General features: G+C 41.8%; 1 protein-coding gene across 1 annotated transcript; it reads left to right on the forward strand.

Moving 5' to 3' along the window:
- Positions 1–140,182: 140,182 nt before the first annotated feature.
- On the forward strand, positions 140,183–143,433 carry LOC147455302 (putative pentatricopeptide repeat-containing protein At3g01580). The gene has a single exon (XM_086514109.1). It carries the CDS (start codon positions 140,308–140,310, stop codon positions 142,678–142,680), a length of 2,373 nt encoding a protein of 790 aa, XP_086370235.1. The 5' UTR covers positions 140,183–140,307; the 3' UTR covers positions 142,681–143,433.
- Positions 143,434–144,179: the final 746 nt, after the last annotated feature.

The raw sequence follows: 144,179 nt of genomic DNA on the forward strand, positions 1-144,179 counted from the left end.
GCCTGCCAATGCTTATACCCTGGGCTATGCATAAATCTGCTGACCTGTGAGACTACAAACTGAATATCTGGACTCGTGTTGCATACATAAATGAGGCAGCCAACAACAGTTTGGTAAAAAGTGACATCAGCAGGATCACCAGCATCATGTAGACTCAACTTCAAACCTATTTCCATGGGAGTGACTATAGGTTTGCAATCCTCAAGTACAAACTTACATAGCAATGTCTCTATGTAACTTTTCTGACACAAGGCAATACCACCATCACACTGCTTAAACTGTATACCCAAGTACTGATGCAACAGCCCCAAATCTTTCATCTTGAAAGTAGCATTCAAATCAGCCTTAAATTCAGCAATATGTCTCTCATTTGGTCCAATGATCAACAAATCATCAACATAAAGAACCACAATGAGAAGTACATCACCCTCATGCTTTACATACAATGTGCTTTCTGTTGGACTGTTACGAAAGCCTTGTCTGACCAAATGAGTGTCAGCTTTCTCATACCAAGCACGAGGAGATTGCTTCAACCCATACAAAGCCTTGTTACATTTGCACACGTTGTCCTCTTGTCCTTTTATGACAAAACCGCGAGGCTGCGTTACATAAACTTCCTCAAATATGTCACCATTCAAGAAAGCAGTAACAATGTCTGATCGATGTACATCCCAACCAAAATGAGCTGCCAATGCACATAGAAAATTCACATTAGTCATACGACAAGTGGGAGCAAAGGTCTCTTCATAATCTATGCCTTTTTGCTGTGCATAACCCTTTGCAACAAGTCGAGCCTTATGGCGATCAATTTCACCATCCTTCTTGCGTTTCAACTTGTAAACCCACTTCATACCAATGGCCTTTTTGCCAGGAGGCAAATCCTCGGGGGGTTCATTATGTGTAAAACTACCATATCACGTGCGTTCAAGACATGTTTGTAAAACCCCTTATCTGTGAATTTTGTTAAGAATATAATGTACCCTTTTCTTTTCAAATCTGTAAGTTTTCTTCAAATATGAAAAAATAATGCCCTTGTGTATCTATATTTCTGTAAGTTTCAAGAACTTTAAATACCCTTCTGTTGAACTCACGTGATAGGTTAGAGTTTTATTAGGTGACCTCCCCGGGGGCAAATCACATAAAGTCCATGTGTTATTTTCTATGAGTGCATCATATTTTGATTGCATGGCAGCCATCCAATTTTTTGAATTCTGTGTTTCATCAAAAGATAGAGGCTCCTCAACATCATGTAAGCTAGACAGAGCCAAAGCATAACAATCTGATGCATAAAATGCATGGCAAGAGCCTGAACGAGTACGACTAGACAAAGGTGCATCCAATTTACTATCACTCTAGCCTGCTCATTTTCAGCCCTTTCCTCATCAAGTACATCATGTACATTTGCATCAGTAATAGGCTGATTTCAAACATTTTCAGAAACCCCCATAGGCTGTACATTTTCCTCATTGGAACTTACATTCGTATTTCCACCACTGAAAAGAGGCAACAAAGTGTCATAAATGTCTCGTGAGCTTACATTATTGTCTCTAGTACATGACAACAAGGGCTGAACAGAATCTTCCACAAAGACTACATCCCGAGAAACCAGAATACGTTTTGTTTGCGGATGATACAACCTGTAACCTTTGCTTTCAGCACTATAACCAACAAAAATACATTTGACAACCTTATCATCCAATTTTCTGCGCTACACTTGTGGCACCAAAGCATATGCCAAACAGCCAAAAACACGCATGTGCTCAATAGAAGGCTTTCTATCATGCCATGCTTCATATGGAGTAATAGACTGCAAAGATTTCTAGGACACCTGTTAAGTAGATAAGTGGCACACATGATGACATCAAGCCAAAAAGAATGCGGCAAAGCTTGAATTTTGACCATACATCATGCCATTTCTTTCAGTGACCTGTTTTTCCTCTCAGCAACACCATTTTGCTGAGGTGTATAAGGCACTGTACATTGGTGTTTTATCCCACTACTAGCCAGAAATGCATTAAATTCATGAGACATATACTCCCCCCCTCGATCGGAACGGAGGGTGCCCATAGTACATTTCGAGACATTTTCAGCCATAGCCAGAAATTGTTTGAAGCACATAAAAACTTCGGACTTCGCTTTAAGCGGAAATACCCATGCATGCCTGGAGTAATCATCAATGAAAGTCACGAAGTACAGGTAATTGCCCAAGGACGGAGTTTGCATGGGCCCACAAACATCACTATTCACAAGCTGCAACCTGCATGTGGCCCGAACTGAATCATCCTTTGGAAACTTAGAACGCTGCATCTTACCCAAAATACAACCTTCACAAACAAGTTTCACAGGTGCTTCAAGAGGTGGCAAAGAAGCAACCATATCAGATTTTTGCAAACACAGCAAACTGGCAAAATTCAGATGACCAAAACGTGCATGCCAAAGCTTTGCATCTGAAATAGCCCTTGAATCTGCAACAGCATTTGCAAAATTTTGTCCACACTTTTCATACAAAGTGAGCTTATATAGCCCATGACACAAAAGGCCAGATGCAACAATTTCATCACCAAAACTGAGATCATGAACTGTACATCTGTCATCCACAAATTTGACTATAAATCCAAGTCTAGCAAGTGCGGATACAGACAAGAGATTCTTCTTGATCCTAGGTACATAAAGTGCATCAACAAGTGTGAAATAACTGCCATTACCAGCACTAAGCACAATCTTTCCAACTCCCTGAACTAGAGAAGAGGCATTGTTGGCACAAGTGACTGAATTCCCCTGAGGGATAGACTCGAGAGAGGTAAACAATTCACGATGTGAGGTAATGTGCTTTGTAGCACCACTGTCGAAATACCACCCATGTGAATTTGCAGCACAACTGACAAGCATGCATCATGGATAGCAGGATTGTAAGTGCACTCTGTGCTAAAAGCCCATTCTGCATCAACATCAGCATTATAGTCTCCTTGCACAGAAGACTCAACAATGGCTGCATTTGTAGTGGAACCAGCATTTACAGTGGAACCACCCTCTTTCTTGTTATCTTCTTTGGCCTGCAACTTAGGACAAGACTTGATCAAGTGATCATTAGCTTTACAATAATGGAAACACATCTTCTTTTTGCCCTTATCACCAGAATTTCCAGACGAATTGCTGCTAGCAGAAGCATTAGGAAGAGAAATTTTTCCACTCGCAGCAGAACCATAAGAAGTGGCTGCATTACTGTTACCACCCTTTCTTTGAGAATCAATAAAAGCCTGTTTAACTGCATGCTGCCTAGTCATGTTTTTTCTGGAAAGTGACTCTTGCAATAGCAATGTGCATAATGTATCAAACTTGACAACTTCTGGATTTCCTTGGGTCATAAGTCTCCAAGTACTAGCAAAGGTCTGGTAGGAATCTGGTAAGGCATCAAGAACAATCTGCACAAGGGAACTGTCTAAAATGACTTCACCTGCAAAAATAAGTTGCTCATTGATATCCTTGACACTAGCAAGGAAAGTGTCCATATCATCTTCCTCATGCATAATCTTTGACTCCAGCTCTTTACATCGCAAATCAATTTTAGCCTCATTGCGACTTGCATAAAGACCTGCTAGAATATCCCAAGCCTATTTTGCAGATTTTGCTGAACGGATGTGAGGAAGAATGGTGCGCTTCACAGACAACACAATCAATGCATGAGCCTGCGCATCCTTTACATCCCAACGAGCTTGTTCTGTCGTAGGCAAAGCAACTCTAACAGCAACAATCCTTGCAGCAAGACCTGCAACATCCTCAACATCACCTACATCCTCAGAACCAGGATGTACATCAATGCCCTGCACAATGTTCCATACGCCCTTTGACACAAGAACATGTTGCATCATATAAGCCCACATAGGGTAGTTGTCCCCATCCAACCTGTCCTCAATAGCAAACATCTTGAACACATCTGTGTTGTTGTTGTCAGCCATGGTAAATGTTGCACCTGATGTGAAAACTGCCTGAAAATAGGAGAAACGGAGCAGGAACAACACGTGCTATATAGCACAAACCGTAGAAGACTATAAGGCACCTATTATGCAAAAAACGGCACTGACAGAAACTCTGCACAAAATGACAAAATAGCCTGTGCAACACTGCCTGTAGTGGAAACTGAAGGGGATCCGGGAGCACCACAGACAGAGAGTGAGAGAGAGAGAAGGAGACACACACAATGTGGGTGGGGAGACTCCAAAGAGTGAGCAGCCCCCTATACAGTATACTCATTATAAGTATAGGGTAACAGTGGGCGGGCGTCCATGATCTGGGCGACCGGTCAAGGCACATAGGACTTAACCCCAACAACCTCCCACTTAAAGGCCAATGTGCCTTTAAGCAAGATCTAGTAGTGTACAACTAATAGAAGGTGAGATATTCTCTCAACCTATGCCCACTGACTCTCGATGAGCTAGTGCATCCGGCTCTACTGATAGACAAACATCCCACTGCGGAAGCCACACAGAGCTAGCTCCAAGCTCTGCAAAGAGTCTACAAGAGCTCATGCACTCCTGCAAGTATCGGTCCAATACCTGCAAACCTCCCCTATGCTCTATGCCGAGATCAGTCATCGAACAACTAATCAACCCTGCTGCAAATGCTCCCACTGCAGTTGCTATGTCGAGCCTCGAGATCAGCATCTCGTACATGAGGACACCGAACGTTGATGCAACCCTGGCAACCTCTGCCACCTCCAACTCAGAACTCAACTCATGGCAATCCTGTCCCCTATCATAGAGACCATGGCACTCTGACTCCAAGCTCTGGAGTGACTCCTCGTGCCCACCACATATCACATGTGTACCAAGAGTATCCATCTGTCCTGAATCTACATCAAGCTATGGCATAAGCATATCAAGAAATGACTCCACAATAGCCGACATCTCAGCATCCATGTGAGTCATCTCTGTCATCACCTCTGATGACTCATTCTGCTGTGACTCACTAGAGCTGTCCCGCTCTACCTGTGCATCTGTAGATACAACCTGCACAACAAGGTCACTGCTCTGCACTCCATGCAAAGCATCCTGCAACCCACAAGCAAAAGAGACTCGCCTGCTCTCTCGCTGTCTACCTGGCTGCATGATCACAGAGACAGCACCGTCTCTCGCGTGATCCACATGCAATGGGTAACCTGTACCACTCCTGGCACCTCTCGCAATCACTAGCGAACCCAAATGCATCACAAAAGCTCGCTCTCATAGCGAAATCTGACATCCACAATCTCTAAGCTGACCAATTGAGATCAAACTCACTGTCAAATCTGGTACATACCGCACATGTCGTAACAAGTAAGATGCACCACTCGGTAATGACAGTCTCACATCTCCTGCACCTGCTATCGCATGCACCGATCCATCGGTCAAACGTACACTACCAAGCATCTTGCTAGAATAGCTACAAAACCATTCACGATGCGGCGTGACATGAAACATAGCATCTGCATGTAGCAACCACTGCGAAGGGAGTGCACTATCCACATGTATAGCATCTCGTGCATAGCTCGAGGTAAAAGTGACATCCCCGTCACTAGTATACTCCGACACTACATCTGCCTCAACTGTCAAAGCAACTGAGTCCATGGCATCACTACATACATCTCTGAGACTGCCATGTCTCCTACGATGTCGCATACGACGAAAACAACATCGTCTAACGTGTCCAGAATGACCACAATACCAACATGTCACCTGTCGGCGTGCTCGTGAATGTAAATGTCTCACACGAGTCCTTGATGACTCAGATCTATCATACATATCATGTAATCTGCGCCAAAGTGCTCTCGAAGTAGTCTCATACATAACAAGAGCATATACAGATTCCGCAAGGTGCAAAGAGAGTGTAGATAGTGCCATCTCCTCTAGCTCCTGCCACTGTTCGTCAGACATGTTTGAAGGTCTACCTACATCACCACTCAATGGTCGATGCAACCCTCGCTGTGTCAATGCATCAAGCATACGCTCTCTCCATGCCGCGAAGTCTGACCCATCAAACATGCGCATCTGTGAGAGGTCACAATCTGATCGATCACTTGTCTCTGCCATGAGCACAACTAGCAAGCTAGATAGCAAAACCACCTCACCAACAACACCTGGAAACTGTCTACAAATATGGCCAGAAACACAATGTAAAACCTGTGAGACACACTCCAAAATAGAGCTCCCGCAATGTCAATACAAGCCTCACCTGCTCTAGTATCACACTGCAATCTATGAGCTAATCACCAAGCCCACACTGTGCAGTATCGATTCATACACATGCACAAATCTCCCACCTGCAGAGAACACCGCACGCAAATGCTGAGTGCAACCCGCAATCTCTACCTAGATCGCATAAATGATGTGCATAAAACTCCTGGGAAAATTTCGTCAGAGTTTCGTCATTAAAACGGCCACAAAACCAGTAACCAAACTGACTACATGCTCAAAACCATGAGCAACCAAAGCGCATCAAACCGCACTCCAAATGCATGCACCAATCTCCACACTTTGCATACATCATTGCAAACACCTGCAAATCTACTACACAAATATCTGCTCTACCTATGACTGCCAAAAAACATGCTCGAGGCATACATTGTATCCTCCCACCTGTGAGGAAACTTGCAGCAAATATCACTCTCACATCTAAGAGCAAACCATGTGTGGAATCCTCGACACACAATAAACAACTGCTGTTGCTACAAAAAATTCAGCATTCAGAATTTTAAAATTCTGATATAACGAGCGCGTCCGGAGCATGCCAAAACCTCAAGGTAGACTCCTGGATCACATGTATCCGAGTCCGGGTGTGAAAGCTATGCCAAAAACCTCCGTTTCGATCCAAAAACGCAGCATAAACTGCCAAAAGAGGGCTGAAAAATGTAGCTCCTCAACCGTAGCTTGAATGAGGTTTCTGATGGCTCGAATGGCTTCAAAAGGGGGGTAAAACGCCAAGATACCTGCTGGAAACGCTTTCAGAAAGCTGAATTTGCCGATGCCGAAGTCGAAACCCTGTTTGCACTCTTGAAAGTGCGCGCGCGTGGACGCGATTTCGGGAATGAAACTGGCTCTCCGCTGTCGTCGTGACTGTGCACACACGCGCTCCCTCCGCACCTACGCTCTGATACCAATTGAAGGGGATCGGGGAGCACCACAGACAGAGAGTGAGAGAGAGAGAAGGAGACACACACGATGTGGGTGAGGAGACTCCAAAGAGTGAGCAGCCCCCTATACAGTATACTCACTATAAGTATAGGGTAACAATGGGCGGGCGTCCATGATCTGGGCGACCGGTCAAGGCACATAGGCCTTAACCCCAACAGAAACGAAGGCCGAAATGAGCCCAAATCGAAAATCTGAGCAGACCACGCTCTTCGAGATTTCCCGAAATATTTGTCGACCTGCAAATGCTCGCCAAAACTCACTGAAATCGGAGAAAGTGAGCAAGCGTGTACTAGAGCAGCTGGCGACTAAGCCCGGGAGGACGCAACCTGCTCTCATACCAATTGTTGGAATTAGGGTTGCAGAGAAACACACACAGCTTGGAGAAGATGAAGGAAGTTCAAGGCACACAATAGAGAGTGTGTTATTTAGTGTGCAATGGAAAGATAGATAGCCCTAGAGTGATGGGCGTATATACAATGCTCGGGGGAAAAAACCTCCTAAAGAGGGAAAAAATGCCCGGCGGTCCTAGTGTGTTCACACACATCACTACCACATGTATATGGTAATAGTCTTGACCTTGTTGGTCATGTGTGTCGTGTTGTTCCTCTCCTTGCAAGTGACTTTCCTCGTTTTTACTCTTACCAGATTCGTCACATGATTCTAGATCATCGACACGTGGCTTCTTTGATGCTTCTTGCTGCCTCTGCTCCATCTTTCGCTTGAGCTCATTGTGAATGCACTGTCGCATGGCATTGGTGCTGACAATTGCCTAGGCTTGGTTTCCATGATTGATTTCTTAACCCATATTTTTGTGACCATGGTGGTGGATGATCATTGAGCTGCTGCGTGTGGCGATGGTAGAGGTTCCCATTCATGGTCTGTTTGTACGAATGGCGTGGCTAAAGATTGGCCCTCGTGTTCGATGAGTAAAGTGTTGTCTTGCCAGTTTGGTGTGGCTTGATAAGTGTGCATCCACGACACTTCCAGAATAATAACTGCTTTGTTAAGATGTTGATCTTCGACCACATGAAATTGATGTGGATAAACTGTCCCATCAATTTATGTGGCCTAGACTGTCCATAGTACCTTTGTTTGCGACCTTGAACCCCATAGTGTTGGGCATTAGAGGTTCCTGTGTGATTTCTCCGAAAGTGGAGTAGTTAACCATATTAGCTCTGGACCTTGTGTCCACTAATGCTCTTTCGGTGTTGTCGTCGGCAAGTTGTAACTGAATGCGTAGATCCATTTCACCTAACCATGTAGCCACTATTTGTATGGATTCTATCGGGGGCATTCTTAATAGCCACGTCCTGTTGTTCTTTCCTCTTGAAGTTTTCTTGTTCTTTCCTCTTGAAGTTTGCTTGTTCCCTGCATTTTAATATTCTGAGTTTGGCTCTCGCTGTGCTTGTTCTCGAATGTCCTGTGCTTGACGTCTGCGCTGAGTTGCTGCTTGGAGTGTTGTGAGTTCCTCTGGTTTCAACGGAAAAAGATATTTCTTTAACCTGCAACCACTCGTCCAATTAGACATCTCCTCTCTTGCGAATGTTGCAAGTTTGATGGCACCACTTTGCAATATATCATGGATCACAAAAGGCCCCATTCCTCGCTTTTTGAGTTTTTTGGAGTGTTGTTTTAGGGTAAAATAGGGATCCTCTACCCGCTAGGAAAAGGACTAATGACTATTCTTTATCATCTCTACCTCAGGACGACTATGATTTCAAGAGAGAGGTAATGTCATATTAACTAATATTCAATTCTCCTAAATGATTTTTTCATGTTAAACTGATCATTTAAAATGGGGAAGTACCAGGAGGGAAAAAGCTAGATTATTGGTAAGGCTAGCAGATCGGGTCACCATAGGGATCCAAAGGAGGGAAAATAGGAATCCAAAAGGGGGCCATAAGGCTAGCAGATCGGGTCACCATAGGGATTCAAAGGAGGGAAAATAGGAATCCAAAAGGGGGCCATCTACAGAAGAACAATGTGCAAGCAATGGGCTTCAAAGACCTAAGGTTCAGCCCATTAGGACTTCCAAAATGCTAAGGTTCCAAATTTCAAAGGGTAAGTCCAAATGGTCAAAGCTTAAGGAAATTGGATGCTTTGCAATTGTACACAAAGTCTTCCTAGATCCCTACAAGGGAGGGGGCTAAAGCCATTGAGTTGTTGCTTTCTTGTGGACATAGCCCACATTAGGTGAACCATGTATATCGTGCTCTCTCTCTCTCTCTCTCTCTCTCTCTCTCTCTCTCTCTCTCTCTCTCTCTCTCTACTCTATAATCTCTCATGTGTGAAAATTATCTCTCTCCATTAAGTAAACTACTCAATTATCTACTTATCTACGTCCTATTTCCTAGCACATGTTTCATATTAGACTTAGAAGAATGAACATTATGGCTAAAGATCTGTTTTTCTTTATGCAATAGCATCTTTGCATTGATGCTGAAAGTCTACTTAAGCATGCTTTGTGATTATCACTAGCTAGGAATTTGAGCGTCTATAACCTAAGGTTTATATTCCTTTGGGGGTTAGTTACATGGGAACTAGCCCCTTGGAGTATGCTTGTGATAGTTGGCAAAGAGCAAAGCGAGAGAAAAATTGTCATAGTCAATACCAAGATGGATTTTTACATAACTTAAATCTATTAAGATATTTGGCATAGGGAACTCTAACCACACCCGACAATTGACCATCTGCTCTTTGGATGAACCATCGACGCTCTGAATGAATCGTTGACACTTTGAAACATACTTTTTTTGCAAAATCTAGAGTTAGATAGGGAAGTGCATGCTCTGATCTAGCTACAATATAAATTTGGTGTCGTTCTGGGGTGTTGATGGTTGCTCTATATTTCATCTGGAATCTTTATTTCCAATTGAGATCCCACTAGGCTGTCTAAAACCATCACTCGGGTTAAAACGAGTACCCATTTGCCTATATTTTGACATGCGAAAGGGGTGCCCACAAAAAGACCAAAACAATGATAAAACAACTCAAAATAGCAATTGTTGATGGTTGGAATTTTGAGGGTCATAAAAATATTTTTTACGAGTTTAGGGTATCCATATTGTTAAAGTGTTCTTGAAGTGCCATCTACCAAACCTTGGCTCATTTGCATGTGTCAATGGTTGATGTAGATATGGTAGCTGACACAGGTTACCAAAACTTGGTTTTTGAGACCTCGAGCAAGGTTTGTACTCCACCAATTGGTTTTGGATCCTGAAATGCCCTTGAAAAGAGGCTCATGGTCTTTTTTGCCTAGTTTGGCAGAGGGATTTTTGTCAACTTTTGCTCCACCACATGAACCTTCATAAGGGGAGGTGCTACTGAAATTTTCCTAAAATCTAAAATCATGCATCAACCTCACGCCACTGCCAATTATCCCAAGGCGGTTCGGTGTTACTTTGCAAACTATGAAGGTGCGAACGTAAAACAAAAGCCGACACCTGCAAAAAGAAGCGACAAAAGGATACAAACCAACATATGGATCCATAAAAAAATGTTTAAAATAGGCATTCAGTTGCACAAAACCAAAAAAGGGAAAAGTAAATTAAAATAGAAGACAAAAATATTGGGGTGGGGGGACCAAAAATTAGAAAATTATTGCATTTCAGGTGCAATAATGAGATACTTTAACTAAGTCAAGCGCAAGCAAGCATTGCGTGTCGTAAGAGGTCAAACATCCAACCAAATGGGTGATTTTAGCTTCTCTTTGCGACACATATTCGGGAGCACAGGGAGCACAGTTCCATCATTTGACAAAATTGGGAGACTAGACTTTAGCATAAGGTTATTTTTTGAAGATACTAATAGCATGGTGCAAAGCTCTATTCCAACCCCTTAACCAGGATGTCCATGAAGATCAAGACATAGCGTCACCAACCAAATCGATGGTATCAGTCAACTACCAAGGTGACCAATACATGGGGCCAAACGAAGCATGATACATCCTGACGGCCCAATATGATCAAGTGGACGCTTTTGGCAGAATTCAACATGAAGCAACGAGGGAATATTGGCCTCATGGCAAGAATGTCCTTTCAATTACATCGCCGAAGCAATATTCTAGGTATAAAGTGGAGGTAAGCTTCAAACCCATTGAGCATCCAATTTACCATATTTTAGTTAAACACATTTGTGTAGCCATGAATTTATTGTTTTATGCTAAAACACGGGCGGGGTTATCCAATTGTAGCGTCTAATGGGCTTGAATATCCATTTGAATATGTCTTGCATGTGTATGAAAATGGGAGTAAGAATTTTGATTTCTATGATGATTGGGATAACTCTTACTTCATTGCATATGTCGACCAATGGGGTCACTACATACGGCAAGGAAAACCTCTTCTCCAAGGAAAAGAGCTAAGCTCAAGAAACCACGTAGCTACTACAACTACAATGAGACGAAACAAAACAATATTCAATGCATCAATGCCTAGACATAGAGAACTCCATTATCCCTTAATGGATGAAGTGCGTTTTCATGATAGATCGGGGATGGGTAGACCGGCACATCCTCATGGGGATGCAAGTAGAACACACATTTACGAAAGAGGAGGCTATATGGTCAATGGATGGCCACACACACCATTAGGAAAAATATGAACCCTCTAGGGGCCCTTTGGGATTAAGGTTAACTAGAGGCCACCCAATGAGAAGAGTGTGGTGGCATAGTCTGTGTCATAATAACTAATATCTAATTCTCCTAAATGATTTTCTCATGCTAAACTGATCATTTAACATCGGGAAGTACCACGGGAGAAAAAGGTAGATTATTGGTAAGGCTAGCAGACCGGGCATAGTAGGGATCCAAAGGAGGGAAAATAGGGATCCAAAGGGGGACCATATGCCAAAGAGCAATGTGCAAGCAATGGGCTTCAAAGACCTAAGGTTCAACCCATTAAGACTTCCAAAATTCGAAGGTTTCAAATTTCAAAGGGTAAGTCCAAATAGTCAAAGCTTAAGGAAATTGGATGCTTTGTAATTGTACACAAAGTCTTCCTAGATCCCTACAAGGGAGAGGCGAGCCCTAAAGGTAGTGGAAGAGAGAGAAAGAGGTGAGATAACACACACACACACACACTCAAAAGGCTCCCCTTTACACAAAGGGCATAGTGGACACATGTCAGGTTCCTAGCTCAGTTGCCCCCAAAGTGTATTCAAATCCTATTGGATGACCATAGAGGTGGACCAATGAGAATTAAGCTAGAGTAAATTTAGTCTAATTAATTTAAAAACACTTTATAAAAAAGAACCAATGGAAATTAAGTCTCTTGGATGATTATTGGACAACCTGCCAAGGGGTCCAATAGGAATTAAGCAGCCCAATGGCTTGCTTAATTCCTATTGGCCAAAAGGGGAAAAGGTCCAATGGGGATTTAAATGAGTTAAGTTATTTACCTAAGCTCTCTCTAAAGGGGAAAGAGGGACACTTGTCAGAAGGCTCTTCATTTGACCACTTAATTCCTATTGGCTAAGCTTGGAAAGGTCCAATGGGAAGCCAACAAGAGGAATCAGCAAGTGGGGTCGACCAAGGTGAGAGAGGGGGATGATTTGTGAAGGCATTATTCCACACACACTCACACTAGCTCATGTGTGAAGCAAAGAAGACTCTCTCTCCTTCTCATGCTTTAATAAAAATCTTGTCATTTACTCCAATCTCATCTCTTCGGAGGGGGGACAGGCTCCATGTAAATCCGGTCCTCAATTGTTGTCAATAGCTTATATTCTCTCTCTTTTGAAGTATTTTTCATGCCTATCTAGCTAGGTGTTATGGTTTTTGTTGCTCTCTCCATCCAAGCACTCTTGCTATGCTCGTTAGGAATCTATTATAATGAAATTCTTTCTATGTTTATGCTATTTTCCGCTACACACAAGTTACTAGGCCATTAAATGTTACACTTTGTGCCCTCAAGGGAAAAAGTAGTCTTACAGTCCTGAATGGCCTCTTACCTAGTGAAAAGGTGGGGGGTGGAGGAGGGACGGTCACCTAGAACCTTCAAGCTTCCATTTCTTTTGACCCGGTTTTGAAAAAACCCCAAATATTTGAAATTTTTCAAAATTTTCAAAAATCAAATCTTATCTTCTTAAAACCCTCCTAAACCTATTTTATGATCAAAAAGCATAAACATGCACCAAAAAATCCTAAAATTTAAAATTTTCCAAAAACTTTTGATACATCATTTTTTGCTATCCAAAGCCCCCACAAAACTAGTCCATAGTTAAAAAGTGATTTTCTCTCTCTAGACCCCTTTTCCAAGCCCTCCTTGGTTGCAACCATCACGCTCACCCTCTAGTCCAACACTCTCTTTCTACTATCCTCTCCATTATTGCAACAAGGAAGCTCCTCTCTCCTCCCCTCCCACATCTGATTGCCACACCAAGCAAGGGTCATCCATCTTCTCCTATCTCCATTTTCACCACACTCCTCCCCCCCTCTGCCACTATTACCTCCCATTGACACACCAAGCAAACTGATTCCCTTTCTCCCACATGAATTGTAGCAACAAGCAGGGTCCTCCTCCTCCTCCAAAGTTTTTTTGCTCATCCATGGACAACTCTACTTTGCAAAGTCGACCAAAGGATGATGTCACAACACTTGCATGCCGCAACACAAGAGGTATAGATGGTGAGTGGGTGTCACAAGAGTTCACCAAAGCTGCTTGGGTATCCATGCAACCATCTGCTATTGACTCTCATCACGTGCAAAATCGTGCAAACTTGGATCATCATTAATAAGGAAATCTCCTTGGCTTTAAGAATCACAAAGACAAAGGAACCGTAGCCATTGTGCAACATGTTTTTTTTTATGTCAAGCATGCAATTGCAACAACCAGCTCAATTCCCAACACATTGTAAGTACATGTTTTGAGAATACAAATCTGGGTGTGAAATCATAGTGGAATGTTTTTATGGATTCATAATTATGATTTTCAATTATTTTACAGTCATATTTCCATCCACATTGGTGGAGGAGCAGCCACTTCATGGCCTCTCCAACACATTCACTACTGTACATGCAAATATTAGAGAAACAATTTTTGTACACCTTTACCCAACAAAACTAGTTGAAAAAAAGATATTTCTTCTATTCACTCCTATATTGTACCTACTTCTACACAAGGGTATGAGAAGCTTGAACCAGGGATTTAATATTTACGTAATTACCAAAAACTTTGTGTGATCACAAGGTCTTGTTGACATATTTACATAATCACAGTTAACATGATCACAAACAAACCGGTTCATAGCAACCTGGAAACCCACAAAAAGCCAGCTGGGCTTTTACGTTTTCCCGCTGGGCCCCGCCGGGCTTATGTATTTTCCCTACGGGCCCCATCGGGCTTTTGCATTTTCCCTACGGGCCCGCCGGGAAAACCCTAAAGCCCGGTGGGTTGCAACTTAATATCATAGAGGGCCCTAATCGGGCACGTTGGGTATTTTTTGTTGAGCCACACACACACACATAGAGAGAGAGAGAGAGAGAGAGAGAGAGAGAGAGAGAGAGAGAGAGAGAGAGAGAGAGAGAGAGATCAATGACTATCTTTGTTGTGGAGCTACCTAGTGTCGCCACAATTATAATGACTACTTGCACGCAAAAAACAGACATCATTTGATACACTTACAACCACAAATATCTCGTAGATGGGTTAGCACATGTGCTCCGATTTGCAAGGAATGCCTCGCATTGTTGTGTAGCTCTCTCTGAGCCAATTGTGATGGTGCAGTTGAATCTCCAATGCAATGAGGAGGCAAGAAGTAGTGTTAGGATGAAGCTCACACTCTCTCTCTTTCTCTCTCACACACGGTGAGGGCGAGCTTTTTGAAATGGGGCCTCTAAACCCAAACCAATGGGCCTACCCTCACAAAATGTTCGTAAAGAGGTACGCACACTACTTGGGGCACCACCTTCTTTTGGGAGTGGAGAAGGAAACCAATCAAAATAACACTTGCACTCACCCACTCAAGCAACACACTTTGAAAACCCCCTTACTCTATATACACTTTGGACACTTGAACACCATCAACGATTATGCAACCCAATGCCGTGCATCAAAAATGAAATATGCAATTTGTGGAATAGCATTCACCTTCTCCCCATAACAATACCCATAATACATCCAAACTCTTCCTCTCTCAAGCACTCATCAAAAAATCATGCGCACAAGACTTGCCTCTCAAACACACAAGAGAATCACTTACATCAAACTAACACACTTTGCATAGAGATCTCATCTCCATCTATGCAATGCCGTGACACAAATAAAATCACCATGAGAGGTAGCCACATGCATATGTAATGAAGCAAAAGAGATTTGGAGTGAGAAATTTCTTTAGACCAATTGAATAAGTGTGGAGAAACAAACCAATGGTAAATTGAGAATAGAACACTTACTTGATTTCTCGCACACCTTTTAAGGGGAGGACAGACGCTGGCTAACCATCAAGAATTGAGACACTTGAAAGTTTTGAAGATGATTTCATGATCATTAACATAACCATGAGAGAGATCATGATGTATTTACAAGTTATTGAGGTGCTACAAATGATTTATTGGGTTGATGGAGCAAGAGATTGTAGAATGGAAAGAGTGGAGAATAGAGTTGCACTTCCTCCAAAGAGGAGGGTTAGGAGGGAGGATGTGAAAGAGGGAGAGTTGGGGTTTTCTCTACTATTGATCAAGAAAACAACATGAAGTTGAAAATATAGGTGTGTGTCCTTGAGTCTCTCCAAGGGGGGCTATTTATAGTTGTGTAGGAGTGGGATTATGCTACACTTAATTAGAGTAAGTGATTAGACCTAATTAAGTGTCCTTTGACGACTCATTGAATATTGGACATAAAAGGGATTATTTATTCACCAAAAATATCATTTTAGACCGTGAAGGCTCCATAGGGGTGCATAATGTAGGTGGGCCCCACCATGAGGCCCTACGGGTGGCTCCTGCGGGGTATCTCAACTTGTCTGTCTTGGCATTTAGAAAGCATCTTTAGGTTGGTCCCATCACATGCAAGTGACCTTGAACACTCATTGCTCTTCTAGAAGATGAGTGGGGGAAAAATAAGATCTCACCCTCTTGATTTACTTGATTTACAGTTCCCTTTTGCTGCGAATCTGACAGATTTACACTATTTTGACCATAACTTTTTACCTGTAGCTCGGAATGACATGCTTCAAAAGGAAAAATTGACCTTCTCAACATGTTTGATATGAATTTGGACTATTCTTCACGCCCATGCACCAAGGAATTCGGTTTGGAAGGTCCACACTAGGCTAGGGAACCTTTTGCTTCCAAGTCTTCTTGTATGGGCCCTTTGCTTGTATGCATCCAAGGGGAATCATGTTTTTTCAAAAGGCTATGATGCTTAAACAAATAGAGGAGGGCCCAATATTATTTGCTTGTGAAAAGAATATACAATTGGAGTCTTTTTGAAAGGAGAGAAACTATATGTATAATCTTAAGAGATATTGGGCCACCTATGTAGGGGGCATAGAAGACTTGTAGAGAGGGACCATAATCTTTGGTAAAGACAAGTGGAGAGTTGATTTCCATGGGAATTTATCTATATGGGGTGGAAGATGGATATATTAATTTTCTACTACTAATTCACAAGAGGTAATAAAGTTTGGGGGTATATAGTTGGTTATTGTATGGTTATTCTATTTACAAAGCAAAAAAGAAAAGAGTGGTAATATAAATATATGACTAAGGTGACATTTTTGGGAAGAGTATAATGTATGTGTCGCCACAAAGGTTAAACGAAGAGGGGGAATTTACTCTAAATAACTTAATAGCGTAGAAAAATATATACACATATGAGAAAGAGGACGTTGAGTAGGCTGACAAATGTTGCAAAAAGATGGTTACCATTTATGCCACTCATATTAGCCCTCCCCCAAGCCTAGAGATATTCATATCTTTAGGAGGACGGTGTTGCTTCTTTTTCTTCTTTTTTTTTTCTCTTTTTTTTGTCATTTTTTCTTTTCCACTTTTTTTTTCAATAGGAGGAGTGTCATGCACTCTTTTACTCCATTAGACCTGCTTTTCATTACCTCAATCCCACAAATCGGAGATGGGAGGGTTGCCTTGGGTATGTTCAGATTCCAAAGCTGGTTCTTCTTGGCACATCAAAGCTTTAAAAATAGGTGGAGCATTTGCCAATCCGAAGGGAGCCATGTCAATTTGGAGCTTAGACGATGTAGGCAGATGACTGCCTATCAACGGATTGATACGTTGAAAGTAGGGCTTTAACCTCCATCCATTGACTCTGGTCTTGTGGAGTTTTCCTGATAAATCTGCTAATCTGTAACTACCATTCCCAAACTTTGTTTTTATCATGAAAGGTCCCTCCCATCTTTGCAAAAACATTTTGTCAAGTCGAGTATCAAGTCGGTTATCATAGCGAAGAACCAACATACCTTCCTTCAATCCTTTCCCCTTGAGCTTCTTGTTGATTTTATCCCTTTGGCTTGTCGCTTTGGTGATGTAGTGATCAATGGACTCTTCTCTATCTAGCACAAGTCGTTGGAGATCTAAGATCCTTTCATGTAGAACCTCTTTTGGTTTTTTTTCCACTCTTGCAAGAACGCGCAAGCTTGAGAGCTCTACCTCAATGGGGAGAAGTGCCTCCTGCCCATAAACTAGATGAAAAGGGGTGAATTGGGTGGATACCTTGAAAGATGTCCTATACGCCCAAAGAGCAGCCGTCAAATGGCGATCCCAATCATTAGGCCGGTCCACAACTTGCTTAGAAATGATCTTACATATCATTCCATTCACTTTTTCCACCAATCCATTGCATTGAGGATAGTAGGGTGTGGAATGCAGGTGTTTCACTTTTAACCTCCTCAAGAGATCATTCAGAAGGTCAGCCCTAAAACCCGGGCCTCGATCTAATAATATTTCTAGGGGTGTTCCAAACCTACTACAAATATGATCAAAAATAAACTTTGATACCTCTTCAGCTGTGATTCGGGTTGTGCTTGTTGCTTCCGCCCATCGTGTCATGTAGTCAACACCCATGATGATGAAAACCTTCCCTGTAGAAGTACGAGGTAGGGGACCTATTGCATCCACACCCCACTTTTCAAAAGGGCCATAAGATATTATTGGGACTTGAGGCTCATATGTTAGTCGTCTATCCCCAGCAATTTGGCATGGCTTACATGCCTTACACCAATATTGGACATCACAATGTAAGCTCGGCCAAATAAACCCTGCTTGTAAAATCTTCCTACTTGTAATATCTTGAGAAAAGTGACCACCACAGACATCATCATGACATGAAAGAAGAATTTTCTCTATCTCTTGCACACCTGGTACTCTCCTCAAGACCAAATCTTTCCCTTTGTGATATAAATCATCCCCGATCAACTGGTAAGGTGTGGCCTTCTTAACTGGTCTATGTCTTTGCACCTTGTCTAAGTGTTTGGGACACTCACCTGCTTGTAGAAAGAAGATAATGTCTTTTAGCTCCTCTTGACCTTGATATTTGGGTTCATATAGTTTCACACCTCCTACCGCCATTTGAAGCTTTTCATTTGCGAGTAAGTCTGCTTCCTTGTTATGAGTTCTCACAATGTGTTGTACCTGTGTTGCTTTAAAACCCTTCATCAAAGCTCTTACACTACTAAGCCACTCAAACAATGTACGATTCTTGCACCTCCAAGTCCCTTGGATTTTCCTGACCACTAGCAAAGAATCACCTTTTATAATAAGTCTTTGTATGCCTAATTCTTTGCATTCTTGTAACCCAAGGGTTAGAGCAGCATACTCAGCCTCATTGTTAGAGTGAACACTGGGTAGAGTGATACCTTTTCTAACCATTACCTCCTTTTGTGGGTTCAAAATGATGATTCCCCCTGCTGCTTTGTCTTGTTGGCGTTGATAAGCTCCGTGAAAGCATAAAGTATGGGCATTATCAATCTCCTTCACTTTGAACTTTTTTGAGCTTTCCTCTCTTTGTAGTCGTGATCCTTCCCTTTCTCTCACTTTGTAGGTGAGAATATCTGCAAGTCCTGCTCTTGTGCTATCTTCTACAAGGAAAGTGTATTCAAATTCTTGGAGTTCAAGCACCCACTTTGCTATTCTAGATGAGAGGCTCATGTGTTGTACTACATATGGTAGATTGTGCTCTAAGGTGAGAAAAACAAATGGCACAGGGAGAAGATACGATCGAAACTTCCTTACCGCAAACAAGATTGCAAAGACCACTTTCTCCATTTCAGTGTATCCCTTCTTGGCCGGAGTCATCACCTTGCTTGCAAAATAGATCGGCCTCATGTATGATGTTTTAGGATCTTTTTGCATCAAAACAACACCAATTGCTTTGAAACCTACACTTGGAGTGACATAGTAGGTCTCCTTTGGATCTGGTGGCATTAGGATTGGGAGAGAGCTAAGAATGACCTTCACTTCCTCAAAACATTTTGCATGTTCTCTCCCCCATTCAAATGTAGATTGGCTTGCCAACCTATGCAAAGGGGCGATGGATTCTGCTAGGAGATGGATGAAGCGAGACATGTACCTCACTTTGTGTTTGAAGGTCATTAGGTCCTTAGTTGTTGTTGGTGGAGATAATGACAAAAGGGCCTCTACTTTAGAGGGATCCACTTGAATTCCTTGTGAAGAAACCACATGGCCTAGCAAAACCACCTGAGATTCACCGATATGACACTTCTCTGGGTTGAGTTGTCCCCCAAATTGATGGAGCCTCTTAAGCCCCTCTTCAACCTTTTGGCAATGAAGTGATCTACAACTATAAATACAGAAATCATCCATAAAGACTCTTATAGATTTTCCAAAGAATGGCTGAAATACAAATATCGTGAATCTCATGAAGGTGCTAGGAGCATTGGTGAGCCCAAAAGGCATTACTCTGAATGCAAAACATCCCCAAGGTGTGATGAAGGTGGTTTTTGGTTGGTCCTCTTCTGCTATTCTAATTTGAAAATATCATGAATACCCATCACACACAGTGTAGCATTCGTGACCTGCTACTTCATTCAAAATTTCATCTTGGAAAGGGAGAGGGAAGTGGTCCCTCTTTGTCGCAGCGTTGAGGGGTTTGTAATCCATGCAGACCCTCCACTTACCATTCTTCTTGGGAGTGACTACAATAGGTGATACCCATTCGGAGTTGGATACTGGATAGATGAAGCCAGCCTTCAAGAGTCGATTCACTTCTTGTAGGAGAGCCTTTTGTTGCACAGATCCTAGTCGCCTTAACTTTTGAGCCACGGGTTTGGTCCCTGGTTTCAATTCAATTCGATGCTCTATTATATCTACACCTCTTATTTGTGAGTAGTCAGTGATAAAAAAATTGGGATACCTCCTTAACATATTGATGTAGGACCTCTTCTCCTCACAAGTAAGATCTTCTGCAAGCATCTTCTCAAATCCTTCTTCAAGGTGGTGGCATCTTTCATCCCCTCGTGTGTGATTGTCTATTGGCTTTTTTTCTACAGGAACATCTTGAGTGTTGGCGTTGAATACAATTCTCATTACCTCCAAAGAAGACTCCTCTTCACTGGTTGATGCACTGGTTGATGCTTCCTCATCACTTGAGTAAGGACTCTCCTCCTCGCTCTCTTCATCTGCCGTGGTTTCATAGTTGATATCTAGTTGCTTTCCTTCTCGCCAATCATACACCACCAGTTGACCCTTCTTAAGAATCAAACGACCACTTCCCCATTTTTGATCTGCATTCACAGCAATGAGCCAAGGCCTCCCTAGGATGATGGGATAGCCCTCCCCCTTAGCTGGCATGACATACATATCCACTCGTGCATCTATGTTACATACAGAGACTTTTACATTTTCAATGATCCCCAAACACTTCACACTTGAGTTGTTGGCTAGCCTAGCTTGACAATTAGAGGACTTTGTAATTTCAAGCCCTAACCTGTTCATTGATTTTTCCGTGATCACACACATTTGAGCTCCACCATCCACATATACATTAGACACCTTTTTACCCCTTATGTAAGCATCCACAATGGGTTCCACATCTTTTTGTAGCTTTGAGGCCACAACCTTAATGAAAATATTTGCTTTCTTTTTTGGAATTCTTGTACTTACCAACTTTGGCCATTGCCTTCTTACTTTGGCTGATAGGTGTAGAAGTTGAGGCCATGAAATGTTTGGCTTTTGGGTTTGTAAATCCTCCAGGATGTTGTAGGGCTCTAGCTCCTTTCCCAATGGGAAGTCGTTGATACCAATTTCCCTTCGCCTTGATCTTTTCTTCCTGCTACTTTCAGCTTCTTCCATCTTTGACTTCTTCTTCTTGTCCCTTCTGGCTGAATTTGTTCCTTCACTTCTCATGTCTTCATCCTTATCATGTGCTCTTGTGCGTTTTTTTGCCGGCATAACATCAAAGTTTAGAGTATGCTCATCTATTACCTCTTCTATCTTGATGATGTTGACTCCTCTTTCTTCCTCCTCATGTGGGACGGGAGGTATATTTGCTGGTGGTGGTGGTCGACGAAGGATTTGTGGGCCTTGAGCTAGTTCTTGCTTCACAGTGAGAGGAGGCGGTCTGGGGGGGTATATGTCTCTCGGAAGTCGCCTTGGATGTGGACAATTGTACATGCCATGGCCCATTTCATTGCAATTCCAACATCGCAACTCTTGAGCTTGTCTTCGTTGATTGCGATTCCCTTCTCTTGGTTGTCGTTGTTGAGGTAGGCCTTGTACTAGATTCAGAGTGAGGTTCTCAAGCTATTGAGTTAGCCTTTGTAAAACCTCTTGTTGAGAGCTATCTCCTATTTGTGAAGATTGTGCAAGAGGGGCCCTAATTGGTGCTTCCATGTTTTGTGAAGACTCCCTCTCACTCACTTCATTCAAACCCCTTGCTCTATGTGCTTGGAAGTGTAGTTTTCTAAACTTGATGATGGCTACCTCACGTGCTTCTTCGAAGGTGGATGGGAATTTTAGCTCTAATTTAGCCTTTAAAAGTGGATACAAGCCAACCATGAATCTCTCTTTTTTTAGAAAGTTAGGTGCACCACCATGATTTTCTAATGTAGCCTCCCACCTATCCCATAGATTGACAAAGGTTGCTTCATAAGAGGGATAATCTTCAAGTGATACCTGCTTATGTCCAATAAGACATTTCCATAGTCCTTCAGAAGTATCACCTTGCCCGAACTTGGAGAGGAAGCTTGCTCGCAGTCTCTCCCAATTGGACTTGATTTGGGGTTGCAAGGTCTCATACCATGCTTTAGATTCTGCTTTTAGAACCAACGGGAAGGCTCGTAGCTTTACTTCCTCTTCATCTCTCCCGGATATGAGATGTGCCATCTCCAAGTTGTCAAGAAACTCTTGCGCATCTTCCCCACTTCTTGCATAGAACGTGGAAAAAGAACTTGTCATTTTGTTTAGACTTTTTGAAATTTCTTTTTTTTAAAGAAACTTTTCTCTTACGGGCCGCACAAGATTGTTGACACTATAAATCTGATTACATTAAAATGAAGATGTACACATCCATTGTTAATTCGTACTTTATCATAGGTAGAATAAATGGATTAATTGAAGCATTGATTTCATTGAGGCGAGTGGATCCAAATATCCTCCTTATGATAGATTGAAACCTAAACTTAGTTGCAATGATTATATGAATGGATTGCCGAGCAATAGGCCTAAAAGGTTCATTGTTTTGATCGTGATTCATGTGCTACTCCTCGTTGTTGGTTTGAAGACCTCGTTCCTTCATATGGCCCTTGAGCACCCCTTCACCACTCCTTGTTCCTGCCTTTAAAACAAAATGAAAACGTGAACATCAAAAGAAGTTTCATAATTGATGATTGGAAGTATAATTGGATTGGGTAATGCCAGTATTTCTCTAAGTCTTTATGCACCAAACATAAAAACAATGCGTTGCTGGAAAAAGACTTTTCTATCTATGTGAACATTTACTCTAATGTGTTGTGCAAAATGAAATGGATAGATGGGAACTCCATTGTTCATTACTGAAAAATTTGAAGGTAACTTGGAAATATGTTCCTCAGTGGGGGCACCACTTTATGAGGGCGAGCTTTTTGAAATGGGGCCTCTAAACCCAAACCAATGGGCCTACCCTCACAAAATGTTCGTAAAGAGGTACGCACACTACTTGGGGCACCACCTTCTTTTGGGAGTGGAGAAGGAAACCAATCAAAATAACACTTGCACTCACCCACTCAAGCAACACACTTTGAAAACCCCCTTACTCTATATACACTTTGGACACTTGAACACCATCAATCATTATGCAACCCAATGCCGTGCATCAAAAATGAAATATGCAATTTGTGGAATAGCATTCACCTTCTCCCCATAAGAATACCCATAATACATCCAAACTCTTCCTCTCTCAAGCACTCATAAAAAAATCATGCGCACAAGACTTGCCTCTCAAACACACAAGAGAATCACTTACATCAAACTAACACACTTTGCATAGAGAGCTCATCTCCATCTATGCAATACCGTGACACAAATAAAATCACCATGAGAGGTAGCCACATGCATATGTAATGAAGCAAAAGAGATTTGGAGTGAGAAATTTCTTTAGACCAATTGAATAAGTGTGGAGAAACAAACCAATGGTAAATTGAGAATAGAACACTTACTTGATTTCTCGCACACCTTTTAAGGGGAGGACAGACGCTGGCTAACCATCAAGAATTGAGACACTTGAAAGTTTTGAAGATGATTTCATGATCATTAACATAACCATGAGAGAGATCATGATGTATTTACAAGTTATTGAGGTGCTACAAATGATTTATTGGGTTGATGGAGCAAGAGATTGTAGAATGGAAAGAGTGGAGAATAGAGTTGCACTTCCTCCAAAGAGGAGGGTTAGGAGGGAGGATGTGAAAGAGGGAGAGTTGGGGTTTTCTCTACTATTGATCAAGAAAACAACATGAAGTTGAAAATATAGGTGTGTGTCCTTGAGTCTCTCCAAGGGGGGCTATTTATAGTTGTGTAGGAGTGGGATTATGCTACACTTAATTAGAGTAAGTGATTAGACCTAATTAAGTGTCCTTTGACGACTCATTGAATATTGGACATAAAAGGGATTATTTATTCACCAAAAATATCATTTTAGACCGTGAAGGCTCCATAGGGGTGCATAATGTAGGTGGGCCCCACCATGAGGCCCTACGGGTGGCTCCTGCGGGGTATCTCAACTTGTCTGTCTTGGCATTTAGAAAGCATCTTTAGGTTGGTCCCATCACATGCAATTGACCTTGAACACTCATTGCTCTTCTAGAAGATGAGTGGGGGAAAAATAAGATCTCACCCTCTTGATTTACTTGATTTACAGTTCCCTTTTGCTGCGAATCTGACAGATTTACACTATTTTGACCATAACTTTTTACCTGTAGCTCGGAATGACATGCTTCAAAAGGCAAAATTGACCTCTCAACATGTTTGATATGAATTTGGACTATACTTCACGCCCATGCACCAAGGAATTTGGTTTGGAAGGTCCACACTAGGCTAGGGAACCTTTTGCTTCCAAGTCTTCTTGTATGGGCCCTTTGCTTGTATGCATCCAAGGGGAATCATGTTTTTTCAAAAGGCTATGATGCTTAAACAAATAGAGGAGGGCCCAATATTATTTGCTTGTGAAAAGAATATACAATTGGAGTCTTTTTGAAAGGAGAGAAACTATTGTTGAGATGTCGAGCTCTACACCTTGAGCTGGCATCCATTACGGGTCTTGGCCGCTTACGGCATTTACTCACTGGCGCGTTAGGTGACCGACACGGAGGATCTCTGCCAGTGATTCTACAGCTGGACTACACTTATAGTGCCAGCCTAGTACGCTTCTAGCGAGTTCACACTTAGTGACCGCATGTACATATGTGCTACTTTTCAGCTTTAGCACTTAGTCATTTTGTACTCTCTTTTCTGTGAAGAAGAAGAAGAAGCTTTCCATCTCTGTGTGCTTTGTGCTTGTCTTGTGTAGCTCTCTTGCATCCTCATTCTTTACATGGTATCAGAGCCTGGTGCAGGCAAGAGAGGCTAAGAGAGCAAGAGCATCACAATCCATTCGTTTTTCGCACAAGTTTCTGAACAAGTCTCCAAAGTGCAGTATACAGAGATTTACTGTACAAGTACAGTGGTTGTGAAACGCTTGATTTTGGACACTCGTTGAGTGTAGAAAGCATTACAGGAACCACGATAGCAGGTTCAGCAGATTTGCAGGTTTTTGCAGATTGCAGCTATTTTGTCTTGGTGCTTCAAGATGTCTGACGGTTTCAGTCAGATTGTTACTGAGAAGCTTGAGAAAAATAACTACCCTGCATGGAAGTTCAGAATAACAAATTTCCTAAAAGGAAAAGGTTATTGGGACTATGTAGAAGGAGACAATGAAAAGGAACCAGAGATTCCCGAGGCAAATGCTACAGCAGAACAAAGGAAAGCTTTGAGGGACTGGCAACAAGGCCAGAGCAAAGTGATGTATTGGCTTTCTATGAGCATCACAGATGGCATGATGGGCTATCTACAGGATGCTGAAACCCCCGCCATTGCATGGAAAAACTTAGGCAGAGTGTTTGAGGTGAACACCAAGGCCAGGAAGCTTCAACTAAAGTCGGAGCTAAATCAGGTTAAGAGGAACAACCTCTCCATCAATGATTATGCTTTGAAGATCAAGAGTATCATTGAGGCTCTTGGATCTATTAAAGTCTCAGTGGAAGACGATGACATTGTCCGTGCATGCTTGGATGGTCTAGGAGATGAGTATGTACATTTTAGATCTTCCATGAATACAAGAGACGACATCCCCGTGTTCCAAGATTTGATTTCTATGCTTATTCTTGAGGAGAAGAACCTTGACACATCTTCTTCTCATGGCAGAAATAATTCTGAACAGGCCTTCTATTCTAACTCCAACAGAGGTAGAGGTAGAGGTCGTGGCCGAGGCCCAAGGGGTTGCAGGGGCCAATTTCTGGAAGGTCAATCAAATCAAAACAATACAGGTGGCAGGGGAAACCAGTCTCAAGGCAGGGGGAGTCAAAGAGGTCGTGGTGCAGGATCAAGCAGGCAGCAACATACTCCAGATAGTAGAGAATGTTGGACTTGTGGTGAAAGAGGTCACATGTCACGTGACTGTCCAAAGGGAAAAGCAAGTAGAAAGAGAGAACAGGGCAACTATGCATCTACTAGCAGAGATGCAGATGACAGCAAAAACGAGCGCATGTTTGTTATGCAGCATGTAATGAATACAATGATTGCAGAGAATTCCACCCAAGATGATGTTTGGTATGTGGATTCAGGTGCCTCTAATCACATGACGTCTCGTGGAGAGTGGTTTAGAGATATGCGCAAACCAGATGTGTCAGGCTATGTGCAGACAGGAGATGACACAGCTCACCCCATTGCTCATGTAGGGGACATACCTCTAAATACGAAGAGTGGGAAATCAAAGTACTTAGCAGATGTACTTCATGTCCCAAACATTACAAAGAATCTTGTTTCTATTGGACAAATGGTTGAGCAGGGTTTGCAGGTTCGCTTCAATCCAAATGGCTGTTATGTAGAAGATTTCCAGAATGGCTGTAAGCTGATCACAGAGGGCAAATGTGTGGGCAGAATGTTTACGCTGAATGTAGACATGCCTGAGGTAAAAGCTGCATTATTTGCACAGGGCACAGGTGTTGTGGCTGATGTTGACATTTGGCACAAATGCATTGGCCATGTCAATGAGCAGAGATTGCGCAGCATGTAATCAAAATAGATTGTAAAAGGTTTGCCCAAATTCAAGGTGGATGGTATGCATAAAGTGTGTGCAGCATGCCAGTTTGGAAAACAGTCAAAGGGCTCATTTCCACATAAGCGCAATGTATGTAAAAATCCACTTGAGGTGGTGCACACAGATGTTTGGGGTCCAACCGATACTGCAAGTATGCATGGTTTCAGGTATTATGTCTCTTTCATTGATGACCATACAAGGAAAGTATGGGTCTACTTCATGCGTAACAAAAGTGAAGTGTTTGGTCACTTTCAAGACTTCAAAGTCATGATTGAGAAGGAGACAGATATGCAAATCAAGACATTGAGGTCAGATGGAGGGGGAGAGTACTTCTCCAATAATTTTTCAGATTTTCTGTGAATGCATGGTATACACAGGCAGTTTACATGCAGATATACTCCACAGCAGAATGGGGTCGCAGAAAGGAAAAACAGGCACATTGCAGAGGTTGCACGTGCATTGATGAATGAGAAGAACATGCCTCATCATTTCTGGGCTGAAGCTGTAAATACAGCTGTGTACATTATGAACAAGACACCTACAGCTGCGGTGCATGATGTAACACATGAGGAAAAGTTTACAGGTACAAAGCCTGATTTGGCACACTTGAAAGTGTTTGGCTGCATAGCTTACGTGCATGTACCAGATGAGTTGCGTAGGAAATTGGATCCTAAAGCAGAGAAATGTATTCTTGTGGGATATTCCCTTGAACAAAAGGGGTACAGGTGCTACAATCCTACTACACGAGAATTACGAGTGAGCAGAGATGTAGTCTTTGATGAGATGAGCAGCTGGTACAGTAATGCACATGGCACTATTGGGGCTGATGTAAAAGATGATGTGGTTGTACAAAATGTGAGGCCATAGTCACAGGTTTTGAGTGGACCACAAGAGTCCTCTTCTTGTGGCTCTGTTGAGAAACCATGGAATGGTAGACTACGTACGCAGGTTACTCCACCAACAGGTACAGGGAATGTATCACAAAAAGGAAAGGAAAAGGTTGATGAACCTCCCTTTATGGCTGATGCATCATCAGGTTTTTCACATGTAGACATGGATTCAGATGGTTCTGAACAAAGTCTTGATGAGGAATTTGGAATTCCGGCTGTCAGGACACCTGGTGTAAGGAAAGTACAAGAAGATGCTAGAGGGCAAAGGAGTGACCCAGGACCGCGCAGATCTAATAGAGTCAGAAATCCAGTTCAGAAATTGACTTATGATGGGTATCTAGCGCATCACCAAGCCTACATGGCTAAGGTGATACAGGATGTGGAGCCCACATGTTTTGAGGATGCAGTTGGAAATGTGCATTGGGATGATGCAATGAATGAAGAGATGGCTGCATTGGAAGCAAATGACACATGGGAGTTGGTGCCATTGCCAAGTAGCAAGAAAGCTATTGGCTGTAAATGGGTGTATAAAACCAAGCATAAGGCTGATGGTAACATTGAGCGTCACAAGGCAAGGCTGGTCGCAAAGGGTTATGCACAGACGTATGGCATAGACTATGAGGAGACCTTTGCTCCAGTGACAAAGATGACGACTGTGAGAGCTGTCATAGCAGTGGCTGCATCTAGAGGATGGATTATGCATCAAATGGATGTAAAGAATGCCTTCTTGAATGGTGAGTTGCAAGAGGAAGTGTATATGGATCAGCCACCTGGTTATGTCGATCCAGGTTACCCAGATTATGTATGCAGACTTCTCAAAGCTTTGTATGGTTTGAAGCAGGGCTCTAGAGCATGGTATGACAGGATTGCCAAGTATCTTGTCAGTATTGGTTTTAGGAGAGCTCATGCTGATCATTCACTCTATGTACGTGAGAGTGATGTGGGGATTGTGGTCATTACCATATATGTAGATGACCTTATTATTGTTGGTGACAATGCTATGGAGATTGACCATGTGAAGGGTCTTCTCAAATAGGAGTTTGAAATGAAAGATTTAGGCGAGTTGTGCTACTTTCTTGGCATTGAGGTGATCAGGACTCCAGAGGGTGTATGGCTATCACAGAGACAGTATGCTTTGGACATGTTGTCAAAGTATGGTATGGCTGATTGTAAGCCAATTTCTATTCCCTTGGATGTGAATGCAAAGCTGAGTGCAGAGAAGGGTGATGTTGTTGAGGATGTCAACATGTACAGAAAGATTGTGGGTAGTCTAATCTACTTGACTATCACGAGGCCAGACTTGAGCTACACAGTAGGCTTGGAGAGTCAGTTCATGCAGCTTCCGAGGAAGCCACATTTGGATGGAGTACGACGCACACTTAGGTATGTGCAAGGTACTCTTGACTACGCATTGTTCTATGCAACAGATGCACCATTAGCATTGTATGGGTATACAGATGCAGATTGGGCAGGTAGCATTGTTGATAGGAGATCTACGAGTGGCTTCATGTTCTCTTTTGGGAGTGCTGCTGTTACTTGGAGCAGCAAAAAGCAGCCTACGGTTGCTTTATCGAGCACAGAGGCCGAGTACAGAGGTGTAGCAGTTGCGGCGTGCGAGGTAGCTTGGCTACGCACATTACTTGAGGACTTGGGAGTGCAGGTGGACCAGCAGATTTTCATCCATTGTGACAACCTCAGCAGCATGCAATTGGCTAGGAACCCAGTGTTCCATGCCAGGACCAAACACATAGAGGTCCATTACCACTACGTTCGAGAGCGAGTGTTGGCGGGCGACATCGACTTGGTCTACGTCAGCATAGAGGAGCAGATAGCGGATATCTTTACCAAGGCCCTCGGAGCTGAGAAGCTTCAACGTTTCTGGACTATGCTTGGACTCTGCGACATGCAGAGCTCGAGGGGGAGTGTTGAGATGTCGAGCTCTACACCTTGAGCTGGCATCCACTACGGGTCTTGACCGCTTACGGCATTTACTCACTGGCGCGTTAGGTGACCGACACGGAGGATCTCTGCCAGTGATTCTACAGCTGGACTACACTTATAGTGCCAGCCTAGTACGCTTCTAGCGAGTTCACACTTAGTGACCGCATGTACATATGTGCTACTTTTCAGCTTTAGCACTTAGTCATTTTGTACTCTCTTTTCTATGAAGAAGAAGAAGAAGCTTTCCATCTCTGTGTGCTTTGTGCTTGTCTTGTGTAGCTCTCTTGCATCCTCATTCTTTACAACTATATGTATATTCTTAAGAGATATTGGGCCACCTATGTAGGGGGCATAGAAGACTTGTAGAGAGGGACCATAATCTTTGGTAAAGACAAGTGGAGAGTTGATTTCCATGGGAATTTATCTATATGGGGTGGAAGATGGATATATTATTTTTCTACTACTAATTCACAAGAGATAAGAAAGTTTGGGGGTATATAGTTGGTTATTGTATGCTTATTCTATTTACAAAGCAAAAAAGAAAAGGGTGGTAATATAAATATATGACTAAGGTGACATTTTTGGGAAGAGTATAATGTATGTGTAGCCACAAAGGTTAAACGAAGAGGGGGAATTTACTCTAGATAACTTAATAGCGTAGAAAAATATATACACATATGAGGAAGAGGACGTTGAGTAGGCTGACAAATGTTGCAAAAAGATGGTTACCATTTTATGCCACTCATTGGTTAATGACAGCTTAAAACTTTGATTATGATTAAGTTCTCTTTACAAAATGACCTAGGTACCTTAAGTACTAAGGCTACCATAGGTTAAATCAAAATAGAGTTCAAGGGGCCAAATGGCTTGGTATTTACAATCTGGAAGTGCCATTGCACCCCGGCTTCTACAACTACAATAACTACTCATTATAAACGATGTTTTTAACCATAATCCGCATCATATCATAACTATCAAAAAATAAGACTTTGGTAATGGAAACTGAGCTATGTCGTGTTGTTGACCCATGGGTCAACACTCCCCCCCTCCGAATTCATGTCCTCTCTAACATGACCTCATTGTCAATCTTGGTGCGGTCTTTGTTGTTGTTTTGCTTTCTTGTGATTTATGTCCTTCACATCCAAACCCCGAGTTGCAACATCTGTTGTTGTCATTATAGGGCTATTGCTAGATCTAAATTAAAAAAGAATCCAATCTCGTTCAGCTTGACTCTTATCATCATGGATAGGTAAAGCTGCAAATTCATCCATTGGAGGTTGTCTAGTAGCTTGATCACAACCTCTTTTCGTTTCCATAAATATGATCACTTTACTTCCATCCATCATTCGCTTTAGTAAATCTGGCAATTTTGAGTATTTCTCATTCTCAAAAACAACCTCTACAATTTTTTTGATTTGAGATTTAAAACCCATGTTTGCTAGGGGCTTTTTAATTCTTTGTCTTCTTTGTATCACTTGTGCCGACATTTTTCTCCATTGATTTCAATTTAATATTGCAAACATAAGAACTAGATGTTCAATTAAAATAAATAAAAAAACTTTTCAATATATATTAGAAAAACAATCACTAAGAAAGCAATCAAATCTACACAATATAAGATTTTCAATGCACTCTAGTCAATTCCACATATCGACCACATATGTTCTGAGAGAACATACACATTGCAATGCACTCTCTACATGGAATTATGGATACAAAAATAATATGAAATTTTCAATGCAATTATAAATATAATGATTAGTTATATATCCTCTACAATCTGAAAACAATAAGACACAACTATTTTCACATGCTACAAAGAGTCATCAACATTTACATTTAAATGATGATAATTATTTGCAAAACACACATGAAAGAAATAATGTCGATGATTGACCATCTCATACACTAACAATCTTTTAATTATAATACATAATTCACTTCCTACATAAACCAATGCATAAAACAAGGCAATGAAATCTTCAATACAATCACACAATTGAGGACTACTTGTACCCAATCAAGGATCGTAGCCCCCTTATGCATCCAGTTCAATATATAAAAGCTAATTTCACCCAATTAAGGATTATAGCTCTCATATTGTGCAGTGGAAATGTGTATCAATTCAAATCTATGATGGTGAAAAATGCAAGACTTCACGGATCATTATATACCCAATACACTAATATAGGGCATCCGACACTTAACTATCAACTCGTTATTTAAATATGCTTATCTTCTAAAACCAACTACAGCCCTTTTGTGGACCAATGGCTTCGTCACAATGAGCATGACTCTCCAAATTCTCAATTGTTTTGGTTTACTACCTTTATGTTTGTGAAGGGTTTAAATATTTTTAGAAGTGGTTACCGAATTAAGAATCACGTTCAACCCAAAAAAGGACCTGTAACTCAATAACCTTAGGTCAATTCACAAGGAGATGACTATACCCGGCGCTCGGATATACTCCCCAGGGATTTGCCTAGTTAAAATGCCAAGGTAAAAAGAGGTTTACTATATACAGTCGGGCCCGCTGAGCTTTTTCATTTTCCCGTGGGCCCGCCGGGAAAACCCTATAGCCCGCAGGGGCCTGCCGGGAAATTGAAAAAGCCCGGCGGGCCTACCGGCTCTATTGGTTTTTGCAGGTCACCATCAAGATCACGTTAACAATTAACGTGATCACGTGATTTTCTTGTGTAAATACTAGAGTTATTAACGTAATCACACGATCGTGATTACGTCAATGAAATCCCTGGCTTGAACCCATCAAAGTATCTTCCTTTTTAAGTATGGAGGAGTGGCCACAACCATATTTGTGGTCGGTAGCATCTTTCAAGAAAAAAATGATAATAGATGTCCAAAACTCCATGAAATATTTTAAAGCTTCTAGGTCTATGGGCTTGAGTTGGTGTTTGCCTATTCACTGCTTCGTGGCCTACCTTATGGAGTGTAGATGGTGCTATGCAAGCGTTGACATTGTAGTGAGGATGCCCCAATCATGCTTTGGAGGTTGTCTAAGTGACTCTCAGCAATGTGCAAGAACATTTGGCTATTATGGGTTTTGAGGACCTTCAACAAGCACAATTTTGTCTGCAATGTCATAAGGTGAGAATCCTTCCACCAAATTTTCACTCCATCAAAGTTTGATGATCATTGTCTACTTATTGTTAAGTATGTTTGTAGATTGGAAAGAGAATGGAAGACAAAATGAAGGTCCAAGAGGATTGGGGCATGGATGGAACTATGCTATTGCTGTTATAGCTTTGTAGTACTTGCATTTTTGAAAATAATCCCTTGTGTAATCAATTTGCTTTGCTTTGGAAATTTTTGAACTTTGATTATAAATTTTCATTCTACAATAGCGGTCTTGTGTACAACTTGTTTTAGTACCATTCTTAGTTATTATTGAAATCTACCCGTCACATTGAGATGAAAGTTCATTTTTGGTAAAAGTGCCTTTTTTTTTTCTTAAAAAAAAAGGGAAAAGTGCCTTCTTTCAAAAAGGAACCATTATAAAATGGGGGCTACATAACTCATTCTAGACTTTCACTTTCGCAATTCTTGAGCTCTTCCCCTCTCTGTGTACACCTTGGACTAAATATGGATGCCTCCATAGCCTCTACATCTGCATCCACATCTGCAAGCACATCCACCCCTTTGTCACACTTCATCCTCTTCCTTGAGGACACCAACTACAAGGGGAATTTGGATCTTCATACCTTCTTCACTTGTCTCCACAACCTTGATGTCACAATTTTCCTCCACATGGATGCATTTGCCTAGATTTCAAAGGAGCACATCATAAAATATGTCCTATCTATCCCCCCACATGCAGGGATCTCGATGCCTTTTGATCTCTTGTGCTACATACACAAAGGTGATTGCCCGTTATCCAAGAGATTGATACGATTCCAAGAATTTTTTATCGATGCAAGTCATGTCTTGGACAAGCAGGTCCAATGGGTGCCAGCGCTCAAGAAGCACAAATTGGGGGTGGAGTACCTTTCTCGGCTGGCAACATTCATGTTCTTTGTCAGTGAGGCATCTGATTTAGAGGAGCTCCATCTTCCACACCTTGCAGGTTGGTTTCAACATCAAGGACACCAAGGAGCAGGAGAGTGTCCCCATGAACCCTGCATCAAAAGGCCAGACACTTCGGCTTGAGTACCCTAGGGGGCTTGAGGAGGTAGTTGAAAAATCCATCGTTCTGGCTAGTATTAGTGACACTCTAGAGAATGTGCCACTGACGGATGAGGCTATCCTAGAAGTAGAAATCAGACGCTTTTCCTCAGTAGTAGTAGTTCTTTTTGTATGACTTGGAGAAATAATTTGGCCTACACATGGATGAGTTTCTAAGCGTGCTATGCACCAGCGCCCAATTTCTCTTAGACAGTGCACTAGATGCCCTTGAAAGAAATCTCTTTTCACTTGGTGACTCTCTTAGTGACACTATTGTAGTTGTGTGTGCAAAGGTCCTCGCAAAAGAGTAGTTGCACGTGGTCGAGGAATATTTCTAGGATACGCAAGCCAAGGTTGTGGCGGCTAGGATGCCTACTCCACTGCAAACCCCTCCCCCTTTAATGAGCCAAAGCTTGTGGATGTGGTGAAATCATGCATCACTTGTATGCCAAGGGTAATAGGGAGAAGGAGATAACAAAGGAGGAGGTAAACTCTATGCTACTTTCAAGGTCGTTTGTGCTAACCTTAATTATCTTTTTCTTACCCTTGATTGGTGTATAATAGGACGTCTTAGAGATTGATGAGTTTGCAGCACAGACATGCGGCAAACGGACGTCCTTTGGACCTTAGTCTTGACCTCAGTCTTCCATTGCACATTACATAGGGAAATTCCCCTCCACAATGTTTCCATTGTACACAATGAGTTTACTCCCCAAGGCCATTTCATGACATGATCATTGAAAGCTCTGAGCAAGGTTTTGTGTTTATGCACCATTGCCCAAACTGCGCATCTTGTTTTCCTAGTGCGTAGATCCCTCGTATGCACAGCATTTGGTATTGGCTTTTGTGGCAAGGTGATTTCCCAAATAGGATTACATGCTTCCATTGGCTCAATTGACCCTACAAGATAGCACACTCCCTACTAGCTGGGAGAGTTGCCTTACGTGCAAGAGAAGCGCCAAGAAACGGCTAAGAAAATTATGGTCTCCTCAAATGTATGCATTAAGAAGGGAATGGGGTATAGAAAGGCCTCTTTATTTTCCATGGAATTAAAACTGAGATTAAGGAATGAGAAACTAGGGGACTTCCATGTGGACTAAAATGGTGGGTGTGGTAGGCTCTAAAACCGATCGATCAAACTTACAGGCCTAAAGATGGAGGGGTCTTTTCTTTATTAATAAAATGAGAAAATAAGAAAATTTGATCCTTTTTCCATAAAGCTGGGGTAAAAACCCACTCTTTCTCTTGCTAGAGGCTATTGACTCCCCCCCCCCCCCCCCCCTCTTCCGAAAAGGGTCTTTCAAAAAGCGTGCTGATGTTCTGTCTCTCCTCTTTACTCTCTCTAAGGCTCCTACATCTACTCTCTCTCCCCTTTAGCTATGAGACCTACATATCCTTCTTCAAGCCCACTTTTCCCTCCAAATACCTCTTGCAATAAAGGTTTGAAACCTCCCTTCTCCATTGATCACTCAGCCTTACCTTCACATCTCTAGAAAAAGCTATAGATCTACAATATTGGATACTTCTAGGGTATCTTTTTCAACACCTCCATTCTCCATTTATCACTCAGTCTCACCTTCACACCTCTATGGAAAGCTACAAATCTGCAACATGACTGCTTCTGGAGTATCTTCATCAACGCCTTCTTTGGTCCTTCTTCCTCATCTAGGTGTGAAGGTGAGGTTAATCACTCAACCTCACCTTAAAACCTCTACATGACTATATAGATCTCAAGCAATAACTGCTTCTTGAGTATCTTCATCAACACCTTCCTTGGTCCTTGTTCTTCATCTAGATCTGAAATGATCTCCCTCACTAATCCACATCATTTTGGACGTTTGGCATAGGAGCTTTGTTGGGTAAGATTATGTTGATGAAGCCTAGCTATGGTGGGTGATGCCGGTGAGGGGCCATGGCTTGGAGTAGCATGCAGCAGATGAGGAAGGTGCAGCCTAACAAGAGAGAGAGAGAGAGAGAGAGAATTCGACACAGCTTGAAAATCAAAATTACACACACTATTGTATTATGATGAAGGCTTTTACATATATAACTTTGGACCTTCCATGCAACAGTACACTTCAAACTAGAGTGTATAATTGCATGGTATAAAAGGTGGTTCCCACGAGCTAGACGACCACAACCTGGGCTTGAAACCCAACAATCCCCCCCTCAAGCCCGAACTAGACATGCAACTCATGATACCTCGAGTTTTTGGTGTACTCGTCAACCGTGAGTTTTAGGTTCTCTCACAACCAAGGATTTCTGGTGTATCCATAACCTGGCTATAATAGTAGAACCCCCCCTTGAACAGATAGGGTGTAGGTCAAAAAATTAGCTACCAATAGATGGAGTTTTTGGTTCACTGTCAAACCTTGGGTTTAAGGTGTACCCAATAACCTCATGAGAAGCGGGACAAAAATGGGACTTGAGAACAAGATAAATTGGGAGGCATTACCACTCATATGTTGTCTAGAGCCCGTACAATTTTGATATGATGACAACTGACAAGCATGACAATAATTGACAACAGATAATGTAAAAGAGGCTTTGATTGAAAAGTATATGACAAAACAAGACTAACATTGAACTGGTAAAATAAGTTGTGAAAACTTGTATTGCAATCTCAAAGGAGATCTTTTGTGAGATGTTTCGATGATGTACCGAGTGCTCTAAGAATTTTGAAACCTTGTTGCTCCCACAATAGCCGTGGTGGTTGATATGAAAAATCCTTCCATTTTTGGCTTTGATAGAGTGAAAAACCATTTCTTCATAATGAAATGTTGGCTTCTTTGTGCACCTATAGATTAATTGCAACAGATCTAAAATGTTCACATGTCGAGCTTGAAAATAGGCCAACTCGAGACCTACCTTCACAAGCACTTGGTGATCCACGAATGAACATGGATGATTTGTCGAGGGTGAGTAGGCCCTTGCTTAAGGCCAAAGGCTTAAAATAGGAATGGCCACTTGATTTTAATCAATGTGAAAATAAGCAAAATAAAACCAAATTGTCGATGGCGAGCTTTGCAGGCGACAACACCGATTGGCGGTTTGCTTCACAACGGGCTAGGAAGGCCAAATTGGTAGGAGCTACTGGGTTGAATGTTGATTCTCAGGCCAGGCGACCATGCTCATGCAAAGTTCACACGAATCTTTGCAGGTGATCACGTTGCTTCCTCCCTCTATAAGGGGCTTCTCCCGTGAGCCCAATTGAGCCAAGGCCGATGCCAAGCTCTAATACCATGTGTTGATGAAGCCTAGCAATGGCGGGTGATTCCGGTGAGGGGCCATGGCTTGGAGTAGCATGCAGAAGCAGAGGAAGGTGTAGCCTAACGAGAGAGAGAGAGAGAGAGAGAGAGAGAGAGAGAGAATTTGACACAGCTTGAAAATCAAAATTACACACACTATTGTATTATAATGAAAGCCTTTACATATATAGCTTTGGACCTTCCATGCAACTGTCCACTTCAAACTAGAGTGTATAACTGCATGGTATAAAAGGTGGTTCCCACGAGCTAGAGGACCACAACCTGGGCTTGAAACCCAACATATTATTAGGCTTCTTCAACTTATGTGTTGGTAAGAACAATGAGATTAATTCCTATTTCCAATGTTCTCATATCTTTGCTCACTCACCATGCTGGTTTTTGTTTCCATCTTGCATGTAGAGATTTGTAGCAGTGTCATTGTCTGTCTTTGTATACATCTTAGCATTTCTTGTTATGCCACACTAATAAAAACAGTGTATATGAACTAATCTTCATTTTTGTCAAAGCATGTGCTGCATTGCTTCATGGATTCTTTAGGTGCTCGTCAATGTGGGAGTTTTATTGACTCAATAAGTTGCACCAATGTGCAAGAAGATAGAAGTTCTTCGCTTGCTATCATGACTACAAATTATTTACTTGGGTGGAAATGCAGCTAAGTTCATGCAGTTTACACAAGGTATCAAGCAAACATATGGCTTCTCTAACACATCATTGGAATGGTAAGATCATGGGTTTCAAGAAAACTGAAGATGGCAAGCGTCTAACAAAGGTACAACATGTGTATATAACTCTTCTATTGGTGCTTGACATGTCTTTGCCTCAACCTAGGTTTCTTGCAAACTGTACATGTTCTGCTTCTATTTGAATGTTTTGGATTATACCATTTATGCTTTTACCTCTTAGGTTGCTTTAGTATATGAATAATTTGGTGTGTTTTCCTTTCATATATTTTTCCATCTAACTTTGGAGAGTGAGAGTCAATGGAATATTTTGCAAGCGGCTTTAAAGCTATTTATGTAGGCCTTCGCAAGTTTTTATATGCAGAGTGTTTATCTTGAGAGCTTCCCTCACAAGAGAGATTCCTCTATGTCCACACTCATGCCACATCAAATGCTCTATTATTGGTGAAAATTGCTATGAAAATACCATATTGCAAAGCAAGGCTTGTCAATGAAATTTCTAGATAGAAGATGGAAGCAAACAATGGGAATATGGGAAGCGCTCGACTCCAATATTGTTTTTCAAGAGATTGTGGACCTTCAAATATTCCCCTACACTAATATTGTTCCCAATAGTTGTGTGTCAATGATGACTGGCACATTAGCAATCTTTGCAAGTACCTCAATCCTTGAATAGTATTCTTTTTGTGTGGATAGTAAAGTTGTAGGTGTAGAAAAGAGAAGGGTTTTACTTGTAGAGGGACATCTCATTCTCGTGATGTATCATTGTACAAGCTCAAACACATGGCCTTATCTTAATGAAAATTTTGTTTTACATCCTAGCTTTGTGCATAACTACTGATTGTAAAGTTTATTTTAATTTCTATTAATCTTTAATTCAATTTATAGGTGCAATTAAATTTTTTGAGTTCTGAGCATTTCAACATTAAAATTAGATAAGTCTTAGAAAATGGCATCCAAGAATTGTACTATTGTGCAAGTGCACGTTTAGTTCTCTATCTATCTTCTCCACACACAAAAAATTTTAAAACTCAATTCTTAGTAATTAAGTAAATTCTCAGTAGTACTACCTGGAGGCACACATGTGTGAATTTGAAAATCTTTTTAAAGGACTTACACCATATGATTTTCGATTAATTTTCTAAAGCATGTGTACAAATTTGACAATAATTTTTTATATTGCCTATTGAAATTTGTCAAAGGGCTTGCTAAGAGGGATTACAAGGTAGATGATCACAATGGTCTCATCGACTTGGGCATGGGATGTATAGGTATCCAATTTCTTAATTGGGATATGGGCCTAGCTTCGCTAGTGGTTAAGGACACGGAGAGGGATAAGAACAAAGGAAAAAGCATGAGGAGAGATAGGGAGGTTAAAGATATAAGTGAGCATGAAGAGACCTCACTAAAGCTGTGCTCCTCCATGACTCTAATCTGATGGACAACATAAATTAAAAACTAGATGGAGATGAGGTGATAGAGGAGGTTCTATACTTTCATCTACTCCCTTTGCATGCAATGGTGAGAATGGGTCATCAATTTCTTTTTGTCAACAATATTTTTAAAGACTGTTGGACTTCAATAGTATAAGAAAAATTCTTAATTATTTCACGCTCTAGCCTTTAGTATGGAGATTTGGAAATTATGGGATTCATGTTCTTTTTATATTTTTGTATATCATGCAAAGCGACTATGATGGCTCTCCATTTCCTATTCTTCTTATTCATTGGTGGTGGGGAGGAGGTGATTGTTGTTTCCATGCAAGGACATCATTCTTGTACTTTTTTATTCACTCTATAGGACTGTCCATTCCTCTGTGGTTTAAGTTGTAATTTTCTTCCTCTTTTAAAATTTCTTTGGTATGGTCACTAAGGATCTGGTCTTGCGTCCCCTTTATGTAAGAAGTCTAGTACTTATCTGAAAAAATGGGGTCACTTGGAAAAAGATTCAAAAGAATGTCGTGCGTTCGAGGCTTGTTGGGTCCATCAAAGTATGGGGTTTTGCACCATGATCAAGTTACATGCCTCATTTTTGGAGCAAAAAATTGGAGTTTTCCATGCGAGACCATGTTCCGAGGGCAAATTATGGCCAAATCAGGCATCTTTTGCACCAAAAAATTGCGTCCTGGTCAAACAGGGCTTTTGCTTGCTGTGGTGCACGGAGCTTAGTCTGGACCCCTCAGGTCCCCAAACATCCCCAGGCACGGTTCTTTGGTGCAAAGATGCCTGATTTGGCCATAATCTACCCCCAAAACATAGCCTCACATGGAAAACCCTAATTTGCAGCCACAATCCAGCCAATATATTCTGACAAAAGATAATATTCCGGAGAACCACGGTCTTGAGCAAAGCTCGAGACGGGGGATTGATTTTTGGTTTTTTGGCGAGTGTTTTTAGTTTTTTGACGGGTGATTTTTCTCATGTACGATGGATTTTTCTCATTATGGGTTCTTAATAATGTTTTTTTCTAAAATAAGAATTACAAGGGTAAATTAAGCTCCATACTTAATGCATTTCCATGTCCATCTTTAACAGAATACTTTGTCAAATCGCAAGAATTTTTACTATCATTAATGTAGGTTAGATATTTCTTAAGTTGGCTCAAACTTTTTTTTTAATTCCATTTTAGGTATGTAGTATAGTTGTGAAGATTCTATGATATCTCAATAAAGAATGATGGAATTCAATACTCATTTAAGCTCGGTAATAAATTGCAGCTTGTTGCATAAACTTTTTTTTTTAATCTATTTTTTGGGTCCTGTGAAATCAAATAAATGTCTTATCATGTTTTTAGCATATTAAAACTATACTTCCATGAATATTTCATATTGTATACAGAAGTTATGGTCATATTTTCAAAATCTACCATGACCTGTATGGTCTAAGCCACTAACTTGATCCAATGACCTTTTGTGCATATGTCCTAAATTCCACCACTTACCCCACCATTATAGCATTTGGTCAAAGATTCATTAAGTTTTAAGTACTTACTTAAACTTCCAAATAAGAGGCCCTCCTATATCACATTCTCTTCCTAATTTCTATAAAGGCTAATTGTACTATTAGCAACTATATGTTTCATGTTCACATTTCAAATTTTAGATGTTTTTTATTTAGAAATACAAATAATGAGCTTTTCTTTGTTTTATGGTGCCTTGTGACCATCCTTTCACCAACCACTATTGATATCCAATTATGTACAAGAACGTCTCAACTACAAACATTCTTGGCTAACATGTTTCTCGACACAAACTTTTTTGGGGCCTAGAAAATGAAGGAAACAATAGTATTTTAAGACAAGTGCACACATTTAACCTGAATGACAACATAAAGTAACTTCAGAACAATGAAAAGTTCATTGCAAGTAAAGAGATGACACAATAAGATGGTAAAGGTTGTATTTCATTAATCAATTACATGAGCCCACTGGCTTAGCATATGAGTTGTGTATTTAAGTGTTCCGCACATGAGAAAAAATCTAGGCTCTCTCTCTCACTACCACTCAATTGCTCCGCCTTTTGGCCCCTTCGTCTTGCCTTCCATTTGCAACAAATTTCTTTGCAGCTGTAAGTTTAACAAACACTTTCAACCAATTCTTGGCTGTTGAGATTTGGTTCAACACTTGAATGTCTATCTTAGCTTGGCTGGTTCTTGGTCTGCAATTGAGCCACAAAGGTTTGATTATATCTCCCTAGGTCTTGACTATTCAAATATTGCAGGCATGAAATTCCACGTTATTAAATTTTGTGACACACCTTCTGCAGATAAAACAAGATGTCATAATAATCAATATCTAATTCTCCTAAATGATTTTACTGATCATTTAATGTGGGGAAGTGCAAGGGGAGAAAAAGCTAGAATATTGGTTAAGCTAGCAGACCGGCCACAGTAGGGTTCCAAAGGAGGGAAAATAGGGATCCAAAGGGGGGGCATCTGAAAAAGATCCATGTGCAACAATGGGATAAAAAGACCCTAAGGTTCAGCCCATTAAGACTTCCAAAATGCTAAGGTTCCAAAATTCAAAGGTTGGGTTCAAAGGTCAACCCTAGGGGAATTGGATGCTTTGTGTGTGACCCAAAAAGTCTTTACAAATCCCTACATAGGAGGGGGCGAGCCTTGGGAGTAGGGGATTAGAGAGTAAGTCACACACACACACACACACACACACACACACACAATCTCCCTTTACACAAAGGGAATGAGGGACACATGTCAGCTCCCTAGCCCAGATGCCCACAAGGTGTACCCAATTCCTATTGGATGGCCTTGGAGGTGGACCAATGAGAATTAGGCTACAGTAAATCTAGTTTAATTAATTTAAAAACACTTAATAAAGGAACCAATGAGAATTAAGTCCTCTAGAAGACTATTGGATTGTCTCCCAAGTGATCCAATGAGCATTCAGCAGCCCAATGGCTTGCCTGATTCCTATTAGCCAGGAGGCAAAGGGGTCCAATGAGAGTTTAGATGAATTATTAAATTACCTTAATCTCTCACAAAAGGGTAAAGGGGGACACATGTCAGAAGGCTATCACTGATGCTGCTTAATTGTCATTGGCTAGCTCTATGGAGGTCCAATGGGAGGACAGCAACAGCAAATAGCAAGGGGGCTCGCCCAAGAGAGAGAGGGGGCTGATTTTTGCAAGGCATTATCACACACACAGTCTATGTGTGAACTAAATAAGACTATCTCTTCCCAAGATTTAATGGAGAGCTCATCACCTACTCCAAGCTTGTGAGATATAAGCCTACATCGACACACTCTTGGCATGTGGATGCAAATCCAACCACGAGCCAAACTTCAATGCATGCTCATCTCCTCTACCAAGCTATTTACTAATCTAAGCTATGCTAATATGAGTGATTATCTGAGGAGATGTACATCTTTCTCATAAGATACTCCTTCTTCCTCTCAGTCTACTCTCATACCCTGCTAGCTCTCACCATCTTCGAAGGTGTGTGAGGTCTTGGGTCTGAGACCGGGGATAATTGATGTTGTGTTTGCTAAGTGTTTTGCTTAGTGCATGAAGCTTTCATCTTCATTGCACTAGCTAGTCTTGAAGGAACACAAAGAATTGTATTGTACAATGTCTATCTTGATGGGAGAAACCATAATACAAAGCCTTTTGGAGGGGGGACCGGCTCCATGCAAATCCGGTCCTCAACTGTTGTCAATAGCTTAATTTCTCTCTCTTTTGAAAGTATTGTTCATGCTATCTAACTAGGTGTTATGCTTTTTGTTGCTCTCTCTCCACCCAAGCACTCTTGTAATTCTCATTAGGAATCTATTCTAATGAAATGCCCACTATGTTCATGCTAATTTCCGCTACACACAAGTTTTTAGGCCATTAAATGTTACACTGGTATCAGAGCACAAGGTTTCTCTTTTCCTGCTCAAGAAGGGAGGTCCTCAAGCTAGCTATAAATGGTTGGTATTATTAATTGCCTGTGAGTAAAGTAGAATAGGGATTTTTCAGCCTTGCAGTGCGCTGCCTTCGTGCAGTTAACGGGGCATCACCGTCGAGAGCTATGGTCTTAATAGTGGAGTCCTACGGGGCTTGCCTATGGCTTAACCACTATTGAGCTATTAGAAGCTTGACAGGAGCCGGTGTTGTTTTGGTGTTGAAAGACCCTCTCTTCTATTCCTTGCAATTAATGGTATTTGAGCCGCGGGTATAGTAGCTTGAGTGCTTTTTCTAAAGGGGTAAAGAGGAGTAGCAACTAGGCCTTGAAGTGCCGAAGTACACCTAAAAAGTTTACACCTAAAAGTTGTTAGAATGGCTGACAATAGTAAAGAGAGTGAAATTAATGTTGATAACTTTGATTTTGCTAATGAGAAAGCTATTAATGATGCTCCGATGCTTGTTAACTATCTTGTTTCTAGGCTTCAACAAGCCATGGGCAATCCATCTCTCCAAAGTGAAGTGCAACGGCAGCTCCGTGCTCACGGGATTCTCCAAGCTCATCATCATGACGAGAGAACACCTAGGAAGCCTCCTTGTGAGACTTCCAAAAGAGGTCTCTCTCCGATTCGGGAAGAAGAAGAGAATCCATACGAAGGGCTCAAGAATTTACTTCTTGATGATGCATCTCCTTCCCAAAGGAGAACTCAAGAGCCTCCACCGAAGGAACGAGAAAGAAGTGAGTCTCCCGTCACCTCGGCGGAGATGGCTCCACGAAGATGGCGGGCTAAACGCTCTCCATCACCACCAAAGCGGAGAAGACCATCACACTCTTCTCCACACCATAATTCAAAGAGGGATGATACAAAGCAAGAGAAGAAAAAGTCAAGAAAGAGGACACCCTCTTCTCCATCTTCTTCATCCTCTTCCTCTTATGAAAGTGATGGTGAAGACAACAAAGATCAAGACAAGAAAAAGGCGAGAAAGAGGTCACCCTCTTCTCCACCTTCTTCAAATTCTTCACCTTCTGAAGAAAGTGATGGTGCAACCTTTGAACCATCAAAAAGAAGAGACCATCGGAAATCCTATGCCGCATGGAAGAGGTCGTCCAAGTTGAAGAAATTCAAAGAGGGAGGGAAGAGCATCTCTTTCCTTACCTATGATGGTACCTTTGGTGCTACGGACAAAGTCTTGGCCTATCGCGGAGTTTGGAGATGAGGGCTTCACGGAGCCCTCTAAGCTACGCCATGTAGCTATGCACTTTCAAAAGTCCGCTAGGCAATGGTGGTCTAGCCTACGGGCCAACGGTGAAGCTCCACGAACATGGAAAGCTTTAAGAGCTTCCATTATGAAGCAGTTTTTGGCCACCGATGCCAAAGACAAAGTACTCACCGAATGGCGAAGCTTAAAGCTCTCTCCCTATGAATCCATCCACAAATATGTAGACAATTTTTGGGACCTACAACTCAAAGCCACTGCCTTCAAAACGTTGGATTTTGGAGAGCAAAAGAAACAATTTTGTGCGGGCTTAACCGAAGAAATGGCAGAGTATGTCAACTCCCAAAGGCCACGTACCATATCGGCGATAATACACCATACTATGGTGGCCTCTCGAATCAATTTCCAAACGGGGGCTAAAAGAAATAATAAGCCCACGGAAAACAAGGGTTCCAATGAGCCTAAGGGGAAGGACAATGTCCAAAAGTCTCCTAAGGGCGACTCCAACAAATCTAAAGAGAAGGGAGTTTACAAAGGTAAAAATAAACTCTCTCCTGAAGAGCTTGAGCGTTATCGCAAGGATAACCGGTGTTTCAAGTGCGGCGAACAAGGGCATGCGTACCGCGCTTGTCCCCAAAAGAACAACCGCCAAGATCCTCCTAGAGCTTCCTTGGTTGAAATTCAAGAGGAGGAGACTCACCAAACTCACCACAAAGGATCTCCTCTATGCCATGCTTGGGGAAAGGTAAGAGAACATGATGCTTTTATTCTCTTTGACCCTGGTTCTACTCACAATTTTATATCTATAGAGTTGGCCACCAAGCTAGGCATACAAGCCTACGAGATGGGAGATGTCCTACCTGCAGACAGTGCTTTCAAGGAGCAAGAAGCTTCAGTCACTCCCTTAATCAGGAAATTGAGGCTTCATGTTCAAAGCTATGTGGACAAAGAGGACTTCTTTATCTCTCCTCTCAAGCATAAGGATGTAATCCTAGGGGCACCACCTGGCTGCCAATGTTAAATTTCTTCAAAGGAGAATCTCCTTTAAGTTTAGGGAAAAAGACATGTATATAGATGCTAAGGAAATGGGTAACACTATCCCCATTGTACATACACCAGCTTTCAACAAGTCAATAAAGAGCTCTATTTCCGTGTACATGATTTTTGTTAAAGATTCTCAAAATGAACCTAATGCTTTAGCAAAAGAAAATAAAAGCAACCAAAAGGAATTAGAGTTATCCAATTTTCTCAAGGGGTTTCAAGATGTTTTTATTCACGACATCCCTTGTGAGCTACCTCCTAAACGAGGTAATTATGACCATGCAATTGAACTTCTTCCAGGAAGTTCACCGCCTAACAAACCTCCTTATAGAGTTTCTCAAGCTCAACAAGAGGAGATTATGCGGCAAGTGCATGAGTTAGTTGAGAAGGGTATGGTTAGGCCAAGCTCATCTCCATTTTTCTCACCTGTGCTATTAGTGCAAAAGAAAGACGGCACATATCATATGTATGTTGACTATAGAGCACTAAATAGGATCACTATCAAGAATAGGTTTCCCATTCCACGGGTAGAAGACCTATTTGATAAGCTACAAGGATCAACCTACTTCAGTAGGATTGACCTAAAAAGTGGCTATCATCAAATAAGGATAGTTGATCACGACATTGTAAAGACCGCATTTCGCACCACATTTGGTCTTTATGAATACATTGTCATGCCTTTTGGCTTGACCAATGCACCAGACACATTCAACCACTTGATGGAGAAGTTGTTCAGGCCTCATCGAACCTTCACTGGAGTGTTCTTTGATGATATTATCATCTACTCTAATTCATTAGACGAACACAAGCAACACCTCCAAGTAATATTTCAAGTTTTAAGAGAGAATAAACTTTATGTTAATCGAAAGAAAAGTGAATTTTTCTTGCAAGAGATTCAGTATTTAGGTCACATTATTTCTCAAGATGGCATCCAAATGGATCCATCCAAGTTAGAGGTAATAAAAGGATGGCCTAAACCAAGGAATATTTATGAACTAAGGAGCTTTATAGGTATGTGTGCATACTATAGACGCTTCATAGAAAAGTTCTCACAAATTGCCAGATCATTACATGACCTAACAAATAAAAGCATTAGGTATACATGGTCTGCTAAGGAGAACAATGCTTTCGAAAAGCTTAAAGAAAATCTTATCTCTCAACCTGTGCTTACACTACCGGATCTCTCAAAACCATTTGAGGTCCAATGTGATGCTTGTGGTGATTGCCTTGGAGCTGTTTTGCTCCAAGAAGGGCACGCCATAGGCTATGAGAGTCGAAGGCTCGACCCTGTTGAGAAAGCTCTAGGCATATATGAAAAGGAACTCCTTGCAGTTCTACATGCCTTAGACTCATGGAAGCACTATTTATTGGGGACTCCTTTCATTTTGCGAACCTATCACCAAAGTCTTAAGTACTTCATGACGCAGACCAAGCTCTCCGACAAACAAATGAGGTGGGAAAATTTCCTTTCGCAATTTCATTTTCATATTGCTCACATTGCTGGCAAGCATAATCAAGTAGCTGATGCATTCTCAAGACGGCCGAGACTGAATGCGGTTTCCATAGCAACTCACAATGATCTATCTTCAATGATAGATGAGTATGCTATTGATCCCGATTTTAGAGATGTGATTTCATCCCTTGCATTAGGGAAGAAAGAAGAACCATTTACTTTACAAGATGGTTATCTTCTCTATGGCAATAGACTATGCGTTACTAACTCACTACGTGAGAAAGTAATGTATGAATCTCATGCTCCACCTTATGCGGGGCATAGAGGGATTCAGTCGACCTTAAAGGGAATTGAAACATATTTCTATTGGCCTACCATGAAAGTGAACATACAAGAGTATGTTTCTAAATTTGTGGTATGCCAAAAGACAAAATTTGATAGAGGGAAGCAACTTGGATTGCTTCAACCCTTGCCAATCCCTAATTCACCATGGGAGAGCATATCCATGGATTTTATCTTTGGATTGCCTAAGTCTATCCATGGGAATACGATAATATGGACGATAGTAGACAGGTTCAGTAAACAAGCTCATTTTATACCTGTCAAAAATACTATCAAAGCCCATCAAATGGCAACCCTCTTCATTTCCCAAATTTTCAAGTACCATGGCTTGCCAATGTCCATAGTGTCGGATAGAGATCCTAGAATGACTAGTAATTTCTAGAAGGGTCTCTTTGAGAATTTAGGGACAAGGCTAAACTTCTCTTCGGCCTATCATCCACAAACGGATGGCCAAAGTAAAATAGCTAACCTAACCATTCTCGATCTACTAAAAGCCTATGTAACGAAAGTAGATCAAAGATCCCAATGGGAGAAGTACTTACCCTTAGTGGAGTATGCTTACAATAACACTGTACATACTTCCACGGGAAAAGCACCTTTCGAGGTAATTGAGGGGAGATCGAAAAGTCCCTTACTACTTAAGGTACATGGGAAGATCTTTGCTGCAGATGAGTATAGCCGAGACCTACAAGAATCTTTTCAAAAGATTAAGGATGCTATCTCTATCTCACAGCAAAGGCAAAAGGCTGCTGTGCTGACAAGCACAGAAGAGCCCAAGCCTTTAAAGAAAATGATTGGGTCTTATTAAAGTTTCCCAAGGCTCGATTAAGGCACACGATGGGCAAGAATCCTACGGGACACCAAAGGTACTATGCTAAACTAGCAAAAAGGTACTCTGGTCCCTTCCAGATTCCTAGGCCAATCAATGAGATGGCCTATCAACTCAAGTTGCTCATACACAATTCTTTCCATGTGAGCCTATTAAATCCTTACAAAGGAGAGCCACCTCAAGAACCAACTATTTAAGACCCACCAGAGATCGAGGACCAAGAGGAGGTGCTGCAGCCCGAGTCCATTCTCCGACATGAAGACAAGGTATTAAGAGGCGGTAAGAGTATCTGACGATATCTTATTAAGTTTAAAAATTATCCTTTTGAAGATGCTAGATGGATGCAAGGCATACAATCAAAGGATAACCTAAACCTTGTCAATGCTTACAATGCTTCCCAAGAGTAAGAAAATATACAAAATGTTAAAAATGAACAATGTTTTTTTTTGTCTTATAAGACTCTCTTTTTCTTTATTGTGCACAAAAATGTAGTATGCATGCTTAGATCAAGTTTGTGGAGACAACGTCTCCCAAACACCAAGTAGAGCTTATCACTCTACTATGGAAGACTGATAGGACTAATAGGCAAACATGCTTCCGGCAGCCTCATGCTCTCAAGCGCCAAATGGACTAGTCATCCATTGTGGAATGATGTCATAGGGTAACATAGGGATCCTCTACCCGCTAAGAAAAGGACTCATGAATATGCTTTATCTTCTCTACACCATAGTCGAGGACGACTATGATTTCAAGAGAGAGGTAATGTCATAATAATCAATATCTAATTCTCCTAAATGATTTTCTCATATTAAACTGATCATTTAATGTGGGGAAGTGCCAGGGGAGAAAAAGCTAGAATATTGGTTAAGCTAGCAGACCGGCCACAGTAGGGATCCAAAGGAGGGAAAATAGGGATCCAAAGGGGGGGCCATCTGCAAAAGATCCATGTGCAACAATGGGCTAAAAAGACCCTAAGGTTCATCCCATTAAGACTTCCAAAATGCTAAGGTTCAGCCCATTAAGACTTCCAAAATGCTAAGGTTCCAAAATTCAAAGGTTGTGTCCAAAGGTCAACCCTAGGGGAATTGGATGCTTTGTGTGTGACCCAAAAAGTCTTTACAAATCCCTACATAGGAGGGGGCGAGCCTTGGGAGTAGGGGATGAGAGAGAAAGTCACACACACACACACACAAGCTCCCTTTACACAAAGGGAATGAGGGACACATGTCAGCTCCCTAGCCTAGATGCCCACAAGGTGTACCCAATTCCTATTGGATGGCCTTGGAGGTGGACCAATGAGAATTAGGCCAGAGTAAATCTAGTTTAATTAATTTAAAAACAATTAATAAAATAACCAATGAGAATTAAGTCCTCTAGAAGACTATTGGACAGTCTCCCAAGTGGTCCAATGAGCATTCAGCAGCCCAATGGCTTGCCTGATTCCTATTGGCTAGGAGGCAAAGGGGTCCAATGAGAGTTTAGATGAATTATTAAATTACCTTAAGCTCCCACAAAAGGGGAAAGGTGGACACATGTCAGAAGGCTATCACTTATGCTGCTTAATTGTCATTGGCTAGCTCTAGGGAGGTCCAATGGGAGGACAGCAACAGCAAATAGCAAGGGGGCTCGCCCAAGAGAGAGAGGGGGCTGATTTTTACAAGGCATTATCACACACACACACACACACACACAGTCTATGTGTGAAGTAAAGAAGACTATTTCTTCCCAAGCTTTAATGGAGAGCTCATCACCTACTCCAAGCTTGTGAGATATAAGCCTACATCGACACACTCTTGGCGTGTGGATGCAAATCCAACCAAGAGCCAAGATTCAATGCATGCTCATCTCCTCTACCAAGCTAATTACTAAGCTAAGCTATGCTAATATGACTGATTATGTGAGGAGATGTACATCTTTCTCGTAAGATACTCCTTCTTCCTCTCAATCTACTCTCATACCCTGCTAGCTCTCACCATCTTCGAAGGTGTGTGAGGTCTTTGGTCTGAGACCAGGGATAATTGATGTTGTGTTTGCTAAGTGTTTTGCTTAGTGCATGAAGCTTTCATCTTCATTGCACTAGCTAGTCTTGAAGGAACACAAAGAATTGTATTGTACAATGTCTCTCTTGATGGGAGAAACCATAATACAAAGCCTTTTGGAGGGGGGACCGGCTCCATGCAAATCCGGTCCTCAACTGTTGTCAATAGCTTAATTTCTCTCTCTTTTGAAAGTATTGTTCATGCTCTAACTAGGTGTTATGCTTTTGTTTGCTCTCTCTCCACCCAAGCACTCTTGTAATTCTCATTAGGAATCTATTCTAATGAAATGCCCACTATGTTCATGCTAATTTCCGCTACACACAATTTTTTAGGCCATTAAATGTTACACAAGAACACATAGATCTACAATATCAGAACCTAAGTACAATGTGAGTTTCTTAAATCCATAGCTGAATTCAATTGCAATATAATAATTCAAAACTTTACCTCTTCCAAGAGTAAGTACTTGAACATTGTTGAATTCAGACCAATCCATATTGTGGCCTACATTTCTGAAATGCATTGGAGTCAAGTTTTCCAACCATTGACTAGCAGTTTTCAAAAAAATCTTTTGGAGACACTAGTACTAGTTTTCAATGTTGTTGAATATAGGAGAATCTGCTAAAACAAGAGATGATTAATAAAGCATCCTTCTAATTTCAAAGAAAAAAGATCTCCAATAAGTCATTACACTAACCACACATGCTTTGCAGGAACTGTCACTTACCTCAAGATCCTTTGCCAACATTGAAAAGTTGTGAACCTTCATAAGCCTTACATACACCGCTTGCATTTTGCTACATTGTCTCTACTGCATTGTAATCCTTTGCTGGGTAGCTATGAGAAAGTACAGTCTTGCTAGAAATTACTTGCATAGTGCATAGTTCACACACACACATACACACAGTAAAGAAGGCGATGTTGCAGCAAATGTGAAAAGGTATTTGAAAAGAGATAGGGAGCTAGAGTAGGAAAGTTGATGTTGCACGTCAAGAAAGAGGTTATAGAACTCAAAAGAGAGATGCAAGCTTGGGAAGAGAGAAAAACTGGACTGGGAACTTATAAGTTGGAGCTATGGAGATAGAAGTTGCAAATCTAGAATGAGATGTTGGAGCTATGAAGAAAGAGGTTGTAGATCTAAAAGAGAAGATGTTGGAGCTATGGAGGAAAAGATTGCAGATCTCAAGATGTTGGAGCTATGGAGAAAGACGTTGCAGATCTAAAAGGAATTGTTGGAGCTATGGAGAAAGAGGTTGGAGATCTAAAAGGATATGTTGTAGCTATGGAGAAATAGGTTGCAGGTTTACAAGGAGATGTTGTAGCTATGGAGGAAGAGGTTGCAAGTTTAGGAAATGTTGCAGCTATGGAGAAAGAGGTTGCAAATCTAGAAGGAGATGCTACAGAGGTAGAATGGTGTGTGGTAGGCTATTTTACAAAAAGATGCCCTAACATAAGAAGAGGAGAGAGATATGCCAGGGCATTTTAGAGAGAGAGAGAGAGAGAGAGAGAGAGAGGATAAAGATTGCAGAGCTACACTTTTCAGCAGCAGTTGAGGGAGAGAAAGAGAGCTTGGAAAAATTTTGGAGGGGGAGAAACAAGAAGAGAGAGAAGACAAAAAGAGGACAAGAGAGAGGGACACTTTTAATATTTGAAAATTGAAAGGGTGCTTTTAGGGGAAGACTAACTCCAACCAGATCTAGTAAAATCTGCGTATATTCTCCAAGAAAATAAGCAAAAGTATTTTTATATAGGGGTCAAAAATGAGGGAAACTTGAAGTTCCACACATCGCTTCAGCCTCCCCACCCACCCCCCCAACCCCCCCCCCCCCCCCCCCCCCCCCCCCCCCACACACACACACACCCTAGACAGTGGCCCCACTAACACTGAGTTGTTCCTTAAAGCAAAAAGGACACCACTCGTTAAATCACAACATTGTTCAGTAATTTACAAGACAAAGAGACAACAATGAAAAGAATGTACAAGATAGAGCAAAAATTTCATATATTTTATTACTTTTGGAAAGATAGAGATTTACATCCATTAGGAAGGGAATGGGGTATAGAAGGGCCTCTTTATCTGGCAGTTTAAGAAAATATTTAAGACTTAATCAAGCTTTGACCAAGGACTAGAATGGTGGGGTAGATAGCCTAGATATGCGGTTTTGAAAAAACCCAAAAATTTTCAAAATTTTCAAAATTTCAAAATTTTCAAAAATCAAATCTTATCTTCTTAAAACTCCCATAAACTTGTTCTATGGTCAAAAAAGCATTTTTTTACCTCCAAAAGTGAAAACGTGCACCAAAAAACCCTACAATTCAATTTTTTCCAAAAAATTTTGAAACATTATTTTTTACTATCAAAAGCCCCCCCAAATCTATTCCTCAGTTAAAAAGTGATTCTCACTTGAACCCCTTTTCCAACCCCTCCTGGGTTGCAACCATCACACTCACCCTCTACTCCAACACTCTCTCTACACCATCTCCATTGTTGCAGCAAGGAATCTCCTCTCTCCTCCCCTCCCACTTCTCATTGCCACACCAAGAAAGGGTCATCCACCTTCTCTTATCTCCATTTCCACCACACTCCTCCCCCCCTCTGCCACTACCACCTCCCATTGGCACACCAAGCAAAATCATTATAGCGGGCTTGTTGAACCCACATGCGGGTGCATGGAGTAAGGAATGAGGGGATATATCCCAAAACATGAGGCCATGAAGGGTATCACATGAGGGGGTTGGAGCTCCTCACAAGCTTGGCAATGGCGCAAGCAAGGCGGCGTGCTAAGGTGGCCCTGGCGGAAATTTTGGAGGGAGTGGACGGCACCGATGGCGCGCACGCTTGTGGGGAGCTGGTTGACAGCCAGTCGCACTGGGTGATGATGTGGTAGAGGCACCTTCCAAGGGCTATTTCACACGGGTCATCCACCCAAAACATTTTTTGAAGGCAAAAGGGCAAGGAGCAGTAGCATTGGTGCTAGTTCCCCCCCCCCCCCCCCCCCCCCCCCCTTGAGCTTGGGAAGTAGATTGTGAAAGAGGGTAAAAATGGATCGATCTGAGACTTCAAGCATTGGAAAAGCGGCTAAGTAAAGCTCTCAAAGGGTCCAATCAAATCGAACTCGCTAAAAAAGGGCGGGGCTCCCCTATAAACCCCCTTTTTGTAATTAGGAAGGGCTTTTTTCCTTGTTCTTGGACACTTGAATGCAAAAGAACCTAGGGTGAGTTTTGAAGGTACTTTTTTTGTATGTTTGTGGTACTTGAGTGATTGACCACGACCTGACTAAAAAATTGAAGGCCATTTTCCCCCGTTTCTGGTGTCGCCCCCTTTCCTCTCTCTTTTCTCTTGCTCTTTGCGTGTGTCAGTGCCAGCAGAAGTGTGTGCCCACCGATCGTTTTGTGGTGAAAAGGGAGTGAATTTGAGTGGTAGTGTGCATCTAGTGTGTCAAAGTAAGAATTGGAAATGTGTGTGAGTCAAATGGTAGTCTTGCTAGCGTGCGTGTATTGAGAGGTGTGCAGGCGGTGGCTCAGCAAGTCCATGGCTTTGAGTGGGATGAAGAAGCTCGGGAATTTTGTGCCAGCTGTTGGTGGTGTGTCCTCCAGATCGAGAGGAAAATTTCTATGTGGCAATGACGGTGGGTACCATAGCTATTGGGGTGGTGTTGTTGCAAAATTAGAAAGAAGCTATAAGCCTATCTACTTTGAAAGCAGGGTGATAAGTCCCTGAGAGGCAGTCTACACCGAATTGGAGTAGTGGGTCATGGCATTGGTTTTTCCTTGCTCCTCATTATGTGGAAGTTTCATTGTGGTGCTATAGTCACAATATGACCAACATTTACTTGATTTAGCTTCTAGCAAAACTTTTCCTAGAAGCTTTGTTAGATTTGCTACCAAAACTTATTTTTGGTGTTTATTTATTGTCATTGGGCTGAACCCTCTATTTTGTTCCCCGTTATGATGTAATTTAGACCTTGGGCCTTTTCTGGCTTTTAATAGAAGATGCTTTTTTCGGCAGCCGGAGAGAGAGAGAGAGAGAGAGAGAGAGAGAGAGAGAGAGAGAGAGAGAGAGAGAGAGAGAGAGAGAGAGAGAGAGAGAGAGAGAGAGAGAGAGAGAGAGAGAGAGAGAGAGAGATCTTTATTTGGCAGAAAGATCCTCTACTCTCCGTCAAAAGCTATGGTTAGGGATTTGTGCCAAGCATCTCTAGTCATATGGCATGGGTGTATTGAGACAATATCAATCTTATGGGAAGGGGCACTTTCATGATTGTTATATCTTCTAACCTGAGTGCCTTGTCCTTATTGTCTTAGTCTTCTCTCTCTTTTGTTGGCAGGTTGATTTTCTTGGTTTCATGGTATGTAGACTTTGATATAGCTAGCTTTGACGACAAGGAACTGCAAGAAAAGGTAGCCCTCTATGCATTAAGTGGTAACAATGGATACTGAGCAGTGCAAACCTTAGCTTTTCAAAGAGTCATACTCAACAAAAGCATATAACAAGCCAACTCTCCCTTATGCCCTTCTCAAGCATGAGACCATCAAGACAAGGGACAGGTTGACGCCCACATTCCCACAAGAAGAAATTGGAGGATATGCACCTGTATCACTTGTAGAGCAGTGGCAATCAAGGCAGAATATGCAGAATCAGCCAGCTTGGTGATTGTAGTAGTTCAAAAAATAACCACAAAGATGCACAGTCTATGCCCGTGCTCCAAGAAACCAACGGATTGATCCAATTTCTTGCCCTATAAGGAGGCGGACGACATGGGTTGACTATACAAGAAGATGCAAGACTAAGCCGACATGGCTAAATTATCCATTATTGCCAGCACCAGAATGGGGAAGGGAGCCAATAGAGCCATACATGCTCCAGACACTAGAGCAGGAATAAATCGATTCAAAGGAGTTCCGGGTCTAGCATGCCAAATGCTCACAAAAATTCCAAAAATGCTAATAGTATGCATCGAAGGATTCCACAGCTTGCATGCACCATGGACCAGGTTTTTTGAAGATAGAGAAGGACTCAGTTGGAACCTGCTAGTGGCACCAACACCGTGTATCATCATGGGCTTATTTGCACGACTACAGTTTGTTGCAAGCCATCATCTCTAAACCTTCAAGGACGCCTTCTATACTGTATTTTTTGAATATTAATCTCACATTTTTGGTTGAGTGGTAAGCGATCTTGGATCAAGGCTGATCAGCCATGGAATTACGAAATCCCCTCAGCAAAATAATGATTGATACTATCACAGAGAGGGATTACAATAGATAGCACCAAGGCCTCCATCATATTAACAGGTTGCAAGCCCTTGACCGCGGAATGGAAGAGTGTAGACATGCTTGACTGCAGGATGGGGAGCACAAAATAGGTCTAGGTACAAGAAGACCCCTTGCAACCATAAGATGGGCTTTACACCAATGTCGAGGATGGACACTGCAATATCACAAGAAGATTTAGAAATTTTCTCATGTAGGAAAATGGAGTCTTTTCCAGTGTGTTTCATACAAAGCATAACATCATGAGCTTCTGCTCGGGAGGCACCGCATACCTAGCTAGGTACGATTGGGGGTAGGGGACCGCTGTGAAACTTCTTGTGAATAGGTGGGGGGAGTTTCACAATCGACGAACTAAGAGAAAGAACAAGAAGTCAAAGGATGAGGGAATGAAGGACCCATATTTTGCCTCAATTATTTCCCATAACCTTTTCTGTAACCACTTTTGTGAAAATCCTAAACATCACTCGTTGTAAAATTCCTATGTTTAAGCGGGGACATGGGCTTCTAACTTGTAAAAATCAAGATCTTGGTCTACCTCTTAGAAAACCACACTTTTTAGAGTCACTATATAAGTCAAAATTTAGGGTTTTTAAGGGATGTTGTTATAATCTCACTTATTAAGCTAAAACTAGAGGAGCTCTTGTCAAAACAAAAGTGGTGATTCTTGCAGCATGCCTACAAACACACAATTGTATCTTCCTCTCATTCTAATGCAAGGCAACATTTCCCTTATGGTTATTGTCTATTGTGCAAGCTTCTAATCATTGATTTTCATTAAGAAATGTTGATTTATCTTGTTTGTGCTCTAGGTTAATGAGTGCTTAATGTGTGATTAATCATGATTAAAGAGTGTTTTGATTGAGTTGAAGTGCATGAATGGTGTAGCATTAACTTGCTCAAGAGGGTATAGGTCGGTTGAAGGATTTTGCCTTCTTTCCCTCTATGTGAAAGTGTGTATTAAACTTCCCTAATCACTATGAGAGATGCTTGCTTAGTGCGAACAAATGAGTCCATAAGCCGATACACATTAATTCTTTACCTAATGTATGCTCTGATCAATTGATGAACCAATAGGCATTGCCTCTTGAGTGTGTGTGTGTGAGTGTGTACATTGATGCAAGAAGTAATCTTGTTCTTAAGTACCATTGATTTTCATGGGTTTGACGCACCCTCCTTGTACTAATTGGGTCACTCCCTTGCATTGATTTTATGTTAGTTCTTAAAGATATGCTAAGTGACATCAGTTGCGGTGACCCGCTAAAGGCATCAAGCTAATATAAATCAATCACACATGCAACTCAAGAAAACACATAAATGGAAATAAATCAAACATACAACCGTGCCAATGTTAGTGGGTCGCCGCGACGAACATTCTGCTTTCTGGAACTAACATAATGTCAATACTCAGGGAAAGTGACTCGGATGGTGCACAGAGACTCTTTGAGATCATCAATCTCATGAAGTAAACCTTAACAAGCAAATACAACAACTCTACAAGGAAACCAACACTCAATGATCAGGGAAATCTCCTATGTCCTTTGTCATAGCTCTAGGTCATCACGCCATTTCGGCACTCGAAGGGACTCGAAATGCAACAAAACTTTAGGAGGAGGTCTAGGACACCTAGGGACCCTATCCTAGCAAGTCTGGTCGCAATCCGACAAGGTACCAAAATCACGATCCATCATGAAAAAGGTCCTGAAAACTGTAACAGGTTGGTCCAGAAAGGTCGTCCTATGGTCTAAGAAACACTCCTATGGTCAAAATGACAAAAAATAGTGATTTAAGCACTCAAATCTACAATTAAGGCTCACAGACACGTAGTCGTGAATCACAGCAAAACTGACAATGCTTACACTTAATTTAAAGAGCAAAAAGAGAGAAACACAATGCAAGTTTTTAATTTGAGAACGGATTACCCAATCATTAGCAGCGATGATTACAAGTTGGAGCTGAATCGTAGCTCGAGCGTACGTATAACAAAGCTCTTTCTTCTTCTCAAGATAAGTCCCCCATTCACATTAAGGCTATTGAAATTTATACCTAGGGCATTCTAAATGGCCAGTGGCTGGTTTACATGGACCTTTACAAATATCATGACATCATTACATCTCAGGGAATTGATCCACTACTCTAGAATCAGGATTTACACAGAGTATTACTACACTAGCTCGGCAAAATAATAAACTATAAATGTGGTGTCCGGATACGTGTTCGACCAGGTAGGCGCCCGTTGGATCTGTCCTCAAACATTCCCCCCTTCCTAATTCACGTCGTCCCTTGACATGACCTTGTGCAGTCTTGTCATAGGGTTGTCTTCAGCTTTGTCTTTAAGATTGGACTTCAAGTTGGGAAGTGCTTTGTCGTTGATGACGCTCCCCCCTTCCTAGAGTGATTCATAATTGTCATGTTGTTGATACCTGATTTGAGCGTGATTTTTGAGGTAGCTTTTCTTCTTCTTGCGCATTCTCCTCTTTGTTACCAGTCTTGGCCGCCGGGAAGATGGATGTTGATGTGTCTGAGCTTGTAGAACTGAACCTCTTTGGGGTGTGGACTTTATGATGGATTTTCCTTCAAGGTCCATTGCAATTTGAGTTTTCTACAATAGGTTGAAGCGTTGTGTGAGCTACGTATGGTTGTTGTGGATAGCTCGCTTGCTGAATTTTACATTGCTTGTCATTGTAGGCCATTCTTTGACTTGCCATTGTTTGATGGAGCTTTGTTGTCACCCTTGAAGATAAAAGATGCTCTTGATAAGTATATGGAGACCTGTTGTGTTTGCTCCAAGTCATTGTCGATTGATTTGGGTAGCTATTTCCTTATTGTTGATATAGAAGGAATATATACAAGAATTTGATGATGAGGGTTTCTAAATTAGGGTCTTAAAACCTGGATGACCAAAGGGAAAAAAACACGGTGGGATAAAAGTGCCTTTGGTATACGCTCTTATTGGAGTTGAGCCTTTGGACTTGAAGTACCTGTCATGCAAGGTGAATGCTTGGGAGAAATAAAGGAAGAGTGCCTAATGAAAGTACCAATTATGGGACACCCTATATGCTTACAAGAATTTTGTCGAAAAAAAGCATGTAGTGCAAGAGATGGAGATGATGGGTGCTTCAAGGAACAAATGTAGCACATGTGACATCAAAGGATGTCTCAATAGCTTCCACGTTTCCAAGAAGGTTTTTCGATGTAGAAGCTTCTCCACTCATACCTCATTGTGCTGAGTGCATGTCTTTTGGACTTCCTTCTTCACTTACCACTATACTACAATGACTTCGACTCTTATGCTCACATATACCAGCATGAGCAACACAACGTAATCATGCTCAACTCTTCCAGCTTGAGCAGTACCTAGAATAGCTAAGACGCTTAGACCACAGAGAATATTACATAAGTTTTAGGATCAACGCCTCGCTCATTTAGTGGCTTAGCTGTTCGACTCTGGCTTTTATGCCATGTATTTTTAATGGCGACTTGGACTTACCAATTCAAGGCCAGAAACCCAATTCCATAAGTTCTTAAAATTTAGGCCTCCTCCATTGTGTTGGTCTTTGGATGACACCATTTTGTCGAGTAGATTGGCATACTTTGGCTCCTCTTAGCTTGCTTGTCGTATGTTGTCACTACTTTGTGAAACAAGTTCTTCAGCTGTTGTAGAGACTAATGGAGCCTTTGCTTTATGAAGTTGTTGAACCTTTGTATGGGTTCTCTGTAATTGAGTTCCCACGAGCAATTTCGGAACCCATATTGTTTTTGGTCCTTGTGTGACCGTCTTTGGCATTTTATCTTCTTCTATAATTTGATGGACACTAGGCTTCGGTATCCATAGTTGATTATTTTCTTTGTAGAAGCCTTGATTCTGTAGTTGATGACAAGGTATCCATCTGTAGATTGCAGCAGACTTGGTTGCAATTGGCTTCTGCTGGCTTTTAGTTATCATTCCTTGCCTTTGGGTAGAAGCTTGTGTTGCATGAGTTATCTTACTTGTTTCAAATTGAGCTACAACTTTTGGTAACCATATTTGAGTGTTACCTTCATAAAATCGTTGTTAAGTATGGAGCCTGATTTACCCTTGTAATTTTCTGTGGTAAAAGCGCACATTTGTAAGGCCCCCATTATGAGGAGAAGCCATCGTGCGTGAAGGAAAATCACTCACCGGAAACCAAAATTTTCACAGACAAGAATCAGGGGCAACTTTAGAGGCCTCGGGGGCGGAGGCCCCTGAGACTTTTTTTTTCACCGGAATATTATGGCCGGACGGCAGCCGGAAAGTGGTCGGAAAACAACCGGTTGGTTGGCCGGTGGCCGGTAGTCAATGGCCGATGGCCGGTGGTCGGAAGTCAATGGCCGGTGGCCGAATTCAAAAGCGGACTTGTCTTCTCAAGGGCGGCCACACATGGGCGGATTGGAGGGTCTGATTTGGACTTATTCGCACAAGGGCGGCTACACATGGCTGTCTCTCATAAGAGAGGGCAACCCTTTTGGCCTATAAAAGGAGGCCATTTCTACACACATTTCATAGTGTGAAGTTGATGCAACAAGGTGAGTGTGAGGTGGTGAGAGTGAAGCAAGGCGGGAGCTCCATTAAGGGTATAATCCCTTTGTAAATTACTTCTTGTTTTGAAGTACTAAAGCCATTGAGTGGCTGCTTTCCAGTGGACGTAGCCCACATTGGGTGAACCACGTATATCGTGTGTACTCTCTCTCTCTCTCTCTCTCTACTCTATAATCTCGTGTATGTAAATCTGTCTCTCTCCAATAAGTAATCTACTCAATTATCTATTTAGCTACGTCTTATTTCCTAACAACTGGTATCAGAGCAAGGTTTGCTCGTAGCTAAATTATCTCAAGGAAAGAATTCCTTGAATTGAGTGGGAGTTATGGCGGAGGAAGAGAATCTCAAGATTGAGAAGTTCAACGGCAAAAACTACCAACATTGGAAGATGCAGATTGAAGACTATCTCTACCAGAAGGACCTCTATTTGCCACTAGGCAGTCTTGCGAAGAAGCCCGCAACAATGGCAGATGAAGCATGGATTGTCCTTGATCGAAAGGCACTGGGAACAATCCGGTTAAGCTTGGTGTCAACGGTGGCCTTCAATGTTTCGGAGATGAAGACCACGGAGGACTTGATGAAGTCACTTGACGACTTCTACGAGAAACCATCAGCATCCAATAAGGTATTTCTTATGAAGCGCTTGTTCAATCTAAAGATGGCAGATAATGGTTCAGTTGCAGAACACCTAAATGACTTTAACACAAACATAAGTCAACTTCGATAAGTGAAAATCAATTTCGATGACGAATTGCGAGCTCTCCTTATACTATCATCTCTACTGGATAGTTGGGACAGCCTTGTGATGGCTGTAAGTAATTCTATCTCTGGCACAAATACTCTTAAGTTTGATGATTTTGTGGGTGTTCTCCTAAGCGAGGAAATGCGAAGGAGAAGCACAGGAGAATCATCAAGTGTTGCACTATCAGTGGAAATAAGAGGAAGGCCTAAGGAGAGGTTCAAAAACCAAAAGGGTCATGATCGCTCAAGGCGGAGCAAGTCACGCACAAAGTCAGTTCTTGAATGTTGGAACTGTGGCAAAAAAGGCCACGTCAAGAAGGATTGCTGGTCCAAGAAGAAGAAGGAGACAGAGTCTCAAGACAACAAGCCAACATCGGAGGCCAATGTGGTAGGTAAAGTAGAGCAAGATGCTCTAATTCTCTCATTAGACAATGTGTCTAATTCCTGGATAGTAGATTCTGGGGCTTCATTCCATGCGACACCAGGATGGTGAAGACTCAAGGACTGCAAACGGTGACAATGTGCAACAACGTCAACCAAATGAGGAGCCTCAACCTATTCCCCGAAGATCTACAAGAGCAAGTAGACCTCCAGAAAGGTTTGTTCCTTCCTTCAACCATCTCTTGATCTCAGATTCTGGAGAGCCCGAATCATATGAAGAAGCTATGCAACATGAATCCAAAGAAGAATGGACGAAGAGCATGCAAGTGGAGATGGACTCACTACATCGCAACCAAACATGGGAGTTGGTTGAGTTGCCTAAAGGTAAGCGGGCACTTCAAAACAAATGGGTGTACAAGCTAAAGGAAGAAGAAGGTGGGAAGAAAAGGTACAAGTCTAGGCTTGTGGTAAAATGTTTTTCTCAAAAGAAAGGTATTGACTTCAATGAAATATTTTCTCCTGTTGTAAAAATGAACTCAATTAAGCTTGTCTTAAGCCTTGTGGCTGCTCATGATCTAAATCTCGAGCAAATGGATGTAAATACGGTATTCCCTCACGGTGACTTAGAGGAGGAAATATACATGCTTCAACCAAAGGGGTATGAAGAAAAGGTAAGGAGAAAATGGTTTGCAGATTAAAGAAGAGCTTGTATGGTTTAAAGCAAGCATCAAGACAATGGTACTTGAAGTTTGATCGATGGATGTTGGATCATGGATTCACAAGATGCAACTTGGATCACTGCGTCTACACGAAGAATTTGGGAGATGGGAAATTCATCATCCTAATGTTGTATGTTGATGACATGTTGATTGCAAGTGCTAACATGCAGGACATCAAAGACCTAAAAGAGGAGCTGTCCAAATCTTTTTCAATGAAAGATTTAGGTGCTGCAAAGAGGATACTTGGTATGAAAATATCAAGGGACAGGACGAAGAAGACAATAAAGCTATCTCAAGAAGATTACATCAAGAAGGTACTAGAAAGGTTTGCAATGCAAAATGCAAAACCAGTTTCTACACCTTTGGCTGGTCATTTTAAACTAACGAAGGATATGTGTCCAAAGACACAAGAGGAGATAGCCTATATGTCTAAAGTTCCATATGCTACAGCGGTAGGTTCTCTAATGTATGCTATGGTCTGGACAAGGCCAGACATTGCACATGCAGTGGGAGTTTTGAGTAGGTTCATGGACAACCCAGATAAAGAGCATTGGCAAGCTGTGAAGTGGATACTTAGGTATCTAAAAGGGACAACAACAAATGCTTTGTATTTTGGAGGAACTGATATTTTTCTAGAAGGGTATGCTGATGCAGATATGGTAGGTGACAAAGATACTCGAAGGAGCACTACTGGCTATGTGTTCACGGTTGGAGGCACATCAGTAAGCTGGGCTTCAAAGCTGCAGAAAGTGGTTTCACTTTCTACCACGGAAGCAGAGTATGTAGCAATGACAGAGGCAAGCAAAGAAATTCTGTGGCTTCACAGATTCTTAGAAGAGCTTGGATTCAAACAAGACAATTGTGTCTTGTACAGTGATAGCCAAAGTTCTATCCATCTTGCAAAGAACTCAGCCTTTCATTCAAGGACAAAGCACATTGAGGTGAGATATCACTTCATACGCACTCTTTTGGAAGAGGGACAGCTAAAGCTAGGAAAGGTGCATACAAGTGAAAATCCTGCAGACATGTTTACAAAGGTGGTCAACAAGGAGAAGTTGAGCTTTTGCTCATCTTCAATCGGCATTCAAGGATAAGAAGCCAGAATGAAAAGCAGTCACAGGTTTGGTTTGGAGATCAGTCTCCAAGTGGGAGATTGTTAAGTATGGAGCCTGATTTACCCTTGTAATTTTCTGTGGTAAAAGCGCACATTTGTAAGGCCCCCATTATGAGGAGAAGCCATCGTGCGTGAAGGAAAATCACTCACCGGAAACCAAAATTTTCACGGACAAGAATCAGGGGCAACTTTAGAGGTCTCGGGGGCGGAGGCCCCTGAGACTTTTTTTTTCGCCGGAATATTATGGCCGGCCGGCGGCCGAAAAGTGGTCGGAAAACAACCGGTCGGTTGGCCGATGGCCGGTGGTCAGAAGTCAATGGCCGGTGGTCGAATTCAAAAGCGGACTTGTCTTCTCAAGGGCGGCCACACATGGGCGGATTGGAGGGTCCGATTTGGACTTATTCGCACAAGGGCGGCTACACATGGCTGTCTCTCATAAGAGAGGGCAGCCCTTTTGGCCTATAAAAGGAGGCCATTTCTACACACATTTCATAGTGTGAAGTTGATGCAACAAGGTGAGTGTGAGGTGGTGAGAGTGAAGCAAGGCGGGAGCTCCATTAAGGGTATAATCCCTTTGTAAATTACTTCTTGTTTTGAAGTACTAAAGCCATTGAGTGGCTGCTTTCCCGTGGACGTAGCCCACATTGGGTGAACCACATATATCGTGTGTACTCACTCTCTCTCTCTCTCTCTCTACTCTATAATCTCGTGTATGTAAATCTGTCTCTCTCCATTAAGTAATCTACTCAATTATCTATTTAGCTACGTCTTATTTCCTAACAATCCTTGCGCTTTGAGTAGCTTGACTGGAATTATCCATTGTTGCACTTGTTTGCATTGGGTAGCTTCGCCGAGCTCTAACTTTGGTACCCAAATTTCTTGCATTGCTTGCTTTAAAGGTCTTTTCTTCTGCCTTTTCTGATTTTTCTTTCTTCTATTTGAGTTGTTTGTCTTGTGTTCATAGCACATTTTGTTCTGTGTAGAACATGTTGGTTGAGGTGGGTAGGTCCAAGCTGTTACTTTAGGCTTTTTGGCTGAAACATTAGTGTTTTCTTAGAAGTAGCTTTGAGCAATGATTGACTCATTTGATGCTACCCACCCTGTCACCTTTTGTTGTTGTGGTTGAACTTGTGCTTCATGTATCCAAACTAGGTCTTTGACTTGGATGTGATGTTTGGATACTAGCACTTGGTTGATTCTCTTCGACTTCTTCCTAATGCTTTGATGTGATGGAAACTTTGGTTGATAGATTTTTTGTTTCAGTTTCCATTGCATTGTCAATGGTTTGGCTCTTGATGTAGAGGCTACATAGGAAGTTTGATAGAGGCTCGTTGAAGGTAATGCTGTCTTGCAAGGTTGTTCTTCTTCAGCATTTACTTTAGCTTTACCCTTTTCCACGATGGTTGGTTGCTCCTTTTTTGCATTGACTTGAGGTGCTTGGTATTTTTATGGTGTTGTTGCTGAAGATTTTCCTTGTGGTTGAAAGAAGATTTTCCTCCAGCTTTCTGTCACGATCAGACTCTCTTTGATGTGATGGGAGTCAATTATGTGGAAAGTATCCTTGTACTCCCCAATACTCAACTTGAGTACGGCTTCTACCATGCCAAAGCTAGGAATCGGTATTTTTGAACTTGTATACACCATCTCCTCTAGCTTGGTGATTGGCAGCTTTCCCATCATTATCCATGTACCATAAGACATTATATTCTTTGTCGTGTCTGGATCTATCACAGCTGAACATGTGATTTTGAGTCCTATTTCTCCGCATATGCTGAATTTGATCATCCTAGGAGATAGTCCATCTTCTTCTTTGTCCCTGTTCTTCTTTTGATCTTGCATTTTCTGAACATTTGAACTTGGAAACTTTTTTGCTTCATCTGCTTTAGTTTGTGCTTTTTCTGTAGTCGATTTCTTTGAAACAGCTTTTGTCGAGCCTTTAGGTATGTCAATGATGACATATTCTCGTGGTTGCTCTGCTTCCTTCATTTGTACTTTGGCATCATGCTCCATGATGTAGGTATCTGCCTCACATTTTTTGCTTTCACACTCACAAACTTCATTAGCTTCCTTCAACACCTTTATCGTAAATACGCGAGTTATATCATACCCATCTTCATCACAAAATTTAGTCAGGGTCACCTCATTCACACACACATCAAGAGTCGCCAGTATTTGATCCCATCCAAAGGGTTCAAACAACTCCTCTAGAAATGGTTCCTTAATGTAAGCTTCATCTTCTTCTGAACGCTCTAGGATACAATCTTCCTTTCTAAGACTTCCACTCTCAGGAGCTCCGTACATCCAAAATGCTCTTTGCTTTCCAAATTGGTTGTGGAGATTATTTCTTCCCCCGGGGTTCGCACTACATCTCTATAACTATGATCTTTGACACTGATTTTTGTTGTGACCTCTTTGTGTCTCAAGTAGGTATAGTCATAGCCCCAATCTTGTACCATTTTGAGCTGAAACATGAATGGTCTGTCCAATATGATATCAAAGTTGCTTCTCTTGTCAGAATTAATAATGGCAAAAGTGTGCTCATACTCTATGCAACACGAGGATACAATGACTTGTTCTAATATTCCTATCGGTTTCTCCAGCTATCCATCTGCTAATTGCAGTTTCATTAGAGTTTTCGTAAGAGCAGGCTTTCCTCATTTTTTCCATATTTCTTTGGTTGCAATGGCAATTCCTACCCCACTATCTAATATAGCAACCGTATTCACTTCTTTGTACACAAGTGGTAAGGTGGTGTTTCCTTCTTCTCCTTCACAGTAGTCCCCCACCTTATTTACTGGTACTGGCTTTGTATGTGGTTTCTTAGGCGAGGTGTCATCCATGTTTTTGTCTGCAAGTTGGTCATGTGAAGGGATTTTCAACCCCATCTTTTTCAAGTTTTTGCCCATTTGGCCCCATAGATGTGGTCTAATTTTTAGTACTCTAAGAGATAAAGCATGCATTGTATAGGAGAAGACATCAATTTATGCAAGCTCTTGGTATCCATCATTTTTGGTGTGGCTTTTGACTAAGAAGTTACCATTTTAACCTCCGATTTTTTTTTGAGTTCTCCTATGAAAGATGGCAAAGTCTTTAAAGAGCATGTTTTACTCTCTTCAGATGCGACAGACCCGGCATCCCCATATAAAGATCTTATATCCCCTGGGAAAAATTCGTGATCCATGTTTATCTCAAGGATAGGTGCTGACTGTAAAGTAGCACTACCATCTTTTTGGTTTCTGATTGATTCCCATAAGGATTGTGGCCACGGTTCTCCTACCTTCGGAATAGGAATCACTGCTTGTGAGCCCACCCCATCTGTGGTATTTCTACTTCCCTTGTATCTAAAGGTGCCTCAACTCCTGGTTCTTCCTCTTTTTTTACAATACCATGGCTCTCCATTTCTTAGATTTTTTCGCGGATTAGCAACTCCATTTTTGGAGCATCTGGAACTGGTTCCATAAGAGATTGGGCCTTCTGGATGAGCTCCTTGCACATTTGCAACCTCTCTTTTCATACCCTGGATGAGGATATGCCAGCCATCTATCCTCTTTTGGTTGGGTTTTAGCCTAGCTTTATAGGCCTTCAAAATTGCATCTAAAGGTTCAAAGACATTTTCCACTAAGACTGAACCTCCCGAGTTAGTCTTTGACTCTTTAGGTCCCTTTGCATTTTTGTTTCTTTCTTGCTCTTGTCTAAGTTGCTCTCTTGTTCGAGTCAGTTCAGTTTCCAAAGCCGCTTTCTCGTTTAGCCTCTTCACTTTGATTTTGTCTCGTTTGCCTTTCCATGATCTTCTTCCAAAGGTTCTCACTGATATGTTCTCAAATTCTGTTTGAACAAGCAATGTGGCTTTTTCAACTGGTTTGTTTTTGCACCTTCTTGAGCTTGAGCTTGAGTCATCACGTTTAAAGGAATGGTGGGTTCTACCTCGGATCCGCTTGAAGAAGTCATTACGCCTACAACGTTCATTGTTGCTTTCCCTATGTAGTTCGAATTTTTAGCACAGTGTTGGCGTAGATGTTCTATACCACAACGTTCATAAAATACAAATATTTCGATTTGTGGATCCTCGTTTGGACACCTTTGTGCCCAATGATCACCTCCACACTCATAGCATGAACCTTCTTGTTTCATAGTTGGTGATCCAGCCAATGGTTGTTCTTGCTTTGTGAGGATGTTCATTGAACCATACTCTTGATTGGCTATGAACATGAGCGTATTTGTATCCATGAAGTATTGGTTTCTCGTGGGTTGTGGCACATGTGTTGGCTGAGTGTAGTTGACTACTACTCTACCATCATTCAAAAGATGCAATTGTTGCCCTAGCACTTGTTGTGGCTTCGGTTGAGTGCTACACCATGGAGTTGGCTAATCCCCTCCACATGTATTACATCTCCTCAATTGAGGCTGTTGTACAATAGGGCTCTGTATGTAGCCTAGGTTTATTCTTCTAATCACCCCCTCAACCACTTGTTCAATGATTGGTTCCCAAGGAGTTTGAACATCTCTCTTTGTTGTGGGTTTGCTCTTTGGAGAAGAGGCATTAGTAGTCGTGTTATCTGTATCTTCAGTCACCTCTCTGTAGGCCTTGCAATTGTCAACTAGATATAGAGCTTCTCTAGCGACTTGCTCAAGCGTCGTGCATCCATTCAAATGTAGGTCCTTTTTGAGAGTTTCATTCCTCGATCCCTCTATGAAGAGAACTGATAATCTCTCATCTTGCGGTAGCTCTCGTGTAGGACATCTCTCAATGTATTGTTTGAAGTGAAGAAAAGCTTCCTTCACTCTTTCGTCTTTTTTTGTTTGAAAGCGTAGATCTGGGACACTGTGTTGTGTTTGATTCCCTTTTTTGAGAATTCCTCTACAAACTCTTGTAAGAGTTGTGCTATGTTGGGAAAATCATCTCTATTTAGTGGTTGCAACCAAGTCAAAGATGTTCCTTCTAATTTCAACCCAAATCCCTCATACTAAGTATAGAAATTTGCAATCTGCTTAGCTCTCAAAACTTGTTTGAAGAGTGAGACATGAGCATAAGGATCCCCTGACCCACTGTACTTTCTCTTAACACATTGAGCCACTTGATATGGTCTTAAATGTTCTGGTTCGGTCACCAATCTAACCAGTTTATGGTCTCTTGGAAAGACGTCTCTTGCTCTCTCCTCTTGTCTTGGAGAGAATCCTGGTGGAATCCTCTCAGATATGTACTCTGGCATTGTATTTAACTGGAAGTAAGTAGAGATCAGAGTATCCTTGTATGTGTATGTGCGCGTATGTCGCACGTGTCAATGCAAGGAACTTGCCAATACACCGTGTGCGAGCCACAAATGGCTCCAAGAACACAACAAGCCTAAACTAGTAAGCTCAAAGAAAGCGATGGTGTGTCACTCACCGGTCTATGCTTGCTTCGTGGAGGATTCCTCGCCGCGAAGAAGGAGATGCCGCTATGCCGCACTTAACCGCTTCACCGCCGTCGTGCCTTCGTAATGCTCGATCGCCCACACACTCCCTCTCTCTCCCTCTCTCACTCTCACACACACACACACAAGGAGATGAAGAAAGAAGAAGAAGAAGGAGATGGAGCAAGAGCACTCTTCAATTGCACAAATGAGAGAATGAGTGAATTTTAGGTTTAGTTGACTTTTATATGAGCTCGCCCCATTCACACTTGGGCACCCATGCTTAGCCAACTAATCCCTTGAATGTTCCAGTTAGAGTGCGCCTCTCATCGGCGATCACTCTTACCCTTTTCCTATTGGACTGACAAACCTGGTACCTGATTCTACCAAATAAATAATACAATGTCCGCCGTAGGTTACAACGTCCGTCGTAGGTAATAGGGTGTCCGTGAGCCGTGAGGGTTAACATGCCCCCCTTCCTGATGTAGATTCCGTCCTTGGAAGCTATTGAGTTGAAGCTTGTTATGTCCATGTTGTAGAGCATCTGGATTTGAATCTGCAAGGCAAAGTCACTGTTTCAGCAAGCGGAATTATATGGCCATAAATCATGAGGGGAATGTAAAGTACATGTGGAAATGAGTAAATGCAAGATTTATGAAATGTTAGACTGCCATTAAGGACAAATAAATCGCACTTTGAGTAAATTAATTAATCAAGAGTTTTGGGCTTATGGGTGAGTCTATCAATTAGTTAGCTATGACTAAGGTTAAAACAACTACTCTAGTACTAGCTAAGCTAAGAAGATTATCTAAATGCAAGATTCCCTAATTGTGCTTTTTAGCTTTGATTAGCCAACTAGCTCTCACAACTGCAAACAAAAGCTTGAATTGTTAACTGTAAGCTCTATGGAAGTCTTTTAAATGTCATTCATTTTTTTCTTTTTCTCTTTTTTACTTTGGTTCACAATCATTTGACGTGTGTGCTTATTTGGTATGTCCGGGGCTTTTTGCTTCTCAAAGAAAAGCGCCCACACTGGAAACCTCTAGGGCTCTAGTACCATAGATAATACATGTGAGTGAAGTACCAAATCAAGCCAGGATTTCTCTTCCAACATTAGATTTTTCATTTGTGGCACTTATGTTTTTTGCTTCCATTTCCTTTGTATTCTCACTAGTGTTTTTGTTGTTTAAGTGAGCAAGCTTCTGTATGCCTTAAACATTCCTAAGGTCTCAAATACTCAGATAATTTTATCAGCTAGGCCTAGTTGTCAAGTAAATGAGTTAACCTAAAGTCACGGTCTCCTAATCTCAAGGCTCATCCATAAGATTAAACTCTAGTTCCATCAACTTAAGCAAAGACAAATTTATACATCTATAATGGCAGATAACAAACATAACTATTTCACTCAAACAAACCATGAAAAATCATTATTAGCAATTATACATATCCACCAACATGAATCATGGAAAGTAGTACACCTGGAGGTATGGAGTTGCTCATTTCGTCGAAGCAGATGTCCTCAGCCATGTGGATGGAGATCCATATAAGTCCTACCTAACACATCCAAAAAACAAGCAATATACCTCTAGGAGGCATGTCAGTGTGAAAAAATTAAAACTCTTAGAAAACAAACTCAAAACACAATCCAGACCCCTAACCTACCTATCTGTCATCCCTTTTAGAATCAAGGAAAGAGGATATTATATAAACCAGGTGGCCACCCTAAGGCTAGGCCTCTATCCTCATCATCTAGATAAATGAAATCATTTTTGTGAGGCCATAGTCTTCCTCGGTCTCTATTATTTCTTCTTCATCATCCTCTTGCGCAAGCGTGTTAATCAAGAACCTTGCGATGCATGGATACTCATCCTGTGCAAAAGAATAAGCATGTGCCACCGGAGAAACATTCGCTACTGGGTAGGGATCACTAGTTATCCATAGACGTATCAGCCATTCTAACTCCTCAAAATTTCGCTCACGCCCAAGTCTCTCTACTGAATCCCATTCGCAAGAAAGTACAGGGTAGCAGATGTGAAACACTTGAGAAAAGGAAAAAGGGTACCTTTCATCAAAAATAGAAGCGCATGCTTCTGGTGAACTAGACATCTCTGAGAATACAGATAGATTTGGTTAGGTCTTTAAAACATGAGTTGTTTTTGTGTGTTGCTTGATGTGACATGGTTAATTTAGACTTATGTGTAGGATCTGATAGGGTTCTCTCTCGTTGCTAGTCGCTCTTGCTCTTCTACTTTTACTTTTTTTTTAATCTTTTTTTGTTTGTTTCCTAGAACTACTATAAGGCTTTATATATACATTCCCTAGGATTGGAGATTGAGAGGTCAGGGAGGAAGGTTGTGAGGGAAGCAAGTGAATGATGGATGTCAGCAAACACTCCCTCCTTCCTTGGGTAGATCATACCTTTTGGAATGATGTCATCACCTTTTGAAACCAATTGTTCCAAGTTGTTATGGGTGAAGGCTTTAACCAATATTTTTCGATCGCCCTATGTGTTTCATCTAGTTGCAAGGGTGGTAAGGTACTCTTCCATGATTTTATTTGCAACATTGTTGTAGGTGGTGAACCTACAACAGGAGGTGCAAACTCTTTCTTGCTTGTATGGATATGTACAATGGTAGGTGGAGGTTGTGTCGAAGCTTCTATTTCCGTATAGGAACTACATGAAGAGCAAGAAGCTTCATTTGATTTCCCTGTTCATGAGCTAGGTGGAACAAATCGTTCTTTCTTTGGTACCCAAACTAGCTATGGAGCAGGTGTGTCGCATTCCGTGATTTTTTCCTTTCCACGATTTTCAATTTGTTTTGAAGCCACAGGATTGGGTTTACATGGGCCAGGTGACAGGTAAGAGTACAATTTACGTTTGGGCACCCAGATTTGATCATTTCCTTCATAGTATCCTTGGGCTTCCAATAGTCGTTTAGGAATCCAACGCAATGTTTCTTTACATTTCTTGGAGTGACGGGAACATTTCTTACGAGGCTTCCGTTTTTTAGCATCATCCATGGTCACTAAATAAGCTTTAGGGACCCACTTGTATGTTTTCTTTGTTATATTAGGATGAGTCTTGCCGGAAGCTATATACATTGCTTCTAGCATATTTAAGGGTACAAGTGGTGGCATTTCATCCCCCTTAGGTGTTACCCAGGTCGTCCCTCTATTTCCCCAAGTGTCTATAGTTGCTGCTAAGTGGACCCAATCCACATTGTCCGATTCAGTCATCCCAGGTAGTACATCCATATAAGGAGAATCTTCCCCAACATCAGTGTTCGCTTTACACGTGTAACAATACTGCAATGGGGCCGAGTGAACTGTGGTGTCAGATCTATGATCAATTATAAACATGTTTCCTAGAGGATGTGCTCGACCCGTCACAAGATCCACTCGAATGACAGAATCTTGAAACTGCAGGTAGACATGGTTTTTAGACCAGTCATGCACCATTTTTGCTTCCCTCATGAAAGGACGTCCTAAGATCATCTCCGATGCCATAGTGTGTTTGGAGAAATCCATAACAATAAAGGTAATCCTTATTTTATGTCCAAAGACCTTGACCTTGAGATCTTCTAGCATCCCAATAGGTTTAACAATAGACCCATTGGCCATCTTCACTACTATGGTTGTGGTCGCAAGGTGAGGTCTTCCCATAGTTTCCCAGCAATTTTTAGTCACAATGCTAACCCCAGTGCCACCATCAAGGATTCCCTTCACAGTTAATCCCTTTGTAGTGATTGGTATAGTCGCATTAGATTCATCACCCTCAAAGTATTGTCCCAACTTGTTAACAGGTATTTCTATAACAAGGTTCTCATCTAGGTTGGGTTGTGGATCTAAGTGTTCCTCCTCTATTGGCATCTCCCCAGCTCCATCCATCTGTGCAAATTGTGGTAGCCCAAACTTCAGTTCTCCATTGAGGAAGGCTCGAAGGGCTGAGACTAGCTCGGGGTCTTTATATAGTTTGGACATGATGGTGGTTCTAACTTCTGAAGACATGAAATCCATCAATTTGGCAATGTTTAACGGCACCTTTTGGCCTTGAGTACCTTGACGTGGGGAAGATGGGATCTCCATTTCTTCGATAGGATCAGGTAGTCCCTTTGTAAACATTATTTCCATCAAGAAGTGAGTACGCCCACTTTCCCATGACTTTAAGTCACTTTCTTCTTGGATGACACTAGGTATGTCCAAGGGTCTATGGACTTGGTGAGGTTGTTGTTGCGTAGGGAACACGGTGTCTGTAATCTGGATCTTCCTAGGTGCTGGTTCTAGATCCCTTTGGGTATCTTCTATCAAACTCCTTAATTGCTTGACTCGCTCAATGTCCTCTGTAGGGTTTGGGTAAGTTCTTATCTTCTTTTTGGATCCTGGCCATTGTGGCTCATGAACATCTTCCTTGTTGGTTTCTATGTTAGTGGTCGTTTTGGTCTCCATGGTTTCACCTAAATCAGAATCTTCTTCAGCGTCGTTCATATATACGGGTTCATCACCAGTCCCTATGTTGGTCTTTGAACTGGGGTCTGACTTCGTTGCTTTGTGCGATCTCTTTCTTCGTGTTTTCTTCTTTTTCTGAGATTGGGAAATTGATGCCGTGTCTCTTTCCTCAAGAATATAATTTTTTTTTTGGAGCATCGATCGTGTGAGTACGTTTACTGGTACCACGGGTGTACTTGGTGATGTCTCCTCGGTAACTTCAATCAAATTTAATGGCGTGATCTTCGGTGCATTTGGATTATTTGGACATTGGGCAATCAAATGATCTATGGCACATCGATTACACATGAGTATCGGCATTGTAGACGTGCTTGCTTGATTGGTTTGCATTAGTGTGGCGTTCTTTTGTAGCCTAATAGGACACTCGGCTACACGATGTGGACCTCCACACTCATAGCATTGAAGAGGTGGTTTCTTAGCAGTGTAATTGATATTTTGGCCTCTTGCCGCAAGAGTAGCTACTTGATATACAGGTTTGACTTGTCCCCAATAGTCCTCCACGTAGTATTGTGGACTTTCTTCAAGCACATCCATCCCATAGGCGATCTTAGGATCTATATCTTCCTCATAGCCTTCCAAACAAGAAATAGATGACTCACAACCCACTTGATTCACAGAAGTGATTCTCGGATGTGGTGGTTGCGGTCCTAGCACTGGAGGTGGTAAGGGTGTTGTTTGAACAACATTATGGGCCCTAGGGACCATATGTTGTGATGTTTGTTCAAGAGGTGGGGACGGCATCAATGCAGGCACTCAAGGTGTGTATGTCCATGCTAAGGTTGGTCTATTGCCATCGTGCGCTTAAATACTATGCAATCCTTAGCTTGATGACCATACCTTCCACATGCATTGCAGTTCCCATTGAATTTTACTCTAAAAGTAGGGCATTCACTTGTACTATGCGGTCCATAGCATACTGAGCACCATTGTTGCTCCCTTCTTGGACACATATGATTGTTTTGCGGAGCATGATTGTCTCTAAGACTCTCTTGAATAGACTTGGTGAGATCAGCTAAAGTCATCTCAGATATCTTTGGCTCCTTAGCAATAGGCTTTAGGGTCATTGGTTGATTCCCTGATGCTTGCGAGCTAATAGATTTAGGCTCAACAGACACTCTTTCTCCTTGAATCATTAAATTATCCTCCAATTCGATCGCATTGGTGGTGACTGCTTCCCAAGTGGTGATACCTCATGTCGTAATCCCCTAATGAATCTATCAATCAATTGGTTATTGTTGAAGCGCTCATTTGGATTACAACGAGAATTCAAATGCTTCAAGCGACTTATAAAGTCTCTCACCGACTCTCCTTCCTCTCGTTGGGCTTTCTGGAGCTGAGAGACTACACCCCAAAGCACTCCCTCTCGTATATATTCTTTTAAGAACAGTCTCCTAAGAGTAGGGTAAATTGTTTTTTCTTCCACCCTTAGGGTTCTATACCAATCCCCAGCCTTTCCACTTAAGGTTAGGCTTAAAGCATTGCTCTTATGTAGGTCATTGTGTTATCCTAGAGAATCGCATATTTGTTCAAACACTTCGATATGCTTTCTCACATCCCCGTCTCCGCTAAATTTTTGTGTGAGCTTGGCTATTTGTACTGTCTTACTTCTAGGCTCTCTATCAGGCGTGTTACGCATATTCTCAGCAATAGATCGACCAATAGCTTGAGCAAATGTTGCCAAGTCACCTAAGTGAGCAGACACCGTGGGTGAAGGCGCTCCAGAGACTACATGTGGATTAGGTATTGGCATTGGGCTTGGTGCATAGGAAGCCCTTGGGTTCCACGTTGGGTATGATGTTGTGCCATGTGATGGTCCATAGTTCATATGGGTGGCCCTAGGCATAGCAGACGTCGGAGGTGACATGCTAATGCTAGCCGGTATAGTCCCATGGAAATAGAACTTGTGTATTGTGGTTGTGGATCATAGGTAGTTGAAACAATGGGAGGGGTAGGGACTACATGAGTACATGGACCCATAGGTGCATACGATTGGTACGCACTTGTAGGTACTATTGCAGGCATTGCGCTACCATGTAGCGGTGCTTTACTAACAAACGAGGTCCATGGTGTGTTTCTTGGTATGCCCATCATTGGGGTAGGCATGGTATCCGTGGTGTCATCTAGGGAAAGATGAGCTAGACTTGGAAAAGTAAAGCTATCACTTGTGGGCTCAGATTGCATTGAGACCTCTGGCAAAACAACATATGGGGGATCGATGGGACTCACTGGGGGAGTCTCCATTTGTGATAGAGTGGGTTGTTTCCCTTTGCCCGTGTCTAAAAATCGCATAGGACCCGTCGAAGGTATGTTTATTCCTCAATTTTGCCTCTCGGTCTAGATAATCCTATGGATGACATTGCAGATCATGTGTTGTTGTTCCTCTAGACTAGTGGCACTAGATGTGGATTGTACAACTTCTAACCAACCCACATGGTATGTGTAGCCCATGTATAGGTCGGTCAAAGTCTTCGTGTGTAGTCATATTCCCAATTTTCATTGAGAAATACCCCATCCAAACTTGGTGTACTAGAGGGTTTCCGTGAGGTGGATACACTGTTGCTTCCCGTGTTTTGACTTTTAGTCACCGCTACCTTAGAGGCGACTTTGGAAGGTGGTAGCTTGGTAGGGCCCTCATTAAATGAGGCAAGTAGAATGTCCACGTGGACACTCTGAGGGAGTGTGGGGTCTACAGGATGTGAATGGTGATTCTACTTCCCCACCCCCTTCGTTTACTTCACTAGCCGTAGGTTCAGAGCGCGTAGCTCTACTAAAAGTTTCCATCAAACGGCTAAAAACACTAGTTCCAGGTTGTTGGGCCCAGCTAGGCATGGTTTCATTTTTTCCCCCGGGGATTTGTGTAAGATGCTCTTCCATAATATCGTAGTCAGAGGAAGAGTCGCTAGCCGCTATATTTGGGTCTTGGGTTGCACTACCTTGGGTCCCCGCCGAGGGCGTAGACCCTAGCGTGGAAGGATAGTGAGTACCCCCATAAATTGAAGCACTAGCTAGTTGTTCGGACTCTAGCACATGACCAGAGCATAGATACATGTGCTTTGGGTGCCCTACAAGTGTCGGCAAGTACCCTCAAAGGTTACTTGCTTTGTTTTGTGGGTGTTTTGCACCCCGTTTTCTACTTGATTTTTTTTGTTTTTGATGTTTTTTGAATGTTTTTTAATGTTTGATTTTTTTCATTAAATTGTGTGATAGCTCGAAACGAGCGTATCACTTAGAGGGTTGCTGTGTGATTTACAGCACAATTTTCGGGCATCTGACGTTCCGTTGGTCCTCAAAAAATTGATTTTTAGCTACGTGTGAAGCTAAAATTCGTTTTTTTTAAAGGCGACTGAGGCCTAGGCCTGAGAGCGTGAGCTTGGGCTTGGGTGTGGGAGATATTCCCGATCCCGGTCCTACCTTTAAATTTTTTTTATTTTTTATTTTTTTAAGGATAAGGTCGCCGCAGCCTGCGCGAGAGCACACACACACTCTATCTACCTACTTCTAACTAATATACCTACTCTTACACACTAACACACTCTATTAACTCTCACTAATCTACTTCCTACTTACTATACACAGAAAACTAACTACCTTAATACACAAAGAATAAACACAGAACCTTTGAAATCTCTATTAACAAAGAAAACTAACTACCTTAATACACAGAGAATAAACACAGAACCTTTGAAAACTCCATTAATATAAAAAAACACACAGTATAACACCAAATCCCTCTTCTCAACACACGCACACTCCTTCCTTACCTTTCCTACAATAGAAATTGCACCACGGAGAAGCACAGAGTGCTACTCGAGCTTAATGCACGGCATTCCCCGGCAACAGCGCCAAAAATGTGCGCGTATGTCGCACGTGTCAATGCAAGGAACTTGCCGATACACCGTGTGCGAGCCACAAATGGCTCCAAGCACACAACAAGCCTAAACTAGTAAGCTCAAAGAAAGCGATGGTGTGTCACTCACCGCTCTACGCTTGCTTCGTGGAGGATTCCTCGCCGCGAAGAAGAAGGAGACACCGCTACGCCGCGCTCAACCGCTTCACCGCCGTCGTGCATTCGTAATGCTCGATTGCCCACACACTCCCTCTCTCTCCCTCTCTCACTCTCTCACACACACAGACAAGGAGATGAAGAAGAAGAAGAAGGAGATGGAGCAAGAGCACTCTTCAATTGCACAAATGAGAGAATGAGTGAATTTTAGGTTTAGTTGACTTTTATATGAGCTCGCCCCCTTCACACTTGGGCGCCCATGCTTAGCCAACTAATCCCTTGAATGTTCCAGTTAGAGTGCGCCTCTCATCGGCGATCACTCTTACCCTTTTTCTATTGGACCGACAAGCCCGGTACCTGACTCTACCAAATAAATAATACAATGTCCGCCGTAGGTTACAACGTCCGTCGTAGGTAATAGGGTGTCCATGAGCCATGAGGGTTAACAGTGTATCATTCTAAGTTAGATGAATTGATAAGTTTGTACTCACATTCATACTTATCTACCATCAAAACTTGCACTCTGTTGGCATCTATATATGTGAAGGCATAGAGATTCTTATGGAATGTCAACTCTTTAGCATTTGGTTCTACACACCTGTAAGAGATGTATGGATCCCCGTTTGTGAATCTATATAAGCCCTCATGAGCATAATCCGTTAGAAATTGCATGGCTTCATTGGTTCTAATAAATCTTATGTTGATCAGTGGATGCTTCTCCTCTAGGTATTCTCCCAATCCCATTGTTGTCGGCATTGCATCATTTTTTATGTGTGAGTAGTAGAGAACCCTGGTGGTGGATGATTTGTCATGGTCAAGACTCACTCAAATCTCTCAAGATAGTACTTGACAAGCCCAACTTGGCTTAGTGCAACTTATCCCTTTTTGCCCCTGGTAAGGTCTCTCAAAAGTCAGGAATTTGTGACTTTTTGGTCTCTGGAAACTAGTCTTGGGGTACCCTAAAAGTTTGGATTTAGGAAACCTAGAAAAATTCAGCTCTAAAACCAAAACTTTCTTCCTAGCTATACCTGACTCAATTTGGAGTTGTCTATCAAAAGTTAGAGAACTTTTAGTGAACTGCACTTGAAATAGCACTCAAAACAGTTCTAAGACCAGAACACAGGAACTTTGGCTTGTATCTTGGTCTCTAGAAGGTATTTTTCGCTCAAACTTGAGATTTGGGATGTTCTCAAGTATTTCTACAAGATCACCAAGTCAGATACCCCCACTATGCTGAGGTACATGGATCGCGATCCATGTTCCTTGTCAATTTTTTTGTCTCCATTTTTTCCCAAATTTTGACTGTGTGTAGACATGGTCATGTGCAAACTATTGAGGCGGTCCGGGGCGGGCAACAAGAGAGGCGACCTCTAAACACCCCTCAAGGCTCCCGTGCTGCTCAATTGGGGCTGGGGCAACCACAAGCACAACACAACAACAAACCCATAGCCAAACCCAAACAAGATAGGGGCACCACCTAGTTATGGTATGCGAACTAGGACGCAAGAGAGATTTTGGCACAACCAAGAAGATGCACCACACAACACACACAAGCAACCTCACACCAAGACACACATGAAATGGACCAGAGAGAGCTAGAGAAAAGGGAAGAGAGAGAGGAAAGGATCTTGCATAATACCTTATTTGTGACTTGCAAATGGAGATGGTTCAATATGATGCTATCATAGAAATTTTACAAACTCACTCAATGCTTAGTGATTGCTAAACATTACCAAAACACACACACACACACTGTCTTAGGGTGTGGGAGACCTCTCACCACAATACCCTCTTACAATGGACAAAAAAATGGCAATGAAAAACACACTAAAACACTTTCTAAAATCAAGATCAACCGATAAAAACTCAAAATACACAAGTCACCTTGAATTCACCAAACCGTATTGCACAAAGGGAAGGACGAAGATTTGAACGTCGAATCACGTCTTTGATGCACCAAACCTCAATTTATTGATGATGAAGGAGCATATACAATAGCGATTTGTGGAACTCACGCTCTCTCACTTACAATGTGTAGCTTGAAGGCTTCTCTCACACCAAGAGTGAAGCTCACAAGAGGTTGCTACACCTAAGTCTCTCCTCACACATAGAGTGTTGGGGTGCTATGTGAGATATTGGAGGTTTTTTTACAAGAAGGAAAGGGGCCTATTTATAGGTTGGATACCCCTCATTAAGATTATTGGAAATCCTAATTTACAAGCTAACAAATCAGGATTATGATTTTTTTGAATATCAAAACATTGCGGGCCTTCTTTGTCTGCTTCAGTCATGGGTGTGGGCTCAAAAAAGAGCATTATTGATGGTAGATAAGGTGAAAGTAATTAAATAGAGAGAGAGAGAGAGTTACTATACACATGTCTTGAGGCGAGGTGTCTTTTATGGTTAGGTCAATGGCTATTTTGTGTTAGTATGTTAGTGGTTAGTAATCACTAGAAAGTTAATGTTACATTTACAATGGGTAGAATGAGGTGGATGGTTGAATGAAGTGAGCAAATCCTTGTGATGGTGAAGCTTGAAGATGTTTTGGAATTACTTGTGTAGGTTCTCAAAATGACTATCGATCTTCTTCTTCGTCTTCTCTTCTTTACGCCACCGCCGCCAAGGTTGATTATCGTGATGAAAATGGTAATTTCGTTGATGAGATCTCTTGATTTGCAGAGGTTAATCATGGTATACATGCTGAATTTATGTATATATATAAGGGTTAAGATGGAATTGTACTTTGGAGATAATAGAGAGAGGCATAGAGATGGTGTATGTATGTAGAGGTTCATAAAAGAACTATAGGGATGAGAGAGAAGGGTAATGGTGAAGAGGGTGGGAGAAGCCATGGAAATTGCAGGTTTGAGTGAGGGAAGGAGAGGGAGGAATGTGTAAGAGTGAGTAGGTGTGTGGAAGGGTGAGAGAAGACTAAAAGTTACTTGTGAGAAAAGTGGGCAGACTAGGGTCCACTCAAAAAATCATAGCTCACCGCTGGTAGCTTCAAAAATCATGAAAAAATTTGAGGTGATTATTCAGAGCGTGGGCTACATTTTCTCTTTTGATCACCACTCCAAATTTGCAGTGGAGATAGGTGCCAAAATTCTCACCAAAAAGCCTGTTTTTTATGCCTGCAAAAGTCTTTTAGTGGCCCCCTCCTTTGTTGAATTTGTACAATGCATCCAAGAGTGAGCCCCTCCTTTGTCATATTATAATACAAAGCATCCAAGTTGCCCTTGACCCATGCATGGAGGAGGATTATTGGTGAATAAAGAAATGTATACATGGTGGGACTAGTGTATGGACTATTCATGGACTTTAGCTCAATGAGCACATGGTGTTAGAATAATGAGTAAAAATAATAATAATAATATGGAGGAGTTATGGATATGGAAAGATATTGGAATTATATGATATGGTCCCTCCTTGAATTATTTTGGGTGAAAGAGGAAAAGGTATGCAAGTAAATAATATAATAAAAGTAACCAATGAGTAGAAATCAATTTTTTGTTTTCACGAGGGTGAGGGTGAAAATGTGGGAGTGATTTGTATAAAGGAAAAATATGAGGTTAGAGTATGTACAATATTGGCAAAAAATATAATTATGATGTAAGAGAATGAAAGAAGGTGTACATAGGTTTAATAAAACACACACCTAAGTAGAATATTTAAATAAAATACCAAAATAATTATAAAAAATCCCTATATTTAGGCCATATATACAATGAAATATTTACACACAAAGAGGCCATAATATACTTTTATTTTTTTTTATTTTTTTGGCTCAACTAGCCCAGTGACTAGCTAGCTGAGGGTTTTTAAGAAGATATGGGAAAAGCTCCCTAACTCACACACGCCTATGTACAGTGAAATGGTAGGGATAGCCATAGCGTTTGGGTGAATTTGGTAGGGTGGAGTAACTTACTATGGCAATTATGGAGAGCCGAAAAACGGCTATCACTATATACATTTCATGAAATTTTGAGGTTGAGGTACATGGATCATGCATGTTCAACCACATCTGGACTTGTCCTCTTAGGGGTTTGTTCCTGACTATGTCCACAAGCTAAATCTCAAATCTTTCTGAATTTGGACTTGTTTTGACAGGCCAAATGGTCAATACTAGGTCTGTAGAATGGTTTTCTATCTATCACCTATTTTGCTCCCTTTTGACCCAAATTTGCTCATGTTTTTCCAAAACTAGACTTGGGGATATGTTTCCTTATGTATGCACTAGTGATCTGGAAAGTTTCAAGTCAAGCTTTCACTATAGGTACATGGATCACGATCCATGTTTGGAGCCCAAATTAACTTTTCTTGGTACCATTAGAATCAGCATGATTAGTAGGTCCTATGGTGTCAAAGTTTTTGAAAATTGACCTCTAGATTGAAAGTTAGGTCAGTTCTGGCACTTTGTCAGAATGCTTGACAGTTATGTGCTTTTGGACAGGTTTTTGATATCCAAATTCACTTTTGAAAAGACCACTAGATTCCTTGTGATGTCCTCTAACTATGGTGCAAGTTTGCTTTCAGTCTGTGACAAAGGAACATGGATCATGATCCATGTAACTATGTGTCAGATTGCACTAAAACTTGGCACAAAGCTTGCCATTGGCTCACTGATCCTTGCTATATGGTTTTTATGTGATTTGGATGACTTTAGGTCAAGCAAAAGTCAATTCATAGGTCTGTTTTAGGATTTGCACCTTGAGCTGTTTTTGGCAGTTTTGATGAGTTTTTTGGAATTTTTTGACCAAATTTCTCTGGGGACTTTTGTTCACAATGGTCTTTGCTACATGTTGGAAAAGTTTTTGTCCAAAAATTTCTCAGGGGTGCCATATTCCACCACTTTTGGACCTGAATTTTTGGTGTACTGACAGCTTATGATGGCTATAGCTTGCTCCACAAGTCTTTTTGAATTTGGATCAGTTTTGACCTACCAAATCTGACTTCTACAGTCTGTTGTGACAGTTTAGAGAATGTTCTATTTTTGGCTCTTTTGACCACTTTTTACTACTTTTTTGCATTTGGTTCTTCTGGGAAAATGTTTGTCTATGTCTCGGCTACCTACTGCTCAAATCTCAGCCAAAAAAATTTCATGAGGTACATGGATCGCAATCCATGTTTGGAAGCCACTCTGACATTTCTTGGTACCATTAGAATCATCATGTTTACTAGATACTATGGTATCAAATTTTTTGGATGTGGACTAGTTTTGCCATTCAAAAGAAACATTTTATGTCTGTCCTGGGGTTTTTGACTAGTTTCTGTACTTGGCTATTTTGACAAAGTTTTTTCAATTTTTTGACATGCTCCCTTTTGGCAAAGTTGTTCCAAATGATATTAGGGATGTACTTGTCAAATATCAACCCCAAATGTCAAAAAGGTACATGGATTGCGATCCATGTTTGGCAGCATTTTTTCATGAATTTTGTTTTGCGGGTTCTCTATGCCCTGTAGAAGCCAAATCTCACCCCTTTTTGAATTTGGATCCCAAAATCTCAAGATTTGTCTAATTTTGTGTTTGAATCTCTGTATTGGCTTTTTTTGCCCTAACAATCAATTTTGAAGTGATTTTTGAGTTTTTCTTTCAAGCAAACTTGATCAGAGCAGTTTCCCAATGATGTACACTGTAACTGGTCCCTTTTCACCAAAAATGGTTTCTTGGGGTACATGGATCATGATCCATCTTCCTCCACAGATTCTGGCCAAACTTCTCAGATTGATTTTAGAGAGTAGGTTGATGCCTTTGGTCCACAAATTTTTGAATTTGAATCACTTTTGAGCTCTCTGCCATCAAATTTTCATAATTTCATAGTTATGTTCATTTCGGCCAAAATATGGTTTTCACCCTTTTTTCCCTCAATCTTTTAGCCCAAATTTGATGGTGGTAGTTTCTACTTATCCTACTCCTAAATACTAAAATGAAACATGAAACAAAAACAAACAAAACGGTATAAAATAAAGTCGAAACGAAAAACGGTACAACACTCTGAAAGCATAGAGAAAATCGGACGATGAAATGATTTTGGCTATCTCACTCACCATGGTCTTTACTTCTCAAGAATAGATCTAGCAAGTCCTTGACTTCTAGACTCTACCAAGCACTAAACCCTGTGTCTAGCTGCTTCACTGCTCTAAATACACACTAGGTCACTCACCATCTAAGGATCATATCCCCGGCAGGGGCGCCAATGTTAGTGGGTCGCCGCGATGGACGTCTCCAGCATAACTTTCTGGTACTAACATAATGTCAATACTTAGGGAAAGTGACTTGAATGGGGCACGGAGACTCTTTGAGATCGTCAATCTCAAGAAGTGAACCTTAACAAGCAAACACAACAACTCTACAAGCAAACCAACACTCAATGATCAAGGAAATCTACCTATGTCCTCTAGGTCCTCACGCCATTTCAGCACTCGAACGGACTCGAAATGCAACGAAACTTTAGGAGGAGGTGTCCTAGGGACACTATCCTAGCAAGTCTGGTCGCAATCCAACAAGGTACCAAAATCACGATCCATCATGAAAAATGTCCAAAAAACTACAACAGATCAGTCCAGAAAGGTCGTCCTATGGTCTAAGAACAGTCTCCTATGGTCAAAATGACTAAAAACAATGATTTAAGCACTCAAATCTACAATTAAGGCTCACAGACACGTAGTCGCAAACCACAGCAAAACTGACAATGCTTACACTTAATTTAAAGAGCAAACAGATAGGAACACAATGCAAGTTTTGGATTTGAAAACGGATTACCAATCATTAGCAGCGATGATTACAAGTTGGAGCTAAATCGTAGCTCGAGCATACGTACAACAGAGCATACGTACAACAGATCTCTTTCTTCTTCTCAAGATAAGCCCCCATTCACATTAAGGTTATTGACATTTATACCTAGGGCATTCTAAATGGCCAGTGGCCGGTTTACATGGACCTTTACAAATATCATGACATTATTACGACTCGGGGAATTGATCAACTACCCTAGAATCAGGACTTACACAGAGTATTACTACACTAGCTCGGTAAAATAATAAACTATAAATGTGGTGTCCGGCTACGTGTTCGACCAGGTGGACGCCCGTTGGATCTGTCCTCAAACAATCCTATTTTCTTTCTTTGTACCAAGCTTGCCTTGTGTGAGGGTGTGTGTGTTCTCTCTCATCCCCCTAGCTTTAGGGCCCTTGCCTCCTCTCTTGTAGGGATGGGATTTGACTTTTTGATCACCTTACCCTAAAGTATCTTACTCAGTAAGCATGACAAAGCACTTCAAGCTTGGGTAGTGTTCCCACAAGCACATCAAGCTTCTTAGTTGGCAACCACGACAAGCACCTCAAGCATCTTTGTCAGCAAGCACGACAAGCACCTCAAGCACCTTAGTCATAAAGCACCTCAAGAACCTTAGTCATCAAGAACGACAAGTACCTTAAGCTTGGGTTGGGTTCCCACCTCAAGCTCAGCCCTCACTTACCTCAGGTCAAAGGACTTTTTACACTAACCTTTGGAGGTAATTAATGAATCTAACCCTAAGGTTTTTTAAGCTCCATTGGGTAGCCTTTCTCTTTGATAGACCATCTCTCATTTGGGCCCCTTTACCATTGTCCCCCTGTCGAGATAGTCCCAAAATCACATGTCTATATTCTAACCCTTGCTCCCGTCTATTGTCCCATATTTAATGATCAATTTAATATAAGAAAATCATTTGGGTTCGTTAGATGTTAGATTTTTTGTTGTAATACCTTGTCTTCATGGCAAAGGATAGCTTCGGGTTGTAGCACCTCTTCTTGCTCTTCAATTTTGGGAGGGTGTTCAATAATTGGTTCACTTGGTGGCTCTCCTTTGTAGGGCTTTAGTAGGCTCATATGAAAAGCATTGTGTATGAGCCAATGGTTGGGCAACTTGAGTTCATAAGCCATCTCATTGATGGGCTTCAAGATTTGGAAAGGACCATAGTATCTTTTTGCTAATTTAGCATAATACTTTTGATGGCCCATAGGATTTTTACCCGTCGTTTGCCTCAATTGAGCCTTAGGAAACTTAAGTAAGACCCAATCCTTTTCTTTGAGCATTAAGGCCCTTCTGTGCTTGTCAATAGCAGATTTTTGCCTTTGTTGAGAGATGGATATAGCCTCCTCAATCTTTTAAAAAGATTCTTGTAGGTCATGGCTATACTCATCGGCAAGGAAGATCTTCCCATGTACCTTAAGTAGCAAGGGACTTTTAGGTCTTCCCTCAATGATTCTAGAAAGTGCTTTCCCGTAGAAGTATGTGCATTATTATTGTACGCATACTCTAAAAGAGGTAAGTACTTCTCCCATTGTGAGCGTTCATCTACTTCAGTAGCATAAGTCTTTAGTAGATTGAGTATCGTAAGATTGGATATATCACTTTGGCCATCTGTTTGTGGGTGATAAGCCGAAGAGAAATTCAGTCTTGTTCCTAGATTTCCAAAGAGACCTTTCCAAAAATTATTGGTCATTCTAGGATCTCTATCTGAGATGATGGATGTTGGAAATCCATGGTGTTTGAAAAATCTTCAATATGAAGAGAGTTGCCATTTGGTGTACCTTAATAGTCTTTTTGACAGGAATAAAGTGTGCTTGCTTGCTAAACCTGTCAACTATTGTCCATATTCTTGTATTTCCATGGATAGACTTGGGCAATCCAAAGATGAAATCCATAGATATACTCTCCCATGGTGAATTTGGGATAGGCAATGGCTTGAGTAATCCAGGATGCTTCCCTCTATCATACTTAGTCTTTTGGCATACCACACATTTTAAAACATACTCTTGTATGTCCACTTTCATGGTACGCCAATAGAAATATGTCTCTACTCCTCGGAGTGTAGGTTGAATGCCTCTATGCCTTGCATAAGGAGGAGCGTGAGGTTCATACATAAATTTCTCACGAAGGGAGTGGGTAACACATAGCCTATTGTCATGGAGAAGATAGCCATTTTGCGAGGTGAATGCTTCCACTTTCTTTCCCAAAGAGGAAGGACTGACATTATGTCTCTAAAGTCAGCGTTAGTAGCATACTCATCTATCATAGAAGATAGATCATTGTGAGTTGCTATAGACGTTGCATTAACTTTTGGTCGTCATGAAAGTGCATCGGACACTTGATTGTGCTTACCAGCAATGTGAGAAATATGAAAGTTAAATTGCAAAAGAAAAATTGCCCACCTCATTTGTTTGTCAGAAAGCTTTGTTTGCGTCATGAAGTACATGAGACTTTGATGGTATGTTCATAAAATGAATAAAGTCCCCAATAAATAGTGCTTCCATGTGTCTAGGGCATGTAGAACAACTAAATATATTTCTCATAAATGCCCAAGACCCGTTCATCCATATTAAGCCTTCGGCTCTCATATGCTATGGCATTCCCTTCTTGAAGCAAGACTGCTCCAAGGCAATCACCAAAAGCATCTCATTGGACCTCAAATGTCTTTGAGAGATCTGGAAGCATGAGGACTGGTTGGGAGGTAAGCTTCTCTTTGAGATTTTCAAAAGAATTTTTCTCCTTAGTAGTCCATGAATACTTAACATTCTTCTTTGTTAAGTCATGTAATGGTCCTGCGATTTGAGAGAATTTTGCTATGAAGCATCTATAGTATGCACACATACCAATAAAGCTTCTTATCTCATGTAGATTCCTTGGATTAGTCCATGCTTTTATTACCTCTAACTTTGATGGATCCATATGGATACCATCTTGAGAGATAATATGACCTAAGTATTGGATCTCTTGAAGGAAAAATTCACTTTTCTTTTGGTTGAGAAAAAGTTTGTTCTCCCTCAATGCTTGAAAAATCACTTAGAGATGTTTCTTGTGTTCCTCCAAGGACTTGGAGTAGATGATGATATCATCCAGTGAATTTGTGATAGGGTCTAAATATTTTCTCCGTTACATGATTGAACGTGGCTGGTACATTAGTCAAGCTACTAAACATGACTATATATTCATAAAGACCAAACGTTGTGCGAAACGAGGTCTTTAGTATATCTTCATCCACTATCCTTATTTGATGATATCCACTTTTAAGGTCAATCCTACTGAAGTAGATAGAGTCTTGTATCTTATCAAACAGATCTTCTACCCGAGACACAAGAAATCTGTTTGATGGTGATATGATTTAGTTCTCGATAGTCCACACACATACGGTATGTATCATCTTTCTTTTGCACTAAAAAGAGTGGAGAACAAAAGGGAGAGGAGCTAGGCCTCACCATCCCTTTGTCTACCAGCTCTTGTACTTGCCTCATGATCTCCTCTTTCGATAAGAAGGCTTGTTAGGTGGTGAGCTTCCTGGTAGGAGCTCAATGTGATGGTCATCATCCCATCATTTTGGAGGTAAGTCCATAGGGATATAATGCTGTTGTTGTTGGAATTGACTTGGGAAGAATTTTGGGCATTGGTTTTCCCCTTTTCATCATTTTTTGTCTTCATTTTCCACGTGCTTGACATTCTGTCTAGACCCTTGTTGGAAATTGATGCACAAAGCAACCATGGTAGGGTGGGTTACTTCGATGATAGAACCAAGACATTGAGAGTTGACATACTCATCCATTTCTTCAAGTAATCCTGCACAAAATTGTTGCTTTTGCTCAGCAAAGTCTATCTTTTGGAAGACAATAGCCTTGAGATTTAAATCCCAAAACTTATCTACATATTTGTGGATAGACTCATGAGAGAGAAGCTTCAAACTGCGCCATTTGGTATGCACTTTGTCCTTTGCATCGCTTGCAATGAATTGCTTCATGATGGAAACTCGTAGAGTTTTCCATGCCTTTGGGGCTTCATCGTTGCCACGAAGGCTAGCCCACCATTGACGAGCCGATTTTTGGAAGTGCATAGCTACATGGTGTAGCTTAGAGGACTCCTTGAATCCCTCATCTCCAAAGGCCACATCAAATTGCTAGATGAAGGCCAATACTTTGTTGGTGGCACCAAAGGTGCCATCATAGGTGAGAAAAGAGATACTCTTTCCTCCTTCTTTGAACTTCTTGAGCTTCTGTGACCTTCACCATGCAGGGTATGATTTGTGATATCCTTCCCTCTTGTATTCTCTACGAGAATAGCCATAGTTTTTGTCGAAATAGGGAGAAGTTCAAGAAGAAGTAGAAGAGGGTGACCTCTTTCTTTCCCTTTTCTTCCTTTGTTTCCTCTCTTCCCTTTTGGAGTGACAAGGAGAAGGACTGTGGGTTGACCGTTTCCTCTTGGGAGGAGTTGGCGACCGTCTAGACCACCATCTTTGTGGAGCCTCATCTTCAGAGGAACTTAAAGACTGGTTAATTTCTTGCTCTTTGGATTCCTCCTCTCGTATGGGAGAGAGTCTTCTTTTGGGGATCTCATCAACTGGCGTCGTACGCTCTCTCTTCTCTTGGAGAGGAAGGGAAATCCCATAAGCGCAAAGCTGTTGAGTAACTTCGGCTTGCAAAACACGATAGCTTGCTGCAACCTAGTAACAAGATAATTGACAAACATGGGGGCATCATCATTAGCACCTTCATGTGAAAAATCAAAGTTACCAATGTTCATTCTACTCTCTTGGTTATTGTCAGCCATGTTAACAAAATTTGTGTACTTACTTAGTGTATGCTTTGGAAATTCAAAACCTTAGTTGCTACTCCTCTTAGCCTTTGAAAATCAACACTTAAGTATCTACACCCACAGCTCGAATTGGTTAATTATAGAGAGTAGTGGAGTGGGTCTAATATTTCAGAGTTGTCAAGGGATAGCTCCTTACGGACTTCTTATGGCTCAATAATGGTAAAGTTGTAGGCAAGTCTAAAAAGACCCCATTATTAAGACCAAAGCTCCTGAGGTGTGCACATATCCCACATAGTGGGCTCAACAAAACCAATAATAGATCCTAGTCCCACTTACCCTAATATAATTTAACAAAATCAACCATTAATAGGGTACTTAAGGACCTCTCTTCCTAAGCAAGAAAAGAGGAAGCAAATGCTCTAATAGCAATGTAATGGTAATGGCCTATGAACTTTCAGTGTAGCAGAATTAGGAAATTAGATAAAACACTTTTGTGAGATTAATTTGTGAGCATAGAGGGTGAACTTAATTGATGGTAGCAACATCAACATAGTACTTAGCTAACTTGATATGAAAAATATTTTTGCAAGAGAAAGAGTTACAGAATATGACAACGGTTGTGGACCGGATTTATGTGGAGCCGGCGGTCCCCCCTCCAATAGGCATTTGTATTATAGATTATCCCATCAAGGGAGACTTGGTACAATACAATCTTTGTGTTCCTTGTGACCTAGTTGATGCAATGAAGATGAAAAGCTTCACACATCATGAGCATAACGTAAACTTTGCAAAACGAATTAACTATCCCAAGCCTCAGTCCCAAGGCCTCAAACACCTTCAAAGGTGGAGAGAGCTAGCGGGGAATGAGGGTAGGGAAGAGGAAGAAGAAACATTCCATAGGAGAAAGAAATAGTTCCTCACTTATCATCACTCTTTGTGCTATCATACATAATAGCATAGTAATGAAGATGGAGAAGATGGAAAGGTTAAGCATTGAAGCATGGCTCTTGGTTGGATTTGCATTCCATAGCCAAGAGTGTTGGTGTAGGCTCTCAACTTCTCTACTAGCTTGGAGAAGGATATGGAGCTCTTGCACTTTGCACTTCACACAATGAGAGTGTGTGTGAGTGTGTGAGTGTGTGTGGGAGAGTATACCCCCAACAAGCCCCCTTTCTTGCTTTGGTCGACCCCCCCTTGTAGCTCATGCTTGAATCTCATTGGACCCCTGCAAGCCTGGCCAATCACATGCAGGATGCATAACAAGCAACAAGGGTAATCTTGGAACAAGTGTCTCCCTTTCCCAATTGAGAGAGAGGAATGTCTCTCTCTCAATCCTCCAGTGTAGAGAGACAAGCTCTGTCTTCAATTCTCGCTATTGGCAGCTATTAGCAGTGGCTAACACATGCGACACCGATTATGCATCAAGCTAGGGATGTGCTATGGATGTGCATAATATTTCCTATTTACATTGTATAAGGTATTGGACTCATTTGGGAGTTCCAAATTGTATATGCTAGCTGAGGCTCAACTTAATCCCATAGTAGAAAGGCTTATGTTGCATACCTTTATAAGAAAGCCTTTTCTGCAAAGAGGCTCCATTCTTGAGGATCCATTCTTGAGATCTCTCTCTCTCTCTCTTAAGTGTTCACTCTATGGATGGCCTAGCCTTGAGCTTAATGCCCATGCTTAAAAGACTAGTGCTGATCCTTTGTAATTAGAGAAGCATTTCTTAATATAATCTCTACTTTCTTCATTAATATTAATTCTTCTATATTCCATTATGTCATGAAGTAGTTTCATCTTCTCATTATTATAGATTTGAGTGTGTGTGATAATTTCTTGCTTATTGACCATTGTCATTAGAGTATGTGCCCTATTGTTTACTCATGTGTGGATGGGTTTAATGAAACACAAGCACCATTCACATTGTGTGTGTACTTTTGATTAGGTACCTTGATTGGTATGTGGTGATTGGAGAGGCAAACACCAATGCAATTAGTGTGTGCTTGTCAAAAGTGTGCTTTGAGATCCTAGTCTATGGCAAGTTGGAATTTGGTGGGCTTAATGTATGTAGGTGATGCTTGATTGACGATTATGGTGTGATTAGAGTTAGTGATTCATGGCTAATCTCTACTACATTGTAAGAGATTCTCTTGAATTCTCTCATTCAATACATCCAATGATGCTCATGCTTCCATGCCTTAGCCGAATTGCCAATCCTAGGATTGATAATTTTGTTGGTCTTGGGTTGTGATTAGGTGTTGCTATGATGACCCCCAATATTTTGCGCCATTGCATGGGATTGATAACCTAAGCTAGTGAGTAGAGGATGTTTAGAATAAAGTAATTTTACTACTAATTTCATTGGTTTTAAGTGTGTGTAACTCAATTTTGGTATGATTTGATGATGTTTGTACAACTAGTTGAAGCTAATTTTTGAGTTATGAATATCCCAAATCCCCAATTTCACTAATTTCATACTAACCCTTACTAATTTTGCTTCATTTCCATCCTAATTGTATTAATTCCACACTAGTTTTTACTAATTTTTGACTAACTTTGCTAACCTAACCGCTAACATTTGATGTGTAATGTATGTTTAATCCCCTTATAAGAGGTGGAATATTCAACACTTTTATCAAGTTTCTTGGTGCTAATCCATGCCTATATTAGGAAGAGAATGGGGTCTAGGAGGGCCTCTTTATTTGGCAGTTTAAGGAAGTCAAACCTTTAGTATTAAGAAAGTAATCAAAGGACAGCTTTTGAATTCAAACAGGCAAAACGGCTAGTTTATTTGATTTCAAAGTTTTCCCCCAAAATTGAATTTAAAATCTAGCAGGTAAAACCATATCATATAGCATATCTATGGAAAGAGCTAGACACTTAGAATGTAGACCTATGATCTCCACTCACACCGGAGATCATATGTGGGAGTTATGGAAGGTCAAAAGTCATAAAATTTTCCACCTCGTTTTTGGGGGGAAAAGTGTATCCTTTGACCACTCTTACACATCTCTTACACACACACCATTCTTGCACACATGGCGTACACCTATTCATCAAAATGTTAATCACCTCCATAAGCTCATGGCAAATAAAGAGGCCCTCCTACACCCCATCCTCTTCCTAATAAATCTATTGATTTGAGTGGTCAAAAGGATAATTATTAAACTTAATAAGATATTGTCGGAGAGTCTTACCGCCTCTTAGTACCTTGTCTTCATGTCGGAGAATGGACTCGGGCTGCAGCACCTCTTCTTGGTCCTCGATCTCCGGTGGGTCTTCAATAGTTGGTTCTTGAGGTGGCTCTCCTTTGTAAGGCTTTAATAGGCTCACATGAAAAGCATTGTGTATGAGCCAATGATTGGGCAACTTGAGTTGATAGGCCATCTCATTGATTGGCCTAAGAATCTGAAAGGGACCATAGTACCTTTTTGCTAGTTTAGCATAGTACTTTTGGTGACCCGTAGGATTCTTGCCCGTTGTGTGCCTTAATCGAGCCTTGGGAAACTTTAACAAGACCCAATCGTTTTCTTTTAAGGCTTGGGCTCTTCTGTGCTTGTCAGCAGCAGCCTTTTGCCTTTGCTGTGAGATAGAGATAGCATCCTTAATCTTTTGGAAAGATTCTTGTAGGTCTCGGCTATACTCATCTGCAGTGAAGATCTTCCCATGTACCTTAAGTAGCAAGGGACTTTTTGATCTTCCCTCAATTACCTCGAAATGTGCTTTTCCCGTGGAAGTATGTACAGTGTTATTGTAAGCATACTCCACTAAGGGTAGGTACTTCTCCCATTGGGATCTTTGATCTACTTCCGTTACATAGGCTTTTAGTAGATGGAGAATGGTTAGGTTAGCTATTTCACTTTGGCCATCAGTTTGTGGATGATAGGCCGAAGAGAAGTTTAGCCTTGTTCCTAAATTCTCAAAGAGACCCTTCCAGAAATTACTGGTCATTCTAGGATCTCTATCCGACACTATGGACATGGGCAAGCCATGGTACTTGAAAATTTGTGAAATAAAGAGGGTTGCCATTTGATGGGCTTTGATAGTCTTTTTGACAGGTATGAAATGAGCTTGTTTACTAAACCTGTCTACTATCGTCCATATTCCCGTATTCCCATGGATAGACTTAGGCAATCCAAAGATAAAATCCATGGATATGCTCTCCCATGGTGAATTAGGTATTGGCAAGGGTTGAAGCAATTCAAGTTGCTTCCCTCTATCAAATTTTGTCTTTTGGCATACCACACATTTGGAAACATACTCTTGTATGTTCACTTTCATGGTAGGCCAAAAGAAATATGTTTCAATTCCCTTTAAGGTAGACTGAATCCCTCTATGACCCGCATAAGGTGGAGCATGAGATTCATACATTACTTTCTCACGTAGTGAGTTAGTAACGCGTAGTCTATTGCCATAGAGAAGATAACCATCTTGTAAAGTAAATGGTTCTTCTTTCTTCCCTAATGCAAGGGCTAAAATCACATCTCTAAAATCGGGATCAATAGCATACTCATCTATCATTGAAGATAGATCATTGTGAGTTGCTATGGAAACCGCATTCACTCTCGGCCGTCTTGAGAGTGCATCAGCTACTTGATTATGCTTGCTAGCAATGTGAGAAATATGAAAATGAAATTGCGAAAGGAAATTTGCTCACCTCATTTGTTTGTTGGAGAGCTTGGTCTGCGTCATGAAGTACTTAAGACTTTGGTGATCCGTTCGCAGAATGAAAGGAGTCCCCAATAAATAGTGCTTCCATGAGTCTAAGGCATGTAGAACTGCAAGGAGTTCCTTTTCGTATATGCCTAGAGCTTGCTCAACAGGGTCGAGCCTTCGACTCTCATAGCCTATGGCGTGCCCTTCTTGGAGCAAAACAGCTCCAAGGCAATCACCACAAGCATCGCATTGGACCTCAAATGGTTTTGAGAGATCCGATAGTGTAAGCACAGGTTGAGAGATAAGCTTTTCTTTAAGCTTTTCAAAAGCATTGTTCTCCTTAGCAGACCATGTATACCTAACGCTTTTCTTTGTTAGGTCATGTAATGGTCCCGCAATTTGTGAGAACTTTTCTATGAAGCGTCTATAGTATGCACACATACCTATGAAGCTTCTTAGTTCATGAAGATTCCTTGGTTTAGGCCATCCTTTTATTACCTCTAACTTGGATGGATCCATTTGGATGCCATCTTGAGAGATAATGTGACCTAAATACTGAATCTCTTGCAAGAAAAATTCACTTTTCTTTCGATTAACATAAAGTTTATTCACTCTTAAAACTTGAAATATTACCTGGAGGTGTTGCTTGTGTTCCTCCAATGAATTAGAGTAGATGATAATATCATCAAAGAACACTCCAGTGAAGGTTCGATGAGGCCTGAATAGCTTCTCCATCAAGCGGTTGAATGTGGCTGGTGCATTGGTCAAGCCAAAAGGCATGACAATGTATTCGTAAAGACCAAATGTAGTACGAAATGCGGTCTTTACAATGTCTTGATCAACTATCCTTATTTGATGATAGCCACTTTTTAGGTCAACCCTACTGAAGTAGGTCGATCCTTGTAGCTTATCAAATAGGTCTTCTACCGGTGGAACGGGAAACCTATTCTTGATAGTGATCCTATTTAGTGCTCTATAGTCGACACACATATGATATGTGCCGTCTTTCTTTTGCACTAATAGCACAGGTGAGCAAAATGGAGATGAGCTTGGCCTAACCATACCCTTCTCAACTAAATCATGCAATTGCCCCATAATCTCCTCTTGTTGAGCTTGAGAAACTCTATAAGGAGGTTTATTAGGCGGTGAAATTCCTGGAAGAAGTTCAATTGCATGGTCATCATTACCTCGTTTAGGAGGTAGCTCACAAGGGATGTCGTCAATAAAAACATCTTGAAACCCCTTGAGAAAATTGGATAACTCTAATTCCTTTTGGTTGCTTTTATTTTCTTTTGCTAAAGCATTAGGTTCATTTTGAGAGTCTTTAACAAAAATCATGTACACGGAAATAGAGCTCTTTATTGACTTGTTGAAAGCTGGTGTATGTACAATGGGGATGGTGTTACCCATTTCCTTAGCATCTATATACATGTCTTTTTCCCTGAACTTAAAGGAGATTCTCCTTTCAGGAAATTTAACATCGGCAGCCAGGCGGTCAAACCATGGTGCCCCTAGGATTACATCCTCATGCTTGAGAGGAGAGATAAAGAAGTCCTCTTTGTCCACATAGCCTTGGACATGAAGCCTCAATTTCCCGATTAAGGGAGTGACTGAAGCTTCTTGCCCCTTGAAGGCACTGTCTGCAGGTAGGACATCTCCCATCTCGTAGGATTGTATTCCTAGCTTGGTGGCCAACTCTATAGATATAAAATTGTAAGTAGAAACAGGGTAAAAGAGAATAAAAGCATCATGTTCTCTTACCTTTCCCCAAGCATGGCATAGAGGAGATCCTTTGTGGTGAGTTTGGTGAGTCTCCTCCTCCGCTTCTTTCTCGTTCCTTCGGTGGAGGCTCTTGAGGTCTCCTTTGGGAAGGAGATGCATCATCAAGAAGTAAATTCTTGAGCCCTTCATATGGATTCTCTTCTTCTTCCCGAATTGGAGAGAGACCTCTTTTGGTAGTCTCACAAGGAGGCTTCCTTGGTGTTCTCTCATCATGGTGATGAGCTTGGAGAATCCCGTGAGCACGGAGCTGCCGTTGCACTTCACTTTGGAGAGATGGATTGCCCATGGTTTGTTGAAGCCTAGAAACAAGATAGTTAACAAGCATTGAAGCATTATTAGTAGCTTGCTCATGAGCAAAATCAAAGTTATCAACATTAATTTCACTCTCTTTACTATTGTCAGCCATTCTAACAACTTTTAGGTGTAAACGTTTTAGGTGTACTTTGGCACTTCAAGCCCTAGTTGCTACTCCTCTTTACCCCTTTAGAAAAACCACTCAAGCTACTGTACCCGCGGCTCGAATACCATTAATTGCAAGGAATAGAAGAGAGGGTCTTTCGACACCAAAACAGCACCGGCTCCTGTCAAGCTTCTAATAGCTCAATAGTGGTTAAGCCGTAGGCAAGCCCCGTAGGACTCCACTATTAAGACCATAGCTCTCGACGGTGATGCCCCGTTAACTGCACAAAGGCAGGTGCACTGCAAGGCTGAAAAATCCCTATTCTACTTACTCACAGGCAATTAATAATACCAACCATTTGTAGCTAGCTTGAGGACCTCCCTTCTTGAGCAAGAAAAGAGAAACCTTAAGCTCTAATACCAATGTAACATTTAATGGCCTAATAACTTATGTGTAGCGGAAATTAGCAAGAACATAGTGGGCATTTCATTAGAATAGATTCCTAATGAGAATTACAAGAGTGCTTGGGTGGAGAGAGCAACAAAAAGCATAACACCTAGTTAGATAGCATCAACAATACTTTCAAACGAGAGAGAAATTAAGCTATTGACAACAGGTGAGGACCGGATTTTCATGGAGCCAGTCCCCCCTCCAAAAGGCTTTGTATTATGGTTTCTGCCATCAAGAGAGACATTGTACAATACAATTCTTTGTGTTCCTTCAAGACTAGCTAGTGCAATGAAGATGGAAACTTCATGCACTAAGCAAAACACTTAACAAACACAACTTGAATTATCCCCGTTCTCAGACCCAAGACCTCACACACCTTCGAAGATGGTGAGAGCTAGCAGGGTATGAGAGTAGATTGAGAGGAAGAAGGAGTATCTTACGAGAAAGATGTACATCTCCTCACATAATCACTCATATGTAGCATAGCTTAGCTTAGTAATTAGCTTGGTAGAGGAGATGAGTATGCATTGAAGCTTGGCTCTTGGTTGGATTTGCATCCACATGCCAAGAGAGTGTTGATGTAGGCTTCTATCTCACAAGCTTGGAGTAGGTGATGAGTTCTCCATTAAAGCTTGGGAAGAGATAGTCTTCTCTTTCTTCACACATGAGCTTGTGTGAGTGTGTGTGTGATAATGCCTTTCAAAAATCAGCCCCCTCTCTCTCTTGGGCGAGCCCTCTTGCTAATTGCTCTTGTTGAAGCCTCATTGGCCCTCCCCAAGTCAAGCCAATTACAATTAAGCAGCATAAGTGATAGCCTTCTGACATGTGTCCCCCTTTCCCCTTTTGTGAGAGCTTTAGGTAATTAAATAATTAAACTAAACTCTCATTGGACCCCTTTGCCTCTTGGCCAATAGGAATCAGGCAAGCCATGGGACTCCTGAATGCTCATTGGACCCCTTGGGAGACTGCCCAATAGTCTTCTAGGAGACTTAATTCTCATTGGTTTCTTTTATTAAATGTTTTTAAATTAATTAAACTAGATTTACTCTAGCTTAATTCTCATTGGTCCACTTCAAGGGTCATCCAATAGAAATTGGGCACACCTTGTGGGCATCTGGCCTAGGGAGCTGACATGTGTTCCTCATTCCCTTTGTATAAAGGGAGCCTGTGTGTGTGTGTGTGTGTGTGTGTGTGTGTGTGTGTGTGTGTGTGTGTGTGTGTGTGTGTGTGTGTGTGGCTTTCTCTCTCATCCCCTACCATTAGGGCTCTCCGCCTCCCATGTAGGGATGTGCAAAGACTTTTAGGGCACACACAAAGCATCCAATTTTCCCTAGGGTTGACCTTTGGACACAACCTTTGAATTTTGGAACCTTAGCATTTTGGAAGTCTTAATGGGCTGAACCTTAGGGTCTTTTTAGCCCATTGTTGCACATGGCTCTTTTGCAGATGGCCCCCCCTTTGGATCCCTATTCTCCCTCCTTTGGATCCCTATTGTGGCCGGTCTGCTAGCTTAACCAATATTCTAGCTTTTTCTCCCCTGGCCTTCCCCACATTAAATGATTAGTTTAATATGAGAAAATCATTTAGGATAATTACATATTGATTATTATGACACATCACTATCGCTACTATCCTCAGCAAGGTTGACTTCTTGTACTTTCCCTTGATTTTTTGGCTGGTAGTGGAAAGTTATTGTTTGTTTGCTCGTGGGTGGTAGTTTCTCGGAGGACTTTTCTAGCCCATTGATTAGAGCATTGTTAGCTCGTTGCTTTGGTCGTATTCCTCCTAGCTGAGTCTTTGCATCCTTATTAGGAGCCATGTATGAGGATGCTTGTGGTGGCTATGTCTTCACCGAGGACTTTGGAATCCACTTTTGATGCACTTTATTCGTGTAGTGATGACATTGATTCCCGGGTCGTTGATCTTCTTGAAGTTGGAAGTGTTCTATAGAGTCATAGAACTCGTCGTCTTCTTCATCTTTTGATTCTCCACATTTCTTTGTTTGCTCCTTATGTCGAGAGCTTGTTGATGTGTGGTTCTCTTTTTTTTCCTGGATTACACTCACTGCAAAATAAGGAACAACATCATAGACATTTTCATCACAAAACTTTGTTGTGGGAGCATCCTCCACGGTGCACACGTCCAGAGTAGCCAAGATGTGTTCCCATCCAAAAGGCTCTAACTCTTCTTCAGGAAATGGTTCTGGGATATAGTTGCTATCCTCTATAACCCGATCTAGGATACATTCCTCACGTTTCAAGCTATCACATTGTGAAGCTCCACACATCCACAGTTCTTTAGGCTTACCTAACCAAGCTGGAAGTTCTGATCCTGCTACGGTGGCGAAATCAAACTCTTCAACCGGTGTTCTTGTCACATCCCTATAGCTATGGTCCCTCAAGTTTATCTTTGTTATGGTTTCCATATGTCTCAGGTATATATGGTCATAACCCCAATCTTGGACCATTTTCAATTGTTGCATGAATGGTCTTCCCAGAATGATGTCATAGTTGTTCTTCTTGCCAAAGTCAACAAGAGCAAAAGTGCGTTCATATTCAATGCCACAAGAAGTAACAAGTACTTTTTCTAGAAGTCCTAGGGGCTTTTCCTTGTGTCCGTCTGCAAGCTGCAGGGTCGTTCGTGTGGATCTCAAGGCAGGTTTTCCCCACTTTTTCCAAACCTCTTTGGTTTCAATGGCCACACCAGCTCCACTGTCAAGGATTGCCATGGTTTTTACACCATTGAATTCCTCAGGAAAGGTGGTGTTTCCATCTTCTCCCTCGTAATACTCGCCTACTTTGTTTAATGGCACTGGCCTAGTATTTAGTCCAGGCATTTCAAGCTCTTTGATGCCTTCCTCGATTTGAGTCATTGGAGTTTTTACACCAAATTTCTCTAGACACTTACCCACATTAGCCCACATGTTTGGTCTTATTCTGAGCAACTCGGCTAACATTATTGTACATGTGACTGGGGTAGATAGAATATCTACTAGCCCCTTTGAATCGATGGCCTTGTTAGGAGACAGTCTCTGTGATGGGACTGCAACCACATCTGAATTGGTCTCGTACTCTCCCATGTAGGACGGTAGTGTTCTTAGCAAATGGGGTTGACTATCCATAGATTGTACAGATCCTTTGTCGCCCCAACACAATTGCACGTCTAGATTCATTTGAGATCCAGTCTCAAGTTCCTCTATTGGTGGTAGAAACACTCCTCGTTCATCACCAATCTTGTCTACTCGTCTTCTTAGGTCATCGGCTTCATTGGCCTCTCTGACTTGTTTCCACAATTCGTCAAGACCATTTATCTCTTTACAATCCTCAGGTATAGCTTGGTGAAATCCCTTGGAAGAGTTATCCGTGGTATTCAGTACTATCCTTGGCTCTAGTGCTGGGTCTTTGAGGTTTGGTATGTGCTTATGACTAGAATCTGGCTCTTTTAGTTCCTGGTTTGGTGGGATTACGTGTGTAGGCATGACACGGATCACATCCTCAGGTTTTGCAACTGGTGGTTCTAGTAAAGCTTGGGCTGTTTGAATCATTTTCTTGCACATTTCAAACCTTTGCTTTTCTAGTTCCGCATAGGGATATGTCATCCACCTTTGTTCTTGGGTTTGGTTGTTTTTGAGCCTCGCATCATAGGCTTTCAAGAGGGCATCTAATGTCTCATTAACCTTCTCTGCCAACACAGATCCTCCTGAACTAGCACTTCTCGGTTTCTCATCGTGGATGGTTCTTCTAGAGGTTTAACCATTTGTGTAAGAGAAGGTGCCTCCTTTTCCTCATGTTGTTTTATCTTCTCCAGCTTCCGTAAGCTTCTCAGCTAGGGATTTTTTCTCTCGTTCCATGCGTGCTTTCATCCTAGTCTTTCTAGCTTTCCAACTATTTTGTTTGCTCTTGGTTTTCTGACTAGGTGCGTCTGTCTTTGGTCCATCATCTGTATTTGGACTCGTGTCACTTTCCGTGTTCTTTTTCTCTGGATTCTCATCAGCTTTCTTTTGAGCTTGTGCTCTCGTAACCACTTCAACTGGTACAACATTTTCATTTCTTGAGCTACTAGGGAGCTGAACAATCCCTGATACATTTGTCGTGATTTTCCTGATTTGGTTTGGGTTTTTCGGGCAATCGGGGATCAAGTGAGTGATGCCACACTCAAGACAATAGGCATTTACTTCAGTGATCTCCGTATGAGGACATTGTTTGACCAAGTGGTTGTCACGACTTTTGTGACAATCTATCTCTTGTTGAGGAGATTCTTTTAGCATTTCCTCTTGGCTATAAGCAAGCTTTGACCTAGATAAGCCTCTATTTGCAATGAATCGCAATGTCCTTTCGTCCATTTCATACCTTCTTTCTTTCGACTGAAACCCAGGAGGTGGAGGTTGTATCGGCCTCACCGCTCCATGTGTTCCTCTCACATTTTGTTTCTCCGAAGGGTAGTACCCACTTTGGTTGCTATACCACATTGTAGCTGGTACTGGAGTTGGTTTATTTGATGCTTCCATCATTGGCATGTATCTCATGTCTACCGGCATTCTAGCACCTGGCAGTGGAGGTTGTTGTCCTAAGACAAGCTGTGGCCTTAAAACTCCTACTGGTCTTGGCGCATTCTCTGTAATGTATCTAGGTGGAGTAGGTGCTTCTGGAATAGGTTGTACATACCTCTCCTTAGCATTTTCCATGCTATAATAGCACTCTTCCCCCGTATGGTTCGTCCATTTTCTCTCAATTTCACACCACTTCGGCTCTCCCGAATCAGACCTTACAAGAGGAATCAACCTCTTGACCAAGTCGTCGATAAGCTTTTCTTAATCAATAGGTGTCGTTGGCTTGGCAATGGACTCACTTATCTATGAAACACTGTGCTGAGAGGATGTGTCATCTCCTTGACTCTCTAAGTCCTTTTCTTTGTATGCCTCACAGTTATCCACTAGATAAAGAGCTTCTTTGATCAACTCGTTTAGCGTCATCCTCCTTATCATATGCAGATCCTTCTAAAGGCCCTCATCTCTCATTCCCTGGATAAAGATCAACATCAGTCGTGCTTGTGTAGGTGATTCTGCTCTCGGACAGAGCTTAACATATCTCTTGAGCCGTAATGATGCTTTGCGTACTGATTCATTCTCTATTTGTTTGAATCTATGGATTTGCGAGACAGAATTGTGAGCACTGCCTTTTGGCGAGAATTCTTCAATAAACTCCTCAAATAGCTCATCTAGGGTCTCAAAATCCCATTTTTCCACCGAGTCGAACCATGTAGCTGCATCATCTTCTAGAGTCAATCCAAATCCCGCAAACTGTGTCGCAAAATCTGAAACTTCCTCTACTCTAATCACTCTTCTAAAAGCCGTTACGTGATCTCTAGGATCTTTATCTCTGGAGTACTTTCTGTTTACCCATTTGACCTGCAATGGTCAATTTTTGGGCCAAAATGGGAAGAGCCACACATGCGTGCATGGTGGAATCATTGCGTGGAGCAAGGATTAGCTTGGAAATTGATGGTCGGATGATGTGTGTGTCAAATTAAGCTTGATTTACAACAAGAATTCATGTGTGTGTAGATATCAATGTGTGTGTAATGCACCAAACATGGAAAAATGCCATAAATTAATTCAAGTGTGTGTGCACTTAATTTTGAGTGTGTGCATGCATAAAAATTGATGGAATTGATAATGTATGAATGTGCAATCATGTGGTTGATCTAAATGCTATTCAATTCTAATCATTGGTTAAGCCTAATTGCCAAAAGTTTGGGCGAAATGTGAGTGTGTGTGTCCGTTCAAGACCACTTGGTTTTCAATTATTGATGGTCAATTGGGCACCCAAATGCTTTATGATTGTGAAATGTGCATGAAATTTGTGTGCAAGCATTAGGGATATGCCTAATTGCATTGCCAATTGAGCTAAATTTGGATTTTTGTGCCTAATTTTGGAGTGTGTGCATTGCTTGATTAGGAAAAAAATTAAGATTGATTTTGAGAAATTGAGCATGCACTCATTTGTCTATGCTTAATCAAGCTTGCAATTTGGGCAGTGCAATGTGGAACTGATGTATTTTTTTCATATAATTTTGGCCTAAATTTAGGTGTGTATGCCAATCAATGGCATCTGCAATTTATCGATTATGATGAATTGGCCAAATACTTGATGTGTCTGTCATAATATTGGCTTAAAAGATTGAGATAGATCACTCAATCAAAGCTCAATTGTGAAGAATTTTTGTATTTCCATGCTAATGATTGATCAATGTGATGAACATGGCACTTTTTCCTTCATTTGAGTGCCTAATTGTACCCATAAATCACTCGAGTTAGACATACAAACAAAGATGACAAATCCAATAGGGTTTGGATGATTAGAGTTATTGAATATGAGCAATTAATTTGCAATGATTAATACATGGGGTTGAAGTTGTAACTATGAGGAAAGTGTGCATTAATCAAGCATGTGTGCATTTTCCGTTGATTACAAATTGATTCAAATTTCGATTCAAATCCAAAAATTCTTGTGCATTCCAATCTATTGTAATGTGTGTAAACGGAGTTATCAAAGAAATTAAGAAAAATTTAAGGGAAATTTGTGAAATATGTTTATGCAATGTCAAATTTCCTTGTAATTTGGATGCATGACATGCTAAGTGTGTATTAGAATTCATTTGTATGCATTTCTTGTAATAAGATTGAGTGACAAGAGGAAATCAAACAAGTTCAATCAATTACAAATATTTTTTACTTATGGTTCCATACATAATGAGAATTGTGCATAAAATGTGTTTTTGATAACCATGTGCATGAGACATCATGATAGAGGATTGCTAGAAGTTTGTTTAAATCGAAGTCCATGTACACACCCACTTATGCAAGCTATGTGCTTTGATCTTTGCATTGTTGCATTTCACCTTCGAATGCCGTGGGAAACTCCTCTTATAAATGGGTGGTTTGAACAACATGAATGATCTCTTGCATGCACGCAATTCATGCATATTGTGCCCCTATTTTTCCTTCCACTTGCTTGCAAGTTGTGAATCCGGCCAAGTCGAGACACCCAAAAATACACACATCGTAGCTTGTTTTCTGTTGAGCCCCAACCATTGTACTCCCTCGTGAGCATCTTGCACAACCACATGCACCTACTCTCACCCCATTTCTACTAAATTGCTCCAGCCCACCCGTTAGAAGCGGCCAACACTAGCGCAGGTCATTCGGGCTTCATTGCCCGCATAGCCTGCATCTCACTACAATACACACTCCCCATAATTCATTGCCACCAAGGGCCCATCATACCCACCCACACACACACACCCTTGCAAATTCGCAAAGCCAGCACCCAGCCCCATCCACTTGCCTCAGCCCTCCTTGATTGGCGCAACTTGCATGCTCACACACCCTCTTTTGAAGCTATTATTTGAGCGTTTGGTAGTTCTGCTTGCATCACACTTGAAAATTCACTTGCACACTTACCACGCCATCCTCCTGAGGCACAAAGTTGGCCCCACTCCCCCGTGCCCACGATGGTCAGTGCCCACTTGTAGCTTGCTTAAGATTCTGATAAGAATGAAGTTGTAAGTTGCCAGTTGGTTCTACTAAGAAGCATTTAGCTCGTACAACCATACTCTGCGGCCTTGCTGATGCATTACACATCTTCATCAAATCCTCTCTCTCTCTCTCTCTCTCTCTCTCTCTCTCTCTCTCTCTCTCAATGTTCGTATCGGCGGGCTCCCAAGCGACTGGAAAGGGGAAGGAGATCACAAGTTTCATGAGTGCTTTGCCCGTATCCAAGCAGTAACCCCCTTGGTACAATGGGATCCATCAACAATCACCTTTCTTACACATGAGCATCACACCAATCACGCAATCCTCACTTTCAAGACCAAGGCGGATCGAATCGAACTCCTTGAGCAATCAAGTCTTCTCAAGGATACTAAAATCTTGTTTACAGAAGATCTCACACCCGCCCAACTCAAACAAAAAAAGGCAAAACTCCAGAAGATGTGATAAGCACGCACAGCAGGGAAATGGGCAGTCTATCAAGGAGGTAAAGACATCCTCCAGAAGTTTCGAACTCCCAAGTCGGCTCCCTCCTCACCTTCCCCTTCTTAGTTTTGTTTATTTTAACTTTCCTTTTGACACCTCTTTGGACCCTCATTCCTTAACTGAGATGTATCCCACGATCCCCCTATTTATAAGAACTCCTTCGTAATGTTTTGATTTTGGTCCGATGATCCAAGGCGGAGTGTTGGCATTGCAGTATATTGTAAAATTTGGCTATTTAGAGCCGTTCACTTTTGTTCCAACAAGTCGCAGTCATTTCTAGCTCATAGATTGCTCTAAAATTGTAAAATTTTATCGACAACTTTTTTGGAGAGCTTTAGAAATGTAAATTTGGATTTCAAAGAGCCACTTCATTTGATCAAAGTTGTATTATTTCTAGCTCATGGTTTGTTTTAAAATTGTACATTTCGTTGAACTAAGAATTAATTAACTCTGAATCATGCATGAGAGATTGTAAAAATTGTTAAATGTGCTTATGTAGAATCATTTTATCTCTCATTGTTGATGTGTATGGATAGATTTTCTACTAAAGAGGACCATGTGCATAGCCAAAGGCACTTTTTTCGTTGGGTTTTTTCCCTTTGGCATATATGAGTATTTGAGACCCTAGCATTAGGATTTCATTAATGTTTTTTTTGTGTTTTTTGGCTTTCAATAAATGGTTTTTGGGAGCTTGTGCTTCAAGAAGCTTGGATTGTAAATAAAGGGAATCAAGAGACTTCTCTACAAAAAAAGTGGATGCTTGCTCAAGGATGCTCAAAAGAGCATGAATAGGTGAAATCCTTCCATGATATTACTCTTTTGTTTATCTCTCCATTCTCTATGCATGGATTAAGTGATTTTGCTTCTAAGCTATGGTTTTTTCATTTTCAAAAGCTAGGCGTACTAAAGTTTCAATACTTTGCTTTGTAAATATTGAACTCATGAGAAATTTGGTTTTATGTGTGCTAATCATAGGTAATTGGCCTTGACCTTAAACTAATGTAGGATCATTTCTTGTTAGTCCTAGACTCTTAGTGATTGTCTTAATACTCTATTCATTTTTGACATGACCTAGGGCTATGATTAGGCTTTAGTCCCTTTGTCCATTTTCCATAAGCAATCTCATGTTGGAACCAATAAAAATGCGCTAAAAAATGAAACAATGAAGAAAAAAAGTGTCAAGAAAAAGTAGCAAAAATGCTACTAGACACGTGAATTGAAATTTATATGTTATGTTGTGTCCAAGTGAGGCCTAGCGCCTTATTGGCACTTGGGAGGCGAGGGGAATCATCTTGGCCCGCTTGGTCAAGGCCCTAAACCGATGCCCTTAGCTGATAGTGGTTAGTTGTTGCATGGGTAGGCTATTAGATTCTTGGAACACCTCTCAGTAACTCTCAACAACCCTTGCCCCCCCTCGGCGTGGCAAGGCTTGGCCTCACACTATATGCCTGTCCGCCTCAACATGGCATGCCAAAGCTGGGCCTCTATTCTCTCACTCCCTCGTGTGCTCTGCATAACCCTCCCTAATGCTCCCTCCCAGCTCTCTTGTCAAAGGGTGGGCAACTACCCGTGCTTTTGGCTTCAAAAAACACCAGATGACACATTCCCTAGGGCAAGCCCATTTGGCTCAAAACTGGGAATATCTAGACATCCAAGACTCTAAACGAAAATCTGAAAAGACAGACATGCTCCACATGATGAACAATTCAGGCCCATATGGTGAAACTGGCTCTATCCACATGGCATCACCTACTCTGACCGGTACAGATTTGTAATGCACTCCATCTTCAAACTTGAATAATTCACTCTTGGTAGCTCCGTTTGATGAGCAATCTGGACCAGCTTGTAGAGTATACTGAGGGCCACCTTTGACGGTCTCTTTTCTACACTTTTAAACTTCAAACACACACCTCTGGTAGGCACCATAGCATAGTATCTTGGCTTTGAAAACTACATTAGACTTACATAGCTGTGGCTCCTTGCATGCCCTTGATCTCTACAGCTGCCCCATCACTTTGGCAAGCCCTTGAGAGCACATACACTCGTGCTTTGCACCCTTTGTAGCACCGACCAACTTTGGCTGCACCAACATGGCAAGCACTTTTCATGGACGGGGCTGGCTAGCCGATGTAGCTCAAGCCTCACCTTTCCTAGCCAAATTTCTTCCTATTGTGCCTGATCTTCCCCCCTGTTTCTCACCTAGATGGCACGTTTTGCACCTTTGATCCTCCGCCCGAGTCTCCTGTTGTGCTCAAGATTTTTGCCATCATCGGCATGCCATTTTCTCCAACCTACTGCTAGTTAGCTGGCTGTGGCTCTCGCTGTGCTAGGTCTATCTCTCTCTTAGCACAACACATAGCTCTAGCGAGCCAACATAATTAATTCTTGAGGGGCATGTATCTACGTGGCGCACACTTTTTATCGCCGCCAAGTGGCTGGCTGGCTGTTGTAGCCCAAGCCCCACCTCTTCGAGCCAGCTCAAGCGTCTTAGTTCTAACCAATCATTGCTTTCCTTTGCCAACGGCCATCTTGGCCTATCCCGCCAACTACTTTACATGCATGCCTTCACTTGCTTCCTTCCCCTTCGTCAACTTCCCATAGCACATGCAGTTCCTACACTGTACGTAATCTGAAGCAATTTTGATGCTAAGCGCTTTAGCTTGTAGCATTTCCAGCGTGGAACTCCTCAGCTTGAAGCCAAAACAGTGCTTGCAATTACTCCTCAGCATGAAGCTCATTTTATATTAGCTAAGGTAATCAAATTGCTATCATTTTAATTTTATAGCAATTCCTATTCATTCAGATTCATGTCTTTGGGAAATAGTCGATAGAGCTTTTGGTATGCACCTTACACACATGCACACACACACCCACACACACAACCATCATTCATGATACTTTCATGCTTTTTATAGATGCTTGTCAATTTATTGTAGTCTCACTTTAATGTTACATGCTTACCAACAAATGCTATTCAATTTGCTATGAAATTTCTCAGCCACACATACATATTTCATGATAATTTCATGATTCATGCTTGCCAATCCTCAGTTTCAATTTGTAAGGACTCTCTCTCTCTCTCTCTCTCTCTCTCTCTCTCTCTCTCTCTCTCACTCACTCACACACACACACACACACACACACACACACACACACCGGCATATATCATGATACTTGATGACTTATATAGATGATAGGCAAGTTGTTATGCATCTTATACACATGCACACACACACACACAACACCATAAATCATAATATATGAAGTCTAATAGATGTGATTTTCATTCTCTCTCTCTCTCTCTCTCTCTCTCTCTCTCTCTCTCTCTCTCTCTCTCTCTCTCTCTCTCTCTCTCTCTCTCTCTCTCTCGCACACACACACTCACACACACACACACACACACACACACACACACACACAATTTTAAAAGTCGTCCATCTTTGTATGTTGACTTTTCCGCATTCATGCATGCGCGCACAGACACACAATTTGAAAAGTCGTCCATCTTTGTATTTTGACTTTGCTACATTCATGCACGCACGTGCGTGCACACACACAATATGAACAATGTTCAATTGCACTATAACTTTTTGTCACTTGGACGGATGTGTGGATGGCCAAGGTGAACAATGATCCATTTTAATGTTCGCATCCAAAGCGGGGGGCACTAGCCAAATAGCATTCAAGAAGAGAGTGAGGCTAGGGACGAGGAATTAGTATTGAGTACGCAAGTGGGGAGTGATGCTAGTTCTTTGAGTTCGCTTCAAGATGACAATTGGTTAGATTCTCAAGTTAATGATTTCACTGTTACTCCCAAGACCATAGGCAACTTTTGTTGATCCCTAGACACACCCTCTGGCTATGACTCTTGGTTGAGCCCCTCATTTGCAACCTATTGCTCCAAATTCCCAAATCTTAGCTCCCAAGGATTCCATGCACTGCTTATGGGTGTGCGATTGGCTCCAATTTTGCAGGTTTTTGGCATGAGCCCTCACCGAGCACGGCTACTTTTGTACGGTCTTCTTCCATTCATGGGCTCACTCTCATTGCCCAAAGTTCTGGTATGGACATAGGGCCATGTTGTCACATTGGCCTTCCCAACATGTGTGGTGCAATTGATGGCACACACATCAAGCTTGCATGCAAACCAATTCAAGATTATTTTCCCGCACAGTACGTCAATCGCCATGGATTTCACAATATTTTGTTACAAGGCATAGTAAAGTCCAAAAGGTTGTTTTGGGATATTGTTTGTGCTCACTCTCAAGGGCTTGCTAGTTTACAGACAAATGAAAGCTTGTGGGGAGGCATTGAGTGCACCAATTATAAATTTGAATCAGGTGCCCATTAGACCTTACATTGTTGGTGACTTTGCGTATAAACAACCAAGTTTTTACTAAAAGAATTCAAGTCAAAAGCACGACAAGACTTGGCTTCGAAGAATGCATTTAAAAAACAAATTACAAAGGGTAGGGTCAAAATAGAGAATGCATTTGGCATATTGAAGAATCGATGGTGCATCTTGCGAGATCTTAATGTGAATTTTCATTTTGCACCGACAGTAGTGATAGCATGTTGTGTGTTACACAATTATCCAACTAAAAGGAGAGCATGAGCCTTGTGATTTAATTGATCCACATCCAAATGATGGAGAGGCCTTAAGATGGCAAACAATAACTTGACAATGAGCCGTCAGATTGAAGATGCGCGCGGCATTGTTCAATGATTTTTTGAGACGTAATTCTGGTCAAGCTTAAGATGTTTGTTGCTAATTAGTAGTACATGTGTTAAGTCTTGAGTGCACATATTTTTACTTTTTTGGACTAATCGCTCATTGCTTATGGCGATTTTTTGCAAGAATGATGATCGAGGCTCGCCATCATGTTGTTGTTTTTTAATAGGTTTAGGGTTTGTATGTTCTATGCATGGTCATGTTGCCACATTTTCTGTTGTGTTGATGCAGTTATGTACACATTGTGTGTTACCATCCATTTCAAGCAACCAAAAACTCTTCTTTTTATGTGTGTGTGTGTGTGTGTGTGTGTGTGTGCGTGCGCGCATCAAATTTAAAAACCAAAGAGAATTATTCTTTTTGCATGTATTGGTTCACATCAATCATGAAAAAAACCCAAAAAAATTGCATTGTGTGCATTGTGTGTGTATGTGAGTGTGTGCATCAGTCTATGGAGGCTTGCGCAACCCTCATGGACTATGTGGGCATGGCTTGTGGAGGGGCCGAGTTCAATTCTCGGGTGACTTTGACAGATTGGATCCCCACTAGCATGCTCCTAAGCATCTACAAAAAACAAAAGGAACTATTCATGCCTCCTATGTGCTCCCTTTGACCGTTTTGTGCTACAAACAGAAGCGTAGTGGGCCTGCAAAATATTGAAAACAATGTGCACAAGCCATAAACCAGTAGATTTGCATACCTAATGAATCACACAACACATAATCCATGCCATATGTGATGAGAGAGATACAGAGATCGAGAGAGAGTAAGCAAGCACATGCAGGTGCACCTCCTAGAGCGGAGTGCTACACCGGCACGACGAGATAGAAGAGAGGAGAGGAGAGAAGAATAACATACACATTATGTGCAATCTCCCCCCATGCAAGAGTGAGCATTTTCCTCTTGCACGTATTTATTTATAGATTCTTCAATGCTAAAAAATGAATACACATTGGCCGGCCGTGCGTAAATGGACATAGCTCGTAATGAGCACTTGAGTGATAAATGTACATAAAATGTGATATCTTCGCATAGCCTTAGCTTTTTCCCCCTATCACCTGCATTCTTTGTGAGCCCTAGGATTTAGTTCTACCATCTAAAGGTGCTAGATCAATGCCTACTACACAACCTTAGTCTACAAGGTACACAAGGTACAAATCCTAATTTCCCTTATCCATAACATACTCCGGGGTTGAGAAAGCAATTGCCCTCAGTTGCAAGGTACATAAGTGGTGGGATCCAGTGCGAGGTACAAGACGTTGGGTACATGCTTACATAGCACAATGAGTAGCTAAAAACCAAAAGAGTAGAAATGATTAGTAGGAAGCAATTTAATAGTGCAAAAATGTGTAACATGTGTATGGTGTGATGGGAGTGCCAAAAATGAAGTAAATGTGCATAGGTGTGGAGTGCAACATTGATCTAAAAAGTTGTTCCAAATAGACCACCATCTGTCACCCTTCCACCTTGCCATACCAATTCATCATATCCTTTCATATCAATCCATACCAAATGTGGTGGGCCAGTTCCACATAAAATGTAACCATGGAGAGTCTTGCCTTACCAGGCGTAGGCACTCTAGTACACATGTATCAACATCCATAAATTTACATAACATTATTGCAAATCGAAAAGTCCTGCCTCAGGAGGCGTAGGCACTCTAATACACGTGTCAATAACCATAAGTATCCATAACAAGGTGTGGAGCGGAGAGTCCTTCCCTCTTCAGGCGTAGGAGCTCTAACATGTGTAGAAATTTTTCCATTCCAATTCAATTCAACCTATAAGATCCTTGCCATAACAATGTACAATGTCTTAACTAGTGTGCTGGATAATGTGATCAAGGGTTTGTGTGAGATGAGGATGTGCTTGGTGAGGTGTACTGTATATGTGAGTAAGTTTTAAACCATTGATGATTGTCGCAACAAAACTAGAAGCAAATTAGTGATGATGACATTTATAAGAACAAGAGCTAAAGAAAACACCATTTGCTACCATCATTTGTTTCTCGTTACATACTTGCAATCAGAAGGTCAACGGTCCAATTTATCTTCAAAAGTATTAAGAATGAATGGACGAGTGAAATGTATTGCCTCATAAGTAGATTATGTGCAAACATCATCCTTGCAAATTTCTAGGCAACTAAAGAGAGAAGTTTTGATGCCTTGTTAGAATGTGCAGCATGTGTGCCACATAAGAGTTTCAAAGTTGCACAAAATAAGCACACAAAATTGCAATATTGCAGTGTGAGAAGAGAAAAAGAAAATCTATTCTCACACTGCAATATTGCTTCCATGCCATCTCCCTCGACTTTCGAGGCTACGAATTGATGGCAACACGGACCCTGCTAAGAATGACTTTATTGTCTGTGTTGATGACATTGTGCGCTTCTTGGATGCAATTCGATGATGCAGAAATCAACAAAGGTGGCGAGAAGCCTCAGGACACCAATATTAAGAATTCATGGAGAAAGTAAGCAGGATTATGTTCATGCAAGGATCAATGTTAATGGTGTTGGTGGCCCTTCGATGATAGTTGAGCTTTCAATTGTGTGTGGCATCTTAGAGCATGCTAGATTAGATCGATAGCAGTGGTGTGGACATGAAAAACCGGATAAACCAAAAGCAGCACCTAGCTATGGATCGTAGAGCAAGCCTGGATTAGATCGAAGAAAGATTTCAGCATGCAGCAAGTAGTGTAACATTAATTAATCTCTCATTGGACCCCTGAGTCTTCTAGCTTATAGGAATTAGGCAAGCCATTGGGCTGTTGAATGTTCATTGGACCCCTTGGGAGACTGTCCAATAGTCTTCTAGAGAGCTTAATTTCTATTGGTTCTTTTATCGAGTGTTTTTAAATGAATTAAACTAAATTTACTCTAGCCTAATTCTCATTGGTCCATCTCTATGGCCATCCAATAGAATTTGAATGCACCTTGGGGGCAGCTACGCTAGGGTGCTGACATGTGTCCACTATGCCCTTTATGTAAAGGGAGGTTGCAAGAGTGTGTGTGTGTGTGTGTGTTTCTCTCTCATCCCTACTAAAAGGGCTCTCCCCCTCAAGGATAGGGATGTGGGAAGACTTTTGAGTCTTCCCACAAGCATCCAATTTACCCTAAGGCTGGACCATTGGACATAACCTTTAAATTTTGGAACCTTAGCATTTTGGAAGTCTTAATGGGTTGAACCTTAGGGTCTTTGAAGCCCATCGATGCACATTACTCTTTTGCAAATAGCTCCCCCCTTTGGATCCCTATTTTCCCTCCTTTGGATCCCTACTATGACCGGTCTGCCAACCTAACCAATATTCTAGCTTTTTCTCCCCAGGTGCTTCCCCATATTAAATGATCAGTTTAACATGAGAAAATAATTTAGGAGAATTAGATATTAGTTATTATGACATTACCTCTCTCTTGAAATCATAGTCATCCTCGACTATGGGGTAGAAAAGATAAAGACTATTCATTAGTCCTTTTTCTAGCGGGTAGAGGATCCCTATCTTACCCCACGACATCTTTCTAGAATGGATGACTAATCCATTTGGTGCTTGAGAGACTAAGCTACCACAAGCATGTCTATGCATTAGTCCTATCAGTCTTCCATAGTAGAGTGACAAGCTCTACTTGCTATTTGGAAGACGTCGTCTCTGCAAACTTTACCCTAAGCATGCATACTTCTTCACATTTGTGCACAATAAAGAAAGAGAGAGTCTTATAGGACAAAAACTTTGTTTATTTTAAACATTTTTACATTTGCTTACTCTAGGGAAGCATTGTAAGCATTGACAAGGTTTAGGTTATCCTTTAATTGTATGCCTTGCATCCATCTAGCATCTTCAAAAGGATAGTTCTTAAACTTAATAAGATATCATCGGATAATGTTACTGCCTCTCAATACCTTGTCTTCATGTTGGAGAATGGACTCGGGTTGCAGCACCTCTTCTTGGTCCTCGATCTCCGGTGTGTCTTCATTAGTTGGTTCTTGAGGTAGCTCTCCTTTGTAAGGCTTTAGTAGGTTCACATGGAAAGCATTGTGTATGAGCCAATGACTGGGCAACTTGAGTTGATAGTCCATCTCATTGATTGGTCTAAGAATCTAGAAGGGACCATAGTACCTTTTTGCTAGCTAAGCATAATACTTTTGGTGTTCCGTAGGATTCTTTCCCGTCGTGTGCCTTAATCGAGCCTTGGGAAATTTAAGAAAGACCCAATCATTTTCTTTAAAGGCTTGGGCTCTTTTGTGCTTATCAACAGCAGTTTTTTGCCTTTGCTGTGAGATAGAGATAGCATCCTTAATCTTTTGGAAATATTCTTGTAGGTCTCGTCTATACTCATCTGCATCGAAGATCTTCCCGTGTACCTTAAGTAGCAAGGGACTTTTGGATCTTCCCAATTACCTCAAAAGGTGCTTTTCCCATGGAGGTATGTACAGTATTATTATAGGCATACTACTTCTCCCATTGGGACCTTTGATCTACTTCCTTTACGTAGGCTTTTAATAGATCAAGAATTGTTAGGTTAGCTATTTCACTTTGGCCATCCGTTTGCGGGTGATATGCTGAAGAGAAGTTTAACCTTGTCCCTAAATTCTCAAAGATTTGACAGGTATAAAATGAGCTTGTTTGTTGAATCAGTCTACTAACGTCCATATTCCCGTATTCCCATGGATAGACTTAGGCAATCCAAAAAAAAAAATCCATGGATATGCTCTCCCATGGTGAATTAGGGATAGGCAAGCAATCCAGGTTGCTTCCCTCTATCAAACTTTGTCTTTTGGCATACCACACATCTAGAAACATACTATTGTATGTTTGCTTTCATGGTAGCCCAATAGAAATATGTTTCTATTCCTTTTAGGGTAGACTAAATCCCTCTATGCCCCGCATAAGGAGGAGCATGAGATTCATACATTACTTTCTCACATAGTGAGTTAGTAACACAAGTTAGTAACACATAGTCTATTGCCATAGAGAAGATAACCATCCTGCAAGGTAAATGGTTCCTCTTTCTTCCCTAGTGCAAGGGCTGAAATCACATCTCTAAAATTGGGATCAATAGCGTACTCATCTATCATAGAAATAGATCATTGTGAGTTGCTATGGAAACCGGATTCACTCTCGGCCATCTTGAGAGTGCATCGGCCACTTGATAGTGCTTGCCAGCAATGTGAGCAATATGAAAATGAAATTGCGAATGGAAATTTTTCCACCTTATTTGTTTGTCGGAGAGCTTGGTCTGCATCATGAATTACTTAAGGCTTTGGTGATCCATCCGCAGAATGAAAGGAGTCCCCAATAAATAGTGCTTCCACGAGTCTAAGGCATGTAGAACTGCGAGGAGTTCCTTTTCATATATGCCTAGAGCTTTCTCAACAAGGTCGAGCCTTCGACTTTTATAGGCTATGGTGTGCCCTTCTTGGAGCAAAATAGCTCCACGGAAATCACCACAAGTATCACATTGGACCTCAAATGGCTTTGAGAGATCCGGCAGTGTAAGCACAGGTTGAGAGATAAGATTTTTTCTAAGCTTCTCAAAAGCATTGTTCTCCTTGGCAGACCATGTATGCCTAACATTTTTCTTTGTTAGGTCATGTAATGTCCCCGCGATCTGTGAGAACTTTTCTATGAAGCATCTATAGTATGCACACATGCCTATAAAGCTTCTTAGTTTATGTAGATTCCTTGAATTAGGCCATCCTTTTATTACCTCTAGCTTTGATGGATTCATTTGGATGCCATCTTGAGAGATAATGTGACCTAAATATTGAATCTCTTGTAAGAAAAAATACTTTTTTCTTTCGATTAATATTCTCTCGTAAGACTTCAAATATTACCTGGAGATGGTGCTTGTGTTCGTCTAGTGATTTAAAGTAGATGATTATATCATCAAATAACACTCCAGTAAGGGTTCGATGAGGCCTGAATAGCTTCTCCATCAAGAGGTTAGATGTGGCTAGTGCATTGGTCAAGCCAAAAGGCATGACAATGTATTCGTAAAGACCAAACGTAGTGCGAAATGCGCTCTTTACAATGTCTTGATCAACTATCCTTATTTGATGGTAGCCACTTTTTAGGTCAATCCTACTGAAGTAGGTCGACCCTTGTAGCTTATCAAATAGGTCTTCTATCCGTGGAATAGGAAACCTATTCTTGATAGTGATCCTATTTAGTGCCCTATAGTCAACACACATACGATATGTTCCATCTTTCTTTTGCACTAATAACACGGGTGAACTAAATGGAGATGAGCTAGGCCTAGCCATGCCCTTGTCAACTAGCTCATGCACTTGTCAACTAGGCCTAACCATGCCCTTGTCAACTAGCTCATGCACTTGCCGCATAATCTCCTCTTGTTGAGCTTGAGAAACTCTATAAGGAGGTTTATTAGGCGGTGAACTTCCTGGAAGAAGTTCAATTGCATGGTCATCATTGCTTCATTTAGGAGGTAAGTTCACAAGGGATGTCGTCAATAAAAACATCCTGAAATCCCAATTGGATAACTCTAATTCCTTGTGATTGTTTATATTTTCTTTTGCTAAAGCATTAGGTTCATTTGGAGAATCTTTAACAAAAATCGTGTACATGGAAATAAAGCTCTTTATTGACTTATTGAAAGCTTGTGTATGTACAATAGGTATGGTGTTAGCCAACTCCTAAGTATATATGTACATATCTTTTTCCATGAACCTAAAGTAGATTTGTCTTTCAAGGAATTTAACATTGGCAGCCATGAAATCAAACCATGGTGCCCCTAGAGCTACATCCTCGTGCTTGAGAGGAGAGATAAATAAGTCCTCCTTATCTACATAGCTTTGGACATGGAGCCTCAATTTACCAATTAAGGGAGTGATGAGGCTTCTTGCCCCTTGAAAGCACCATCGGCGGGTAGGACATCTCATAGGCTTGGATGCCTAGCTTGGTGGCCAACTCTGTGGATATGAAATTATGAGTAGAACCAAGGTCAAAGAACAAGGGTCAAAGAGAATAAAAGCATCATGTTCTCTTACTTTTCCCCAAGCATGGCATAGAGGAGATCCTTTGTGGTGAGCATCCTCTTCTTGGATTTCAACCAAGGTAGTTCTAGGAGGCTCATTTTTTTTTCAGGAGAGAGTTTATTTTTGCCTTTATAAACTCCATTATCCTTAGCTTTGTTGTTGTTGGCATTGCCTTTAGGAGATTTTTGGATAGTGACCTTCCCCTTAGGCTCGTTATTACTGTCCTTGTTCTTCGTGGGCTTAAGATTTCTCTTAGCCCCTTGTTGGAAATGGATTTGTGAAGCCACCATGATATGATGTATGACTGCAGATATGGTGTGTGGCCTTTTTGGGAGTTGACATACTCCACCATATCTTCAGTTAGACCTGCACAAAATTGTTGTTTTTGCTCTCAAATCCATCTGTTTGAATACAGTGGGTTTGAGATGTAAGTCCCAAAACTTGTCTACATATTTGTGGATAGATTCGTAGGGAGAGCGCTTCAAGTTTCGCCATTCGGTGAGTACTTTTTCTTTGGCATCGGTAGCCAAAAACTGCTTCATGATGGACACTCTTAAAGCCTTCCATGTTTGTGGAGCTTCACTGTTTGCTTGTATGTAAAGACTTGGGTAGCTAGACCTTAGGATCCTCCTCCCAACCTCCCAATATAAAGGCAGGCTTCTAGCCTCTTGCCCTAGACGGATCCCTTGTCCACACTACCTAGCCTGGCCTCTTGCCCAGTCCGTGACTCCCTGGCCTTACCCTTGTCCTGACATTACTCCCCCCTTAAGGAAGAGTTTTCGTCCTCGAAAACAAAAGTGGGAAACTTCTTCTTAAGAGCACTAATGTTTTCCCAAGTGGCACCTTCCTCAGGTCGATCTTTCCACTTGATTAAACCTTGTCAACGTACATGATGACGCGTACGTAAATCATGATAGTCAAGAATTCGTTCAAGTTCATACGGTAGGGTAGGAGGTTCAACGAAATCGACAAGAATCTGTTGGTCAATGACATTGTCATCCCCATGTAATCGCTTACATAAACGGCTTACATGAAACACCGGATGGACACGAGAGTGTGTGGGAAACGATAGTTTGTAGGCACGATCACCAACTCGCTTGAGTATTTTGATAGGCTCACAATATTTTGGAGATAATTTAGGTGTTGGCCTAGTTTTCAGACTTTCTGAATGCTCTGGCACACATAAAAATACTTCCTCCCCTTCTGAAAGGTAACTTGCCGACGTTTCTCATCAGCGTACTTCCTATACCGATCCTGCGCTTGTCGGACATTCTGACGAGCGAGTTTCAACATATCCGCATGGTCTTGGAGAAAATCTTTAACCCGCTGAAGTTTTTCGGTTGCCAACCCCATCGTAACTGGTGACCTAGGTTGAAAACCGTACATGAGCATGAAAGGACTAAATCGAGTCATGACATGCTTAGCACTGTTGTAAGCAAACTCAAGAAGAGGTAGATATTCTTCCCAGTCTATTTGTTTCTTGCTAACGTATGCGCATAGCATATCCTTAAGCACTTGGTTAACTCGTTCAGTCTGACGATCCGTTTCTGGATGATCGGCTGTACTGAGTTTGAGTTGTGAACCCAATCGTTTAAACATAGCCCTCCAGAAATGACTGTTAAACTTGGGATCACGATCACTCACAATGTTACTTGGCAAGCCATACAATCTGTAGAGATTGTCCACAAGTAACTTGGCTAATTCTAGAGTCTTAATCGTTGATTTGGTTGGAATAAACTTACATAGTTTAGTCAACGTATCTATGACCACCCATATTGAGTCATGACCATGTATAATGGTTGGCAGATCCACAATAAAATCCATAGAGATACTTTCCCCCATTTCCCATTGGGAATCTCCAAAGGATGTAAGACTCATCCTCCCTTCAGGCGCTCTGCTTTGTTAACTTGACATTTTTGGCAATGCAAGACATAATCTTGAACAAAGCCATGTAAACCTGGCCAGTAAAACTATCGTCGTATGAGATCATAATTCTTTTTAATACCCGGATGCCCTGCACTTGGACTATCATGACATTCATAAAGAATTTGGCACCGAATGTCTGTGTCCGTCGGTACACAAACTCTCCCCTTATGGAGTAGGTACCCATTGTCGATGGTAAAATTCTTCCATCATTGTAGTTCATCACTCGACAAAGGAGAACTGTGTGTGGAGGTTAAGATACACTATTAGCGTTGGAGCAAGAAGAATCCCTCATTTGCACATGGCTCCACACTTTGGAATATGCGTCATCCTGCTCATATTTGCCCTTCAGAGAGTCCGAAAATCACTGCGAAGTTCCGTGAACAAGAGAGAATTGATCTCAGGCATATGACTAAGAGCATCAGCCACCACATTGTATCATCCTTTACAATACTTGAGCTTTGCATCATATTCCTGAAGAATCTCAGCCCACGTGGCCTTTCGACCCTTCAAATCGGTCTGTTGTGTAAACCATAAAATGCTTTCATGGTCAAACACAATCTCAAATTGAGCGCCATATGAATAATGTCTCCATGTTTTCAAGGCAGACAGACACTATTGCATAGAGTTCGCGTTCATAAGCAGAATAATTTTGATATGCTGAATCAAGCTTCTTGCTTTCAAATGCAATTGGCCGCCCTTCTTGTAGTAGGACTACTCCAATAGCACGGTCACTTGCATCCATTTCCAAAACGAATGGTTTCAAAGGGAATTGGAGCTTTAGCTAATGCATCCTTGAGCGTATCAAAACTATGCTGCTGAGCAGGCCCCCATTGAAAGGTCTTGCCTTTCCCTTTCAGTTGGTCCGTCATGGGAACATCAATATTAGCAATGTTTTTAACGAACCTTCAATAAAAACCTGCAAATCCCAAAAAAATATGTAACTCTTTCAGATTTTTAGGAGAAGACCTCCGCCGAATGATATCCACTTTGGATTGATCCATGTGTAGCCTAGTAGCTGAAATAACATGCCCAAGATAGTGAATTTCCTCCTTCAAAAAATTACACTTGGCTTCTTTGGCATATAATTGATTTGCTCGTAAAAATTCAAATACGTGCCTCAGATGTTGTAAGTGTTCTTCCTCAGAAACACTGTATATGAGAATGTCATCAAGAAAAACGATAACAAATTTGCCCAAGTACGGTTTCAAGACACTATCCATAAGTGTCATGAATGTTGCGGGCGCATTGGTTAACCCAAAATGCATAACCAAAAACTCGTAGTGTCCAAACCTTGTTCGAAATGCAGTTTTGGCTATATCAGCAATTCGAATACGTAGTTGGTGATAACCCAACTGCAAGTCTATTTTTATAAAAATACGAGCATGAGTGAGCTTATCGAACAACTCATTAATCTATGCACATGCGCATACTACCATCTTTTTTCTTCGCTAATAGGATAGGAGAAGCCCATGGTGAAGAATTGGTTTGGATAAATCCTCTGCTAAGATAGTCAGCAAGCTGACGTTCCACCTCAGCAGCTTTAGAATAACTCATTTGATAGGGTAGTTTACTTATTGGTTTACCGCTTGCAACCACGTCGATGCTATGTTGCACCGATCGTATCAACAGTAATCCTGATGGAAAATCATTAAGGAAAAACATCGTGAAATTCCTTTAATAAATTTTTTGAGTCACTAGCAACCTTTGCTTGTTAAGAAGTATCCGCTGGTGGAAGATATGAGAGAGAAGCATGCGGCGTTGAGGATTGTTCAGCAGATTCAGTATTGGAAAGAAAATGAGACAATGAGTAACACAAGAAAACTTAATCTATTTCATTATCAAAAATGAGCTGCATAAGCTCGGTTGACATATCAGTGGTGAGGAAGGAACATCCTTCTCTCCTAACAACAACACATGTGCGCCATGGGATTCAAACATCAAGCTGTTGTGCTCATAGTTATGCTTCAGTGATGGTCCTAGGCTATGCAACCATTCCCTACCAAGTACCACATCTGCCCTCTCCATGTTCATAACCTGAAAATCCAAGGATATGGAATAGCCTTGTATTTCCAACGGTACAGCTCGGACTTGAGTATCCCAGATTTTGGCATCATAACCATTCATCATTGCTACCTTGTAGCGGTGGGAACCCAGAGTTTGGGGCAATTTGAGTTTTTTCACCAATTCATAATTAATGAAATTGTGAGTGGCACTGTCATCTACCAAGATGCACACCTTGTCACCTTGCAGAGATCTATACATACGCACTAAATCATGTGGACCGAAGGTCTGTTGCCACATGGAAGCTGTGATACAGCATTCATGCACCACTTCGGTGTGTGTTACTTCCACTGTAGAGAATCGTGAGGAAGACTCAAGAGGCAGCAGTTGCACCGTGTGCATTGCTTTCTCCTTGCCGTGAGTAGCATATTTCCCTTGGGACAATCCTTTTTGCCATGGCCGCTTCCCAAGCATTGAAATCATAACTTCTCTTTTTTAGCCTTATCAAAATCCTCAGGAGAGAGAGAACCACGGGACCCCTTGGGTTTTTTAGCTGCTTCAAAATTGGCTACTATAAATTTCCTTTTATTGTGCCCATACTGTGTGCATGTATTAGCAAGCACGTGATTATTATGTGAATTCTTTTCATCTGGATCATCATGAATGTGTGCTTTCACTATGGCCTCCTCAAGTGTTTTAGGGTCCTGAGTCTTGACGTGCTTCTTAAGCTCAGGCGCCAGACCGCGGATAAACCCTCGCACTTGCTGAAAGGTGTCTAGGCCTTCCAACTCGAGGATAACATCCTGATAGTGAGAGATATATTCAAGTAATGAAGGGTGTTGGCGCACGGAACACGTGTCCCAAGCCGTCCAATTTTGATCTTGTTGGGATGCGGGGAGGGAGATGAGCTCAAGGAGGCTTGAAAGTGAATGATTCCATTGCTACACAGTGAACTTTACACACACAATAAAGTGTATTCAACCACTTAAGTGAAAAGTAGAGATACACACAATATTAAAGCGTATATTGCATAGCATATACTATATGTACATCACAAGGCTTTATATAGGGCCTTGATATTACACGACTGGCACAAATGCCTATACATGGCTTATTCCTCTGTTTACAGCAAATATGCTAAGGTGTCAACATCAACTCAAATGAGGTGTAGAGGGATGTCCCATGCCTATCTCAACAATCCTCCCCTTAGGCATGGACTATACTGAATGAAGCGACCTAAGGCCACACAGGCTAATGGTCACACAGGTAGTCACACAGATTGAGTGGTCTCATTACATGGTGTCACACAGACTAAGAAGTCCTCCCCTTAAACAGAGAAGGTGGAAGACTATCCATTTTACAGTACATCAGAATATTCACAAAAGTAGTTGGGGGCGGCACACACATGGAGACAATTCTCTTCCTATTCAGCTATATCTCCATCCTTTCTTCTGCAAGATTGACTCTATTTTTGTTTCTTCCTTGGCACTTTGATGGTGGATGACCTTTGATGCTGCAATTGCTACAATATTTGTTCTTGTAGCAGTCCTTGGAGAAGTGTCCAGGTTTGCCACATTCATAACACTTCTTGTTATTTAATCTAGGTGATGATGATGACGCCCTAGATGATGATGATGATGATGATGATGTGAAATAAGCTCCTCCCACTGATTCAGATTTCTTCTTATTTTTATTTTCTTCTTCATGGATTGCCCCTGTAACATATTGCAGAGAAGGAATGGGTTCTTTTTGTTCTAAGACTGTTACTATGTTGTCAAAACTTTCAGGTAGAGCACTCAATAGCACAGCAACTTGATCTTCTTCCGGGACTTGGCACTGAATGTAAGTGAGCTACGGGATTATGCTCATTAGTCTGTTAACGAGGCTTGAAACATCCTCCCCTTGAAGCATAGTAAGTTTGTAAAGGTTTTTCTTTAAGCTACTCTTACTTTGCTTTTGTTTAGCACCAAAATTATGTTCCAGAATATCCCATGCTTGGATTGCAGTGGTGCAGCTATCTGTAAAGTGCACATAATTATCGTGGAGTGATGTGATAATTATGCCTAGTGCTTGCTCATCTTTAGCTTGTGCTTGTGCAATTTGAGCCCTAGTGAGAGTACCTTCAGTAGAAGTGGATGGTTCACTTATTCTCGGTTTTACAACAGACCATAAGTTGCTTTTTCATAAGGTATCCTCGCAGCTTGGTCTGCCAAGTGTGGAAACCGTCTCCATTGAATTTTTTAATCTCTTTCTCTCCCATGATGCAAAGTGGTTCCAAATGAAGAGGGTCTCGGTCTTACCAGCAGAGAGACTCTCTCTACGGCAGTGTGTTGCCCAAAAAAAAAAGTACACAACACGGATATTTTGACCAATAGGTGAAGTCACTCTTCACTTGTGTGAAGCTCCTCTTCACTGTGTGGTTAAAAGAAAAGAATACCGTCGTGTGTAGACAAAATTAATCTGCCGCAATGGGCTCTTGAACGGTCTGCAAGTCAATGAAAAATTGCCGTATAAATTTGATGCTTCGAGTGGCGTCGTTTAAGAAATTGAAGTCGAGCCTTGAATTTGATGAGACGAGCCGGGAAGACAGGAAGATGAATTTGATGAGCCGAGCCGAGAAGACGGGAAGATGGGAAGCCGAGCCGGGAAGCCGAAGCCGAGACTAAACAACTTGAGCACCTTTTTTTTTGAGGTTTTTAAATGAAGCCAAAGTAATCTTTTAAGGCTAATGCAAAACCAAAAAAGTGAATGAAAAGCTACACAAAACATGGCGAGGTTGGTAGAGAAGTGAGCAGAACCGTCCACTAGATGGGCAAATCGAAATGATGCTGTAGCTCGATCAAGCACCGTAGATGGAGGGCGCTAGCAGAGGCGAATACATCTGTGGAGGCCGATCGAGATGAAGCAGAGAATCGAGGTTGGAGCCTCGGGATGATCTGGGCCGTCGATTGCAAGAAAAGCCTTGGACTTCTTTAAGAAATTCGATTTGAGAGAGTTTTTCGAAACTGTGTACAAAAGGTTGAACAAGCAGAAACCGTCGATTCAATTGTGATGCTCAAAACACTCCGTTGCTTGATTTAGGAGCTGCAAAATGAAGTGCCCTTTTGAGAAAAGAAGATCGCCAGCTTCCAATCGACTCGATTCCGCACGAGTGAGCTGATTTCAGTCGATTAAATATTGTTTTCGGCTCTTAATCAGATTCTAATCGACTGTGTAATTGGTCAAGAGTGCGCAAATTGGATATCTATAAAATGTGCGTGAGATTGCTAATCTAGCGATACTGCTAACTGGCTCTAATACCAGTTGTTGGGATGTAGGGAGGGAGATGAGCTTAAGGAGGCTTGAAAGTGAATGATTCCATTGCTACACAGTGAACTTTACACACACAATAAAGTGTATTCAACCACTTAAGTGAAAAGTAGAGATACACACAATATTAAAGCGTCATATTGCATAGCATATACTATATGTACATCACAAGGCTTTATATAGGGCCTTGATATTACACGGTTGGCACAAATGCCTATACATGGCTTATTCCTCTATTTACAGCAAATATGCTAAGGTGTCAACATCAACTCAAATGAGGTGTAGAGGGATGTCCCATGCCTATCTCAACAGATCTGCCTCATTTGTAGGCAGAAATTCTTTTTGAAACATAGCCTCAAAGGCTGCCCAACTCTGTGGTATGATATTCTTCTCCTTGAGAGACATCCACCATTTGTAGGCCTTGCCTTCCAAACTCAGACTTAATTTCACTGCTCTGACTACATTTGGAGTACGCCGTAAGGCGTGAATTCCATCCCACTTACTGAGAAATATATTCACAGCATCCTTATTGCGATCTCGGTCCTCTCCCTTAAAAGTCGGTGGTTTGGTGTTTTCCAACAACTCGTCCACCTCTTTTGCAGTGAGAGTGTGCAAAGAATCCGGAGATGGACCTTATCCATGATTAGAAGGGCCTTGCCCCTGAGTGGCAGTGTACTCATGCATGTGCGTGTCAACATGTCCCTTGGCCTGCTGCTGCGTAAATTGTATCACTAACGTAGATAATTTAGTGACATTTTCATTTAAAGATGCAAAATTTCCTTCCATTACTGATATGCGTGTCTGAAGTACACGAATTTCTTGAATATTGAGCAATTCATAAGCATCATCACCTCCCGTAGCGTCGCGGGCACCCTCCGTGAGAGTATCCGACCGTGAGCCGTCATGGGAAGGATCAGGCGTATGATGCTCAAAATCAAAGGTCATATTGATATTTGAATCCATGGCAACACCGTGCAGTGTAAGAAAGAGAAAGAAGAATACCTTGATTCAAAAAATAATCCCGTAGCCGTAGTATGCACTGCAAACGGTAATTAGCCATGCTAATTGTGTTGGATGTCCAAGCTTTAATCAACCCGTAAATCAACCGTGCATGTACCCTACTTGGACACGTTGTAGTCGAGTCGATTGCAAATGGTGATTTCTTTAGTGCAATCGGCTTTATGGACACTGTCGCCAATGGACCAAAGTTCAAAATTGTCAACTCTGTAGGGAATTTTCGACTTGTTGATTGCTATACACAATTGCTAATTGCCCGGCCCATTGCCGATGGTGGCCGAGTACTCTCGAAGACTGCAGCCATAGCTCGTGACTCCCGCGGGCACTTGCCCTAAAGCTTTTCAAGTGGTATGCCCTAAGGCTGTGGGCGGCCTAATCTGGGAAGGCCGAAATTTTGTAAGGGCTGGCTATGGCGGCAGAAGATGCCGATGGCGAGCAAGAGGGAGAGAGAGAGGTCCAGCGCTATGGTGCTCAACTCCTGCGGCTCCTGTGACAAGTTCAAGCCAGAAGGTCCGCGCGTAGCTGCCGAGCCCAAGATCTCGCAATTTGGCCTTCCTCACTTCTGCTCACCCCCTTCGATAGGGTCGGATCTCGTGATGGTCAGAGACCTCGACGCCCCCTACTAAGCGGCCATGCCCGCTGGTCGGCTTCCCGTGGCTTGCATGACATGCAAAGAGTACAACTCTCCACGCCTGTGTGTCCCAAAAAAGGAGTGGCTCTTGATACCAGTGTAAAGACTTGGGTAGCTAGACCTTAGGATCCTCCTCCCAACCTCCCATTATAAAGGTAGGCTCCTAGCCTCTTGCCCTAGACGGATCCCTTGTACACACTGCCTAGCCTGGCCCCTGGCCCAGTCTGTGACTCCCTGGCCATGCCCTTGTCCTGACATTGTAGGCTAGACCACCATTGTCTGGCGGACTTTTGAAAATTCATAGCTACATGGCGTAGTTTATAGGACTCAGTGAAGCCCTCATCTCCAAACGCCGCATCAAATTTTTGGTGGATGAAGGCTAAGACTTTGTCCGTAGCTCCAAAGGTGCCATGGTAGGTAAGGAAAGAGATGTTCTTTCCTCCCTCTTTGAACTTTTTGAGCTTGGACAACCTCTTCCACATGGCATAGGATTTCCTATGGCCTCTTCTTTTTGGTGGTTCAAAAGTTGCACCATCACTTTCTTCAGAAGAGGAAGAATTTGAGGAGGATGGAGAAGAGGGTGACCTCTTTCTCGCCTTTTTCTTCCCTTGTTTACACCATCACTTTTTTCATAAGATGAAGAGGATGAAGAAGATGGAGAAGAGGGTGACCTCTTTCTCGCCTTTTTCTTCTCTTGTTTTCTGTCGTCCCTCTTTGAATTATGGTGTGGAGAAGTGTGAAATGGTCTTCTCCCTTTAGGGGGTGTTGAAGAGCGTTTTTCCCGCCGTCTTCGTGGAGCCATCTCCACCGAGGTACTAGGAGACTCACTTCTTTCTTGTTCCTTCGGTGGGGGCTCTACCATTGAAACTTGAGTTCTCCTTTGGGAAGGAGATGCGTCGTCAAGTAGTAGATTTTTGAGCCCTTCGTATGGATCCTCTTCTTCTTCCCTTATCGGAGAGAGGCCTCTTTTGGAAGTCTCACAAGGAGGCTTCCTAGGTACTCTCTCTTCTTGGTGGGGAGTTTGGAGAATCCCATGAGTACGTAGCTGCCGTTGCACTTCACTTTGGATGGATGGATTTCCCATGGCTTGTTGAATCCTAGGAACAAGGTAGTTAACAAGCATAGGGGCATCATTAGTAGCATGTTCATTAGCAAAATCAAAGCTATCAACATTAATTTCACTCTCTTTACTATTGTCAACCATTCTAACAGCTTTTAGGTATAAAACAATTTAGGTGTACTTTGGCACTTCAAGCCCTAGTTGCTACTCCTCTTAACCCCTTTAGAAAATCACTCAAGCTCCTGTACGCGTGGCTGGAATATCATTAATTGCAAGGAATAGAAGAGAGGGTCTTTCAACACCAAAACAGTACCGGCTCCTATTAGGCTTCTAATAGCTCAATAGTGGTTAAGCCATGCTCAAGCCTTGTAGGACTCCACTATTAAGACCATAGCTCTCGACGGTGATGCCCCGTTATCTGCACGAAGCAAGTGCACTGCAAGACTGAAAAATCCCTATTCTACTTACTCAATTGCAATTAATAATACCAACCATTTATAGTTAGCTTGAGGACCTCTCCTCTTGAGCAAGAAAAGAGAAACCTTGTGCTCTGATACCAATGTAACATTAAATAATTCAATTAATCTCTCATTGGACCTGGGTGAAAGCAAGCATGGTTTGGTGATACAAAAAAAGGACCAATATTGCTTCTACCTGGTTGGTACTTCTACATATGTCCACACTTTGGAGGGAACCTCTTTTTTCATCTATGGTAAAGAATGGTAGGAGGGAAATTTGTATGATTTAAACTTTCCATGAAAGAAAATGTGGGTGGGGCAATAAGTAATGCGAGTGGTGTTTTGAAACCGTTACAAAAGTCCCATCACAGACTGCGTTTGTGAGTGGCGCAGTTGCTCAACACATTTTCCAACTTCCACCTTGCTCTCTTACTACAGCGCCTTCTACAAACCACTATAGTTGCAGGTAACAAGCTCCCCGGCTACTCACAACCAGGAAGATGAGGACGCCAACGAGGAAATCAGCAGCCAAAGCGTCACCGGACAATGGGAAGAAGAAGAAGAGGACAATGGATGCAAAATCCCCTCAGAACATCGACACCCCAAATACGAGGGCTAGCAAGGGGGCCTCCTTTGTGGAGAGGGAGAAACCTGTTGTGTCCATGAAGACTTCATTTAAGCCTAGGCCTCTTTTTGCCGATGATGAGACTCCACGGTCATCTACAACATCTAAGGGTAGGTGCTATGAGAGCTCTGCGTTTTCTGGTGATTTACCATTTTCTTTCCATGCATGCAAGCTTCTGCATTTCTTTTATCTGATGAGGTCTGCATTTGCTTTTTTTGCATGCAGCAAGTACATGTGCATGTTTGGGATTTTCTTAGGAATTTAGGGTTTAGGAAATTTACAAAGTTACATGGATAAGCTGCTCTTTAGATTTCTAACTTGCATGCATGCAAGTGCAAAAATCAGTATATGTTGTGCATGAGCATAGCACAAAGTTTCAGCTCAGTAGGGCTATCAGCATAACCAAATTTGGTACTAACCAGTACTAAATTTGATACTAACCACTACCGAATTTGGCTCTGTACACAACTGAATTTTGCAATTGTCACCTGAATGAGATACATTCATTTCATTCCATGTGTTTTGTTTTTCACAACTAAAATGAGGTATATAGGGTGAATAATCAGGTATTTGGAATGCTGGAATGAGGGCATGTCTTTACTTGCGTGTTGTTTCCACATCGCAGGAAAAAACAAGATGGAGGAGTACCCTATCTTGACAAATTTCTGCTATACAACACAAGAGCTTCATGATGAGTATGGATTGAGCATAGAGGGGGTGCTGCCAAAGGATCTTACGAAAGATGACATCCCCGATGACCAGTGGCTCACTGTATTCAGGCATTCCAGCCAGAAGAAGAAAAATATTTACTTAATCGCGTGCAGCCATGGTTTCAGGATGAATGCAGGTTCCTGTTCCATAAGGTGTACCAAGCCCCACCATCATGTGGGGAGATCACTACAAAATTTGCCCACTGTTTTGCATATGAGAAGTGTCATGCAGCCACAAAGGACCCTGCGGGCCACAGGGTTGCATGGGCCAGGTTTGGTGAGAGTGTACTCAACATGTGTTCCTCCCGACCACGAGGCTTGGAAAAGAAGGTTGAGAATTGGCGAAAGGCAAATGGTGTGTCCCAAGGAGGCCACCCGTCAAATACCAAGAAGCCCCGACTTACACCAGTCTGTAGTATGCCCCCTACACAGAAAGTCCCCCCACAGCGTCATGAGGAGAAGACACCTGATTATATTGCAGACCTTGAAGGTATGGTTGGGAGAGTCCCTCGAACATGTGTGGGGGTAGCCGATAGGCTGAAAGAGCTGACAATGTCTCTAAAGCAGAAGAAGGAAACACTCTTGAGGGCGGAGGGATCCAATAAACTTGTGAAGTAGATTATGGACGACATCAAGGAATATGAGACCCAGGTGGAAACACTGAGAGAGGCCAACACTGGCGATGACGCAGAAATCAATGTGATAGAAGCTGATTTGGCTGCCATTCGAAGGATGCTACGCCGATACGGAATCAATGAAGATACGTCATTGCTCGACAAGGAGATTCTAGGGCGACAGGTGCTGGTAGTTTTGGGAGTTTTGGTAGAATTGTTTATGCTTGGTTTGGTGGGATTGGTAGTGTTAGGTACCTTTGGTAGAATTGTTTATGCTTGGTTTGGTGGGATTGGTAGTGTTAGGTACCTTTGATAGAACTGTTTATGCTTGGTTTGGTGGGATTGGTAGTGTTAGGTACTTATGGTAGAACTGTTTTTATTCTAGGTAGTTTATTGTTTCCTTCTGTCTTATGGTTTGGTATTTCTGGTACTATGAAGAATTTTTGGTACTTTAAGGTACTTTTTGAAAGTGCTGCAAAAGGTGTTATGGTAGTTTTATTCTGATAGCTTTGGTAGTTTTGCTAGTTTTGGTACTTTTAGGTACTATTTGAAAGTGCTGCAAAAGTGTAATTGGTAGTTTGATTTTGGTAATTTTGGTAGTTTTGGTACTTGAAGGTAGTTTTTGAAAGTGCTGCAAAAAGTGTTTCTTTGGTAGTCTTGGTAGTTTTGGTTGTTTTGGTACTATTTGAAAGTTTGATTTTGGTCGTTTTGGGAGTTTTGGTACTTTTGGTACTTTTAGGTACTATTTGAAAGTGCTGCAAAAAGTGGTTTTGGTAGTTTGATTTTGGTAGTTTTGGTACTTTTAGGTACTATTTGAAAGTGCTGCAAAAAGTGGCTTCTGTAGTTTGATTTGGTATTTTTGGTACTTTTACGTACTATTTGAAAGTGCTGCAAAAAGTGTCTTTGGTAGTTTGATTTTGGTAGTTTTGGTACTTTTAGGTACTATTTGAAAGTGCTGCAAAAAGGTTGTTTGGTAGTTTGATTTTGGTAGTTTTGGTACTTTTAGGTACTATTTGAAAGTGTTGCAAAAAGTGGCTTTTGGTAGTTTTGATAAGGTTTGGGTAGTTTAGTTCTGCATTGAGGGTATTTATATGTTTTTGGTACTATATGATTCCCGAGTTTGGTAGTTTTTGGTAGTTTTGGTGGTTTTGGTAGTTTGGGTTCTGTTTAGTAGTACAGTACTTAGAAGTACCAGTCTCGGTATGACTTCTTGGTAGTTTTTGAAACTAATTGGGACCGCTTGTTGTCAACAAGCTGAGTATGACACTCTGGAGAAAAAATGGAAGGAAGGTCAAGAGCATACCCTATTTGTGAAGGAGACGTTGTCTGATATCATGCTTGGGAAGAGGTTCCTGCCATATCCTAGGCCCCAGGTTAATGATTCGGTAAATGTGATCCCGGTGTTTGGTATGTGTGTTGCATGTTGTGAGCCCTTGGAGTGTGCACATGTAGTCCGAACCTTCATGCTAGAGTGCCGACACCAGTATCATCCCTTGTGCTTCAGTGCTCTGTTACAAAGCAGGGATCAGTGTGTCAAGCCGGGTTGTAATATGGTAGTCTCTGATTTGGCAAAGTCCTGGGCCAGTGGGCTTCAAGTTGTCAAGAGTAAGTATGTGTGCATTTTTTAATACATATGCGCACTTGCAACTCAGTGAGGTTTTCATACAAGTTATTATGTGTTGTCTTTCTTTGTGTTTGCAGAGGAGCAGGATGCTGCAGTTGTTGACCAGCACGCCACAAAGTCGGCTGCAAGTCGAATATGGGACGTGGATGAGGTGACAAGGGAGATATCATATGTTCTCCATGATCTGAAGCAAGGTAATTCTGTAGGGAAAGACAATGTGACGGGGCAAAGATGTGAGGCAACAGGTGACAGCAAAAGTAAAAGTGAGGAGGAGGCCAGAGATGATAAAAAGACAGGTGACAGCGAAAGTAACAGTGAGGAGGAGGCCAGAGATGGTAAAAAGACTAAGGACAAGGAGGAAGGTAAAGTCCCTGTTGTTGTGGAGCTGGATGCGGAGGAAATCCAGGATGCTTCCAACACAAAGCTCGATGATGCAACGACCAAGAAGGGAAAGGAAGAACCCAAAGGGATGGAGGAAGAAGCCACGAAGGGGGGTGTTGGGGAGGGGGTGGAAACCACAAAGGGGAGTGAAGGGGGGGCCAAAGAGGGGTCGGAAGGCGACAAAGATTGGAGGGAGGCCGAGGATGAGCAGCAAGAAGTACTTGCGAACGATACTGTTGTGGACAGCACCGATAGGGGCGTTGACTCTACTGCTGCCGATGCTGTTTCGAAGCGGAGAGGTGATTCCCCTGATTTCGTGACCCTGCAAGAACTTTTCTGTTTGCAGAGAAAGAAGCACAATCGCGCCCGTGATCAATTATCCCGTGCATGCAAACTGTAGCCAGTGAGAATCTGTTGTATTCCGCACTATGTGCTTTTTAGTGACTGAGTCAACTTGATTTTTTGGCCCTGAGCTTTATCTATTCTCTGTATCTAGTTCTGTGTTGGTATGTTACCGTTCGTTACATTACTGTTTCAGTTGTCCTCACTATATGTGCATTACAGTACCAAATTTGGTACTTTTTGGTAGTGTTGAACTTGGGTGCACCTCTGTCCACTATTACAGTACCAATTTGGTACTTCTTGAACTTGCTGTTTTGGATAGTCCTTATCACTTGTGCAATACAGTACCAAATTTGGTAGTTTTTGGACCAGTTCTCTGTTTTAGATATGATGTTTGCACTGTGTATTTGTCCCACTCGTTATGTCTGTTGGTGCTATAGTAAGTTGGTGGCTAGACGAGACACCGGCAAGCACATTGATGTAGCCTGATGTAGCTGCTAGACGCGGGCGGATGATTGTGCTTGATCTTAATGGCGTGCTACTAACCAGCTGCAGCGAAATCCCTGAGGAATTTGAGTGTCTGCCAAAGGAGCACACGCCACAGGTAGTCTATCTCCAAAAGGATGTAATTTGCCTTGTAAGGCCGGATGCAGAGCAGTTCATCCTACGGCTTAGACAGAAAGCTAGCCTAGTGTTGTGGTCCTGCTGTAGAAGGGAAAAACTGTTACACATGGTGAATGTGTGCTTCCCCAACCATAGAAGGCAAAAATATTTTGCAGGTAAAGCATGCCCGCTTTGAATGTTGCAGGACATAAGACTGTGAAATATGGCGGCCCCGTATGTCGGAGGTTCCGATTGTGCCCAAACACATGGGCGATAAACCCGTTTTCCTGAAGAAGCTACGGACGATGTGGGCAAGGCACCTGAAGTACGATGCCAGCAACACTATTCTTGTAGATGATTGTAGATACAAGTCTCTTAAAAATGACTATGAAAACTGTATGGCAATCCGATCATACGATCCCATGGTAGTAGGAACCGATTACCCGTTTTACTTGCTTGATTTTGTTTTGCCTTGGTTGCTCGGGTGGATAAGGGATCAGTACCCAACAGCGTACACTCACAAAAACCCAGTCTTTGACGCTGAAGATGATATTTATGGGTACATTACTGATTACTTCATACAGATGGAGGGGTACTCCTATAAATTTGATCCCCCGAGGTAGGAGATTGCCATAATCATGTAAATAGTGGAATTTTGTAACCTGATACTATACATAATGGAAAACCCATGTTCAGACTGTCTTGGTATCTTTATCTCTACTGTTGAAACATCTGACTAATTCTGTTGAAACCTCTTGGAGCTAACCAGGTTGCCCAACATTTTAATTTTTTAAGGCAGATAGCATCTATGTTTGGCATACCTTTCATGTTATCAACGTAGTTCTAGACATTGCTCAAGGTGGTCGTATCAAATACGAATAGACAAACTGAAAAATGCCAAGAAATAAAGTAAACCATAAGTGATACAGCAAGTTCAAGAAGTACCAAATTGGTTCTGTAATAGTGGACAGACGTGCACCCAAGTTCAATAGTACCAAAATGTACCAAATTTGGTACTGTAATAGTGGACAGTCGTGCACCCAAGTTCAACACAGTACCAAAAAGTACCACATTTGGTACTGTAATAGTGGACAGACGTGCACCCAAGTTCAACAGTACCAAAAAGTAGAGATATAGTGAGGACAACTGAAACAGTAATGTAATGAAAGATAACATACCAACATAGAACCACATAGAGCAATAAAGTAAACCATAAGTGATACAGCAAGTTCAAGCAGTTCCAAATTGGTATTGTAATAGTGGACAGACGTGCACCCAAGTTCAACAGTACCAAAAAGTACCAAATTTGGTATTGTAATAGTGGAGAGACGTGCATCCAAGTTCAACAGTACCAAAAAGTACCAAATTTGGTACTGTAATAGTGGACAGAGAAGCACCCAAGTTCAACAGTACCAAAAAGTACCAAATTTGGTACTTTAATGCACATATAGTGAGGACAACTAAAACAGTAATGTAATGAAAGGTAACATACCAACACAAAACTAGATAAAGAGAACAGATAAATCTCAGGGCCAAAAAATCAAGTTGATTCAGTCTCACTAAAAAGCACATAGTGCGGAATACACTTGGTACTATTGACTACCGGATTCAGTTGTTCAATCAGGGCTTCTCATTGCCCTCAAGTAACATGGATGCACCTTCGTCGCTCTCATCATCATGATATGGCATGCTATTGTATATCCTCTCATATACTTTAGTAGACAACTTGTATTGTAAAATTTGACCTAGAGATCCTGCAATAGGCTCCATCGGGAAACGTATGGCCCTAACAAGATGTGAGTAGATCATTACCGGAGATGTGTGATCCAATAGCCACTATGTATCAGCTTTTCCTTCAACTTGGCCATAAAAAAAGCCTTCAACAACCTTCCCTCCTCTAACAATTTTGTTATGCCACTTATCCTTTTGTGCTTTCACCGTTTGGTACAACACTTCTGTGCATTTGATAATGTAGAAGTCTTCATTTGCCTCAGCTGCTTTCACTGCAAAATTATCCCCTATGGACAGCATGCCACTTAACATTTCAGGGCATCCTTCATATAGTGGCAGGTTGTACACTTGGCTCATCGGAATTGATGTTGAATCTCCACCCTCCTCGTCATCTGATTAGTCATCCCTGATTGTATCCCCGAACTCTGGCAATGGTTTGATGCAAACATATTTCCATTCTTCAATGTGCATTCTGTTCCTGCATCTTCTCCACAACCCACGCATACACGGATCACAAAATTATGAAAGTGATCGAAAGCGTATGGCGGTGCGGTTGTCCTGTGAATAGCCATCAACACAATGAAATGAGAGGGGGCGAACGATGCGCTCACAGTACCATTGCAGATTGTGTTGCACTTCATCCGTGCCAATAAGCCAAAAGACTCTTTGCGTATTACACCTCTGAGACTGTTCTCTTGGCTGAAAAGTTGCTTTCAAAAAGTTGACAACATCGGCTACACACTTCATATGCCAACCATCTGGTTTCAATTCCTCATGCGTCAAAGTTCTCTTGATGACTACCCCTACCCCATCATGCTCACCTTTTCCATGGCCGGATGCAGAGAAGTTATGCATCATGTGCAAGCCTATCATTTGATAGTACCTGACCACAAAATAGTAAATTCTACAGGCCTTGAATTATGAAGCAGCACTATCTGACCAAACCCAATGTTGTTGCAGAGAATGTCCTCGTTCTTTCAGCCACTTGTCATGCAGCAAGAAACAATGTTGTACAAACAATGTGTCATGCTGCTTGTCATCCGATATGTAGAAGTGTAGCATCTTCTGTGTACCACCTGTTGCATTTCTTAAATAAGTGATGTGCACAAGTATTGTGACTTGTGTAGACCACCAATGCATTGACTGAATTTCATTTTGAACTTTAAAGGAATAATTCTCCGCAAAGTCAATAACAGATACTACAATGCTGCTAGGAAAATTCTGCAAAGAGTCCTTGAATTGTTGGGCTTGCCAGCGGAAGACAAAGTTGTGCCTGATGAAGCCTATCAGATGGGCTGAAAATAGGATTTGGTGGTATCCGATGAGCTTGGTACTCTGTAAATAGACTTTGGTTCTCTATACATAGGCATTGGTACTGGATAAATAGGTTTTGGTACTCTGTCGAGAGGGTTTGAAACTCTATGGATAGGCCTTGGCACTCGATCGCTAGGATTTTGTACTCGATATACCGAATTTGGTACTCTACAGATCTGAGTTGGTACTCCACAAATAGGCTTTGGTACTTGATATACCGGATTTGGTACTCTACATATGTGCTTTGGTACTTCATAGATAGCCTTTGGTACTCGATAGACAGTATTTGGTACTCTACATATAGGCTTTGGTACTATCAGAAGTGTGGGGTACCCTGTAAATAGACTTTGGTCCTATAGTGATAGGCTTCGGTACTCTACAGATAGGATTTGGTACTCTACAGAGAATATTTGGTACTCTACAGATAGTCTTTGGTGGTATCCGATGAGTTTGGTACTCTGTAAAAAGTTTTTGGTTCTCTATACATAGGCATTGGTACTAGATAAATAGGTATTGGTACTCTATCGAGAGGGTTTGAAACTCTATGGATAGGCTTTGGCACTCGATAGCTAGGATTTTGTACTCAATATACCGGATTTGGTACTCTACATATCTCCTTTGGTACTCCATACATAGGCTTTGGTACTCGATACACCGGATTTGGTACTCTACAGATGTGCTTTGGTACTCCATAGATAGCCTTTGGTACTCGATAGACAGGATTTGGTGCTCTACATATAGGCTTTCGTACTATCAGAAGTGTGGGGTACCTTGTAAATAGATCCTGGTCCTTAGATCCTGGTCCTTAGATCCTGGTCCTATAGTGATAGGATTTGGTACTCTACAGAGAGGCTTTGGTGGTATCCGTTGAGTTTGGTACTCTGTAAATAGACTTTTGGTTCTCTATACATAGGCATTGGTACTGGATAATTAGGTTATGGTACTCTATAGAGAGGGTTTTAAACTCTATGGATAGGCTTTGGCACTTGATAGCTAGGATTTGGTACTTTATAGATATTTAGTACTGTAAACACCCTCTTCCGTACAGCAGACTACCAAATTTGGTACTGTCTGGACCAATACAATTACTAGAAGCTGTTGGTACTTGAGATTCGTCGAGTAGATGTATAGGATGTTTGACGACACTTTTCCTTCCAATTCTCATCTTGCATATGTCTTTCTTATTGGGTGAAACTCTGCTCTCTGATGTCCAAAAGGCATATACCAAATCTCTCGTTTCATTGGTGATAACGGTTCCTCGTGGCAATTGTCTCTCACAAGCACTCAATGGCAACACTTCATCTTCATCTTTATTCTCTAGTTGTGAGCTTGCTGCAGCTATATTCCTTCGATGGATCCCTAGGATACTAGCCATTTTGGATTGGTTTACTGATTGTAAGTTTGTACTATTGTTCAGAATCATTGCCAAAGAGCTTCTCTTTACAAAAAGTTCACTTGCTGAATGAGGGACCTTGATTTGAGTCAAAGTGTTGCGCACACCCGATACAACAGTGTCTTCGACTTTGCTGAAATTTGATGGTTGCAGCAAGGAAAATGTTTGGTGGTCCCGGAGTTGCCAGAATATTTCCTTCTGTTCATTCTTTGCAATCCCTACTGTTTGCTTGTGCCAACATCGAGCCACCACTGCACAAATGTTCTTTCTTGACCTGGCTTCCCGTAATCCAAGAGCAGACGTAGGATGTCTTTCCTTGCTTCTCTATGCGCGTTTCTTTGCATCCCAATAATCACGAAGAAAAGCCTGATTACCAGTACATGCAGCTGGAATACTAGTGCTAATGGAATCGATGTGCATTTGCTGAACATTGCTTGGGCCACCTTGTACCTCGTCAAAAGAGAGGAACTGTGAGTCACCTTGCATCTCGTCGATAGAGAGGAGCTGTGCATCACCTTCTACCTCGTTGAAAGAGAGGTCCTGAGCATCACCTTCTATCTCATCGAAAGAAAGGTCCTGAGCATCACGAAGCCAGTAATCTCCTACGCTACTATCCATTTGCAAATAGAGAGAGAGAGAGAGAGAGAGAGAGAGAGAGAGAGCTCGAACACAACAGCTCAGTGGCTATGGAGGCGGCAAGGAAGGCGAGAAGGTTCAAAACTGAGAGAGACACACAGGGAGAGGGATGTGCGAGAGAGGGCGGGAGAGAGAGAGAGGTGCTGGAGTGAAAGCTCCCAACCGTAACCCCACCCCCCGGCCCCGCCGTCACCCCCCACCTCTTCTTAGGATTGCATGCTTCTAAAGTTAAAAAAAAGTCCACGTAAAAAAGAAGTTTATTTGCCCTCCCCAATTCCAAAAAAATTCCCATGGTTTTTACACACAAGAATCACCAAGCATATGTTGTGTCAAGGACACTACTTTTTGTACCACCAAACCATGCTTTGACCCACAAACCATGCTTTGACCCACCCCTGAGTCTTCTGGCCAATAGGAATCAGGCAAGCCATTGGGCTGTTGAATGCTCATTGGACCCTTTGGGAGATTTTCCAATAGTCTCCTACAGAACTTAATTTCTATTGGTTCTTTTATCAAGTGTTTTAAATGAATGAAACTAAATTTACTCTAGCCTAATTCTCATTGGTCCACCTCTATAGCCATCCACCAATAGGATTTGAATGCACCTTGGAGGCAACTGGGCTAGGGAGCTGACATGTGTCCACTATGCCCTTTGTGTAAAGGGAGTTTGCAAGAGTGTGTGTGTGTGTGATTCTCTCTCATCCCCTACTAAAAGGGCTCGCCCCCTCAAGGATAGGAATGTGGGAAGACTTTTGAGTCTTCCCACAAGCATCCAATTTACCCTAAGGATGGACCATTGGACATAACCTTTGAATTTTGGAACCTTAGCATTTTGGAAGTCTTAATGGGCTGAACCTTAGGGTCTTTGAAGCCTCTTTGAAGCCCATCGATGCACATTACTCTTTTGCAGATGCCTCGTCCCCCTTTGGATCCCAATTTTCCCTCCTTTGGATCCCTACTGTGACCAATCTACCAGCCTAACCAATATTCTATCTTTTTCTCCCCTGGTACTTCCCCATATTAAATGATCAGTTTAACATGAGAAAATCATTTAGGAGAATTAGATATGAGTTATTATGATAAGCACGGTGTTGGAGATGCCTGCACCCACAACTGCCATGCTTGGGCTAGGTTGGGTGTGTGGGTGCGTCGAAAGAGGGGCAGATATAAAAACATTTGGGTGAGTGGCAGAGAGAGATTGAGATAGGTTGTTGCTGCTCATTAATGGTCATGCACAAACTCTGCTAGTGGAGGAGGATGATAGTGATAAGGGGGGGCGACCTACACTCCAGAGAGTCATTGGTTCAGAGAGAAAGAGAGACAGTGTTGGGTGGTTGGTTTATAGAAAGGAGGGTGAAAAGAGGGGGCCAAAAACGGTTGGGATCCGTTGCATGGCGGGATGCATGAGCATTTGTCCCCACTGAAGACGTCTTCAGATGGGGTTTTGTGTGGTTGCACAACGACATCCAGCTAGAAAAAATAAAATTTACTTGGGGCTGTAATTAATTGGCGACTCTTTTGTGCACTGCTAGAGAGAGAGAGAGAGAGAGAGAGAGAGAGAGAGAGAGAGAGAGAGAGAGAGAGAGAGAGAGAGAGAGAGAGAGAGAAAGAGAACTACGACTATAAGGCCGTCGGTGGTTGTAAGAGAGAGAGAGAGAGAGAGAGAGAGAGAGAGAGAGAGAGAGAGAGAGAGAGAGTGGGTGTTGTCAAGAATGAGAAAGCCTGCGTTCGGGGGGGGGGGGGTTTGTTGTCTGTTGGACCACGTGTGTGTGTGTGTGTGGTTGTGTTTTGGTGGCCCAAAATCTACATGCATGTAAGCCCTTGGCATGGTCGATGCTACCGTACCCACAGGGACGTCACCACAGGGATGCGCTCATGGGCAATGGTCTGTGTCGTGCTCGATTGTACGGCCAACATGCTGATGTGGCACCGTATTCGCTCATGAGGGTCGCCTCTGGCTACTATCGCCAACGCGGGATACCATGGGTGCGGGATACCACGGGCTTGCGTATGGAGAGTGCATGGTTTCAGACTTCAAGTCTGATTATAGTTTCGGAAGTACGTAAATTTCACTGCATTTGCTCGCAATCAGCCTCGCGCGTTACCAATGAGACAAAAACTCATTACTCACGCCGCCTAAAATCTCATGCTAGAGTGCGGTCCTAACCTCTCTTTTCTCGACAGTAAGAGCTGCTAGTTTATCTTAATTAAACACTTAATAAACTTAATGTTATGATAATTGAATTACATAACAATTCTATGCACCAAAGGAAATTAAAAAATTTTCTCAAACCTAGCATCATGCTAGTCTAATAAGTGATGTAAACTTAGTTGTGGGGTTTAATTGGTCATGAATGTCATTGTTGCCACATTTACACAGTACCACGAACGTTTCATTCGCTCTGATACCACTACTAAAAATGGAAGTGTAGTGAGCCTGCAAAATACTGAAAACAATGGCCATAAAACAACGGATTTGCATACCTGACGAATCACACAACACATAATCCATGCTATACGCAATAAGAGAGAGACAGAGAGCGAGAGAGTGTAAGTGAGCACGTGCAAGTGCACCTCCTAGAGCGGAGTGCTACACCGGCATGACGAGAGAGAAGAGAGGAGAGGAGAGAAGAATAACATAGACACTGGGTGCAATCTCCCCTCGTGCAAGAGTGAGCATTTTCTTCTTGCACGTATTTATTTATAGATTCTTCGATGTTAAAAAATGAATACACATTGGCCGACCGGACATAAATGACCATAGCTCATAATGAGCACTTGAGTAATAAATGTACATAAAATGTGATATCTTCGCCTAGCTCGTAATGCCAGTTGCATTCGTTGTGAGTGCTAGGATCTAGTTCTACCATCTAACGGTGCTAGATCAATGCCTACTACACAACCTTAGTCTACAAGGTACACAGGGTATAAATCCTAAATTCCCTTATCCATAACAACAAGTCGGTCGACCACCATGTGCTCAAGCTGCACGGTCATCCACCAGCCGGTCACTTCGCTCCATAAAAAAGTCACCGGCCAACGATCGACTGGAGCCTATATGCTCCAGATTGCCTGTCGACCATGGTATATTCCGCAACATCTGCTGATGGCCGCTAGCTGGCCATCTAGCTGGCTGCGCAGCTAGATGTGCTAGGACTCTCTCTCTCTCTCTCTCTCTCTCTCTCTCTCTCTCTCTCTCTCTCTCTCTCTCTCTCTCTCTCTCAGCTTGCGCACATGCTATGATGTCGATCTGATCTAGGGTGAATGCTAACTGGCTATCGAGAGTTCGCGCACATGCTAGAGCTCCACCTACCCTTGAGCGCAAAGTCAACTCCTTTTGTCGCGCTCTCAGATGTCACAACCAATCACGCTTCTCCTCTGCACGAAACGGCTCTCCATCGACGTAGTGGGGCTCTGGTGGACCCGTGGTGGGCTTCTTGCACTTTTGCATCGAAAACGGCCACCGCTGCACTGCATGTGCGTAAGCTCTCTCTCTCTCTCTCTCTCTCTCTCTCTCTCACACACACACACACACACACACACATACTACACACCCCTTCGTCGGCTAGATCTTTAAGGTTCTCTTACGTTAAAACTCTCTTCTTCTTCTTATTCTTCTACTAAGTTCGGGGTGGATGCTTGACATCAAGAAATGGTTTGGAAGATGGGATGCATGTCACTTGGTCAAGGATGCGTCGATCGACTCCCAAGTTAATGAGGCCTTCTTACAACGCCAATGTATCATGGCTTGGGAGAAATCCGGAGGTTCTCGCTTCAGCCATTACACCACACACGTTGCCCCAAACTACAAATCTCTCTTCTTTTTCGAACGAGGTAACCGAACCCATCCCTACATCCTTGAGCCCATCCCGTTGAGTGCGATCCGCACCATTGCCTCCATTCGTCTTAGCTCCCATTCTCTACGCTGCGAGACAGGACGTTGAGGCACTGGCGAAGAGTGTCATCGACTTTGCACCTTATGCCCTCGTCAAGTGCGAGAGAGTGAGTACCACACACTACTTGAGTGCTCAGCTTTTGACCACATTAGGTCCTCTTTTCCCCATATATTCAGCCATGAGCTCTCCCTACATACCTTCCTCTCCCAACCACGATGTGGACTCTCTATTGTGACACTCATTTCAACCATTTTTGAGCATCGAGAGTCATTTATGATTTCCACTCACACCACGTGACATGTTCATTTGGTCCCATAGGTCATATTTGACCTCCGAGGACGATAATAGAACTCTCTCTCCCTCTCTCTCTCTCTCTCTCTCTCATATACATATCTCTCTCTCTCGTATACATATTACACACTCCTTTGTGAGATGCCCACAAGTTCGTCGGCAAGCGAGGAATCAAGCCAACTTCATCCACTGGACAGCTGAAACAACAGCAGCACAGCGACAACATACGCGAAAATGAGCAGATTGCGAATTATTGATGATGGGCGCTCTAGCCGCACCCTCGCTGCCTGGCTATAATCCTTTATCTCAAGCAGCACACGTGCAGCAGCGCTCCACCCATCATCAATCTCCCGACCACAGCTCCCTACAGGGCTCAACCTTTGTGAGAACTTGTCATAAAAGAGGTGGTGTCACCTTTGGCTATATTGATGCTGACGTTGAGGATGGTGCTGGATATCAGGGCAATGAGAATGGTGATTTCCTCGACAGCAATCATCCTCGCATTGTTGCGAGTGGTGAGGATTGCGGTGTCTCTCATTTTAAGCACCCAAACCAGGGACTTGCACGACAGCCTGAGATTTGGTTCTCTGATTCGGCCCACAATGTGTCACTTCTTCAAACTCTTTGTAAGCAAGGGCATCTGGACAGAGCAGCCAATTGCCTTGATACCATACACACATACCTTCCATCCTCTGTTTATCTCTCTCTTCTTCGAGCATGCAATGGCAAAACATCGGTTGCTCATGTAAAACAAATCCATGCCCATATCAGCTGTTACAGCCATGACAATTTAGCTGACCTTGGTGGCCACTTGGTGGCGACACTTATAAAATGTGGTGCCCTTGAAGATGCATGCTTTGTTTCTAGCCGGTTGCCAAAACGGACAGTTTTCTCTTGGACTGCGATTATATCTGCATATGTAGAGTGCGGAAAATCAGAAGATGCACTTAGAGTGTACCAGTCCATGCAAAGAGATGGAGTTGAGGCAAATAGTCACACTTTTTCCAGCCTCTTCAAAGCTTGTGGCAGCATACCAGACTTGAAGTTGGGCCGGAAATTACATACAGAAGCTCGGGAAAGAGGCCTGTCTACTCATATTTTTGTTGGGAGCACACTTGTGAGTATGTACAGCAAGTGTGGGTCCATTATAGAAGCAGAAGATGTGTTCATGGTGATGGTGCAGCGGGATACTGTGGTGTGGAATGCAATGCTTGCTGCATATGTTGAGCACGAGCAAGATGACAAGGCCATACGACTATACCGACAAATGCAAGAAGAGCATGTGATTGTGGACAACTACACACTGACATTTGTTTTACAAGCATGCGGCAACCTTGCCAGCCATGAAAGCTCATGCAGAAATGAGGAAGCAAACAAAGTATCCATTTTGGAGATTGGATGGGCTATTTTTTCCAATGCCAACATGAAGAGCTTTGCGGCAAACGATTATGTGCAAACTGCCTTTTTGACATTGTTGGGAAAGTATGGTGCAGTGAAAGAGGCAGAACACATCTTTTGGACAATGTCTTCTCAGAATATTGTGCTGTGGACTGCAATGCTATCTGTCCATACAGAGCAAGGTCATGCAGAAGCCGCCTTGCAGTTATTCAAGCAATTACAAGCAGATGGTTTCAACCCAGATCGACAGGCATTCGTTGTAGCCCTCAAGGCATGTGCTCTTCTTGCTAAAGGAACAAAATTCAATGGCCAAGTTTCAAAATCAATTGCTCTCGAGATTGGGCAGGCCTTGCATGCGGATGCATGTGAAAATGGGTATGTGTCCAATATCCTTGTTGGCACTGCACTCATAACTATGTATGGCAAGTGCGGAGCTCTTGAGGAGGTGGAGATTGTTTTCAGCACATTGCCAGCATACGACGACGTTTCTTGGACAGCATTACTCTCAGTTTTTGTAGAGAATGGTGAGGGACCAAAGGCGGTACAGGTTTACGAGGAGATGGGAAAGCATGTGATCTTTGATGAGGTTGCTCTTGTCTGCATTTTGCAGGCAAGCATTGATGAAGGAAACTTGGAGATGTGCAAGCATTTACATTTTGATATGGTCTCCTCAGGTTATGATCAACTAGGCTTTCTTGCGGCCACTTTGATACATGCATACGCAAGCTGCGCTAGCATAATGGATGCACAAGCTGTTTTTGATAGTCTTCCGGATCCTGATTTGGTATCGGGGAATGCAAGCATTTCTGGTCATACAGGAGAAGCAGCTGTTAGGATGTATGAGAGAATGAAACTTGCAAGTGTGGAGCCCACTGAAGCAACATTTACATCTGTACTCTCAGCTTGTACGCATGCTGGCCTTGTGGCTGAAGGTCTCGAATATTTCGACTGTTTAAGCAGAAACTACGATGTTGAGCTGAATCTCACACACTATGGTTGTCTGGTCGATCTTCTTGGTCGGGCGGGAGATTTAGAAAGGGCAGCCATTGTGCTGCAGAGGATGCCGATGGAAGCTGACATGAGCATTTGGCTTAGCTTGCTTAGTGCATGTCATATGCATGGTAATATGGACGTAGCATTAGAGGCCTTTGACTTTGCACTAAATCTGCACTATAGCCATGGCACTCCATATATTATGCTGGTACAAAGAGTTCAGATGCTTCGAAAGTGAATCTCACGACTCGCATCAATAGTTTGGCATGCTAACTTGGTGTAAATTGCTGCATTTGAACAGTTGCTTCAATGAGCGTCTCCACAAAACTAGGGGATACATACAGCCACTGGAAGTGGCTGTTTCTAGCACAACCAGACACCTACAGGTGGTGAAGAAGAGTAATGTAAAAGGGAAAATTTGTACTTGTGTGAATGAACATAAGCGTTACAATAGCTGAGGCAGATGGCGCCATGCCCGATGCTCTTACACTTTCCAGAAAAGCTTTATATGAAGGCAAAGACAGTGAAAGGAGCTCATCTCTAAATGGACGCATTATATGTAGGCCAATTTGTGTAGCACATCCAACATCTTAATAGCTACAATGTGAAATGGAGCGCCCGTATGCCTGTCATTTCAACTAATGATCCGTGGGCAAGATTTGGTAGCGAAGCAGGTTCTTGAGATCTTGCAGTTTACACATAAATTTGCAAGGGAGAAATTAAGGACAATTACAAGGGTATACCAAGTGGTTAGGGCATTAAGCTTGAGCACAGGTTTGTCTTACTTGATTCCCTTGTCCCTGCCAAAGGCTTAAAATGAGGTTTTCAGCTCTTCATATCGGCTGAGGTATCATCTGGCTTGGTCTTACGGCATCCCAAGGTGATTTGGAGATGATGTGGAGTGTACTTACACTTGATGGCATGGTGCTTGAAAAGACATAACACTCAGGATAATGTTGTTTGCCAAACCTTGTTGAAACGTTTTGTCAGATTCTATTGTGATCTGTTGAGCATGTGCATTGGCCTTGTGCATTTAACTCCGATGCACGTGCTCCCACACACTACAAATAGCAAAATACGCCTAAATGCTTAGGATTGGCAAGAAACAACCCAGTCCCAGAAATGTTGAACACTCAAAAGTCGACCAATACACATGCACAGGTGCTCATGAACATACTAAACATACACATTCAAATCAGCTCACAAAAAATGGCACATCATAATCAAATTTTAAGGGATTATTTGATAACTAATGCAATAATTAGTAAACAATTGCCCAAAACAGTTTAAAAAGTAACCTTCTTTTTGCCCCCCCCCCCCCCCCCCCCAAAAAAAGAAAAAAAACAGGCCACACAAGTAAGCCCAAAGTTCCATAATCATGTTGCAAGTTGCACAAACTATCAATTGCCAAATGATTTTTAACCTAAATAGCCAAACTAGGCAAATTAGCGTCCAAATCAGTCCAAAATTCATCAAGATTAGTGCAAGTAGAGTGTAAAAAACAGCAAATTTCAGCACATTGTAGCACTATCCCTCATTCCAATTTTGAAAAAAAAAGGTCAATTTATCATGTAGATGAGAACTTTTATGCACGCCCACGCGCGTGCGTGCACACAAACAATTAGGCACAAATGCAACAAAAATTAGTTGCATGCACACTTGCAATTTTTGCATCACTCACTCAAATAGAAATGGCAATAGCTATTGTGAAAATTGGATTAATCAAATGCTCAACAA

The sequence above is a fragment of the Adiantum capillus-veneris genome, chromosome 6 (assembly GCF_014529385.1).
Source record: "Adiantum capillus-veneris isolate H3 chromosome 6, ASM1452938v2, whole genome shotgun sequence".
In the NCBI taxonomy this organism is placed as follows: domain Eukaryota; kingdom Viridiplantae; phylum Streptophyta; class Polypodiopsida; order Polypodiales; family Pteridaceae; genus Adiantum; species Adiantum capillus-veneris.

Bases quoted from the DNA above. Each gene is read 5' to 3' on its own strand.
- LOC147455302 (XM_086514109.1), top strand. From the start codon at position 140,308: ATGATGGGCGCTCTAGCCGCACCCTCGCTGCCTGGCTATAATCCTTTA.